Source organism: Glandiceps talaboti, chromosome 18 (genome assembly GCF_964340395.1).
Source record: "Glandiceps talaboti chromosome 18, keGlaTala1.1, whole genome shotgun sequence".
In the NCBI taxonomy this organism is placed as follows: Eukaryota; Metazoa; Hemichordata; class Enteropneusta; family Spengelidae; genus Glandiceps; species Glandiceps talaboti.
In genome coordinates, this window is record NC_135566.1 from 20,965,289 (window position 1) to 21,106,293 (window position 141,005).

General features: G+C 36.0%; 4 protein-coding genes across 4 annotated transcripts in view; 2 read left to right on the forward strand and 2 right to left on the reverse strand.

Annotated features, from left to right (window-relative positions):
- LOC144449823 (uncharacterized) overlaps positions 1-14,012 on the forward strand; it is a 129,670-nt gene extending 115,658 nt beyond the window's left edge. Inside the window, exons 7-10 of the mRNA XM_078140396.1 lie at positions 1-1,784; positions 6,867-6,959; positions 10,162-11,400; positions 13,880-14,012. The exon at positions 1-1,784 is cut by the window's left edge and continues 1,041 nt beyond it. Coding sequence (XP_077996522.1) covers positions 1-1,784; positions 6,867-6,959; positions 10,162-11,400; positions 13,880-13,918 — 3,155 coding nt within the window. The 3' untranslated portion in view covers positions 13,919-14,012. The remainder of the gene's footprint in view (positions 1,785-6,866; positions 6,960-10,161; positions 11,401-13,879) is intronic.
- Positions 14,013-27,714: 13,702 nt separating this feature from the next.
- Positions 27,715-40,198, forward strand: LOC144449557 (electron transfer flavoprotein beta subunit lysine methyltransferase-like). Its single transcript, XM_078140107.1, has 4 exons — positions 27,715-28,226; positions 34,652-34,782; positions 36,418-36,900; positions 40,024-40,198. Exons 1-3 carry the CDS (start codon positions 27,823-27,825, stop codon positions 36,753-36,755), a joined length of 873 nt encoding a protein of 290 aa, XP_077996233.1. The 5' UTR covers positions 27,715-27,822; the 3' UTR covers positions 36,756-36,900; positions 40,024-40,198.
- On the reverse strand, positions 39,979-54,144 carry LOC144449824 (TLC domain-containing protein 2-like). Its single transcript, XM_078140398.1, has 4 exons — positions 53,912-54,144; positions 48,080-48,162; positions 46,259-46,341; positions 39,979-40,362 (listed from the first exon to the last, which is right to left on the reverse strand). Exons 1-4 carry the CDS (start codon positions 54,142-54,144, stop codon positions 39,979-39,981), a joined length of 783 nt encoding a protein of 260 aa, XP_077996524.1.
- A 16,615-nt stretch (positions 54,145-70,759) lies between these two features.
- Positions 70,760-102,235, reverse strand: LOC144448812 (protein spinster homolog 1-like). Its single transcript, XM_078139118.1, has 10 exons — positions 101,907-102,235; positions 95,566-95,768; positions 95,066-95,217; positions 94,466-94,669; positions 89,548-89,670; positions 81,654-81,849; positions 76,914-76,979; positions 76,672-76,770; positions 73,930-74,098; positions 70,760-71,064 (listed from the first exon to the last, which is right to left on the reverse strand). The coding sequence occupies exons 1-10, from the start codon at positions 102,157-102,159 to the stop codon at positions 70,970-70,972; spliced, it is 1,560 nt and encodes a 519-aa protein (XP_077995244.1). The 5' UTR covers positions 102,160-102,235; the 3' UTR covers positions 70,760-70,969.
- Positions 102,236-141,005: the final 38,770 nt, after the last annotated feature.

The window sequence follows — 141,005 nt, forward strand, 5'->3', positions numbered from 1 at the left end:
CTGTTACTGTACATTCCGAGCCATCCCTTCACCCACTAAAAGGCAACCACCATGCAGATATTCACAAAACATTCTCAACAAACACAATGCCGAGTAGACCAATATCTCTCTACCTTGAAGGTCGTGATGAGAATTTTACAACAGCTTCACACCAAATAAATACACACAATATACAAATGAAGCAGACATCATCAGAGAACATTTCTAAAGCAGGCCATCCAAAAGAATTAGTTAAACAAGACCTCCAGAATGCCAGTCGTACAATCAACAAAGTGAAGAATCAGAATTTTCAGGACACATGGTCCAGCGAGAAGTCTGCTGAACTTCATGAAATTCAGGCAAAGGAGTACTTAATGGAACAAGAATTTCTCCATCAAAAAAGAGAACTTGAGAGGCTTGCTGCGATAGGAAACTTCAAAGAAAAGGAAAGAGAAGAATTGATAAACCAACAAAAAGAAAAAGCTGAACTGTTACGAAAGATGCAGTGTGCCAGGGAGAAAATTCGTCTAGACAGAGAACTCCTGCAGAATTTTGAAAAACAAAGAATGCAGGCTGGATCTGAACAACAGGATAGACCTATTCCAGTCGAAAGTGTCCACATGCAGCAGCACAGTGTCCAAACTAATTTCCCAGATGAAGTAAACAAAATGCAAAATACAGGATTGAAAGTCCTTGAAGCTACCAATCAAGGTAACAGTAAGGTAGGCTTTGGATGTAGAATGACAGAAATTGAAAGGAGAAGCTTTGATGAACACTTTGATAACCAAAGACATAAAGAGGTGAGGACTAACCCTCAAGTTATTGAACATGGTGGAATACATCCAAAACAGTATCAAGAGATGTCATCCAGGGGAATCCCAGGACCTCAAGAGCAGCTAGCTCTGCAGTTACAAAGACCTCAAATGACAATGGTACCAACAACACAAGGCAAACCAATTGTGGTCCAGCCAGGGATGATGGAGCTGCCAGCAAGAAAGATGCCATCACTTCAATCCTATCCTAAAATATCACCAAAGAATTCAAGGAGTCAGATTAGTGAGAGAGGCCACATACCCATGCCACCTCCATATGTAGATAAACAAGCCAGAAGACAAGAACTGGAACTCCATCACCAAAATCAGCTTCATCATCATCATCAGCAACAACAACAACAGCAGCAACTTAGCCGACAGCAACATCAAGCTATGAATATGATTCCACATTTAAATACCAGACAGGTTGCACACTCAAGAGAAGGTGTTGTAGACACACATACCACTCATCACCAACAGGCTGTTGTTTCACATTCTCTTCACCAAACTATGCAGCATTCACCCCACCTCATGCATGTACAACCTATAACCACCATGTCTCAAACTGAAATAAATATGTATGGTCCAGTGCAGGCACTGCCCTCAACCATCAGAGCTAGTGCACCCTTACATCCTCATATGCTACAGCAGGGAATGAGACACCACATGCTGCCAGGTAAAGTAAACAACACACGTCTACCTGCTGTTCCCATGACTGATGCTGCTGTGCTACATCAAGCTCAAATGGTACACCTAGCTCAGGCCCAGGCTCAGGCCCAGATGCAACAGAGGGCAGTAGAAATGCAAAGAGTGCAGGCACTGCATCAAGGCAATATGATTCCACCTGGTCATCCTGTGAATAATCCCAGATATCCTGTGCTGTCCAATAGCACAACTGATGGTAATCCCAGATATCCTGTGCTGTCCAATAGCACAACTGATGCTAAGAAGAGGAACCAGGAATATCAGCAGGAAATTCGAGTTCAGCCTCAGGTATTATATTTAATTGATTTGAGACAAAGTATTATAACTAGTAAGCATAACATCACCACATGTATAAATCATACATTGTTTTGTATATACGTGTAGTAGTTTATGCAAACATACACCCCACTCACCCATGAATTCAAACCAGCTATAGCAGCATGATTGATCAACAGACAGACAGACAGACAGACTAGACTAACACACACACACACACACACACACACACACACAGACAGACAGACAGACAGACAGACAGACTAGACTAACACACACAGACGGACAGACTGACAGGCATATTGACAGACTAGACTAACACACACACACAGACAGACAGACTGACAGGCATATTGACAGACTAGACTAACACACACACAGACAGACAGACTGACAGGCATATTGACAGACTAGACTAACACACAGATAGACTGACAGGCATATTGACAGACTAGACTAACACACACACACAGACAGAGTGACAGGCATATTGACAGACTAGACTAACACTCACACAGACAGACTGACAGGCATATTGACAGACTAGACTAACACACACAGAGACAGGCAGACGGACAGGCATATTGACAGACTAGACTAACACACACACACAGACAGACAGACTGACTGACTGACAGGCATATTGACAGACTAGACTAACACACACACACAGACAGACAGACAGACAGACAGACAGACTAGACTAACACACACACACAGACAGACTGACGGACAGACTGACAGGCATATTGACAGACTAGACTAACACACACACACAGACAGACAGACTGACAAGCATATTGACAGACTAGACTAACACACACAGACAGACAGACTGACAGGCATATTGACAGACTAGACTAACACACACAGAGACAGGCAGACGGACAGGCATATTGACAGACTAGACTAACACACACACACAGACAGACAGACAGACGGACAGACTGACAGGCATATTGACAGACTAGACTAACACACACAGACAGACAGACTGACAGGCATATTGACAGACTAGACTAACACACACACACAGACTGACATGCGTATTGACAGACTAGACTAACACACACACACAGACAGACAGACAGACTGACAGGCATATTGACAGACTAGACTAACACACACACAGACAGACAGACTGACAGGCATATTGACAGACTAGACTAACACACACAGAGACAGGCATATTGACAGACATTGACAGTCAGACATGGACAGATAGACACAGACAGACAGACAAACAGATTGACAGATAGCGACAGATAGATAGATAGACAGACAGTCAGACACAGTGGAAATGCACTCTGTAAAAACAGCCGCGAACAAAACAGAGGGAGAGAAAGAGATACAAAAGAGTGGCAATACATTATAAAGCCAGATTTAAACTGAATGCCTTCCATAAGGACATAGTCTTGCATTTCATGATTTATGCAAGAAATTTAGCTCTATATCTGTGGTTTTTCAAGTCCCAATGAAAGTTAGTTGTCAAAAATGTTGTTGAAATGCCCACCTCCTATTCTCAGCACAGGAAAGCTTGCCATCCTCGACTCCACTCTGCTTTCGTGATCCCCTACATACGCGGGATGTGTACACCCATCCATTTCCATGGCAAATAATAAATGAAATTCAAACCGACATAACATTGCTATAATTACGCATCAGAAAGTTTACACATGTCATGGTAAGCATTTTAATAATTTAACAACTTTAATACAGTGAAGTGATATAGTAGTATTGCCCTATTTCATCCGTGGGTAAAGTGTATACATTCCTATTTCGACTGCTTCCAACTTTCATCAACTATGTCACAATAGTTTTTGTTGCACTAACAGTAACACCACCATCGGCATGTGCGTGTTGAACTTCCTTCTGTCCCACTAAATTCACCACAAGTTTACAAGTTGGTTTGTCTACTCATCGCATGTAGACTATTTCACACTCCTGCACAGCTCTATCAGTGTCGCTGTCAATCAAAATAGAAATGTATTTAGCTTTGTTTCTGATATCGTTAGCTAAGTCATTCCCAATTCATCCAGTAATTATTCCGATCATCTTTGAATATTTGTGAGTGTTATCATATGTTGGATTTAATCACTACGGGAAAATTGTCAAGATTTTGTTGAGTGGTGCGCCCTCACTGTACACTAATTATATAGAAGTCAATGTATAGGTCACCAGTATCGATACATTGTTGGGAACCCACACAATGCCGTCAATGGACTGCCGAATAGAATATCTCTATTTTTACATAGGCAGTGAACAACAGTGTTGAATGCCAACAATTTTCTTTGTAGGCTTGGTCTATTTTCCATATTTTGACCACATACATTTCGGTGTATATGATAGATTATTACACTTGATAAATATGTGAGAGTGTATTTATTTCCTGAGATACCGAGCTAGATAAACGATAACAAGCCTTGCAACAAACAGCGGTAGTTTGTTATCGGGAGAAATCGGAAAAGAACACGGTAAAAAGGATATGGTGCTAGGTCAGTATGATACTTCCCAAACTTCTAATCAAAAATCTAAAAAGATGTGATTTCTCTTTATTCATTTGCACATTAGTGTGTGAAATTTCAAAATGATAAGTCCATATTAGACGAAATTGAAACGATGATAAATATTTCACCTGTTTGTGAACCCATTGTAAACCTATTGAAAAACACTATTTTATTATCACTGTAGGAGTTTTTAAGGCCAAGAAAAAAATGAATTGTTTCTGGTCAGTGTGCATCACTTAAATACCCGCTTTTCTTGTGTTTGTCCAGTCAATGCAGACTGCAGATCCAAAGATAAACACAAAATAACTCTCCTACATAAATTGCTACTTTAGGGAAGACAACTGCACAACTAATCATGAACAATTTTTTTTTTTAATTTGCATCGTCACACCAGTTTAGACAATGTTTCTTGAACAACTTTCTTTTGTGTCGCCTTCACGACTAATTACTGAAAATGTGTCAATAATTTATCAAAACTAAAAGTTACATCGATAATATTTTCAGGACAGATGCGCTTTGGTTTCGCAAATGTATGAACAATTACATTGAATTTGAAGCATGTATTCTTGAGATATAGCCTTATTACCGAAAACCATTAATTAGTAAGTTGCTAATTAATATTCATGGTATTTTTAAAAAAATATGATTCTTGTATTAGATTTATATTGTTGGTACATCAACCAATATTTAAATGTGACCATGTATACAATAATGAAGCGACTGAGTACTTTACAATTTTTAGTATATAAGGTTTGGTATTGCTATAGGCATGGCAAAATGTCTGTCTGTCTGTCTGTGTGGATGTGTGAACAACTTAATTAAAGTCAAAAACTGCTACACTGATTCCCATAATATTTGGTGGGTATATTGCCTTGGGTGTCTAGTTGGAAAATTGTTCAATTCAAAATGATCTTACTACAGTGTGTAATTTTCGTAAAAAAAATGTGATTTTTGGTCAAAAATCTTAAACTCAAAAACTACTGTCTACTAGGCAGATTGGTCTGAAATTTGGTGGGAATGTTCTAAGGGGTACGTGTTTAGATTGAGAATTGTTCATTACATGATGATCCTGTATTCAAACACAGATTATATTTTGTCATATTCTTTAAAAACCTTCTGAAATATGTTTTATTTAAATACTAATTGTGTGCAAATACATAACCTATAACATACAATAGTACGCATGTACAGTATACTATACAGAACTCACGCTACTCACTCACTGAAGATTCGAACACCTAAAATATAATCTAGCGTCTGTACAGTCTACTCCAAAACGCCCCCTAGTGGTTAACAAGGCATCCAGGTTGAAGATGTTCTATTCAGATTCTGGTTCGAGTCAGGTTTGGTTCATGATTAACATAAAATTTACATAATCATGGTGGACAGCCTAACAGCTGTTGACGCGCAATCATGCATGTGACTTTTTCCTAACGTTATCCCTGAAGTGAACTGAACATTCTTTACTGAGGCTATAAAACTTGTATACGTGAGTTATGTGAATGAACAACGTAATGCATGTTTTAAAATGACCTTAGGCCTGCCTGTCGACATGTCGGTCATCCATGTGGTCTGCATCACGTACGTGTAGCATGTGTAGTCATGTGCACACAAAAATGTGACATTTGTTTTGTTATGCAAATAGCTGAGGGCACTCATGAATAATTCATAGAAATGAAAGTATGGTGGGTTAGAACAGTCGTCTTGACTTTATGGAACGTCCTATCGTAGATCGTGCACACACCGTGTTTAATTCTATTAATTTCAGCAGCAACAATAGTATTAAAGTTAAATTACAAAGTCAAGATGACTGTTGACAGTCTAGATGATCCTGTTAGTGAGATGCAAATTAGGGCTAAAAATGTGTCTTTTTAGGTCAAAAATCTATAATTCCAAAACTACTGATCAGATTAGGCTGAAATTTGGTTGGGGCTTTCTTAGGGGTGTTTAGATTTAAGAATTGTTCATGACATGATGATCCCATCAGTGATATGCAAATTAGGGCTTAAATGCATTGTTTTTGTCAAAATTTTATCATTCCAATATTGCTAAGCAGATTAGGCTGAAACTTAATGGGGATGCATCTGGGAATGTGCAGATGAAGGTGTATTTGCAACATGATGATCCCGTTGGCAATATGCAAATAATCTCAATTTTGGTCAAAAACTTATATCTTGAAAATTGTATGGGGAATAAGGCAGCAATATCTTGGTGGGGATGTTTCTGGAGGGTTATTCTGCAGTTATGTTCAAAACATTTTGACCAAACTGGCCCTACAACCATGAAAATGCCCATAACAACTGTGAAATGATTATGTATATTACAAAGATAACAATAGGGATGGGTAGGTAAGTGAGCAGTGATGTAAAATGTATGCAAATATGACCAGCAACAAGACCACGCCCATAGTAACAGCCAAATGATGGTTTATATTGCAAAGATGAAAACTGAGAAGGGTAGGCAAGTGAATAAAGATTCCAAAAATGTATACAAATATTCCTAGCAACAAGACAGCCAAATATAGTTATGCTGCAAAGCCATTGACGTTATTTTTATTTTATTTATCATTATTATTGTTATTTCCCAGATGAGAGAAATGAGGCCACCTCCATATCCAGTAACCTCCGTGTCACATTCCAATGCCATCAGTCATCAGCTGAAAAAGAAGAATGAGCCAGAGGTAAGAATTTAACCTTTCAGTCAGTGTATCATTGATGTCACCGTACTTACTTAAATGTCAGCCAGAAACACTAAAACAGCAATGTAACAGTTATTTCTCTGAATACCCATTTGCTTTCCATGTAAATAAATGAAATATGCATACTAGATATTATTCCCCAATATGTTTGTTCTTCATATAAGTGACCGAATGTGTATTGTAACTCATAGTGACCTAATGTGTATTGTAACTCAGTGACCCAATGTGTATTGTGACTCAGAGACCTAATGTGTATTGTGACTCATAGTGACCCAATGTGTATTGTGACTCATAGTGACCTAATGTGTATTGTGACTCATAGTGACCCAATGTGTATGGTGACTCATAGTGACCTAATGTGTATTGTGACTCATAGTGACCTAATGTGTATTGTGACTCATAGTGACCTAATGTGTATTGTGACTCATAGTGACCCAATGTGTATTGTGACTCATAGTGACCTAATGTGTATTGTGACTCATAGTGACCTAATGTGTATTGTTACTCATAGTGACCTAATGTGTATTGTGACTCATAGTGACCTAATGTGTATTGTGACTCATAGTGACCTAATGTGTAATGTAACTCATAGTGACCTACTGTGTATTGTGACTCATAGTGACCTAATGTGTATTGTAACTCATAGTGACCTAATGTGTATTGTAACTCAGTGACCCAATGTGTATTGTGACTCATAGTGGCCTACTGTGTATTGTGACTCATAGTGACCTAATGTGTATTGTGACTCATAGTGACCTACTGTGTATTGTGACTCATAGTGACCCAATGTGTATTGTGACTCATAGTGACCTAATGTGTATTGTGACTCATAGTGACCTAATGTGTATTGTGACTCATAGTGACCTAATGTGTATTGTGACTCATAGTGACCCAATGTGTATTGTGACTCATAGTGACCTAATGTGTATTGTGACTCATAGTGACCTAATGTGTATTGTGACTCATAGTGACCTACTGTGTATTGTGACTCATAGTGACCTACTGTGTATTGTGACCCATAGTGACCTAATGTGTATTGTGACTCATAGTGACCTAATGTGTATTGTGACTCATAGTGACCTAATGTGTATTGTGACTCATAGTGACCTAATGTGTATTGTGACTCATAGTGACCTACTGTGTATTGTGACTCATAGTGACCTAATGTGTATTGTAACTCATAGTGACCTAATGTGTATTGTGACTCATAGTGACCTAATGTGTATTGTGACTCATAGTGACCCAATGTGTATTGTTACTCATAGTGACCTAATGTGTATTGTGACTCATAGTGACCTAATGTGTATTGACTCATAGTGACCTCATGTGTATTGTGACTCATAGTGACCTAATGTGTATTGTGACTCATAGTGACCTAATGTGTATTGTAACTCATAGTGACCTAATGTGTATTGTGACTCATAGTGACCTAATGTGTATTGTGACTCATAGTGACCTAATGTGTATTGTGACTCATAGTGACCTAATGTGTATTGTGACTCATAGTGACCCAATGTGTATTGTGACTCATAGTGACCTAATGTGTATTGTGACTCATAGTGACCTAATGTGTATTGTGACTCATGGTGACCCAATGTGTATTGTGACTCATAGTGACCCAATGTGTATTGTAACTCATAGTGACCTAATGTGTATTGTGACTCATAGTGACCCAATGTGTATTGTAACTCATAGTGACCTAATGTGTATTGTGACTCATAGTGACCTAATGTGTATTGTGACTCATAGTGACCTAATGTGTATTGTGACTCATAGTGACCTAATGTGTATTGTGACTCATAGTGACCTAATGTGTATTGTGACTCATAGTGACCTAATGTGTATTGTGACTCATAGTGACCTAATGTGTATTGTGACTCATAGTGACCTAATGTGTATTGTGACTCATAGTGACCTAATGTGTATTGTGACTCATAGTGACCTAATGTGTATTGTGACTCATAGTGACCCAATGTGTATTGTGACTCATAGTGACCTAATGTGTATTGTGACTCATAGTGACCTAATGTGTATTGTGACTCATGGTGACCCAATGTGTATTGTGACTCATAGTGACCCAATGTGTATTGTAACTCATAGTGACCTAATGTGTATTGTGACTCATAGTGACCTAATGTGTATTGTGACCCATAGTGACCTAATGTGTATTGTGACTCATAGTGACCTAATGTGTATTGTGACTCATAGTGACCTAATGTGTATTGTGACTCATAGTGACCCAATGTGTATTGTGACTCATAGTGACCCAATGTGTATTGTAACTCATAGTGACCTAATGTGTATTGTGACTCATAGTGACCTAATGTGTATTGTGACTCATAGTGACCTAATGTGTATTGTGACCCATAGTGACCCAATGTGTATTGTGACTCATAGTGACCCAATGTGTATTGTGACTCATAGTGACCTAATGTGTATTGTGACTCATAGTGACCTAATGTGTATTGTGACCCATAGTGACCTAATGTGTATTGTGACCCATAGTGACCCAATGTGTATTGTGACTCATAGTGACCCAATGTGTATTGTGACTCATAGTGACCTAATGTGTATTGTGACTCATAGTGACCTAATGTGTATTGTGACTCATAGTGACCTAATGTGTATTGTGACTCATAGTGACCTAATGTGTATTGTGACTCATAGTGACCTAATGTGTATTGTGACTCATAGTGACCTAATGTGTATTGTGACTCATAGTGACCTAATGTGTATTGTGACTCATAGTGACCTAATGTGTATTGTGACTCATAGTGACCTAATGTGTATTGTGACCCATTCTGATCCAATGTGTATTGTGACTCATAGCGACCCAATGTGTATTGTTACTCATAGTGACTTGTAGTAACAACACTGGTATGTGTATTGTAATTCGTAGTTACAACACTGGTATGTCATGAGTACTTTCTGGCTGAATAAAGGGAAATATTGGGGAATAATATAATTATACCTTCTACCTCTTCATGCAAATTTATGAAAATTAGGGAAATAATGATGATTTGGAACAGTTATTTCAAGTACCACAAACCATTGACATTGACATTGACTTGGGTTGGGTGGTCATGATGTTGAAAAATCAGTGTCATCCATATTTTCTGTTCAAAGACATTAACTTGGCTTGTGCAGGGTATAATGTCTGATATTTGTCTGATAAACTTTGCAGGTGAAGAAAATACTAAATGATATCTATGGGATGTTTAAAGAGAAAGAACAGCAGATATTGCATTCACAAACACTTAAATCAACAGAGCATATAGGACAGGTGCATTCTGAGGTTATGCCACAACCAGTGGATACTATTGCATACCATCAAAGACGTGTCAGTGACCCAACACTTGTTAAACAACAAATTCCTCAGAAACAGCAGTACGTAGCTAATATGCCCAGACTAGTTGAACAAGTGCAAGTTCCAGTAAAGCCCATGGAGCATACAGTACAAAGAGCACATCCTACCAACAGTGGGCAGCTGAATGAGAGGCGCAGTAGCATGCCAGCTCTTGCAAGTGGTACATGTATTGGTCAAGAACATTCACGTATGGCACACTTGCTGGCACAAAGGGATCATGAAAGACAAGCAGTGATGGTTCAGCAGCCAACACCACAACCTGGAATCAGTCCTACTGGTGCATGGAAAACCACTTTGGAGACAAGCAGAGCACTTTCTACCCCATCTGTGAATAATACAGTTACAAATATTAGCCCACATCTCAACACATGCACTGATGTTCCAGGGATACACTCACAATCCACTGGTAATATGCAGGCAGGGATACACTCACAATCCACTGGTAATATGCAGGCAGGGATACACTCACAATCCACTGGTAATATGCAGGCAGGGATACACTCACAATCCACTGGTAATATGCAGGCAGGGATACACTCACAATCCACTGGTAATATGCAGGCAGGGATACACTCACAATCCACTGGTAATATGCAGGCAGGGATACACTCACAATCCACTGGTAATATGCAGGCAGGCCACAGATGTATGACAAAACCCAGGAGGAGAGTTTCATCAGTGAAACTCACTACTCCAAGTGAAGTTATTGTTTTAGATGATGACGCTACTACCAGTGCCAATGCTAAGGAACAACAACTTTCAGAGCAGCAAGATAAAGTTCAACAACAACAACAACAACAACAACAACAACAACAGCAGCAGCAGCAGCAACAACAACAACAACAGCAACAGTTACAACAGCAACAAGTTCAGCAGCAGCAGGTACAGCAACAGCAACTGATGCCGCAGCAGCCACAGCAAACACTAAATTTGCAGCAGCACGTTGTTGCAGAAATTGAAGATTCAGAAAGTTATAGCTGTGTTCTATGCAACAAAGAAGCCTCATTCCTATGTTCAGGATGTAAAAAAGCATGGTATTGTAGTCCTAAATGTCAGGTAAGTATTGTCTTCAAGTAAAGAACAATGGTATTGTAGTCCTAAATGTCAGGTAAGACATTGTCTTCAAGTAAAGAACAATGGTATTGTAGTCCTAAATGTCAGGTAAGACATTGTCTTCAAGTAAAGAATAATGGTATTGTAGTCCTAAATGTCAGGTAAGACATTGTCTTCAAGTAAAGAACAATGGTATTGTAGTCCTAAATGTCAGGTAAGTATTGTCTTCAAGTAGAGAACATGGTATTGTAGTCCTAAATGTCAGGTAAGACATTGTCTTCAAGTAAAGAACAATGGTATTGTAGTCCTAAATGTCAGGTAAGACATTGTCTTCAAGTAAAGAACAATGGTATTGTAGTCCTAAATGTCAGGTAACATTCGTAATTTGTTGCATCAGTGCAGTAAGGTCGTATCTGCAGCAGTATAATATGACAGAACCCCCACAGCTTCACAATGGATGGTAGGGCATACAGAAGTTATTTTCATGAGTGATTCGGGTTTAATACTCTGCTGCTGTATTTTAATAAGCGATAGCGTAAAACTCAAGTTCGTCGATGTATGTAAGAGAATAACGGGCATATCTCTGAATTATAACTTGCCAAATCGTTTGAAAACTGACTGGAAGGGTACACTTCTTAGTTGTCTAGTAGAACTAATACAGTGTAGTTTCATTATTGTATCCTTTATTTTCTAATCACTATCAATAGCGGTGGTGTTCGTGTCCGGTTCACAGGCAGCTGACACAAATCTGTGTTTTAAGTTGCTTTCCTGGCCAGATATCAGTTTAAAATGACCTACAGTAATGAATTCACTTTTTTAAAATGTTTCATAGAAGTGTATAAGTATCCAGTGGAAATGTTGAAAATACCAAATACTTAAGATACATTCAATTTAGTAAACATCAAGATTGATTATGTTTACATACGGAAAATAGTTGAAGTGTTGTTTACTTGTTTGCAGTGAAATTTGCATAGTTATGTGATGGGTAAACGACTAATTTGCATAGTTATTTGATACTACAGAACTTGCGATGGTCAAGAAAAATAGTGAAATATTTTATGAACCAACAAAAAGTGTGTAACAACCTGAAAGACGCGTATGTGCTTAAAAACAAATGCATTTGTTCGCTAATTTTCATAAGGGATTGGTTTTGCTGTAGGATCTATTTCATCTTATTTGCATGGCCAAAGGTGAAAATACCTGATTTATTTCTGACTACATCAACATACACAGTGGTACACATAGTTTGTATAGCAGATACGACCTTACTGCACTGATACTACAAACTGTACTTTTACTGGGCAATACTACATACATAAATGATTATTACCTACCAGAGTGATTACTTGATGTGTACACACACAAGTGATGTTTGTAGTCAGGGCGCCAAGGCTGAAATCTTGAAAAAGTATTACCCGGCTTGAAGTACAATTTTTTGAATTTTGACTATGACCTTGACCTTGGATAAAAAGATCATGTGTTCATTGAGTTGCCAATCCCCTAAAACCCATATACAGACACTTTCGTCACATCTATAGCACCTAGGGACCTTGAGATCTTCAGTATTTTTCATAATTACGGATCTTGATATCAGTTGTCTTGATAACGGGATTTTGTAATAAAGCATCTCGAAATAGACTTTTGCTGTATTTTTTCTGAAAGACCATATCATTTGCTATTTTTATGACTGATTTTCAGCTATAACAACTATGTCTGATGTTAGTTATATAAAACTTTCTGCCAGAGTTTTAATAAAAATGTAGAAAAAATAAGATGACCTAAGGTTGAATTTTGACCATGACTTTAACCTTTGATCAGAAAGGTCATGTGATCAACTGAGTTGCCCGTCTCCCCAAACATATATACACATATTTTGAATATGATTATAGCACTTCTAGAGCCTGAGATATGATGTTTTATAATGTTTTAGCATCCTTCAAAACTATGTCACCGTTACCATGGAAACTGCCTCCTGTGAGATTGTGCAAGAGAATCCAGAGGGGCAACATCAGTTTTCTGAAGGCTCAGATATTACTTTAACCAAATATGATGTCAAAAATTGTACTTCAACTCATGTATGGTAACTCTTGTTTTAAGCCACTTTTTGGACCTTGGCATCCTGACTATTGTATGGCAGTGCCAATACCAAAAATTAATACCTGTATGTAAAAGATGTGCAAATGAGTACATGATTGTTCCTTGTTCACAAAATCGGTTTTGTTTTAAATTTTACGGCTACTGTTTAAGATAAATATGTCATAAGAAGAGAACCCATGGTGTGAGTACTGGTGTTGCATACTCAGAGGTATTTTTGCATTCTTTGCATGTGTGTCTGAGTCTGTGTCTGTGTGCATGTGCATCAATATCTCTTAATCTGACATGTGCCAGTTCACGTTTTCGCAAAGATACCGGTATGTATTGATAATTATCCAAGTTGCTTTCCTGATTACATGTACATTTGATGTTTTTGGTTTTATTACAGATGAAGGCCTGGGATAAACATAGTACTGAGTGTCAATGACAGACTTTAGTGCCTTACTTATAAAACTGCCTTGATGTTGTCATAGTAACCTCACCAAGTAGCAGAGTGGCAAAGAGTGACAGAGAAGAGTGTGTGCAGAATGTCCTGGATGTGTGCATTAAAAGACTACTGAGGAGTCACAGAATGCATCTACATGTAGCTTTATACAGTACAGACAGACCACTGTAACACAAAAAATGCATTGAATTCACATATTTCCATATTTTGATAGTTAACAGTGATACCACTACTAATCAGCAGTCTTAGTTGCTGAAAGCATGTTTTGCCCATCACATAATTCAGTGGTGTTCAGTTTTATTACATAGCTTTGTACCGTCTGTATCTAGCAGTAGTGCAATGCGTCTGATATGCAACAACATTTTCACCAGAGGATACTCAACATATAGTGCAGGGCACATTTCTAGTACCTCCAAATGTCAAATGGACAAAGTTGGACATATATGTTATAATTGTATAAATTTGAATTTTTATATAGGAGGCTGACAAACTGGAAACATGGCCTTCAGAATATATAATGCGGGTGCCTTGTGACCTTTGAAATTTAGTTAATATAGTTATCAAGATATACTGATAGTATTCAAATGTACAGCTGGGAATTTTCAAACTTATTTTTAATACTCAAGGAACTGCTGAAAGGGACATATTCCAGAATAGCATTTTTTGAATAATAATCATTTCCTAATTCTGAGAGACAAGGTGTGTTATTTGACTTTAGACTGTGAAATACAGCTAGCTGCTGTCACATGGTGATACATTTCAGTATAAAGAAATATAAGAAATAGACAATGGGTGAAGTTGTAAGAAGATGTCTATATATATATTAGTCTTATTATTGACTGTACATTCTGACTATCTTGTTACAGTGATTTCAACTGTATAGGTAGCTATGCAAATAGATACGAAGCCTCCTTTTACATATCTTAAAACATGTTCCTTTGGAACTTGAATTTTGTAGATTTTTTCTACTTCAGATGTGATGTAGCTGGTCAGATTAATTTTTGACTGACAAATTTTGATTCTATCGTATCAGATTACACCTGTGTACCACATTAATAAGTTTTAGTACACATGGTGATTGATTTTGTCTGTGAGTTCAGTATTTGAACTAGTTTTTAAGAAGTTTGACAATATTTTGTAACATAACAGGAAGTGGTCAGGGGTGGAAATATTCTATAGTTTTGTAAAATTTATAGATAGATGACTAATGATGACCTTTTATGGTTATCGCAACTAAATTATTTTTCAAAATGTGAATGCATGTGCATAATAATTGTATTAACTAATGAAATGGCACATGTAATTATTCAAAATATACAAATCACATGACTTGTATAAGCCAAGAAGGTTTAACCTTGACAATTTCAGGCTGACTAGAAGTTACTGAAGGAAGCATTTAGTTAGTGCACTTGACGTGTAGATCAACTCAAACTTAGATCTGAAAAATATCCAAAGGCATCAGGAATTTTATATGTTCCATAAAGTGATTAATAATATAATTAGTCAAATAATATATTAAATTAATTGAACAACATTACAATGAATCAGATGATTTATTGTATTGTTTGTTGTTTTAATTGTGGGTAGGGTGGCTGAATGAAAAAAACAAAATGTAGAATAGTTCTATCAATATTTTAGGGGAAATCTGTTTATGTTGTATGGATAATTATATGAATATACTTGAAATGTTGGACATGTATATCTTTCTTACATTTATATAAAATTTGGGATATTTGAGTACAAAATGTTAAGATTCTCATATCAAATGATATGAGTATATTTTCTCTAGCTTTTTACAGGAGTAATGTGTAGAAAGCTTGTGGTATCATAGTTGTGTTTGTAACATGAAAATGAAATATATATTTCATAATTTAATGTTTTCATAAGGTCAGATGTCACAGTTGTGTCATAAGGTCAGCTTTCACCGACTAAATGTAGCAAAAATGACTAATTTATTCGTATTATTTTAATATGTAAATGTGGCTGTTAAATTTAAATTGATGAAAGAGAGCTATTTATTTTGGACAGCATTTTGAATATTTTGGAGAGGGTAAAAATATGTTTATAATATCATTTTTAAGATTAATTTTTATCTTGCCGACACACAGTAAAAAATCATTTCAGAAAAAAAAGTTGTAGATGTAGTGTAGTTGTTAGTCAAGATTACTTGTAGAGTTATGGAGACAAGTTTTGCCTTAATTATCTCATATTTATAATATTGAGGAATTCTTACACTCTCTCTTTTAATATCTTGATATCTTTTTCAAAACAAAACTGATTCAGAAATCACTTGAAGAAGAATGTCACTGCAGGAAATCAGGCATTTTTGTAAACTTGGGTTTCTGGAGAGTCCTGTTATGATTTCATAATCACGTACACAACATGCAGTTGCTGAGAAAAACTGAGGTAAACTTTTTCCTCATTCATTCAAGGAGGTCCTTGCCATGGCCAGGAGTCCCCATACATACATGCATATGACTCAAAGATATTGCAATTCTTGTAAAGTATGTTTGATTATGAATTTGCTCTATTGGCTGTAGTAATGTGGGATTCCAAATACAAACCAATCAGTTGTGGCTGATATGATAATGATATCTTTCTTGGTGCTATTCATGGTATTACAACAGTGAACTAGAATAACATTCCCTGTAGAAATACTACCTATTTGTGCCTTTGATGAAGGGGTGTGGATAATTTGCAAACTTTCAAATCAATCATCAAATAAAATACTAGTCCTTGATGCTAATAAGGTATTGAACAGGGTTTAATAATTTGCAACAGCTCTAAGACTATAGACTAGTAATGCAATATTGAAGTTGTGATTACAATTCATGTAACAATATAGTCATTCTGTTTGCTCACATTGTTTGACTGGCAAAGAATTTAAACTCATATTTTCTATTTACTCAAAAACAGTATTATATTATTGTATATTATAAAGTTTGCCACTTACCAGTTGATTCAATGAAAGTGTGACCACTGAGTAAGGTCTGCAATGAGTGTGTCCATCAACATGACCCATGTAATAAACCCAATCTTAGTTGTAGTAATTACTCCCTAGCAGGCTGCTATGTTGGGTCATGCCTGTCTATCTGTCTGTCAGTGTTTACCTGTATCTCTGAAAGACACAAGCTGATTTCAACCAAACCTGACACAAATGTCAGATACTATACATCACTTTGATGCTTGGCCTTCTAGATAATGGCCAAAGGGCAACCATATTTGTTGTAAAAATAAATTTTTGCCCATTACTCCAGAAGACTATAGATAGACTGTTTACTATAGAAGATTAATAAATAACAACCTCATTTTGGGGAGTTTCTATATTCATTTTAATCATGAGAAGCTTCCTTGAGTGACTTTGACCTTGACCTATACATTGTAGGTCAAATAGCCCAAACTATTCACAGTGTATTATGTACATGTCTGACATGCATGAGCTGATTTCAACCAAACCTGGCATAACTATCATGTAGTCCACATATCATGTGATTTTGAAACATACAGGATCTAGTCCTTTGGCCTTGAAAACAGATATCACATATACATGTACGTTTATGTAAAGAGTGTCACCAATATATGTACGAAGTATGGCCATGTGGACAAAAGTGTTTTATTGTAGGGGACATGACTGAACATTAGTAATGTTAAGTACCTGACTTAGTGTGCATCCATGATGCTGAAAGAGAACTATCAGATATCACGAAAACATTTTAGTATGATGACATTGACAGGGAATATATTCTGATATATTCTAATTGCATGTTTTGAATTTTTTTAAGTGCCACTTGCTCTAAATGTAGCTTGATTTGTTCCTGATGAAATATTCACAATGCAGTGTTAACAAAACTCTAGCTGTCATAATACATTTGATCACGTGTTTACAAAATTGTACTCAGTTTACAACACTTTGGATGTGTATGCAAACTACTGACAGTATTAAGAGACTAATTCAACTATTATGTCAATGCAATGACTTGTATGTTGACTATATTTATACGGTAGATTGTGAGACAAAACACCTTCAATATTGCATATCATATGATATTGGGTGTCACTGTACAGTAAAATTGTTGTAAGTTCCAAGAAACACCAAAATATTACCCTACAACACAGTTTGTTTACATATTAATGGGTCATTATATCTACTCAGTATATAACTATTTGTGCAGACCAAGGAGTTAAACCCGGACATGTGTCTGTTGAGACCAGGGAGTTAAACCCTGGATATGTGTCTGTTGAGACCAAGGAGTTAAACCCTGGACATGTGTCTGTTGAGACCAAGGAGTTAAACCCGGACATGTGTCTGTTGAGACCAAGGAGTTAAATCCTGGACATGTGTCTGTTGAGACCAGGGAGTTAAACCCTGGACATGTGCCTGTTGAGAGACCAGGGAGTTAAACCTGGACATGTGTCTGTTGAGACCAGGGAGTTAAATACTGGACATGTGTCTGTTGAGACCAGGGAGTTAAATCCTGGACATGTGTCTGTTGAGATCAAGGAGTTAAATCCTGGACATGTGTCTGTTGAGACCAGGGAGTTAAATCCTGGACATGTGTCTGTTGAGACCAGGGAGTTAAATCCTGGATATGTGTCTGTTGAGACTAGGGAGTTAAATCCTGGACATGTGTCTGTTGAGACCAGGGAGTTAAATAATGGACATGTGTCTGTTGAGACTAGGGAGTTAAATCGTGGACATGTGTCTGTTGAGACTAGGGAGTTAAATCCTGGACATGTGTCTGTTGAGACCAGGGAGTTAAATAATGGACATGTGTCTGTTGAGACCAGGGAGTTAAACCCTGGACATGTGTCTGTTGAGACCAAGGAGTTAAACCCTGGACATGTGTCTGTTGAGACCAGGGAGTTAGATAATGGACATGTGTCTGTTGAGACCAGGGAGTTAAACCCTGTACATGTGTCTGTTGAGACCAAGGAGTTAAACCCTGGACATGTGTCTGTTGAGACTAGGGAGTTAAATAATGGACATGTGTCTGTTGAGACCAAGGAGTTAAACTCTGGACATGTGTCTGTTGAGACCAAGGAGTTAAATAATGGACATGTGTCTGTTGAGATTAGGGAGTTAAACCCTGGACATGTGTCTGTTGAGACCAGGGAGTTAAATCCTGGACATGTGTCTGTTGAGACTAGGGAGTTAAATCCTGGACATGTGTCTGTTGAGACTAGGGAGTTAAATCCTGGACATGTGTCTGTTGAGACCAGGGAGTTAAATAATGGACATGTGTCTGTTGAGACCAGGGAGTTAAACCCTGGACATGTGTCTGTTGAGACCAAGGAGTTAAACCCTGGACATGTGTCTGTTGAGACTAGGGAGTTAAATAATGGACATGTGTCTGTTGAGACCAAGGAGTTAAACTCTGGACATGTGTCTGTTGAGACCAAGGAGTTAAATACTGGACATGTGTCTGTTGAGACCAGGGAGTTAAATCCTGGACATGTGTCTGTTGAGACTAGGGAGTTAAATAATGGACATGTGTCTGTTGAGACCAAGGAGTTAAATAATGGACGTGTCTGTTGAGACCAAGGAGTTAAACCCTGGACATGTGTCTGTTGAGACTAGGGAGTTAAATAATGGACATATGTCTGTTGAGACCAGGGAGTGAGTCAAGTAATGATGATTTTATTTATTAAAATTTATTAGCTCAATTAAAAATATGTAGTCAATGTCTTATTTTTTTCAAAAGAAGGACAATACATTTGTTAAGACAATATTCAATATACACTGTTTCATGTCAAACTCTACATCTCAATTTTGACTTCAAACTGGGATTTTCATACTGATGACAGGAAAAGATGAGTTAATGTTATCTTTATTCATACAGGTAATGTAACAATCTAACAGTGCTTCTAGAATCCATTTTAGTCAGATCAAAAGTACTAACAAATACTGCCATAATAGTTTCAACTTGTGATAAGCTTTATGTGTAGTGTATACATAATTTTGTTTTGTTTTGTTCACATACCTGTTAAACAGTATATATTATTGTAGTTGTTTTAGCAGAGTTTTAATATTCAAGTGTTTGTATTTTAGTTATCAAGAAAAATTGTACTGTGATGCAACAACTTGCCATAGATAATATTGTGCAATGTATTCTAGCAAAATTGAAATTTTAAATTGTATTCATCTGTTGAGTGGGTATGTTTTTTAGCATTCCCTTGAATTATTTTACTATGTTCAGTGATATTAAATATGATAAGTATATCAGCGTTTTTGTTTTTATTATTATTGTTGAATGTAAATTTGTTTCTGTACCACTAATATGTGTTTGAATTGACATGATACTTCATGACATGTATGGTTATGCATTTGATTAGTTGCATAATGTAAAATTAATGTATTTTGTGGTATAACACAGCTGTACACAGTTACACAGGAATACAACGATGGCATTATCAGAACATTATATGCAAACTTGCCAAAGTCTACTAGATTTGATTGTATCTTTATCTTGACCTGAGTGTATTTCATAGATCTGATTGTGTTTTATCTTGACCTGGCTGTATTTCATAGATACGAAGTTAAAGAGTGCGTATAGGTGAATTGCATCAAAGACCAAAATGAATAGAATTCAGTGATTATTGACACAATACCGTATACGCGTAATCACACTTAAGCATATATGATGCTCAACTTAACAGCTTTCACTTATTGCATTCTTTCAATCTAGAGTAATTATTCCACAATCACAGAAAATTACATGTTTTACAGTTTCCACAAAGGAGTGTGGGGATTGTACAGCAATACACTCAATGTATGATAATTAACACAACAAATTCTTATATGTATTTTGTTTTGACTTTTGTTCTGATTCTTTCTGTTATTGTTCCACATATATAAGTAAAAAGAAAATGGCTGATATTGACTTTGAATTTGTTAAATTTGTAGCTTTCAAAAAAACTTATCAAATATAACAAAAAAAATCATCTTTAACTCAGAAAAATGGGTGCTGTTAATGCCCTGGTGGTGAGCATTTAGATAGGAAGAGTTTGTTTTTTCTTTAAGACTTTTTAATTCAGCACTGTATCCAGTTGGAAACTGGGGGCAATTCATTTTATGTTACAAGAAGTTTTACCTTATATTGTGTACTATGTATAAAATATGGGAAGTCTTGGTTGGGTGATGTCCTTTTCTCTGTGTTTACTAACTTACAACCTGTCAGATATCCAGTGATATGTCTGCTGGCTTTCAGTTTCTGGTGTTGTCTCTACACAGAGTTATACCGAACGTTTATTTATGCTAAATAAATTGTGTCAAAATACCTTGCTATTCTCAGAGCACCTGATGTATGCGTATGTGTGTGTTGGGGGGGGGGGAGTTGCATGTTTGTGTTGGGGGAGAATCTTTGTAATGCCATGTCCAATTTACCAGAGAAAGTCTGTCTAAGGACACACTGAAGAAGCACGTGTTTGGCACAATTGAACTCTAATGGCAACATTTTAATAGTGTTCTCTGTGTGTATGAACAATTTTAAATAAAACCTGCACCTGCTAAGCCAATAAGGTGGGGATAATTTTTAGCACAACTGAACTGATAAGGTTCAGTGGTGCTATAGGCATGGTGCAGTCTGCCTGTGTGTGTGTGTGTGTGTGTGTGTTTTCAAAACAGTCCACCTAGTTTTAAAGCAAGGTATGATGGGAGAGAAATACTACTTTGATTTGAAATATTTCTTCATTGATGGATACCTACCTACCATGTAATGGTGTTTTCAAAACAGTCCACCAAGCTGTAAGACAAGATATGATGGGAAAGAAATACTGCAGGACATAATGGGTGAGAAACACAACTTTGAGTTGACAAATTAATATCCTCATTGATCTATATTGTTAGCTCTGCTGTCAGCGAAAGCTGAAAGCGTAGCTTTAGGTATAGGTGGGTATAGGTATAGAGGTATGATCATAGGTGTCTGTCAACTTTTTTTATTTTCATGATCTCCAAAAGTGACAGTCAGAATACTTCGATATTTGGTGTGCATGTTCCCTGGGGGGGGGGAGGCTATTCAGATTTATTCATGCCAAGTTGGTCTGTGGCATTTTCAATTTTTTATGATTTTCTTTTTCAAAAATGATATTTTCATCATCTCAATATTACTTGTCAGATTGCTTTGATATCTGGTGTGTTGATGCGCAGAGAGTAGCTTACTCAGATTTGTTAATTTCAAGTCAGCACATCTTCTTTTCTATTTTTGATGATTTTTTTTTTTGTAATTTAAAAAAAAAATTAATATGTTGATGAGCATTGTGACCGACGCCATATTGGAAATCCGTCCACGAGACCTCTTTTCAAAAGACACCATTGACGTCAAGCAAGCAATGTAATATATAGTCATAATTCTATGCATTGTGCACCCAATGATAAGTGTTTGTTTGAAACAGGGTTGTAAACTTCAAATCCAAATCCTGCACCCCTTCTACATAATGGTTCATTCCAGTATATGCTTTCGATCAAATCTTGCCTTGCCTGAAAGTGTATGCTGTCACTGTTGGGGACGATTTTTGACAGAGTCAGTCGTCAATAAAAATGATAATACTCATTCTAAAATTACCACATTTTGAAAGGGAAAGTAATTTGTGGTTCATTTATGGAGTTTTCATTTTGTATGATCAATACTGGTGGCAAAATTGGCACGTCAAAATTGCCGATGTGGTATTAACATGCTGGCTTAAATAATTCTGCCTCAGTTGCAATCTTGACCTATGTTTAGAGCATTTCCACTAAGGTGCTCTATAGTTTGATAATTGAATTTAAATTGTTCATAGCCAACCTTCCCCTTGTCCGCTCTTTAATATTCAAGTAATTTAATTACCAAACAAATAATTCCTAAAGGGTTGTATTCATGAACATTGTAGGGTTTATGAGTATTTCAAAGTTGGATTGTACTACAATACAATAAACATTTTACTACGGTTAACAGAAAATCGAAACATTTTAGTTTGGCCACTAGGGGCGCTATTGGAAGCTGCACCTTGATAGGAAGTATACGCGAGGACCCAGTCGAGAACTACGTAAACTCATTTGAAAAATTGCCATTTCAAAAAAGTTAAAGTGTTTCCTTATTTTGATGGCATTCGTATTCTCACCGAATCCAGAAAGTTGATTAGTTAGTGCTGTGTAACTTAGACTTGTATTTGACAAACTGATTAAAATCTCGTGTGAATATGGCTGAATTGCGGCAATAACTCCCAGAACGACAAAATCGAAAACAAACAACGGTAGACGAGGGAAATTTAGGTAAACAGAGAAATCGAGCTGTATTCACTACATCAGATTGATATCTGTCATAATATTATCATACTTGGGGAGGGGAGGTTATACCCCTCTCAGATCACCATTAACCAGAAAGTAAACTAATGTGCTCGTATTCACCATTTCTTAAAACAGTGTAAGGATATTTTATTTTATATAATCCATTATATATTTGAGTTATCGTTGTCAACATGCACATATCCATCATCTTGGAAGATTGGTGAGATAGTACCTGTTCCAAAGAAAGATCTACCACAGGTTATCAATGACCTTAGACCTGTAACCCTCACATTTATTCTGTCTAAATGTCTGCATGTCTTAAACGAGTTGATTTAGCATTATTGATGCCACATGTAAAGGATAATTTTGATCCTTTACAATTCGCATACATACTTGGGCGTTCAAATAATGACGCAATTTGTACTTTGATACATCGTCTTACTAAGCATCTAGACGCCAAGTCATCGAATACAGCTAGAGTTATATTTATCGATTATTCCTCAGCATTCACCACTATTCAGCCACATCTAATGCTTAATAAACTGAATGCACTCAATGTACCGGCATACTTAGATTACCTCACCGAAAGATCACAATATGTCCGCACGAAGTATGGTGTATCCGACATAATAACAGTTAATACAGGTGCACCACAGGGCTATGGGCTGTCACCAGTTCTTTTTGTACTTTACACAAATGATTTGGCATGGGACACTAATGGCGCGATGATTGAGAAATATGCAGATGATACAGCAGCTGTTGTCGGATTTATATCAAATGATGATGACAGTGAGTATGTGGAGTGTATTGAGTTTGTCAACACCTGGTGTAAAGATAACTACCTTGATCTTAATGTGCCAAAAACAAAAGAATTAATTCTTGACTTCCGACGGAATAAAGCAGAAAAACAACATGTTGAAATTAACAATATGCAAGTCGAAAGAACATCAGTATATATATATCTTGGTTGTATGGTTGATGATAAATTGTCCTTTGCGCAACATGTGGACAATCAGCTCAAAAAAAAGCAAATAAAAGGTTGTATTTCGCAAGGTCCATGAGGAAATTAAATGTTAGCTCGAATGTCATTTCTTTGTTCTACAATTCAACCATTTATACAGTCCTCAGCTATGCGAACATTGCATTCTATGATATGCTGCCTACCTATCTTAAACACGATCTAAACCGTCCTAGGAACATATGCAGAAAATTAGTTAATTATAAATTCTACGAACTATCTGATAACTCTACATTGTATAAACTCAAATCGTTTAAGACTGCTACAAAAATTATCAAAGATTCAACACATCCACTACATACAGAATATGAATATCTACCAAGTGGTCGCTTTGTTCCAAGATCTATTCATCTCATCAATAACATGTAACCGCTACTGTATGTATGTATGTATGTATGTATGTATGTATGTATGTATGTATGTATGTATGTATGTATGTATGTATGTATGTATGTGTATTGTAATCCTAACTTTATACTTTTCATGGATTATGTATTTAAGTTAATGTAAGCTGTGTGGATATGTAGTTTGTCTGTTTTCTGTCAATGCAACGAAAATATCATGATCGACATGACGAATAAAGTTATTATTATTATTATTAGTAGTAGTAGTAGTAGTAGTAGTAGTAGTAGTAGTAGTAGTAGTATTCACCAGTACCTTTGGATTGAAATTCACGTTCACCTGGCCAAGTATTGATATAATTCACCATTCACCATGATTTCTAGTATGATGTCACCGATTTCAATTCGACAATATCGCATGTATTAAGGACTGGTATATTAGTGTGTTTATATCAATGGACAGGTTGATTTGGTGACCTTTATAGCCTTTATGCAATAATCGAAGTTAGGGGTGAACCATTTGATTGGGCGCAGGGTGATTTTGAGAAGAAAAAAAATTGTTGGCAGGTGCAGGAGGAAAAAAAAATTTGATCCCATAACAGCTTGAGAAAAAAAATTGTTCAAACAGACAGATATTTTAAAAAAATTGTGATGTTCTGCAATCAGCTAAATTTGGGCGGTAATAAAGGGAAGGGGACTCTGTATGTGTATGCCATAGCGTTTACCATGTAAACACAGGGTTGTTAAGTGAAGTTTTTTGTTAATAAAAGGAAGCATTTTCCAAAGCTGGTTCAAACTTGATTATTTTGATAAATTGGTTTAAAGGTCAGTAACCAAGTGACCGGTTTGTCTTGAGGTTATTGACCTTGGTATTAGGGTAGGTTAGCAGGGAAGACATTGGCGATAAATCCCCTGGTCGATACCTAGTTGACCCTTCTTTTAAGACGTTTCGTACCGGCTGTTGGGGTCCTTCATCAGTCGCAGTTATGTCTAACAAGACAGCGTTCTCGCATTTGTTTGGCTTAAAATTTAATATTGTTCATCAAGCAGAGATGCTAGTATTTCAATCAAATTATGATCAGCAAGGCTATTTTTAGCCTTGCTTTTAAAGGCAGAGGACTTCAGTTTAGTTGTGACAAGTATGTCTTCAAGATTTTTGTTTCGTTCTTTTCTGAGCTATGATTGGTTTGGTCGGGTAGAGTTGGTTCAAAGTTACATTATATTCTAGCAATTCCCAATGTTTTATTAATGCGTCTTTTAGTTTAGACGCTTTGATGTTGGGACTATATATGTTGTTTTGAAGACTAGAGGAATCTCTTGAGTTGGTGTCTGATTTTGGAGATAAGTCTCCTATTCTCATAACGGACCTAACGAGCGAATCACTTGATTTGTTGTATCCTAATTGTTTATGAAGAATTTAAATTTGTTTTGGAAATCTTCGTTACTGCACGTTCATACCTTATTGTTTCAATTTAATAAAAAACATTAAAGACCGACTTTGGGTGACATGATTGTGATACCTCCTCTGTGCCATGACTGTTTTGCACATCCCAGTACCATAGCTGTGTACTGCATAACTAGCACACAGTTGTGCACATACATGTAACAGCTATGGTGGAATAATACCCTGTAGCAACCCATTTGTTCATATCTGACTAGCATTGTTCACATAGCTGGTACATGGCTGTGGGAAACACCTATGGTACAGCTATGCTAACATAGCTGGTGCATGGATGTGTGGGAAAAAGCTCTAAGACTTGTACATGGATGCTGTAAAAATTTGCTGTCACAGTGATGGGGAAAAAATTGCCGCCATACCTATTTCCTTCTGCCCCCCCCCCCCCGAAATCAAATGGTTCTCCACTTAGTTTTAATTTTGAGGGTTTTCTTGTTTGTTTTTATGATGTGTTACATACATATTAATAATTTGATAGCTAACTTGCAGAAATATAGAATGTCCTCCTTTTGACCTGAAACAGCTATAACAATATAATAGAATATGTCCTGAGACAGCTTGATACAGTACAATGGAAAAGAGAGTGATCTCCAGTAGCATAATTAATTCTTTGTAATTAACTCTATACAAGTTCAAGAGCTGACACAGGACTAAAGACAAAAGAAGGGTAATGAAGCAACTCGATAAAAGAATTCAATTAATATCAATAAGTCTGAGATTTTAATCCAACCAGCAGCCTTAAATGTCAGAGATATGAGGTTTAATCCAATCAACAGTCTTGAAATGATTTAAGGCGTGGAATATGAATTGTAATATATGTGTTGTATATTTAGAAACGCCCAGTTTCTGATATATATATATATATATATATATATATATATATATATATATATATATATATATATATATATATATATATATATATATATATATATATATATATATATATATATATATATATATATATATATATATATATATATATTACATTTTAATAGTAAAGGAACCTGGAGTGGAATGTATGGGATGAATCTATGGTGAGAGCTGGTTCTCTCCATGGAGGTAGGAAGTCCTTCAGAATCCTACCTCCATAAAGACCTTATTATCTTATCTGCCTTATACTTGCCGCTAAGCTGTGAAATATATCTATTTTACAAGTATTCTGTTGGTCAATGTGCATGAGCTTTACACCGCAAAACACACTCTGTAATTCCTGCTGAGCAAGCTGAAATAAACGGTACGGTCTATTTCGCAAAGTTGGCTGGATTTTTCTGCTAAGGCCTACAAAAAATTGTGTGGTTCCGATTACGCTCAATTTTAGAATAGGTGGGGTAGGTAGATTATTTATTTTATTCTATTTTATTTCATTTTTTCATGTGTGACTGTCTAGTTCAGGTAGTTATGTTTTCCGTTGTTTTCCCTATGGTCTCTTTAACTAGCCGAATCAAACACTTCTACACATTGACGTTTCCTACAACTCCTATGCGATATTCAAAAAATACCGTTGCCCGTGATTGCTCCGGAATATACTCAAGTATATTCTGTGTCCGGTGGTCCGTGTTTGGAGTACCTGCAATGCGCATGCATGATAATACAAATAGAAAGAGGATCGATGACTACATTGTATACTAAAATTTGAAAGCGAGGCTTCGGAGTTCCTTCACTTCCGGGTTCCTGTGCACTGTTAGTGAACGGGTTGGTCGAAGAAGTGTCTAGTAGTAGTACATGAAGCGCACATTTTCAGAGCTACAGCAGCACCCAAGTTTGGAGTGTATCGGACGATAACCTCATTTGTCGTGTGTGAAGTGGATGTGTGTTCCTATTTTGTCGGGTGGGATTACCGTAGTGAATCCAGCAATTGCAATGCAGACTCTGCACATGTACAGTTTACACGTACACCGACACTACGTGTTCCGATACATGTACACACAACGCCGTGCAAATAATCTCAGCCACTACACGTTCGTGACACGACGTACACTATTAGTACCCCGTAGATGGTATTGTATACCTTCAAAAGTGAACTTGAAAGGTCATATTGCTGAAAGATTTATTCTTGAAAACACTGCAGTTTCAACTGACCATTTAACACCTGAAATTAAATTGAGACTAATGACTCGTGAATGTAGGTTATGGAATTGTACTGCCGAAGACTGCGAAGTTAGCGACCCATTCTGGGCATTTTACTGGCCTGGTGGACAGGTATTGACTAGGTGCGTATATTAACGACATCCATATGAATATTTATAACATTTATGGCCGGTGGACAGGTATTGACTGCTGTTGTAGATTTTTCTTTTCACTGAATTACAAGAATTCATTGTAGGCGATCATTGCAATTGATATAACTGAACTGATAAGGTTCACTAGTGCTATAGGCATGGCAAAGTGTCTGTCTATCTGTGTGTGTGTGTGTGTGTGTGTGTGTGTGTGTGTGTGTGTGTGTGTGTGTGTAAACAATTTAAACTCAAAAACCGTACGACAGATTGCCACAATACTTGGTGGGTGTACATGTATATTGCCTTTGGTGTCAAGTTGGGGAATTTCTAAATCAAAATGATCTTACCACCGGTGTGTGATTTGGGTAAAAAAATGTTATTTTTGGGTCAAAAACTACTAAGCAAATTGGGTTGAAATTTGGTGGGAACGTTCTTAGGGGTATTTAGATTAAGAATTGTTCATAACAATGTCACGATACCCCATCAAATTAGGTGTAAAAATGTGTCTTTGTGTCTATTCACATATAGTCTACTGTATATATTATACCATTCACATATAGTCTACTGTATATATTATACTATTCACATATAGTCTACTGTATATATTATACTATTCACATATAGTCTACTGTATATATTATACTATTCACATATAGTCTACTGTATATATTATACTATTCACATATAATCTACTGTATATATTATACTATTCACATATAGTCTACTGTATATATTATACTATTCACATATAGTCTACTGTATATATTGTACTATTCACATATAGTCTACTGTATATATTATACTATTCACATATAGTCTACTGTATATATTGTACTATTCACATATAGTCTACTGTATATATTATACTATTCACATATAGTCTACTGTATATATTGTACTATTCACATATAGTCTACTGTATATATTATACTATTCACATATAGTCTACTGTATATATTATACTATTCACATATAGTCTACTGTATATATTATACTATTCACATATAATCTACTGTATATATTATACTATTCACATATAGTCTACTGTATATATTATACTATTCACATATAGTCTACTGTATATATTGTACTATTCACATATAGTCTACTGTATATATTGTACTATTCACATATAGTCTACTACACATGTATATTGTACTATTCACATATAATCTACTGTATATATTATACTATTCACATATAATCTACTGTATATATTATACTATTCACATATAATCTACTGTATATATTATACTATTCACATATAGTCTACTACACATGTATATTATACTATTCACATATAGTCTACTGTATATATTATACTATTCACATATAGTCTACTGTATATATTATACTATTCACATATAGTCTACTACACATGTATATTATACTATTCACATATAGTCTACTGTGTATATTATACTATTCACATATAGTCTACTGTATATATTATACTATTCACATATAGTCTACTGTATATTATACTATTCACATATAGTCTACTGTATATATTATACTATTCACATATAGTCTACTGTATATATTATACTATTCACATATAGTCTACTGTATATTATACTATTCACATATAGTCTACTGTATATATTATACTATTCACATATAGTCTACTGTATATATTATACTATTCACATATAGTCTACTGTATATATTGTACTATTCACATATAGTCTACTGTATATATTATACTATTCACATATAATCTACTGTATATATTATACTATTCACATATAGTCTACTGTATATATTGTACTATTCACATATAGTCTACTGTATATATTGTACTATTCACATATAGTCTACTGTATATATTATACTATTCACATATAGTCTACTGTATATATTATACTATTCACATATAGTCTACTGTATATATTGTACTATTCACATATAGTCTACTGTATATATTATACTATTCACATATAATCTACTGTATATATTATACTATTCACATATAGTCTACTGTATATATTGTACTATTCACATATAGTCTACTGTATATATTGTACTATTCACATATAGTCTACTGTATATATTGTACTATTCACATATAGTCTACTACACATGTATATTATACTATTCACATATAGTCTACTGTATATATTATACTATTCACATATAGTCTACTGTATATATTATACTATTCACATATAGTCTACTGTATATATTATACTATTCACATATAGTCTACTGTGTATATTATACTATTCACATATAGTCTACTGTATACATTATACTATTCACATATAGTCTACTGTGTATATTATACTATTCACATATAGTCTACTGTATATATTGTACTATTCACATATAGTCTACTGTATATATTGTACTATTCACATATAGTCTACTACACATGTATATTATACTATTCACATATAATCTACTGTATATATTATACTATTCACATATAGTCTACTGTATATATTATACTATTCACATATAGTCTACTACACATGTATATTATACTATTCACATATAGTCTACTGTATATATTATACTATTCACATATAGTCTACTGTATATATTGTACTATTCACATATAGTCTACTGTATATATTATACTATTCACATATAATCTACTGTATATATTATACTATTCACATATAGTCTACTGTATATATTATACTATTCACATATAGTCTACTGTGTATATTATACTATTCACATATAGTCTACTGTATACATTATACTATTCACATATAGTCTACTGTGTATATTATACTATTCACATATAGTCTACTGTATATATTGTACTATTCACATATAGTCTACTGTATATATTATACTATTCACATATACTAGTACTGTATATATTATACTATTCATATATAGTCTACTGTGTATATTATACTATTCACATATAGTCTACTGTATATATTATACTATTCACATATAGTCTACTGTATATATTATACTATTCACATATAGTCTACTACACATGTATATTGTACTATTCACATATAATCTACTGTATATATTATACTATTCACATATAATCTACTGTATATATTATACTATTCACATATAGTCTACTGTATATATTATACTATTCACATATAATCTACTGTATATATTATACTATTCACATATAATCTACTGTATATATTATACTATTCACATATAATCTACTGTATATATTATACTATTCACATATAATCTACTGTATATATTATACTATTCACATATAATCTACTGTATATATTATACTATTCACATATAGTCTACTGTATATATTATACTATTCACATATAATCTACTGTATATATTATACTATTCACATATAATCTACTGTATATATTATACTATTCACATATAGTCTACTGTATATATTATACTATTCACATATAGTCTACTGTATATATTGTACTATTCACATATAGTCTACTGTATATATTATACTATTCACATATAATCTACTGTATATATTATACTATTCACATATAGTCTACTGTATATATTATACTATTCACATATAGTCTACTGTGTATATTATACTATTCACATATAGTCTACTGTATACATTATACTATTCACATATAGTCTACTGTGTATATTATACTATTCACATATAGTCTACTGTATATATTGTACTATTCACATATAGTCTACTGTATATATTATACTATTCACATATACTAGTACTGTATATATTATACTATTCACATATAGTCTACTGTGTATATTATACTATTCACATATAGTCTACTGTATATATTATACTATTCACATATAGTCTACTGTATATATTATACTATTCACATATAGTCTACTACACATGTATATTATACTATTCACATATAGTCTACTGTATATATTATACTATTCACATATAGTCTACTGTATATATTATACTATTCACATATAGTCTACTGTATATATTATACCATTCACATATAGTCTACTGTATATATTATACTATTCACATATAGTCTACTGTATATATTATACTATTCACATATACTAGTACTGTATATATTATACTATTCACATATAGTCTACTGTATATATTATACTATTCACATATACTAGTACTGTATATATTATACTATTCACATATACTAGTACTGTATATATTATACTATTCACATATAGTCTACTGTATATATTATACTATTCACATATACTAGTACTGTATATATTATACTATTCACATATAGTCTACTGTATGTATTATACTATTCACATATAGTCTACTACACATGTATATTATACTATTCACATATAATCTACTGTATATATTATACTATTCACATATAGTCTACTGTATATATTATACTATTCACATATAGTCTACTGTATATATTATACTATTCACATATAGTCTACTGTATATATTATACTATTCACATATAGTCTACTGTATATATTATACTATTCACATATAATCTACTGTATATATTATACTATTCACATATAATCTACTGTATATATTATACTATTCACATATAGTCTACTGTATATATTGTACTATTCACATATAGTCTACTGTATATATTATACTATTCACATATAGTCTACTGTATATATTATACTATTCACATATAGTCTACTGTATATATTATACTATTCACATATAGTCTACTGTGTATATTATACTATTCACATATAGTCTACTGTATACATTATACTATTCACATATAGTCTACTGTGTATATTATACTATTCACATATAGTCTACTGTGTATATTGTACTATTCACATATAGTCTACTGTATATATTATACTATTCACATATAGTCTACTGTGTATATTGTACTATTCACATATAGTCTACTACACATGTATATTATACTATTCACATATAATCTACTGTATATATTATACTATTCACATATAGTCTACTGTATATATTATACTATTCACATATAGTCTACTGTATATATTGTACTATTCACATATAGTCTACTCTATATATTGTACTATTCACATATAGTCTACTATATATTATACTATTCACATATAGTCTACTGTATATATTGTACCATTCACATATAGTCTACTGTATATATTATACTATTCACATATAGTCTACTACACATGTATATTATACTATTCACATATAGTCTACTGTATACATTATACTATTCACATATAGTCTACTACACATGTATATTATACTATTCACATATAATCTACTGTATACATTATACTATTCACATATAGTCTACTGTATATTTTGTACTATTCACATATAGTCTACTACACATGTATATTATACTATTCACATATAGTCTACTGTATATATTATACTATTCACATATAGTCTACTGTATATATTATACTATTCACATATAGTCTACTGTATATATTATACCATTCACATATAGTCTACTGTATATATTATACTATTCACATATAGTCTACTGTATATATTATACTATTTACATATAGTCTACTGTATATATTATACTATTCACATATAGTCTACTGTATATATTATACTATTCACATATAGTCTACTACACATGTATATTATACTATTCACATATAGTCTACTGTGTATATTATACTATTCACATATAGTCTACTGTATATATTATACTATTCACATATAATCTACTGTATATATTATACTATTCACATATAGTCTACTGTATATATTGTACTATTCACATATAGTCTACTGTATATATTATACTATTCACATATAGTCTACTGTATATATTATACTATTCACATATAGTCTACTGTATATATTATACTATTCACATATAGTCTACTGTGTATATTATACTATTCACATATAGTCTACTGTATATATTATACTATTCACATATAGTCTACTGTATATATTATACTATTCACATATAGTCTACTGTATACATTATACTATTCACATATAGTCTACTGTATATATTATACTATTCACATATAGTCTACTGTATACATTATACTATTCACATATAGTCTACTGTGTATATTATACTATTCACATATAGTCTACTGTATATATTGTACTATTCACATATAGTCTACTGTATATATTATACTATTCACATATAGTCTACTGTATATATTATACTATTCACATATAGTCTACTGTGTATATTATACTATTCACATATAGTCTACTGTATATATTATACTATTCACATATAGTCTACTGTATATATTATACTATTCACATATAGTCTACTGTATATATTGTACTATTCATATATAGTCTACTGTATACATTATACTATTCACATATAGTCTACTGTATATATTATACTATTCACATATAGTCTACTGTATATATTATATTGCAAAGATGAAAACTGGCAAGGGTAGGCAAATTAATAAAGATTCCAAAAATGTATGCCTACATTTGTAGCAACAAGACCATGCCCATAGCAAAAGCCAAGTACAGTTGTGCTACAGCGCCATTGGCAATGTTTTTGTTACATTTCTTTCAGGTTTCTTCTTGATAACCCATCTTATGTAAGTGGTAAATGTGTTTTAGATATTGGCAGTGGATGTGGTGCTAGTGCTATAGCTGCTGTCAGACTTGGGGCAAAACATGTCCTTGCTAATGACATTGACCCTGGTGAGTGTACATCATTGTCAGACTTGGGGCAAAACATGTCCTTGCTATTAATGACATTGATCCTGGTGAGTGTACATCATTGTGTTATCATATGTAGAGTAGACAAATTGCAATATAATAGATGATCAGGGCCATGCTAACACTTACAGTGGATTTGGACTTAAGCCAGACACAAACTAAAACTGTTATTGTTCAATGTGGGTGACAGTAGGCAATAGCCTTGGTATGGATATAATCACCAAGTAACTCCACCTGTGTCATATAATATCATGTTACAGCAACATGTAATGATGTATCCCACTGAAGGTGTATAATTACATGTACATGAACACCAGTGTCCTCATGCAACATGTTACAACCAGAGATGAACTGAAAATGTTCCTGTATGAGGGGAAATGTTGTTAATGTGCTTGCTGAGACCATAGACCCTATGAAATGTCTTTCTGTACTGTCGTACCTTTGTGTAATCAATATCTGTAGCAAGTTCACTTGAATTCACTACAGTCCTCTCTTATTGCAAAAGTTCATCAAATATGCAAATTAGCAATTGAATCGATACCATCATATCTTTGCTTGGTCAATATGTTTAGCAAGTTTCATCAAATTTGGTGCAGTCTTTCTTGGTTTAGGCTCTAATTGCCAAAGTTCATTAATTATGCAAATGAGTAATGAATTGACAGCACTTAATTTCTTTAAGAATGTTCATATCTCTGTATGATCAATATCTTTGCCAAGTTTCATCAAATTTGATAAAGCCATTCTGGATGCATAACATGAGTTGGAAACATTCATTAATTAGGCAAATTAGCTCTTACACAAGTTAACATCTTTTAGTGCTTTTATATCTTTGTATGATCCGTAGATGTAGCAAGTTTCATTGAATTTGGTGCAACTGTTATGCATACATAGCCCCACATGTAAAATCATTAATTATGCAAATTATCATTAATTATGCAAGCCACTCCTAGTACCAAAAACTAATCAACACTATTAGTTACAGCCTGACAATGCCACATAGTAAATTGCAGAACATTTGCTTCAGTACTTTTTAAGATATAAGTGGAACAAAATTTGTGCACAGACACACAGACATCGCCACGACATTACCTCCCATATGGGAACTAAAAATGGTTTTACTTGATGTCTATCATAGTCAGTTGAAAGCCTGCTTTTTACAGTTGTGACATCACCACCAAGTTTAAGATGAATCCGATTGGTAGTTAGAAGTTCACATATCATGTCTTTTACAGCTAATTTGCATATCATTAATTGGATCATCAGATCTTCATTAAAATCCCTTAGAAATATCCAGACCAATTTTCACGAGAATCTGTAAAGTAGGTTTTAAGTATTATTTACTAAAAATCATTTTATAACTTTATTTCCATATGATAAAAATACACATTTCTCCATACATGTACATAATAGTGCTATTGTTCAGTTGTGCTAAAAATGATGAAAATTGTACTACTGTTTCTACACTCACCTGATTGTTATCCATAGCTAGCCAAATGTGCTGACTTAGTACCATAACTTGACTCTCTCATACCAAGCTATTATACACGTGGCAATATCATATTTTCTCTGTAAATGCATATTTAATAGTTGTCTGACAGTGTTTAATTTATCTATCAGTTGCAGAAAAAGCTATACAAATGAATGCCCAGCTCAACAATGTTACCATGGAAACTAGTTCACAGAATCTGATTGGTCAAACAGACCAACTCTGGGATACATTACTTCTGGGAGATATGTTTTATGACACTGACTTCACATCTTTGGTAACTGATTGGCTCATCAGGCTCATATCAAAGAAACAATGTTGCATTTTGATTGGTGATCCTGGCCGAGTATTCCTAAACCAGCATCCAATCAGAGGACGTCTTCAAAAACTTGCAAAATACAATTTGCCTGAACAATGCAAGGAGGAAAATCATGGATTCTGTGAAGCCGTTGTATGGAGACTTGAATGAAGAAAACATATAACCCAATATATGATCAAATAACTATATCTTCTTTAACAACTTTACAAGACATTGACTATAGTTGGATGGGATATGTTTTGAAGGTGGTCCTACTACAGTTGCAGTGCATTATACTAGGATGACAATATACAAGGTATTTACAAGCAAGCCTACAGCCATAGATTAGTTTATCCACAGCATTGGCCATGTGTAGATTATTTCAAGCAGTATGCTGAACTTCACATGACAGACATATATTGCTACATGTATACACTGACAGACATATATTGCTACATGTATACACTGACAGACATATATTGCTACATGTATACACTGACAGACATATATTGCTACATGTATACACTGACAGACATATATTGCTACATGTATACACTGACAGACATATATTGCCATACACTTGACAGACATATATTGCTACATGTATACACTGACAGACATATATTGCTACATGTATACAATGACAGACATATATTGCTACATGTATACACTGACAGACATATATTGCCATACACTTGACAGACATATATTGCTACATGTATACACTGACAGACATATATTGCCATACACTTGACAGACATATATTGCTACATGTATACACTGACAGACATATATTGCTACATGTATACACTGACAGACATATATTGCTACATGTATACACTGACAGACATATATTGCCATACACTTGACAGACATATATGTACATGTATTATGATTATAATTGTAGTCTATGCTTGATATAATGTTTTTCTTTATCTCATAGTGGTAGATTCTGTGTGGTAGATTCTCACAGTGGAAGATTCTCATAGTGGAAGATTCTGTGTGGTAGATTATGTGTGGTAGATTCTCACAGTGGAAGATTCTCATAGTGGTTCTGTGTGGTAGATTCTCATAGTGGAAGGTTCTGTGTGGTAGATTATGTGTGGTAGATTCTCACAGTGGAAGATTCTCATAGTGGTTCTGTGTGGTAGATTCTCACAGTGGTAGATTCTGTGTGGTAGATTCTCATAGTGGAAGATTCTTAGTGGTAGATTCTCACAGTGGGAGATTCTGTGTGGTAGATTCTCATAGTGGAAGATTCTCACAGTGGAAGATTCTCATAGTGGTAGATTATCACAGTGGTAGATTCTCACAGTGGAAGATTCTCATAGTGGAAGATTCTCATAGTGGTAGATTCTCACAGTGGAAGATTCTCATAGTGGTAGATTCTCCTTCAATTGCCAGCACCATTTAGTAAAGAAGTTTATTGAGGGAAACTTTGTTTTGAAAGTGTTGTGTGCTTTGTCTCCTTTTCACCATTTTTTTTGTGGCTGGTAAATAGTAAACTCATTTCACTTTGTAGTTTGTATGTGTGTGTATTTTATTGACAGCCATCCAATACACCAAAGTGACTTTCACAAAACTGTATCATTACAAAATACTCTGAATAAAGACATTACTATTATCATTTACAGTTTGCAGTCTACAGTATACTGTTTACATAATCATTAAAATCCTGTTCTGTTTGTGTACAAACAAATCCTCCCCACCACCACCACCCCACCCCGGTAGAGAGAGCAAATAATATTTGTATATACTGGCTCTTGCCTTATTAATTCCATTAAAATAAATGGTGCCCAAAAAAGAATGTAATATGTACATAATTATATAGTTCATGTTATTTTCTCTATTTTGTTGTGATGTCTGAATTCACATCAGATTCAGTCTGACTGTAACGCGTATGTGTCTGAGTTCACGTCAAACTGAGTCTGACTGTAACACGTGTCTGAATTCACGTCAAACTCTGTCTGACTGTAACACATATGTGTCTGAGTTCACGTCAAACTCAGTTTGTCTGTAACATGTGCAGAATTCACGTCAAACTGAGTCTGACTGTAACACATACATGTCTGAGTTCACGTCAAACTCAGTCTGACTGTAACACATACATGTCTGAGTTCATGTCAAACTCAGTCTGACTGTAACACATACATGTCTGAGTTCACATCAAACTAAGCCTGACTGTAACATGTGTCCGAGTTTACATCAAACTGTGGTAGTATGGTTGTAACACAAACAACTGTTGTACTTTGTGTGTTGCATGTAGTGAATTATTAGCCCCAATGGGTACTGACTGGAGGGGCGATTACGTTCAGTTCTGTGGGTGAATGCATTCACCCTCATACCTTTGGCATGCACCAACTGAGTTCAACCAAACCATGGCACAATGGCAACATTCTAAAATGTATGTCAGACATACATGTATATACTTTAATCATGACATGGTTTGAATATAAGAGGCATATTCATGTCACTTAATTTCATGACCTTAACCTGTACAGTAAAATGGCAGCCATATTTGTGATAGAAAAGCACATTTTACATTGATTTCACCAACATTCAAACACACAGCTACATGATTGTGGCACTGGAGTAGATTGTACTTGAACATACAAACACACAGCTTCTGTACATGACTGGGGCACTGGAGTAGATTGTATTTCACAATACAAACACACAACTTCAGTAAATGTCTTTCTTCCCTCTATTGTCTACCATATTGAGTATGACACAATTGTAAACATTTTAAAAATGAACATATCACACATTTTGAAATGCCTTTGAAATTTCATTTCTTATACACCCATTAATTTTTACACTTGTTACTCAACATAAACATTGACTTATCTGAGTCCGAGTCTAGTGACTTGTTTTTCTACCAAATTATTAATCTATCAACATCTGTATAAACACTTTGATGGGTCTAATACATAAAAACATATGAAGACATGTACATGTATGTTTGTTTACAAAATTTGATGCATTATTCTTGATATCACCAAAACTACAGCTACTTACGTGTAAGTGTTTTTCTAAAGTGGCAATATCAACACAAAATAAAATTACAAGACAACTTTTCCAAAAAACAAAAACCATCACAATCATTTACAGATTTGAGGTCAATACAGTAATAAATGTCACAACCTTACTAGTTTTGTGTTTCAGTCTTGATGATTATAAATATATATATATATATATATGTCTATATATGTCTATGTTTGGAATTGTATTCAGTGATTTATATGAAGGAATCCATTGAGTAGTTATTCAATATTTCATAATTATGTAAATAAATGTCATCAAATATAAACATTCTATAATTACTTTGGTAGTTACAAATACTTTGTTTAAGTTTAATAGTTTGTAACATTCCATGGTTTCAGATACCATGCCTTTATTTATCAAGGATGTCTTTTTTTGTGGGATCTTGTCGTTTCAGGAAATCACTGTTGAGGAGACGAACAAACAGCACAACATTCACAGACATCATGACAATCAGGCCAAGTATTGCTATGGCAACAAGAACCAGAGATATTTCCCTGTGATTCATAGCTACCCACCATGTCATCCATAGGAGTGTGCCAAATCGAAAGATGGCAAAAGTCACAATGTTAATGGAGCTAATTAGCCGATAGAGGGCACTGTTTCTTGAAACATCACACATCTGTAGGAGTTGTCTTCCATGGAGGAAAATACTATTGACCTCACAAAACAGAGCCACAACAGCATAGTATATGAAATTCTTTGTTCCAAGTGCTATGCTAAAACAACTAATAACCTGTTGAGAAATAATAAGGTGTATTAATTTAATAGAGGATACATGTACATTTAAAGTAGATCTGAGGTAAGTTTGGGTACTAAGCATTAATACATACAATGTATTAGAATAAGAATTATAGACTGACCTTGTCAGGTGACAGCCATTATTTGTATCAACTCAATGTACTACATGCATGATACATATCAAAACAACCAAAGAATCATTTCAATCAATTTTTCCATTTCATTTCCATGTCTGTGTATGTGATTCTTTTATGTGATGCCACTTTTAACTGTATACAAAATGCCAATTGAAGAGTGTTCTGCTCTTGTACTTCACCATGGTTTACACCACAATATACCCTATGTGATCTGGACTATTCTATAACCTCAGCATTGTTTGAATTGATTAAAGAAATTATGAACTCCTAACTTTGTTTTTTCCCAGAATGCCTTGTTCCAGTGTACAGAAGGCCTCTCTTACGCTAGATATGCCAATTTTGATAACTTTATTGCAGAGAGGTTGCACAGTGTAGGGTTGTCAACTCTATTGCAGAGAGGTTGCACAGTGTAGGGTTGTCAACGCTATTGCAGAGAGGTTGCACAGTGTAGGGTTATTAGCGCTATTGCACAGAGGTTGCACAGTGTAGGGTTATTAACTGTATTGCACAGAGGTTGCTGTGTAGGGTTGTCAACTCTATTGCAGAGAGGTTGCACAGTGTAGGGTTATTAACTTTATTGCAGAGAGGTTGCACAGTGTAGGGTTGTCAACTCTATTGCAGAGAGGTTGCACAGTGTAGGGTTGTTAACTTTATTGCAGAGAGGTTGCACAGTGTAGAGTTATTAGCGCTATTGCAGAGAGGTTGCACAGTGTAGGGTTGTCAACTCTATTGCAGAGAGGTTGCACACTGTAGGGTTATTAACTCTATTGCAGAGAGGTTGCACAGTGTAGGGTTGTTAACTCTATTGCACAGAGGTTGCACAGTGTAGGGTTGTCAACTCTATTGCAGAGAGGTTGCACAGTGTAGGGTTATTAACTCTATTGCACAGAGGTTGCACACTGTAGGGTTATTAACTCTATTGCAGAGAGGTTGCACACTGTAGGGTTATTAACTCTATTGCAGAGAGGTTGCACACTGTAGGGTTATTAACTCTATTGCACAGAGGTTGCACACTGTAGGGTTGTCAAATCTATTGCACAGAGGTTGCACAGTGTAGGGTTGTCAACTCTATTGCAGAGAGGTTGCACAGTGTAGGGTTGTCAACTCTATTGCACAGAGGTTGCACACTGTAGGGTTGTCAACTCTATTGCAGAGAGGTTGCACAGTGTAGGGTTTTCAACTCTATTGCAGAGAGGTTGCTGTGTAGGGTTGTCAACTCTATTGCAGAGAGGTTGCACAGTGTAGGGTTGTCAACTCTATTGCAGAGAGGTTGCACAGTGTAGAGTTGTCAACGCTATTGCAGAGAGGTTGCACAGTGTAGGGTTTTCAACTGCATTGCACAGAGGTTGCTGTGTAGGGTTGTCAACTCTATTGCAGAGAGGTTGCACAGTGTAGGGTTATTAACTCTATTGCACAGAGGTTGCACACTGTAGGGTTGTCAACTCTATTGCACAGAGGTTGCACACTGTAGGGTTGTCAACTCTATTGCAGAGAGGTTGCACAGTGTAGGGTTATTAACTCTATTGCAGAGAGGTTGCACAGTGTAGGGTTTTCAACTGTATTGCACAGAGGTTGCACACTGTAGGGTTGTCAACTCTATTGCACAGAGGTTGCTGTGTAGGGTTGTCAACTCTATTGCAGAGAGGTTGCACAGTGTAGGGTTGTCAACTCTATTGCAGAGAGGTTGCACAGTGTAGGGTTATTAGCGCTATTGCACAGAGGTTGCACAGTGTAGGGTTGTTAACTCTATTGCAGAGAGGTTGCACACTGTAGGGTTGTCAACTCTATTGCAGAGAGGTTGCACACTGTAGGGTTATTAACTCTATTGCAGAGAGGTTGCACAGTGTAGGGTTGTTAACTCTATTGCACAGAGGTTGCACAGTGTAGGGTTGTCAACTCTATTGCAGAGAGGTTGCACAGTGTAGGGTTATTAACGCTATTGCACAGAGGTTGCACAGTGTAGGGTTGTCAACTCTATTGCAGAGAGGTTGCACAGTGTAGAGTTGTCAACGCTATTGCAGAGAGGTTGTACATTGTAGGGTTGTCAACTCTATTGCAGAGAGGTTGCACAGTGTAGATTTATTAGCGCTATTGCACAGAGGTTGCACAGTGTAGGGTTGTTAACTCTATTGCAGAGAGGTTGCACAGTGTAGGGTTATTAACTCTATTGCACAGAGGTTGCACACTGTAGGGTTGTCAACTCTATTGCAGAGAGGTTGCACAGTGTAGGGTTTTCAACTCTATTGCAGAGAGGTTGCTGTGTAGGGTTGTCAACTCTATTGCAGAGAGGTTGCACAGTGTAGGGTTGTCAACTCTATTGCAGAGAGGTTGCACAGTGTAGAGTTGTCAACGCTATTGCAGAGAGGTTGCACAGTGTAGGGTTTTCAACTGTATTGCACAGAGGTTGCTGTGTAGGGTTGTCAACTCTATTGCAGAGAGGTTGCACAGTGTAGGGTTATTAACTCTATTGCACAGAGGTTGCACACTGTAGGGTTGTCAACTCTATTGCACAGAGGTTGCACACTGTAGGGTTGTCAACTCTATTGCAGAGAGGTTGCACAGTGTAGGGTTATTAACTCTATTGCAGAGAGGTTGCACAGTGTAGGGTTTTCAACTGTATTGCACAGAGGTTGCACACTGTAGGGTTGTCAACTCTATTGCACAGAGGTTGCTGTGTAGGGTTGTCAACTCTATTGCAGAGAGGTTGCACAGTGTAGGGTTATTAGCGCTATTGCAGAGAGGTTGCACAGTGTAGGGTTGTCAACTCTATTGCAGAGAGGTTGCACACTGTAGGGTTATTAACTCTATTGCAGAGAGGTTGCACAGTGTAGGGTTGTTAACTCTATTGCACAGAGGTTGCACAGTGTAGGGTTGTCAACTCTATTGCAGAGAGGTTGCACAGTGTAGGGTTATTAACTCTATTGCACAGAGGTTGCACACTGTAGGGTTATTAACTCTATTGCAGAGAGGTTGCACACTGTAGGGTTATTAACTCTATTGCAGAGAGGTTGCACACTGTAGGGTTATTAACTCTATTGCACAGAGGTTGCACACTGTAGGGTTGTCAAATCTATTGCACAGAGGTTGCACAGTGTAGGGTTGTCAACTCTATTGCAGAGAGGTTGCACAGTGTAGGGTTGTCAACTCTATTGCACAGAGGTTGCACACTGTAGGGTTGTCAACTCTATTGCAGAGAGGTTGCACAGTGTAGGGTTTTCAACTCTATTGCAGAGAGGTTGCTGTGTAGGGTTGTCAACTCTATTGCAGAGAGGTTGCACAGTGTAGGGTTGTCAACTCTATTGCAGAGAGGTTGCACAGTGTAGAGTTGTCAACGCTATTGCAGAGAGGTTGCACAGTGTAGGGTTTTCAACTGCATTGCACAGAGGTTGCTGTGTAGGGTTGTCAACTCTATTGCAGAGAGGTTGCACAGTGTAGGGTTATTAACTCTATTGCACAGAGGTTGCACACTGTAGGGTTGTCAACTCTATTGCACAGAGGTTGCACACTGTAGGGTTGTCAACTCTATTGCAGAGAGGTTGCACAGTGTAGGGTTATTAACTCTATTGCAGAGAGGTTGCACAGTGTAGGGTTTTCAACTGTATTGCACAGAGGTTGCACACTGTAGGGTTGTCAACTCTATTGCACAGAGGTTGCTGTGTAGGGTTGTCAACTCTATTGCAGAGAGGTTGCACAGTGTAGGGTTGTCAACTCTATTGCAGAGAGGTTGCACAGTGTAGGGTTATTAGCGCTATTGCACAGAGGTTGCACAGTGTAGGGTTGTTAACTCTATTGCAGAGAGGTTGCACACTGTAGGGTTGTCAACTCTATTGCAGAGAGGTTGCACACTGTAGGGTTATTAACTCTATTGCAGAGAGGTTGCACAGTGTAGGGTTGTTAACTCTATTGCACAGAGGTTGCACAGTGTAGGGTTGTCAACTCTATTGCAGAGAGGTTGCACAGTGTAGGGTTATTAACGCTATTGCACAGAGGTTGCACAGTGTAGGGTTGTCAACTCTATTGCAGAGAGGTTGCACAGTGTAGAGTTGTCAACGCTATTGCAGAGAGGTTGTACATTGTAGGGTTGTCAACTCTATTGCAGAGAGGTTGCACAGTGTAGATTTATTAGCGCTATTGCACAGAGGTTGCACAGTGTAGGGTTGTTAACTCTATTGCAGAGAGGTTGCACAGTGTAGGGTTATTAACTCTATTGCACAGAGGTTGCACACTGTAGGGTTGTCAACTCTATTGCAGAGAGGTTGCACAGTGTAGGGTTTTCAACTCTATTGCAGAGAGGTTGCTGTGTAGGGTTGTCAACTCTATTGCAGAGAGGTTGCACAGTGTAGGGTTGTCAACTCTATTGCAGAGAGGTTGCACAGTGTAGAGTTGTCAACGCTATTGCAGAGAGGTTGCACAGTGTAGGGTTTTCAACTGTATTGCACAGAGGTTGCTGTGTAGGGTTGTCAACTCTATTGCAGAGAGGTTGCACAGTGTAGGGTTATTAACTCTATTGCACAGAGGTTGCACACTGTAGGGTTGTCAACTCTATTGCACAGAGGTTGCACACTGTAGGGTTGTCAACTCTATTGCAGAGAGGTTGCACAGTGTAGGGTTATTAACTCTATTGCAGAGAGGTTGCACAGTGTAGGGTTTTCAACTGTATTGCACAGAGGTTGCACACTGTAGGGTTGTCAACTCTATTGCACAGAGGTTGCTGTGTAGGGTTGTCAACTCTATTGCAGAGAGGTTGCACAGTGTAGGGTTATTAGCGCTATTGCACAGAGGTTGCACAGTGTAGGGTTGTTAACTCTATTGCAGAGAGGTTGCACACTGTAGGGTTGTCAACTCTATTGCAGAGAGGTTGCACACTGTAGGGTTATTAACTCTATTGCAGAGAGGTTGCACAGTGTAGGGTTGTTAACTCTATTGCACAGAGGTTGCACAGTGTAGGGTTGTCAACTCTATTGCAGAGAGGTTGCACAGTGTAGGGTTATTAACGCTATTGCACAGAGGTTGCACAGTGTAGGGTTGTCAACTCTATTGCAGAGAGGTTGCACAGTGTAGAGTTGTCAACGCTATTGCAGAGAGGTTGTACATTGTAGGGTTGTCAACTCTATTGCAGAGAGGTTGCACAGTGTAGGGTTATTAGCGCTATTGCACAGAGGTTGCACAGTGTAGGGTTGTTAACTCTATTGCAGAGAGGTTGCACAGTGTAGGGTTATTAACTCTATTGCACAGAGGTTGCACACTGTAGGGTTGTCAACTCTATTGCAGAGAGGTTGCACAGTGTAGGGTTATTAACTCTATTGCAGAGAGGTTGCACAGTGTAGGGTTTTCAACTGTATTGCACAGAGGTTGCACAGTGTAGGGTTATTAACTCTATTGCACAGAGGTTGCACAATGTAGGGTTTTCAACTGTATTGCACAGAGGTTGCACAGTGTAGGGTTGTTAACTCTATTGCACAGAGGTTGCACAGTGTAGGGTTGTCAACTCTATTGCAGAGAGGTTGCACAGTGTAGGGTTGACATTAGTGAAAATGACTGCGAGGCTAAGAAAGGTATAAACCAGGTATATTATGTACATGTACTTGCGTTTAGGCTATGGTATTGCTGGCAGAAGGCCAAGTACAGACCTTATATACTGGTGTAGGTGCAAAACAGAAATATATATGAACTTGACAAGAGTGTTTAGTCTAACAATGCCATTGCCAACAGAAAGTTTAAGAAAATGTGTAAAAATAACATATAGGAACTTACTATTATATGATGGAGTAATAATGGCCATACATCTTTTATCTTCTTAAGTCCTATCACGTCTATTAAATCATGCAAGAAATAACCTGGGGAGAAAAAAATAAATATTTCTTTGATTAACTATTATGTTATTACCATACATTTATAGAGATAGAACTATAGATATTGTGTATCTGGTGTCATATGTAAATACTAAAGACACTATACATACTGGGTAATATCATGAAATAAAGCAATTCTCGTCAGACTCTATCAAGCTCAGACTCTATGAAGCAATCTCCTCAGACTCTATCAAGCAATCTCCTCAGACTCTATCAAGCAATCTCCTCAGATTCTATGAAGCAATCTCCTCAGACTCTATGAAGCAATCTCCTCAGATTCTATCAAGCAATCTCCTCAGATTCTATGAAGCAATCTCCTCAGACTCTATCAAGCAATCTCCTCAGACTCTATCAAGCAATCTCCTCAGATTCTATGAAGCAATCTCCTCAGACTCTATGAAGCAATCTCCTCAGATTCTATGAAGCAATCTCCTCAGACTCTATGAAGCAATCTCCTCAGACTATATGAAGCAATCTCCTCAGACTCTATGAAGCAATTCTCCTCAGACTCTATCAAGCTCAGACGCTATGAAGCAATCTCCTCAGACTCTATCAAGCTCAGACTCTATGAAGCAATCTCCTCAGACTCTATCAAGCTCAGACTCTATGAAGCAATCTCCTCAGACTCTATCAAGCTCAGACTCTATGAAGCAATCTCCTTAGACTCTATGAAGCAATCTCCTCAGACTCTATGAAGCAATCTCCTCAGATTCTCTCAAGCAATCTCCTCAGACTCTATGAAGCAATCTCCTCAGACTCTATGAAGCAATCTCCTCAGACTCTATGAAGCAATCTCCTCAGATTCTATCAAGCAATCTCCTCAGATTCTATGAAGCTTAGACTCTATGAAGCTTAGACTCTATGAAGCAATCTCCTCAGACTCTATCAAGCAATCTCCTCAGATTCTATGAAGCAATCTCCTCAGACTCTATGAAGCAATCTCCTCAGATTCTATCAAGCAATCTCCTCAGACTCTATGAAGCAATCTCCTCAGACTCTATCAAGCAATCTCCTCAGACTCTATGAAGCAATCTCCTCAGACTCTATCAAGCAATCTCCTCAGATTCTATGAAGCAATCTCCTCAGACTCTATGAAGCAATCTCCTCAGACTCTATCAAGCAATCTCCTCAGACTCTATGAAGCAATCTCCTTAGACTCTATCAAGCAATCTCCTCAGATTCTATCAAGCAATCTCCTCAGACTCTATCAAGCAATCTCCTCAGACTCTATGAAGCAATCTCCTCAGATTCTATCAAGCAATCTCCTCAGACTCTATGAAGCAATCTCCTCAGATTCTATCAAGCAATCTCCTCAGACTCTATCAAGCAATCTCCTCAGACTCTATGAAGTAATCTCCTCAGACTCTATCAAGCAATCTCCTCAGATTCTATCAAGCAATCTCCTCAGACTCTATGAAGCAATCTCCTCAGACTCTATGAAGCAATCTCCTCAGATTCTATCAAGCAATCTCCTCAGACTCTATCAAGCAATCTCCTCAGACTCTATGAAGCAATCTCCTCAGATTCTATCAAGCAATCTCCTCAGATTCTATCAAGCAATCTCCTCAGATTCTATCAAGCAATCTCCTCAGATTCTATCACTCACCTACAGCGACAGCCAGGCCAATAGTTTAATATCACTCACCTACAGCAACAGCCAGGCCAATGTTTTACTATCACTCACCTACAGCGACAGCCAGGCCAATAGTTTACTATTACTCACCTACAGCAACGGCCACAAGAACTTCACCAAGAATATTATACCTGTGTATCAGATCTTCTATCATTTCGGGATTTCTGTATAAACTGTAAAAGAGATTAAATATAGAACTAATATAAAAATATAGTTAATTTGCATAATGTACATATAGTTTATTAACAGAAGTTATTTCTGTGAAGAACACTTTTGCATTAGCTTATCTGAAGACATGCGAAGGACTATACATGTAAGTGCTACTACACTATTTGCTATCCTAAATGTAGCCTACCTGTAGATGCGACGGACTATAAGTGCTACTACACTATTTGCTATCCTATTCAACTGACAAGCTTTCCAAAATAAACAATCCCATGGTGAACACATCACTTAACCATCATAAAATCCATTTTGATGCCAGAACTGCTATTTTGTATATTATGTGTAATATGAGAACTGGCGTTCTGAAGTTATCTTGAATATAATGATAGCGACCACAATGATTGACACGCAACTTTGTTTTGAACATTATGCAAATTAGTTGACCACACAACAATGCGTTCAAATATAGTAATCCGATGCTTTTTTTGGACATTAAATGTAAAATCTTGAAAAATTGCATTTCTAGTACAAAATTCAGTTTTATTCATCTGTAAATTCCCGACATTATATTCCTTGCATGAATTCCCAGGTGACATATAATAACAATATTATAGTACGCGTCGCGCTGATCATATCCTTGCACCTCGGGCATATCAAGGCAATACTATGATATGTCAAGCTGGTCTGCTTGTAGTTTTGAACTTCAGTGTTTTTTAATGAAAATCAAAATGTTTAGACCTTCATTTACACATTACCAGAAATATTGCCAGTAAACTGTCCAGTCTTTCCAATCTATCCAGTCTTTCTGACTCTATATGTTATGTCATTAGACCCATAGACATATTACACACACAGACACACACACAGAGTCTGACTGGTCCCTTTGCTAATATGGTACATGTATCTGTTCTTGTCGTGTATGCTAGTGATAGCCAATTATCTCACATGGTAAACCTCAATACATATTTGAATGTTACCTGAATACACAAGTCATTGATATGTTCTAACCTACATTGTACATGTCAACTATGCAAGGATGACATGATAATTCTATTACTTGACTAAGTTACCCTATCGGTATATGCATACATGTTATGATTGTACAGTATAAATGTATTTAATTTGCTAATTGATAGCCACTGGTGACAATGATTGATAGAAATGTTCTGAACTATAGATTACACAACTACAATTTATCTTGTGGTATGAGGACCATCCATGAATTGGCTATAAATTAGCTTGACAGACATAGCAAATGTGTATGTTTTTTTATTTTATATATATTTAAACTTTATTTAAAGAGGGTTAAAACTCATACAGATAACCTGGTTAGCTAAAAGCTAGTCTTCCCCAGGGCCCTCTAAAAGACAACCAAAACAGGATAAAGTAAAACACACAGAAATACAAATATAAGACAAATACAATATACAGGATAAAACAGACAGAAATACTCATTTAAAATATGCTTCAGAATCTATCAATTAGTTTTAAAAGCTTATTAAAAGTGATTGCACCAGCATGTCTTAATGTTCTGGACGTTGACATTAATTTGATTGTGGGGACATATAGGACATTGTTTTGGCTGCTGAGTCTGGTATTGCGGGATGATACATTATTGATCCTTGTAAACATGTCTGAAATATATTGAGGTGTCAAATTGTTAAGTGCTTTGTAAACAAGGCAACTGGTTCTGTATTTGACTCTTGTGCAGTCATAATCCTGCAGCCGTTAAAAGTGGTGCAGATGGAGCCATTCTGGGGCATCCATAATCACTCTGAGGGCCATTTTTAGCTCCTGTATGGCAGCTGATGTCGTGGCGATGTCTGTCTGTCTGTCTGTCTGTGCAGATGATATCTCAAAAAGTACTGAAGCAAATGTTCTGCAATTTACTATGTGACATTGTCCGGCTGTAACTTAGCACTGATTAGTTTTTTGGTGGGAGTGGCTTGCATAATTAATGATTATATAAATGGGGCTATATATGCATAATGGCTGCACCAAATTCAATGAAACTAGCTACATCAACAGATCATACAAAGATATAAAGCACTAAAAGTCGTTAACTTGTGTCAAGTTAATTAAGGGCTAATTTGCATAATTAATGAATGTTTGTATTAAACTCAGGTTATCCATCTAGAAGGGCTTTATAAAATTTGATGAAACTTGCCACAGATATTGATCATACAGAGATTGATAGTTCTTAATCCAATTTAGTGCTGTCAATTAATTTGTCATTTGCATAATTAATGAACTATCATCTTTGCTTCGAAGTAGTAGACCAAGACATTTACAATGTACATGTAGGATTGTCAGTTCAGTGTGACCTGTCAAATTTGAATATGACCTATCATATGCAAAATGTTTCAACAGTTTCATGTGCCCCATGACCATTTCCTGACGTGGAGAGCACGTCATGGCCAGTTTAGAAACTATGTGATATTATTATTATTTATCCATGTGATTGGTTACTTATTAACAGACAAATCAGAAAGGGTTTCCATCGATACCACAGCCATTACGGCAAAGCATCTTCCCTTTCACGGGCGAAGCAATGATCAAATAGACCACATTGGTGGACAGTCTATGCTGAAAACTTCACTTAGATAAATTCATACTGCCACATCAGATTTCATTCTCATTAAAACGGAAACGTTTTCTTTTTGAGCTTCATTACTAGATCGAACGCATTACGTGAATTTAGCGTTCACTATATGTGCATGCTCTTCATCTGAGGTGAACATTATAGGTTCACATGTTGTTAAGGTATCATTCAAGAATAAACAAATATCTTGGTGTATACTGAGTTAACAGTTCTCAGCGACACAAAATTTATACCAAATACCTTTACAACTGTGTCTCTGTCAAATTGAAAGTTCACGCCGTCGTTCATGTCATGAAAGTTAGTTTGTGCACTGCAGTATTGACTATTGTATTGTAGTGTAGATTTTTATGTACTCTGTATGGTTCAACTCCAAGAACCGTCCTAACAGAGATTCATCCAGAGTTCATTCTCAGAGCACATATTTTTAGAGTGATTACCATAGAAAATTGAAAGTCTAGAAAAAGTATATAAATGTTTTCTTGTGACATTTTGGAAGTGCACACTATGTATGTGTATGCAGTGCGTGGGAGAATGACGTGTTCATGTAGCTACATGTAAACATTTGTAACATATTTAGTGTACATCTGAAATACATTTAGTGTGCATGCAAATTTGGAAAAGACGCACCATAATGAGATTTTGACGTTAATTTTGACAGGAACACATCCCAGGGATGCATTAGAAAAAAGTGACCGCAACCTCTGCCTATACCAAGAAAGACTGCCCAAAATTTGATAATAATTGCTAAAGATATCAATTGAGCCAAGATATGGTGGTATCTAGTCAATTAATTGCTAAATTACATATTTGATGAAATTTTGCAATAAGGGATATGTATATCTCTGAACGGGAGCATTTTCAGTTCATCTCTGGTTTGCAATACAGTAATTCTCACAATATTGCAAGAATTACTCCAGACAGTATTAGTCAATGTGTGGTTGAATGAAAGCTTTGTAAAACATTTTTTGGGGTCATTTGACACACATTTTTTGGACCTGACCCACAATTTTGGAAGTGACGGGTCATAGATGACCCACACTACAATTGTATGCAAATGTGTTTAGCAACATGACCACGCCTATAGCAACAGCCAAATGATTGCATATATTGCATAGATAACAACAGGGTTGGATAGGCAACTGCATAATCATTCAGCAAATATCTAGCATGGATCAGCATGTGGGTATAAATATTTTTACAAACTGTACAGTTGTGCTACAACGCCATTGGTGCTTTTTTTATAATGTCCCAAAAAAATCTATGATACCCAGAAAAATGAAAGTCTTGGGACACTATGTCCCACTCTTTCAAAAGGCCTAGGCTGGCTGCAACACTTGTAGTAATGCCAAAAAGTCTGTCAGATTTGATTGATTTAAGCAGGCTATTATTGTATCTCACATCCAGTGTATCTTTAGGAAGTCTGGCAAGTCTTTGCATGGTACCTACTAGCATAGTCTTGGTTTTATCTGCATTAATCACCATTTTCTTGTCTCTACATCATGTGCTTACATTTTCATAGCAATGTTTAGCTTTTGTTCATTTTAACAGAGTTAAGCACCCCTTACACTCCTGTCTTCTTTGTGTTTAAAGATACCAATTTTAGGAGTCAACCATGACTACATGTAGCTATCTAGATGACAGGTTGGGCTGCACGATTTTCCACAGAAAATGTTGCCAGCCCAAAGAGAGGAAAAGAATTGTCTCATCACAGAAAGTCTTTGTTGGAAGAAACAAGAACAAAATGCTGCCCTGCATGTATTGAAAGTGACTTTGGAAAGGCAAACTTTGGCAAATGGTTTTTGCATGACTCAAAATAAAAATATAACTCAAAGCTTTGTTAATCTTGTGGTAAGACCTTGGATCTGGGGTTGCAGAATAAAGCTGTAATGGGTACCTCTAGCTCTGTCTGGGCTAGCGCCCTCAGTGGTGATCTTAGGTCATTTTTAGAGTACGTAGAATAATTGGTATAGCACAGTTAGGCAAAAATGTTACGATGTTATTTTCAGACTATGTTTTCATCAATTATTGTTCTATTGAATACAGGAGTATGTACACATATTTTCAATCAGGGTAACACATCTATATAGCACCAGCATGTATACTTTTGGTTCTAAAATTTCAAGATGTTCCAATAGCAAGAAGGCACCCCACCCCTCCCCCAGTTGCTCTGCTCCCTTGTAGTTTCTGCTTACTTTTATGATTTTACCCACTACTTTGATTAATAGAAGTACACTCCTGAAGTTGTCAGCTAACCAATCCTGACATTTTGTGAAAACTGCATTTTCAAAACAGAAGCACACATGGGATTCTTTTATTGGATTGGTGCCTGTTTTTATTTGCATAGAACTGTACAGAATCATAACAAGCTGACAGATTCTAGAAACAGGATTGTAATTGCTTTTTTCTACTTGGCGAAAAAAATCCTGGTAAATTTTGGCAGAAAAAAAAATGCCAAAAAAAAGTTTTTATGTTGGCTCCGATTCCTCCAGCTATTCCCCCACCCCCTTGAGTGTTGTCCCTTGCAAGTAACATACACACACATATATGGTATATTTTATTTTATTTGACACAAAACTATGTATGAAATACATTTTTTTGTATATGTAGTCCATGGCCAAAAAAACACCGATGACGAAGTAAACAGCAAGTATTATAATATGCATGTTAACTAACTTACAGAACATTAACAGCAACAACAACAACAACAACAACAATAACAATAACAACAACAGGGTTAGAGTTTACAATACTACCATTTGTTAGCAATGAACCATGGATTAATACGTATTAGTGAGACATCATGAATGAACACAGCATGCAGCACAGGGTCTTCTTAATACATGTAGTTGATCCTTTGATAAGTTTTGAAAAAAAATGTATCACACATGAATAATATACATGTATTAGCGTTATATATAGCAAAGGAAAATTCTGAATGGTCTGAAACGAATAGATAAACTTGAATTGTTTTTGATACACTCAGTACGTGACTATTTATTTTAGTGTGTTATGTCGTACGATATATCACATGATTGTGTGGTACTATGGATTACGTAACTATGCTATCAGCAACAATATACATGATATAACCAATGTCTGCCTGACTGATAACAATCAATTCTATACACAAAAATACTTTTGTAAATGCCACTCACCAAAGTAGCGACCATGTCCCTACAATCATTGCATGTACGAATGATGTAGCAATATTCCTCCACTTGTCCTGTGCTTTGGCCATCTTCTCCGGAACGGGCACTAAAGTCGTCGCAAGATTAACACAGTGAAAGGTAGCTGCTGCACCCACCACCACAAGCACGGCATAGCTTCCTACAAGCGATGGCGAATCGCCAACGTAATGATATCTTGGAGGATTCTGTACCGAGTCCATGGTCGCTGACAGGCGATATTTTAAGTGTCAACACTGCATGCACTGTCTCTAGATCCGTGTACTTGTTAAACTCACATTTGGGCGTGGACATATATTTAGTGGGTTAGGTGGCCCTTTATTTGCATTTTATCACCGAGGACCTATGGCACGGGCAGGGCATGCGGGGGCGGTACCTTACTTATGCTAATGAACCACAGATTGGTATTTCACACTCTGTATTCCACCAAAGGCGCTTCCCCCACCCCACCCCACCCCCACCCCGATTACTATTACGTGTTTTTTTTGTTTTTTGACCACGTGACTAAAGCATTGCATAGTCTGATTGCAAATGTATTATGGTACAAAATCGCACAGAGTGAAAGCGACTGACATGATAGTACGAGTTATTCAGAGAACGTTTTATATATATAGTATTATTAAGCATATCGAAACTAAAACAAAATAACGTTTATCTTTTGAAAAACTGACAGACAGACAGTGTCGAAGAAGTAGAAATTCTCATTGAAGCTGTAACTCTTAACAGACATACAGTTGCAATGTAAGGGACCGGTCAGTTTCTCCAGCATGGGGGGTCGGTGGATTCTTCCATCGGGCCGACAAAAACTCACTCATCTATAAAACCAAAAAAACAGGCTGACCCCCCCCCCCCTATCAGCTAGGTAATACATGTATATGTATATGTATAGTTGGGGGACAAGAACAAATATTTACATGTACCACATTTCAGACAAGGTTGTATGTCATTGTAGACAGGGATTTTTTGATTCCACCACAATCCGAAACACAATGAATGACCCCCCTCTACAATTTTTCAAAACAGCATGACCCCCCACTGCCTATTTCAAAAACAGGGTGACCCCCACCCACCAATCCACCACCCCCCCCCCCCCAGGCCGAAGAAACTGACCGGTCCCTAACCAATATAAAAAGCATAGCAAATTCGGGATGGCAAATGCTTGCTGCGACATTAGAATCACATGTTAAAAATCAATAACTTAGAGGGCATTAAACTTACACAACAGCGTGGTTTCACAACAGCAGAGTTTGGAGGTCACTTCGTTCGTGTTGTATAACCTATTAAAAGGATACGGTAATTTTGATATATAAACATACATTGTCTGTGATACGTATATATTGTCAACTACAAACCCTACCATGCGATACTGAACGCCGATAGACTGCAATTAATACCATGTCAAGGGGTACAGGAAAAAAATTGCTGACCAACTCAAGACAGAAAAATAAATGTGTTTCCAGGGTATGAGCTAAAAAACTTGTTGTGCTACAGGTACAGAATCTAGCCACAAATTCCCAGGTTCATGTGTTTCTGGCGCCACCAACTGCAGCGGCGGCACCTATTTTTAAAAAAAATTTCTTGTCAAAGGTGAATACTAAGTGTTCGCAAATGGTGAAATAAACCAAAAACACTACTACACCATCAAATCAATGACATGGTATTGCAGTCTATACTGACCTGACTTAGGCTGCTTTCACAAAAACTTGTTAGGGGGGGTCGGGAGATTTTAGGGGGGACTTGAAAATATATGGGTAGTGTGTGGGGGGTACCTGAAAAAATGTTATGGGTTGTAGGGGGGGGGGGGGGTACCTGAAAATAAATTGACATCATGACTTTTCAAACATGGGAAAATAAGCTTTTAAAATGTTGGTCTTCCTTTGTCAACAACAACAACAACAACAACAACAGCGGCGGCGGCGGCAGCGGCGGCGGCTACAAACAGTTGCTCACAAGTTAGTAAAATGAAAAACAAAAACAGTCAAATTTTAATTTTCTTTTTAATAAACTGTTAATGTAATGATAAATTGAAATGGGCGAATTGAATGGTACAGATTGTTTTGTCTGAAAATACCAGTGTCTTTCATGTACACTACTACTATCTACTGAAATTTGGTTCATTTAATGTGTGAAATTACCTTTACACTGTACTGAAAATATTCTTTGTGACATGACTGTGTTTGGGTTTGTGGTTAATAACCGTTATCACAATGATATTATGTAACTTTTTCATGTAAATTCTTACTAGTATTAAATGACAGACAAATATGACAGACAACATTTTACATTTGCAGCTCTTGGAAGTTAAAAAAAAAGAGTTGGAAAAGGTTCATCTCAGCCTGCCATCAAAATGTAAAAGATGCACCTGCTCTAAAACATACTTGACAAGTATCAAAAACATCTGTGCAAGGTATTTTTTCATCCTATAGATATAACTATAATTTTCAACACAAACTTTTAATAACACATTCTAAATATTTCCTAAAATTAGCATATTGGCAACGTCTGCTACATGTGAAACAGAAGACAATATCTCACAAGCCGAGTTAACAGAGAAAAAGTAAAATAAGTTTTTTGCACATACTTTTCAACTTTGCACGAATATACTATTACTTGTAAATATAAAGATAAATAACTAAACTTTGACACTATATGGATGTATTCTCAACACCATTAACAAGAGATGATGGTAGTGAAAGACCACCAGATGACTTCCAACCCTGTGCACAACTAAAACACCTGTATAGTAAAGGGTTAGCGTCAAGTAAAAATGTTGAGAAACTTGAAGGGGTGACGAATTGAGCAACGAATGAAAGAAAGGGAGCAACGTGCTGAAAAAAAATTTGATGAATATGACTGGGATGCGCTTGTCAGAAATGGTGACATTTCCAAATTGAAAGTGAAAGAACTTGATAAGTACCTTTCCAACTATGAAATTCCAGCTGTGGCAGGAATGCACAAAATAGACAAAGTTGAGGCTGTAAGATGCCACTATTATCAATCTAAAGAAAGTGAGAGTGATTTGTCATCTGATGACAGTGACAATGAGAATGATGATACAGCTAGTTCAAACTCTGATGAAGTTGAAGGAGAAATTGGGTCTGATGATGATGATGATGATGATGATGATGATGATGATGATGATGATGATGATGATGATGATGATGATGACAATGCCATGTTTATATACACAAGATCTGGAAGGAGAGCTACCACTTGGAAATCAAAAATTTAAATAAACACATTCTGAGACTTTGTTTAAAATCCTGCATTCACCTTTGTAATCTAACGTCAAAACCAGTCCCGGCAATAATCAGGCTCTTACAAGGTAAATGTATTACCAGGTTCATTAAGATATACAATTACTATGATAATAGGGCCATCTTTATTATCATTACCACTAATATATATCACTTGATTCCTATTCTGTTAGATGAAATGTGGCTGGTATTTTTGAATCATACATTTATTTTCTTTTGACATTATATTGAACTAATTTACATCAAACAAGAACGGGATGCATGGCAATGCATTTTATTAACAGTTTTTTCAGTGTTATTTAGACCAATTTGACTTCTTTTAGCACACATTTAGGAAACTGAACTGGAACAATACAGTATAAAACTCTCTTTAGATAACATGTGCATCACAATATTTGCAAATACAACTAAAATGACATTCAACTGTAACACTACTAGTATACTACTAATACAATATTGAACAGAAAACAAAGACTCAGTTGGTCTGCTGATCATTTTACAAGAGTTATTCAAAGTGTAATTCATTTACAAGTATATGTTGTTTTTTGGAAAGGCAATGCACTGGTTAACATAACATTTTGTTTTTGTGTATATATATATATATATATATATATATATATATATATATATATATATATATATATATATATATATATACACACACACAATATACAAATTGATTATCTATATAATGGACAAAGTTGGTATTAAGTGTATTATGTACAGTTTTGTACTTGGTATGGAATGTTAACGCACAGGAAGAGTATTCCCCCAAAAAATTATTCGGGTGGGGGGTACTTGAAAATTTATTCGGGTAGGGGGGTACTTGAAATATTTGGGGCTTTGGCAGGGGGGGTACTTGAAAAATTTTGGAATATGGCAGGGGGGTACTTGAAAAAAAATTAGGGTTTTACAAAAAATCTCCCGACCCCCCCCCCCCCCCTAACAAGTTTTTGTGAAAGCAGCCTTACTACCTTGAATGAATCCTGTAATTTTTCATAATGATAAAATAATTATTTCTCGGTCTTAGTTTTCAGAATTCACATTTCACGTGTGATCAGGATACCAAATCTTTCTAATCAACAAGGCGTGTAGTGAAATGACGAACTGCATACCAGACGATGTATGGCGTAACTGGAACATAGACTAAATTTATCAGAGCCCCGACGAGTTCGGCCTCACGGTCTCACCCCAAGGCCATCGCCAGCATTCGATTGACTAAATTTTACAAATCACTTTACAGGAAAATTTGGAATGTCTATTGTCTAAACGTTAAACATGACTATATCATCCATGTCAATTACATAATGGCTCTTACAAGTAATGACCGTCTGTGAATTTGAAACAAAGGGACGCCATGGGGACAAGTGTTTTTCAGATACGCTATCTTTAATTTTAAAATACTAAACTTGTAGATTCGATAATTCATAACAAGGAAAGGGTATTGTTTTCATCTTGACATTTTAAAATAATACCAGATAGCACTCTTTTAGTCCTAAAATTTTTAAAGGCGTACACTGCTCTCTAGCTTTATGTAGTATTATTGCCACCTTGAGCATCAGAAAGCATTACTTTAGTTCTTAAATCAAAAACATTCTATACCCTCACACTTGCTCCCTTGCATTTTTATTCAACTTTTACCTCATATTAGACTGGGGTCAGAATTTACGGTAGGGGGCATGGGGAGATATTGGGGGGTCTGAAAGGGGCCCCGAAATATTTTGCTCGTGATTTGAACCAAATTAAATCTCAGGAGCGGTCGTTTACCGAGTAATTGGCTTCGACGCAATACCTAATCTACAACCTATATTGAGCGATGAGTTGGGTGACAGCCATGCCCCCTCTCCCTCCCTCCCTTCCCCTCCCCCTCCCCCCCCCCCTCTCTCTCTCTCTCTCTCTCTCTCTCTCTCTCTCTCTCTCTCTCTCTCTCTCTCTCTCTCTCTCTCTCTCTCTCTCTCTCTCTCTCTCTCTCTCTCTCTCTCTCTCTCTCTCTCTCTCTCTCTCTCTCTCTCTCTCTCTCTCTCTCTCTCTCTCTCTCTGGAGACTTTTTTTGAACATCCAAACCTCAGGAGCAGTCGTTTACCTTGTACTTTGCAAAATTGTTCACTTCATTTACCTACCATACATTTATGAGGCAGTCAATAGCCAAGCAAATGTGTGTGTGTGCCTGCCAAAATATCTCTGAATAGGTAAGCTAAAGTGTAGGTAATATAGCCATCCCACTAGCTGTCATGGGAAACCCTGCTGCTAAGTATCTCAAAGTACAGCCCAATGAGACCTTTTTCGCAAAACCCACATATATTTGTAAAAAATCTCTCATTGTTATGTATGGACGTTGAAGTTGGTTTCCACTGTACCATACTATATACATCTCTGAAGTGGAGGGGGGGGGGGGGTTACTGTATATTAATTACACATTAAAATGTGTAGCCGAGAGGGGGAACTACGAAAAAATTTGGGTTCATTTCATAAATCTTATTTTGAAGAATTCTGAAAAACTGTAGGCCCCAACATGTGACTTACTGGATCTTGTACGTGTATGCATAGTACTGTAGGAATGGCCTTGCTGATATATTTCGTTTTCGTTTGAGATATTGGTCAAATATGAAACTATGTGTACTATGCACATGCAATCACCATGTAGACTTCAGTACGGTACAACAATTTTAATTCTGTTTTTCTTCAAAATAGGCTTGAACCTAGTAATTAATTAACCTAGTAATTATTGATACTCTCCATGTATTTTGACACTGGATGGGACACATTTATAATAATAATAATAATAATAATTATAATGGTTTATTAATCCCAGCCATTGTGGCCAAAAGGCCAAATTACACTGAGTTACAAAAAAAAAACATATACAATTGAATCCAATTTAAAAAGGAATCTCTACAAGGTAAAACCACAGCAGCATAAAATTTACACAGAACCCAAAACACAAATTACAGAATTACACAAAACCAATTTAAAAAGGTATCTCTCACAAGGTAAAACCACAACAGCATAAAATTGACACAGAACTCCAAAACACAATTTACAGAAATACACAAAACACGAGAACGCAAGGAAAAGCATGTAGTAAACATTTTACCTATTGCGAAACAAATTTACACAGTACACTATCGGACTACATTCTTTGCGTTTTGTGCGAAATTAAAAATTCACACGGTTACGATTTCTGGTTGCATAGTTATGATTACTTGGAGTTGGGATGTGATAGTTGAGTTTGTGGTTGGACTGAATTACATCCTTAGCAAATTTTTGACAGATTTTTTTCCGCCTAGATTCAAGTGAGTCGAGATTCAACAAGGACAGTGATTCATTGTAACTGTAAAAGGGATATATTATCCGCAAGGCCCGTTTCTGAATGCGCTCAATTTGCGTCTTAACTTTTCTGTTAGACCCCCCTGCCACACAACACATGAGTATTCAAGAGTTGAACGAACTAAGGATACATAAATGAGCTTGAGGTCTTCTACGCTAGCACCGAACCGACATAATATCCGTAGAATATGTAACCTCATGGAAGCTTTGGTAACAATTTAATTAACGTGGTTTTCCCACTTTAACTGATTATTAATAGTGATTCCAAGGTATTTAAAATTTTCAACTGATGACAAGGAAATACCATCGAGCATGAGGGGCTGGGGATCAGTAACACTTTTTGCGAAACACATAACCATTTCTTTACATTTCTTGGGGTTTAATTTAAGATATATATCTAAAACTGAATGCTCTTTTCGGAAGAAAACTAACACAAGACTTCCCTTCGATGGATTCCGCCATTTTGGATTAAAGTTGTGCCCCCACATCGTGATTCATAGAAACTGGTTTGTGACTTACGGGTTTTTAGGGGATAATTTCTCGTCTTAGTATTTGATTTAATTGTTTTAAAATTTGTCTCGTCTCTTTGCCAACCCATGACCATAATTGAATGAAATGACAGATAACAAGATGAAACAAGTATAGAATGTTTGTAATTTTAGTCGTATAGAGACATGAAGCATGCAGTGATTTATCATAAAATGTAATCTTAAGTTAATTGGAATAGTTGTCATTGTATTTTGATTTGCACAAATGTACATTATATTTTATTTCATTGAATGGGATACCTATTAAATATAATAGTAACTGACGGCGACAAGATCAGACAGGTACACAGAATGTTCCAGCTTAATGCATTGGGCATTGTTCTGTGTTAATGGAGCGATCAGCTTTTTTTTAGAACGGGGAGCCGGCAAATCGGGGGGGGGGGGGTCACCTCAATCTGGGTCACCTTATTTTCAACAACCAAAACGAAATCATGAGCCACGCTGCTGTATTTAAATTTCCATACCTTTATTAAACAACAAATGTATGTGCATAAAATAAGCCATAAACAATAAATAGCTATTAATATACATTCAAATATAATATAATATAAACTCTTTGTCTCTTGATACATCCCATTCATATGACATGGAGTCACAACACTACACTATGGCCACATTTAATACAGTTATTTGTTAGAAATGACTTCTTAGTATTGCACGTCATGAGTTGCATTGTATCATCTTGTGGTATAAAATCTTGTATGTGTAGTTGTTCATGTAACACATAAGAAATTAAATACCTTAAAATTTACTGGACTGACTGACGCTAAAATCTGTGCCCTCATTGACCTGAATATGTTGAATTGCGAACAGAACATAACCAATCTAGGGTGAGATGCACTTTGAAATAATATGTGGCAAACATTGTGACTGAAAGTGCCTGACCCAGCCTGTGTCTAGATATTGGATATTCAATGTTCATGTATATAGTTAGTCTAGTTCCTATACATTTTTGTACATACGCGTTACGATTACCACGATCATCTCCACTCACGTATAGTCAAAGTTACCAAAAAAACCTAATCTGGCTAAGCCTGCTGGTGGGCCAAGGGTAAACAGCACATGTCAGTAGAAATCCATCACAACTAACAGGCAGTTGTAATCGGTTATTTCCTTCAGACAATTGTTAATTGCAATAATATGCACTACGGAATTGTACCTGCAACCTGAAACTAACTCATTTGGGGACGCGATAGCATTATCATGTTTATATGAACGCTGTCAGAGGTGAGCACAGATTTCTGTGCTAGAGTAATTATTATTAGACTTTATTTAAACTCGATAGACTGTTGAGCCAAAGGCTCTTCTCACACAGTGTCGAGATAAAATGACTTTGTAAAACGTTTTAATGAAGGAGGGGAGGGGAGTTTTGAGTCAGTGCCATGATTAAACTGAACAATTATAAACAGGACAAACAAGTGCCTTGAAGAGTGCAAACTGGCCAGTACAGTGTGTGTACATGCATTGACAGTTATTGACATAGGTTTACAAGTATATTAACTCTATTTCTAATATTGTACTTGATAATTACTCTATGGTAATAGTTCAATCAGAGAGATAACCTAGACGTTTTGGTTACTAAACCATGAATATTTTGTATGTTAGTGAACAGACAATCATACTTCTCATAGGGTTCCTATCTAAAAAGCTTTATACATGTGAAGCAATGGATTTTGGTTGGCAATTATACCAGATACACTTAAAATTATAAATGTAACATGTACAATTAACTGTGCAGTGTGCTGTATTGTACCTTGAGAATCTAGAGTGTCTTTTGCAAGAACAAGAAGAATGTGTCTTGTCAACAGATGGGCGGGGGGGGGGGGGGCAGTGTTTTTTTTTGTTTGTCAGAGGAGGTGGGGTTGGTTTGTTTAGTGGATGAACACGCCTGAAATATAAAATAAGCGTGATTAGGGAATGACGTGAATAATCTATTAATTCCAATGGGTTCCAGCGTTCCGAGACGGAAAATGACCAATAGTTTCTCATCGCCAGAAACCTTACAAATTCCTGAAATAGACATATCTGATACACTGTGATCGTTGGTAATAAAATGCATAGATACGGGATAGTTACGATTCTTGTGTCTGGCCAGACGGAGATGTTCCACAAAACGATCACCAAGACGACGTAATGTCGAACCTATATATTAAAAAAATCACATTTCTGGCATGTAATGCAATACACTACGTTAGTACTAAGACAAGTAAATCTACTCGTAACAGGCACACTGTTCTTAGGGCCAAAACATCACTAGTATTAATAATGAAACGACATGTACCACATCGAGTACGATCGCATGGAAATGAACCAGCGACTGTCGATAGTCTATATTCAAAGGTGCGGAGAGAATACTATTAATTCCAAAGTCATTACAACAACAAATGTTGAAACTAATCCATACAGGCCACATGGGAATCGAAAAATGCAAACATATATGCCTGTGGCGACCCCTTTTTACTTTCCACATTTGGATCCACACCTGCAAAATTTCATTTGGAATATAAAACTAACACACCGGTCCCTCTTTTGTATTCCAATGTACGTCGATGATTTCACTTACATGTACAAATGTATATAGTGAGACACTGTGTACCCATTACTTTCCACTAAGTACTGTTTTAGGGACCGGTCAGTTTCTTCGGCCGGGGGGGGTGGATTGGGAGGGGGAGGGGTCACCCTGTTTTTGAAATTGGCGGGGGGGGGGTTCATGCTGTTTTGAAAATTGTAGACAGGGGAGTCATTTTGTTTTGGATTGTGATGGAAGAAGAAAACCATTTTCTACAATGGCATATAGCCTTGTCTGAAATGTGGTACGTGTAAATATTTGTTCTTGTCCCTGTTTCTTACATAAATTCTTTAATATTACTTCACGTAAGACTAGTTACAGACAATGTCATGTAAATGCTTGGCTGTTTCACAATTAATTGTTCTACTCTTCAGTATGATAGTAGATGCACTTTCTATTTTGGGCACTACATGTTATTAACACTATAGCTACAAATCACCACATCTCATCAGATTCCAGTTTCTAGAACCAAAAATCCCCCGGATCTGCTAGGGGAGACCCCCAAGACTCTCTCACCCCAAGAGGTCACTCATGCATTCAACCAACAATCAGACGAACCAACCTTTTTAATGTCATTATGGTAATGGTATTAAAAAATTTTGGTCTCAAAATATCAATCAGTACCAAGTATAAACTCTATCACAAGCTTGTAGCTAAAAAGTTTGAATACGGACTGAAGGTCAAATACAAGAATTACAGAAATATTTTGACTACCCTTCTGAGGAAATCAAAAAAGTTGTATTATAGTAACAAACTTAAAGCTTGCCGTGGTGACTCGACCAAGCTCTGGAAAGAAATCAATGGCTTGTTAGGTAAAACTCATGGACCCCAGTCTCATCTTCCTAGCAAAATTAATATCGATTAAGATGTTAATCACACCTGTCATCCTGACAACACTATAACAGACCCTCGCCATATTGTAGAAACTTTCAATGATTTCTTTTCAAACATAGGTAGAAACTTAGCTGACAATGTAAATAGTAATTCTAATTATAGGAACTTTATTCATTCGTCATGCAACTCATCCATTTATTTTCACCCTATCTCAAAACAAGATGTCATTAATGAAATCATGTTACTAAACCCCTCTAAAGCAACTGGTTACGATAACTTACCTGCCCGATTGCTTCGTGATGGCGCTAGTGCCATTGCTACACCACTTTGCCATATCATAAATCTTTCACTTTCATGTGGTATTTTTCCTGATAGTCTTAAAATTGCTCGAGTAACTCAAATTTATAAAAAAGGTCCCCATATAACACTGGTAACTATCGACCAATTTCCCTCCTTCCACAACTTAGCAAAGTTTTTGAAAAAGTTGTTTACAGGCAACTAATTTCTTTTCTTGACAGACATTCCTTGATTTACCCCCATCAGTAGGGTTTCAGAAAAACATATAGCACTAAACTAGCATTGATTAATCTCCTTGAAGATATTTTACAAAAGATTGATAATGGGAATGTAGTATTAGGAGTCTATATTGATCTGGCTAAAGCATTTGACACCATTGATCACGAAATTCTCTTAGATAAACTCAACTACTATGGAGTGCGGAGTGTCCCACATAACTGGTTTAAAAGTAGTCTTGCTGCTAGACGTTCGGGCTTTCTTTCGATACTATAAGCGAACGAAGTTCGTAGTGAGGGCTTGCCCGAACTTGGATGTTCCATCCTCGATAGCGATGTTCGGCCGTGTGTCGTATTGTATCGGAAGAGCATCCGAGGTCTAGCAGATAGACTAGTTTAAAAGCTACTTTTCCAACAGAAAACAGTTTGTTAAGGTTGGCAGGTACAGCTCCTCGCATAAACTTATTAGTCATGGAGTGCCCCAGGGATCTATTCTGGGTCCCATACTTTTCCTTCTTTATATCAACGATCTTCCTTACTACACATCAAAGCTCATTTCATCGGAACGGGTCAATTTTTATCAACACAAAAGAAGTTAAAGAGACTAAACAGGTATCACATTTAGGCATTACCCTTGACTGCCATTTGACGTGGAAATCACACATAAACGATATCTGTGCAAGGATCAGTCCCAAAATTGGAATAATTGCCAAACTTAGACACTTTGTTCCAAGGCATGTTCTGCTTGTATTGTTTAACTCTCTTGTCCTTCCCCATATTTCATATTGCCTTGAAGTTGGGGAAGCACTTACCCCTCTGCTTTAGTCCCTCTTCATAAGCTCCTAAAGAGGTTAGTGCGTGTAATGACCTTCAGTCCTCCACAAACTCCTAGTGAACCACTATTCAAGGAATTAAATATTTTGAACATTTACCAACAATTTAATTACCAGGTTGGGATATTCATGTATGACCTCTAACAGACAGATTACCTCACAAATTCACAGACTATTTCAGTTTTCCAAGTCATGACTATAACACTAGATCTACAGCACACTCTCTTGTCCTTATTCCAAAAAGAAATCTTCGTCTGGGTCAATTTTCACTTAGTTACCATGGAGCTAAATTTTGGAATAGCTTACCTGCATCAATTAAACATATCCAGATAAGAAATCATTTCAAGCGTGCCCTCAGAGATTGTATTATTCTAATGTAATTTTATTTGTATTTAATGTATTTTTCACACCCGAAAAGTATATACCTACGTATTCTTCATTTTTTCTGATTAATTTATACTTTTCATGAGCCCCCCCCCCCCCCGGGGGGGGGGGATGACTGGACACCTACTAGCTTTTCATTAGCTATCTTCCAGCACCCAGTTGCATTTGTCATTTTCATTATTTTCATTTCATTTTTATTTATTAATTTGTGTTATTGCGAATAAAGAACTTATATAAAAAAAACTTTTCTTAACCATTTTCAGCTTTCAGTTATGCTAATCTGAGATGATATTGTCTTTTAAGATGTGAAATGTTTGCCAAGATAGTAAAAAAATTGCCTTAAAACTCCAAATCTCCCTTACCAATGATACTACCATTAGATGTGCTGACCTTTACTATAATGATTAAGAACATATTTCAACTTTATGCAAGTATGTAAGTTATAAATAATAGTTTCTGATACTTGATGGTGCTGTCTTGTAAAGCTTGGAAATTATTGCCTGAAAGTGTCGTAATACTAATAGCCTAAAAATGGGCTTCAAGTGTAAAAAATAAACTCCAGAACTTATAGGGGGAGACCCCCTAGCACCCCCCCCCCACACACACATGAGGTGGACATAATTCATCCCAGTCTCAAGCTCTTCCACCTACCTCTTACTGTCACGATGCTATTAAACTTTATTTAAAAAATATTTCAACCCTATGAAGTTACTTATTACATGTTATTGTTGTCTTGTAAAGCTTGGAAATTATTGCCTGAAAGTGTCTGAATAGCCTAAAAATGGGCTTTACGAGTAAAAAACAACTGTAGAGCTTCTAGGGGGAGACCCCATAGGACCCCCCTCCCCTCCACAATTCCAGACAAGAGGTGGACATATCCCAGTCTCAAGCTCTTCCCCCTATCTCTTACTGTCAAGATGCTATTAAACCTTATTTGAAAAATATGTCAACCCTACATTTGTATGTATAGTTGCTTTGTACATGTTGGTGCTGTCTTGTAAAGCTTGATAATTATTTACTGAAAGTGTCTGAATAGTCTCAAAATGAAAAGCTCCAAGACTTCTGCTAGTTCTAGGGGGAGACCCCCCCCCCCCCGCCCATGAGAGGTGTACATATTCCCTTCTCAAGCTTTACCCCACTATCTTTCACGGTCTAGATGCTATTAAACTCCTTTTTGACTATATGTATTCTATTTTGTCAATACTTATGTGATAGTGCTATCATAGGATCTCGTAAAGTATTTGTGAAACGGTCAAGCAGTCTACATTGAGTCACGATATAAAATACCTGTTATGTGTATATGGTCATCATGTTCTAGAATTAAGTGATGGGGGGTCAGCCTGTTTTTGGTTTTACAGGTGGGGGGGGGGGGGGGGTCAGTGACATTTTGTTGGTCCGATGACAAAATCCACCGCCCCCTCCCCCCAGGCTGGAGAAACTGGCCGGTCCCTTAGTACAGTATTCAAAGAAAGCGCCACATCCCGTGGCCACATCTAGACCTCTCGTTTATAAGACACAAACTATACAAAACGAATTTGGTAAAATGTTATAATAATGACTGATCCAATCACTAAACCAAACTGTAGATAATACTTTACAAGCTGTGTAATATGAAGTAAAGACAAATTTCATGTCTTTTATTCAATGAGATTTCGAACCATTGATTATATATAATTTGTATTGGTTTGAACATGGACCTCCGTTGGTGGAGGGTCTATGGTTTGAACGAGTTTCTTGTATATCACTGTTTTAGAATCTATAACTCTTCTCAGTGTTGCTATAAATATTGCTATAGATACAAGTTTTGATGGTTTTGATTCAACTGTTGATGTTACACAGACAGTCACAGCTCGTCATGATCAGCATTCAAGAATTGAAATCATGAGATAGTGTCTTAAGGCCTAAAAAAATTGTGTAGTTCCGATTACGCTTAATATTAGAATACGTGGGGTAGGTAGATTTTTTTTTATGTGGGAGTGTTTAGTTCAGGTAGTCATTTTTTCTATTTTTTCCATATGGGCTCTATGTTATTGGTTTCTTCCCATCAAATGTATAGCCATTATAGATTGGAGGAACACTTTTATATTGTCTTTTTAAGTTGATGTCAGTTTCCGCATCCACAATATTTGTGATATTACTTGTTTTTTTCTCTCGAATACGAAAAATAAACTGACCTGACCTGGCCTGTACCTACGTTTTAAAGATTTTGACCAGAAAGACACAATTTTATATGTAATTTGCATATCAAAGATGGGATCATCATGTCATGAACAATTCTTAATCCAAACACCCCTAAAATGTTTTCACTACATTTCAGATTGATCTGCCCAGTAGTTTTTTGAGTTGTGTTTTTTTACCAAAACCCCATTTTCTTCACACACCGGTGGCAAGATCATTCTGATCTAAACAATTTCCCAACTAGACACCCAAGGTAATATACCTACCAAATATCATGGCAATTGGTTCAGCGGTTTTTGACTTTAAATTGTTTACACACACACACACATCCATCCTCACAGACAGAGACATAGACTTTTCCATGCCTATACCACTACTGACCCTAAGAAGTTCAGTTGTGCTAAAAGGGTGATAGGGGTCTGTTTTGGGTTTTACAGAGGTGGGGGGGGGGGGTGTCAGAAATCTTTTGTCAGCCGAATGGAAAAATCCACTGACCCAGACCTCAAAAAATACAGGAACAACACATTCATTCATATCTGTGTTGTAGTCTGACCCTAGCCAAGATTATTTTGTCATAAATCAACCTCTCTCCATTTCTCTCAGTCACATTTCAATATCACTCTGTCCCTCCCTTTTGTCAATATCACTCTGTCCCTCCCTTGTCAATATCACTCTGTCCCTCCCTTCTGTCAATATCTGTCCCTCCCTTCTGTTAATATCTGTCCCTCCCTTCAGTTAATATGCCCTTCCCTTCTCTCTGTCAATGACTATCTGCCTATGTCTCCCCTATAAAACTAGATACAGGATACATGTACAATTAGAAATGTTTTGGTATGCTCAATTATCTATGCCTAAAGATGTTTTGCAAAGATTCACATTAAAAGATAACTTTACAAATGATAAGTTTGATGTGATCTTTGGTTTGTTTAACTATGGTGTGAATTCCCATGACATTACACTGTGAGCTTCCCCACAACAATTAGTAATGCATAATATTTGGAAATGTATTTAAGTTTTGAGTACATTGGCAGAAACACTTGACATATCTATCTAACCATCTAAATTTAAGTTTTGAGTACATTGGCAGAAACACTTGACATATCTATCTAACCATCTAAATTTAAGTTTTGAGTACATTGGCAGAAACACTTGACATATCTATCTAACCATCTAAATTTAAGTTTTGAGTACATTGGCAGAAACACTTGACATATCTATCTAACCATCTAAATTTAAGTTTTGAGTACATTGGCAGAAACACTTGACATATCTATCTAACCATCTAAATTTAAGGATTACTCTTTTAAGTAGCATTACTGACACAGAAAAATGCAAACCAAAACTTCTTTTGAAATCAGTTTATTTTCTCAAAAAGAAATACAAATCATGGTGATATTGTCTACCTTCCCCTCCCCTCCCCCTATTACACATCGGTAAATTCCTGAGGGCATCAAATCATTCAATAACTCATAATTTAGAATTTTAAATATGATCTGCTGCTAAATGTTTTTTATATTGTTCCTTCGTATGCTTCTTATACATACAGTACATATAAATTGTGGATTGTGAGGAGTATGCCACTGTGTAATAACACATAATTGTGGAAGAACATCAACATTATATTTCTAAAATTAATTCTGAAAAAGAAAATTCCAAAAATGACAGCTTTGGTCACTTTTAAGACTTGTGTCTATAATTACTTCATACTTAAAGCTATACTTACTACATTTTTAAAAAACTGTTTTGACATTGCTTTGTTTCAATATCTGACTTACAGAGGTCTAAACAGTGTAATATTTAGAAGATTTTAATGCTAACCTTTGTCATTTGTAGTGTGTTATTTAAATGTGTTGTGTATTGGGAGTCTTTTAAAGTTCGTATTTCATTTTTAAGACATAAACCGCGTGTATATATTCATATTGTATCTTCATCTCTATTTCAATATTATGTTTAATGTATGGAACCATGTGACTGTAATTTCTCTTTGAGAGATAATGAAGTTTTCTTGTATATTGTATAAACTGTACACCCTGAACAGAATTGAATCACCAGTGAGTAAACACATCAGATTCTGTGTAGTTGTACATGTGATATGGTACAATACATCCTATCTAAAACCTTATTACTATCTCAACCTGTTACTGTACAACTTGTTACACAGACCTCCAGTAATGTCTAAATATTGGTATTTTAACCTGTTTCAGAGAATACACTTTTGGTCGTCAAATAAAAAAAAATAATACTCAAGTTACAGGTAGTGCAGCTTTTAATGGGTGGTTTATCAAAATAGTTTAACTCAGTTGTACTCTTATAGAAATATGCAGTACCTCAAACAACAATAACAACAACAACAATAACAACAACAACAACAACAACAACAACAACAACAACAACATCATACAAATATTAACATAAATTCAGAAACATTTTTTTTACAAGAAAACTTGAGTAAATGATGAAGAGACACTGACATGCATACACTGGAATATCAAAGAAAAATAAATGTAACCAAGTTTTGGAAATTATGGGGTCTTACACAAAAGCAATTGTTGATTCACAGACTGACTGACACAATGTTTAAAGAAACTAGGCAATCACAGCATGTCCTGAAGAATCAGATACATCCACTTCAGAGACAACATTTACTTGCTGTACATTAATCACTCTTGTCTCTCCGAGGTCTACAAAAAAAAGGAGAAGTTACTAGTCTCATTATTTTGTTCACTGATACAAGACAAATCTAACAAAGTATATAATGAGAATGAACACAGATTGGATTACCATAGGATTTGGTACTAGTATTTTAAGTTTGTTCTACAAACTAACAACTGTGTGGACTCATTTGAGTATCAAGTAACGTTAGAAGTATTTATGGTACATTACGTAAATTTTGTAGTTTTACCTTTCTGACTGCATTCACAAGTAATGATCATTATACTACATGAGCTTAAAAATAAGCAAATTATCTTGAAATAGTCATTTAAAAATAATTTCATAGTTATTAGGGTTGGCCCAATGTAAGTCTTCAAATGCTACATGCCAATAATGTATGTTGACACACACACACACACACACACACACACACACACACACACACACACACACACAATAATAAATTGATACATTGCAAAGTTTTCTTTCAAAGTTCACATAAATATTATATAATTTAAAAACAAAAAAAAATAAACAATGTGAACTCTGGTAGATTTTCACCATATTGTAACAAGAATGGAAAGGAAAATGTGACACTGTGAAACATTTCTGGCTATTGTTCTCTGAAGACTATTGCACCATTCGATTCATGGTTTGAACACTTCATATAGAAGATACTTGGTTTGAACCAGTATTGATTTGGTAGAATATACAATGAAATGCTGTACTAAGCTTTGATGAAATAACTTACAGTTGTGGAGAATGAGCATGTGATAGTCATGTGCCACACACACACACACACACACACACACACACACCAACCATGTAATGATCATAGGATATTAATATCAAACAACACACATTTAGTGAACACCAACCATGTTTATATGCCATATGGACATGTCCTGTGTCATCGATTAACTTACAGAAATAGTAATGACACCAGTTTAATGATGATCATGTGACATGAAACAATCATCTGATGTTTGAGAAATATTCTTCACTTATAACAATTTGAAAAATATGGCCAAGAGATAAAAAAAGATTTGATATATTCAAGGCATAATTTTCATCATCTTGTTCTTTTATTCCAAAAATGCAATAATTGAGAAGAATTTGTCATTTGATGTAAAATATTATCAGCTCTACAGAGGCTGACTTGCAAAATGAAGGATACCCCTGATATCATTAGTACTGGTCACAATGGGCAATGACAAGTGATAATTTACACTTCTATAAAAAAAAAAGAAGCTATCTACTACTTGGATTTACTAGATGAAAGCCTTTATGGCAGTTTTCCAGTATGACTCAATGAAAGTTTATTATCAGCCTGGAAACAACAGAAGACTCACACAATTGCTCTAGATAAACTGCATGATCCAGGCGATGAGGGGAAGATGAAGGTATTGTTATAAATTTTTAAATCTAAAATCAGAAAATATAGTCTTCTATAATTGTATGTGGGCAACTTTGGCATGTATGTATGTATGTATATATGTATGTATGTATGTATGTATGTATGTATGTATGTATGTATTTGTGTGTGTGTGTGTGTGTATGTATGTATGTATGTTTAAAGTTTCTTACAATTTGTAACTGTTGATTTTAGCCATGTTTCTGTTTTAAACACTTTTAGGAATGGTTTTAATATGCTATTGATGTGTATTATTATTATTATTATTATTATTATTTATTTTTTTACAGTATTTCTTAAATGTCTCTTTTAACTTATCAAATGTCTCTTTTAACTTAATATTGTGCAGCGCTTTTGAATATTTTCTTTTAAATAGAGGAAGCGCTTTTAGAAATGAAATAAATGTTAAATGTTAAATGTTATGTATGTATGTATGTATGTATGTATGTATGTATGTATGTATGTATGTATGTATGTATGTATGTATGTATTTATGGTAGAAAGAAATGCATAAGGAAATGTTATATTTACCATAAAGCAGAAGTGACCGTAGCTACCGTAATCAGTTGGATAGGATGGCACTGATGCTGTGTGAAATGTATCCATGGCTGGCTTTGCTGATGACACTACCCAATCAAACTGATTTATAAACTTACACCAAAACATTGATCACAAGAAATTTACAAGTTGCACAGGACTTACAACTACACACTAATTTAGAAATGCAAGTTTAGTTTTTTCTGTGTGGGTATGATGGCTTTGATTTGTTTTTGATGGAAGCAGGCAATAAAACAAGTGATACTTACCACCTGGTAATCAAACCTCTCAGTATCTCAGATATGCCAGAAACAATGTAAACTAAAATCCTAGATGACAGATATAAGTCCTGTATTCTGATGTTTTCACCAAACTTTTAAAACTGGATACATAAAGTGTTAAGTACTAATCATACTTTGTTTGTATCTTCATATGTATTAATGTATTTGTTATATTTTGCTATTACATGAAATCCCATTTTATGGATACATTGCCATTTATAAATTTATAAACGTAAACTTTCATGTCTACTAATCAAGTATAAAGATTCATTGGACTTTATTATGAAATTGAAGATGACATCAAATTTTAATCTTGAGTGTAAATAACTTTATATGATGGATCTTCTGTATGAATACAAAGGCTGACAAGTTTATATCAAATGTCAGATTTTTAAACCAAACGTTCAATTTTTTGAGTCTCCTTTCTCTACTGTGTGTGCAGTGTTCAGTATTAGTGTCTATACTGCAATAAAATAATTTCCAATTCTCCTTTCTGCCATGGCATAATACACACCTGAGATATTTGTTGTCAGCATAGGGAGTAATTTCACTACCAGCAATGGAACTGTGATGTTTGCCACCAGGATAGGGAGTCATTTCACTGCCAGCAAGAGTACCATCCTTGTCATGGAAGGAACACTGAGTTGATAATTCTCTACTACCTTTTGTTTCCTCTGCAGCTTTGGCCTTGTCTTCAACCACATAAAAAGAGACAACCAGGAAACAAGCACCTCCAAGAACAGCAATAAAACAATTCAAATACAAAGCAAACTGCAATGCGGTGAACTCTTGCATGGCACTGTCATTTCCTTTGTGAAATATGTCTGAAAGCTGTAAGTTTAAAGTAAAACAATCACATGAATGATAGCAACTAAACACTCTGCCTAGAATGACTTAAACTGAAAGTGTAAATGGAGACATTATTTAATACTAACAATAACATAGTCAAAATGTCAAGTACTATGTACTATAACGGTTATGATTGACACAAGGTTTACTGTCAGTCCAAACGTCAAGTACTATGTACTATAACAGTTATGATTGACACAAGGTTTGCTGACAGTCCAAACATCAAGTACTATGTACTATAATGGTTATGATTGACACAAGGTTTACTGACAGTCCAAACATCAAGTACTATGTACTATAATGGTTATGATTGACACAAGGTTTACTGACAGTCCAAACGTCAAGTACTATGTACTATAATGGTTATGATTGACACAAGGTTTACTGACAGTCCAAACGTCAAGTACTATGTACTATAATGGTTATGATTGACACAAGGTTTACTGACAGTCCGAACATCAAGTACTATGTACTATAATGGTTATGATTGACACAAGGTTTACTGACAGTCCAAACATCAAGTACTATGTACTATAATGGTTATGATTGACACAAGGTTTGATGACAATCAATAACTCACAAAACATAAAGTCTTTGTCTGTGGACATGGACATGGTTGGATCTCGATGGAATTAGATTTTCACGATGACATCAAGGATGTGCAGATTTTCCTAGTGAAATCAAATACTGTAATTCCTCAGGTTAGCGCCCTGGGTGGTTTCAAGCCCCCCAGACCCCCAAGTTGGGGTTGGGTGGTTTCCTGCGTACCCTATTTTCTCTGTGACCAAAACAATGCCTCATACATACTATGAGTGTTGCAAATGTGCAGTCTGAATACACTGATCAAAAGCTCTGACAATTCTGACTGGATGATAGATGTCTTGAAACAGAATACACATGTGCTGGAAACATACAATGTTGCAATCTTTCATTTTCACTCAATTCTACTATCAAACCAACACACATTGATAAAAACCATGAGCGGTCCCTTTGATGTAATCTCTGCATTTGTTAACATTGATAAAACGATTTTCCAAGTAAAAAGTACCAGACATTTTCAGAAGACATGAAAATTAGAATTTACATTAGGTAATGCAGGAATTGGTAATGGCTTCTCCTCTGTGACAAGCACAGCTGTTTTTAATGTATATTGGATCGTGACACATGATATTGTACATGTAGTATGATGTACCCAGTCCCATGACGATAAAGATGTAATACATGTAAGTGTTGACAACTTTCAATGCATGGTCAGTGAATAGCTCTGCCAGTATCATATACCCAACGTGATTGGGTGAAATTGCTCACTTTTTTGTAAGCTGCGATCCTATTGGTCATATATGACGTAGTGACCTAATTACATTAATTATTTCACAACATGGCGACTTGTAAAAAGACTAGCGTAGCAATCACACTTGGAGGTTGGAATGCGCCGTATACAGTCATCTTATGAAGGGAAATATACATTTTTAGCAATGTTACATTCCTAGAAAGAATACTGATGTTTCTGTGATGTAAATAGCAGATGGAATTACGACATACCGTCATAGGAAGAATTGAATCTACGTATGTTGATGTGAGTCCACCCACGTGGAATATGTTTACAGTTACACATCGTTGTATGTACATGTACTACAAAATATACCAATGCATGCCAAGTCAGTCATTTTCTAAATCCTCCAAAATAATATAGATTAAAAAATGAAATTCTTTAGTTGTCCCCCCCCCCCACCTATTTTGAACTAAATCCTCAAAAATTTTATGCAAAAGGAGGGGGGGGGATCAATCAGTATAAGGCGTATTGTCATTTGTATGTAGCCTGCACAACTTCAAATTTATTGTGAGGGAAACCGCCAGCTGTTGTCCCATGAGAGTTACATGAATTTTGATTAAAAGTATACCTTGTCAATCATTTATTAGCTTAGGTATCATACTGCCTTATCATTGGTATGAATATTATACAAATGCTAACTTGTTGCCAAGTAGACCTCTGTAGTAGACTGACTACTTTTGCGACAGTCTTGTCTTGTCTTGTCTTGAGAACTACGTGAATAAATTACGTGCTTGTCAATCATTCAACTCTCATTACAATGCAGTCTCATTATTGCCCCCAACACACATTAGCACTGGCGGTGTCTCAAAGGGGGCAAACATCTTTGGCGGTACGTCAAAATAACGATGAATAAACAATGCAAGGTCAGATTGTGAATGAATTTTTAGACGCATGAATGCGGAAGAACAAAAATTTCATTCGTCACATACCAGGATTTACGTTCTTCTTTTATTAGCTCACACATACACAATCATCTATTCAAAGTTTAGGTAGGGGGGGGGGGGGGGGGCGGTTTCCCGTAACTTTGCCAAAAGTCGACATTGTAAAAAAGAAAGGCCTGGGCGCTTGCCCGTGTGAGGGCGCAAACCCGAGGAATTACGGTATATGCAGATTTTCTCTATAATATTATGGATATGCAGATTTGTAATGACATCATGGCTTCCATAAATACATATCTTTTGCTGACTACTGCATAGGTCTTGTAGACTACCCTTAGACTTACCTGGCCTACAATGTAAGGACTGGTTGCATCACCTAATAAATGTGATAATAACATCTGTAACGCATTTGCTGTTGACCTTCTTGTTGGAATTACAACATACTGTAAATAAAACATGAGAAATATTGAAGAGAGTGAAAACTTAGTTGATGAAATTGTAAGCAAATCATTAGTCTTGATTACCCATGGACTCTCATTGTCTTATTCAAACAATTGAAGTTCTATCATACATATCAATTCCTTACCAAAAGTATATCAGCTGTTACTGCCCAGTTCAAACTTAGAAAGGTTTCTCCAAAAAATATAAGAATCTGGAAAGAAATGAAGAAAACAATAAATATTTACAATTGTCCAAATTTATGGTGATGGGTCAGAATTATGACACACTCATACCTTCCTTCCATTTTTATGACAAGAAAACTGTTTTCAGTAACTGTAAAATTTGTGATATTCAAAAAAAAAAAGGTTTATCAACATGCCAATCCATATTTGTTACCCATGCAATATGCACTATTATTTGATGGTTGCTATGGATGCGGTCCTGTTGCTAGGCATAGTTGCATACTTTTCTTGAATTTTTATTCACTGGCTTGTCCAACAAAGTTGCTATCTTTACAAATTGGCTGAGTCTGCTGACTGGTGTCGGTCACCAGTACGGCATGCTGGTGACTGTCACTAGCACGATGGGCTGGTGACAGGAGTGACCTTTGACACAGCATCAATTGTGTGGTTCTGTGTCAAACACACATTCTTATTACCCTTGAAACTGACTGACCAAACATATTTCATCCTCAAAACTGTAACATGTAATTTACGTGTGATAGTTTGTGTTTTTTCCAAATAGAAATACACATAAAATGGCAAGTGCTAAGTAGGGTTGGGGTATGGTGGGAAACTTGGTCAAGGTACAGTACTAAGTAGGGTTGGGGTATGGTGGGAAACTTGGTCAAGGTACAGTACTAAGTAGGGTTGGGGTATGGTGGGAAACTTGGTCAAGGCACAGTACTAAGTAGGGTTGGGGTATGATGGGAAACTTGGTCAAGGTACAGTACTAAGTAGGGTTGGGGTATGGTGGGAAACTTGGTCAAGGCACAGTACTAAGTAGGGTTGGGGTATGGTGGGAAACTTGGTCAAGGCACAGTACTCAGTAGGGTTGGGGTATGGTGGGAAACTTGGTCAAGGCACAGTACTAAGTAGGGTTGGGGTATGATGGGAAACTTGGTCAAGGCACAGTACTAAGTAGAGTTGGGGTATGGTGGGAAACTTGGTCAAGGCACAGTACTAAGTAGGGTTGGGGTATGGTGGGAAACTTGGTCAAGGCACAGTACTAAGTAGGGTTGGGGTATGGTGGGAAACTTGGTCAAGGCACAGTACTAAGTAGGGTTGGGGTATGGTGGGAAACTTGGTCAAGGCACAGTACTAAGTAGGGTTGGGGTATGGTGGGAAACTTGGTCAAGGCACAGTACTAAGTAGGGTTGGGGTATGGTGGGAAACTTGGTCAAGGCACAGTACTAAGTAGGGTTGGGGTATGGTGGGAAACTTGGTCAAGGCACAGTACTAAGTAGGGTTGGGGTATGATGGGAAACTTGGTCAAGGCACAGTACTAAGTAGGGTTGGGGTATGGTGGGAAACTTGGTCAAGGCACAGTACTAAGTAGGGTTGGGGTATGGTGGGAAACTTGGTCAAGGCACAGTACTAAGTAGAATTGGGGTATGGTGGGAAACTTGGTCAAGGCACAGTACTAAGTAGAGTTGGGGTATGGTGGGAAACTTGGTCAAGGCACAGTACTAAGTAGAGTTGGGGTATGGTGGGAAACTTGGTCAAGGCACAGTACTAAGTAGTGTTGGGGTATGGTGGGAAACTTGGTCAAGGCACAGTACTAACCACAGCCTGTGTACTAATGCACATGTTTACGTCGACCGGTATTACAATGTACATGTAGACATGTAGTTCTCAACTTTTCATGATATGTGTACAATGTACAATGAAGCAAACTGATTATAACTCTGACCTGCTGGCTAAGATGTGATAAACAAATTTGAAGAACTTTATTGTATATCTCATTATGTTGTTAAGTCATTTCATTTTTTGGTTACATTGTGTATTTTATTAATTGAATGTACACAATTATATCAACAGAGAATTTGGATTCAAGAACAACACTAGAACTCAGGAAGAGTCAATAAACTATTTACATCTGATAATGATCTACCTCTCAATTTTGGTAAATACTGGTAATGATCTAGGGATGTGATCTATCTCTCAATTTTGGTAAATACTGGTAATGATATAGAGATGTGATCTATCCTTCAATTTTGGTCCTACTAATAACTGCCTGAGACAAAAAAATAGACTGCCCAATGTAAAACCAGGGATTCAACTACTGTTATAAGTTGATATCTAAATACCCTATAAATCATAAACAGTATATACTGATCCTAAAACAGAATAATTCAAGACCTTGATTACTCTCTTTTATGTACCGAAACTTGTCCACAACACAACAGTACACAGACTCTTGATATACTAGTGTCCACAACACAACAGTACACAGACTCTTGATATACTAGTGTCCACAACACAACAGTACACAGACTCTTGATATACTAGTGTCCACAACACAACAGTACACAGACTCTTGATATACTAGTGTCCACAACACAACAGTACACAGACTCTTGATATACTAGTGTTCACAACACAACAGTACACAGACTCTTGATATACTAGTGTCCACAACACAACAGTACACAGACTCTTGATATACTAGTGTCCACAACACAACAGTACACAGACTCTTGATATACTAGTGTTCACCAACCTCGCAGTCTCTGGTTGTCTTTGGCAGTAATTAGTAGGACCCTTCCATTACGGAATGAAGCCATTGACCAAGCAAGTGAGGTTTCACAATAGACAATGTTTATTATACCCGACTTGCTCACTCACCAAGTCGGGTTTGTAGCACTTGAACTGCTAATGGGGCAAAACTGTCAAAAATTTGGTAACTTTTGGTAATGATATACGGATGTGACATGTTATCCTATGTGTATTTATGGGTTTCACTTCTGTGTATAATATCCTCTAAATTTATCACAAAGTTTTAAAAGTTTAAATAAAATGTACGAACTTCTTCATAAATCTAATTCTGATTAAATGTATATAAAATAAGTTTGCTACACAATAGGGAGTAAGAAGAGGCAAATATCTATCATACATACACACTAGAGGACACAATGACCAAACACATACATACACACTAGAGGACACAATGACCAAACACATACATACATACTAGAGGACACAATGACCAAACACATACATACACACTAGAGGACACAATGACCAAACACATACATACACACTAGAGGACACAATGACCAAACACATACATACATACTAGAGGACACAATGACCAAACACATACATACACACTAGAGGACACAATGACCAAACACATACATACATACTAGAGGACACAATGACCAAACACATACATACACACTAGAGGACACAATGACCAAACACATACATACACACTAGAGGACACAATGACCAAACACATACATACACACTAGAGGACACAATGACCAAACACATACATACACACTAGAGGACACAATGACCAAACACATACATACACACTAGAGGACACAATGACCAAACACATACATACACACTAGAGGACACAATGACCAAACACATACATACACACTAGAGGACACAATGACCAAACACATACATACACACTAGAGGACACAATGACCAAACACATACATACACACTAGAGGACACAATGACCAAACACATACATACACACTAGAGGACACAATGACCAAACACAAACACACACACTAGAGGACACAATGACCAAACACATACATACATACTAGAGGACACAATGACCAAACACATACATACACACTAGAGGACACAATGACCAAACACATACACACACACTAGAGGACACAATGACCAAACACATACATACACACTAGAGGACACAATGGCCAAACACATACATACTAGAGGACACAATGACCAAACACATACATACATACTAGAGGACACAATGACCAAACACATACATACACACTAGAGGACACAATGACCAAACACATACATACACACTAGAGGACACAATGGCCAAACACATACATACACACTAGAGGACACAATGACCAAACACATACATACACACTAGAGGACACAATGACCAAACACATACATACACACTAGAGGACACAATGACCAAACACATACATACATACTAGAGGACACAATGACCAAACACATACATACACACAAGAGGACACAATGACCAAACACATACATACACACTAGAGGACACAATGACCAAACACATACATACACACTAGAGGACACAATGGCCAAACACATACATACATACTAGAGGACACAATGACCAAACACATACATACACACTAGAGGACACAATGACCAAACACATACATACACACTAGAGGACACAATGACCAAACACATACATACACACTAGAGGACACATGGCCAAACACATACATACACACTAGAGGACACAATGGCCAAACACATACATACACACTAGAGGACACAATGACCAAACACATACATACACACAAGAGGACACAATGGCCAAACACGATTACTAAAAACATGAGGAACATCACAAATCTTGCTTAAGGCCTTTAGCCATTCCATAACAAATAGGTGTGCTATGACTTGACCTGTGACCTAGTAACTTATAAATAATAAACTACTAACTAGCCACTATTTGATACAAATCATCATGATTGGAAATGTTAACTGTAAAGGCACACATATGTACATGAATACACTAAAACTAAAACCAATTCTTACCCATGATAGGATTTCATTGGTGTGTCTGTTTGTGTGTGTGTGTGTGTGTGTGTGTGTGTGTGTGTGTGTGTGTGTGTGTGTTTGTGTGTGTGTGTGTGCTAGAGTAATCACAAAAATACAATTCTTACCCATGATAGGATTTCTTGTCTGTGTGCTAGAGTAATAACAAAATAAAGGAAGGGCATACAACCGATAAGACCAATTGCACAGACTAAAGGGTCAGCTCTAGGGTTGGTTTTCTTCCATCGTCTGGCAGATTCAGCACCTAAAGCTACTCCAAGTACTCCTGTTGCTACGGTGATACCACCAAATATTAATGCTACACTAGAATATAGAACACAAAATAGTGGTCGCTTACAATAAACACTGCACATTTTGAATCTATTCTGTCATAGCAAGATCTAACCAATACAACCATGGCATCATTGAAAATGTATGATGCACTTGGTGAGTTAGTAATGGCATAGCATGTTGATGATGCACTTGGCGAGTTAGTAATGGCATAGTATGTTGGTGATGCACTTGGTGAGTTAGTAATGGCATAGTATGTTGGTGATGCACTTGGTGAGTTAGTAATGGCATAGTATGTTGATGATGCACTTGGTGAGTTAGTAATGGCATAGTATGTTGATAATGCACTTGGTGAGTTAGTTGTTGTTGTTGTTGTATTTTATTTATTAACGTATCCTATGTGGACTTAAAGTATACATTTGTTTATATGATCTGGTACAATTGTTCATAACACTTGCCACATCCAGCCCCTTGGGCTTATAAGACACAAATCCAATTTTTGCAAAATAAATAAATAAATAAATACATAAAGAAAGAAACATTTTTTTTTTTCAAGTGTGAGGAGTATATCTTACAAATTATACATTTTCTCCTTTCCCTTATTATAAGCATCAAAGATAAAGTTTGCCAACAGGTCAGGTGTTTTGATCATCAATAGTTCAATCTTATCGATAATTTGAAAAGCACTGAAATCTGGGTATAAAGCACACACTCTACTAAATAAGGTATCTCTTAAAGAATTATACAGACAGCAATCAAAAAGAAAGTGTTTCGCATCTTCAATTTCTGATCCTAAACAAAAATTACAGGTTCTATCCTCCACTGGTAGCTGTTGAAATCTACCTGTTTCTATTTTTAAAGGTAAAATGCCAGTTCTAAACTGAGCGAGAATAGAGCGTTTCGGTCTTGACAATGGTTGTAGTAAATAATTTTCTGTTTCATATTTTTTCTTGAAAGAAACATAAGTTCTTAACTTGGGTTTTCTACATACATCAGTAAACCACTTCCTTTCAAAAGTCTCTTTTAACTTACAAGAGGCATCATCCAAATTTAAAGCTTCAAGATTGAAAAACTTATTTTGTAAATTAATATTTCTGAATACATTAGCTATGTCATAAGACCAATTCTTGTATCTATCTCTTAAATTGTAATCCCACAAAAAGACAGCTTTAGTGATTCTATCATTTGACATCTTAACCACTCTATTCCAAAATCTGAGAATATTCAGTTTATGTCTTACATTAGATGAAGTCCAACCCATGTCACCATTTATGGCAAGTTTTGGTGCAAATTTATGCACCCCAAGAAAATATCTTATTGCTCTATTTTGTAAAGATTCACATTTCATATTATCAACATAACCCCATATCCCAGAGCAATAATCTGCAATTGGTATAACACAAGAGTCGAATAAAGTGGTAAAAGTGCGAAATCTAAAATCCCTGTATTTGTGTATTTTTGAGATTACAGCTCCTAACGCCCTGCCCGCTGCATCACATAGTGTACCTGCTGTTACATCAAAATTTAAAAATTCGTCCAGTACAACCCCAAGATATTTGTAACTAGGAACCATAACTAATGCTTTATCGTTGTATTGAAAAACAAAATTTGTTCTCTCAATATTTGGACCCCTAAAATGTACAATTTGTGTTTTGGCCTCATTAACGACCATACGCCACTTTTGACACCAGTGGGCGAGTACTGTGATTGCTCCTTGAAGTTTATCTTCGGAATCTGATACAATCACTATATCATCAGCATAAAGTAGGACACTAATCATCCGATCACCCACTGGAATGCCAATGTGAAGGTCATTAATTTCGACTGCTAAATCATTTAAGTATACCGAAAATAAAGTGGGAGAAAGAACATCCCCCTGTCTAACCCCAGAGCTTGTACTGAACCATGGAGACAAAAGACCATTGACATTGATACAAGAAAATGGGTTGTGATACATATTCTTAATAGCATTGTAAAAGTTACCATTAATGCCATAGTGAAGTAACTTATAAAATAGCATATCTCTGTTAACCCAATCAAAGGCTTTTTTCATGTCTACAAATGCAGCAAAAGTTGACAAACCTTGAGCTTTTCTATTTCTAATTATGGATGTTAGAACAAATATGTGATCTACACAAGCCCTTGATTTCCTAAAGCCATTTTGTTCATCAACTATTAGATTTTCTGAATCGAGAAATGTCACCAATCTATTATTTAGAATACCTGAGAAAAGTTTACTTACAGTGGAGAGAAGACTGACGCCCCTGTAATTTAAAGGGATACGTGGGTCATTATGCAAATTCTTTGGAATAGGTTTAATAATAGCTTTCCCCCATATGCTTGGCATAATACCCAAACAAAATATATATTGGAATAACCTATGAAGCAATGCTATAGATAAATCATTTTTGAACACTTCATTAGGGAGGTTATCTAAACCCACTGCTTTTTTATTCTTTGCATTGTTAACTACTTGATAAACCTCTTCAATTGAAATATCACGATTCAGAAAAACATTGTAACTTTGAGAATCAGTACAATCCCTTTCTAGATGAATCTTACTACTCACAGCATGTTGGAAAAAAGCACTGTCAAATGAGTGAACCCCCTCCGGTATATTGTAAAGGCCTTCAAAATCAACTTTCCACCTATCTAGAACTGCATCAGTATCATAAACTATAGAACCATCATTATCGTAAACTTCCATGGGGACATCTTTATTTCTTTTAGGACCCAATTTATTCACATGGTTCCAAAACTCATTTGGGTTATCTGTATTCAAAGCCTCAATGTCATCCATAAGTTTCCTATAGTGAGACCTTTTCAGCTGTCTATATCGCTGATCAAATAAATGCCTGGAATTAATAAAAGACAGTCTAGCTTTTAATCTTTGTGACTTTGAGCCTTTACAATGTAGGAAGGATTTTTCTTTCGACCTCATGCTTTTCCACAATGTTGTGAGTTCAGAGTTCCAGAATGGTTTATAACTTTTAGAATACCTTGAACAAGTAGGGGAGTCTGAATAGTCTAGCAAAGAATCCATTTCTGTAAAAAAGCACTTACAAAATTTGTCATATATATCATCCACATCCCTTTGAGTGTTTTTATTACTTTCAAGCAAATCAATTATTTCCAGAGTAGCACGTCTACTTATCTCTGAATCTAAAAAATTTGTGGGAATATTTGAAACATTGTATCTCCTTTTCTTGTCAGGAGTGGGCTGTGTACTATGACTTTTGTCTTTGCTTTCAGAATGTACATCATAAACTGTAAAAGTGACAGACAATACAGAATGATCTGGTAAAGCACATTCACCAATGTAACCGTGTAGGTTATACATATCAATCAAGGAAGAAATAGGTTGTACATTAAAATCCTGACAAAAGTCTATACACTCATGAGGGAAGATAACATAGTCAACAACGGCTTTTCCTCTATGAGAGACTGAAGTAAAATTGTCATTAAGAGGACAGATTCTGCCATTTAAAACAGCCATCTTAGAATCTTTTAAGAATTCAATCAAGGTCTCCCCATGTTGTTTACAAATGTGTCTATATGTACTCTTTTTGGAATGTGATCAATCTCCCCGATAAAGTCATTTGCTGTTCCAATACGTGCATTAAAATCGCCACAAATAATGATATTATCACTTTGATTATTAACATACATTTGGCAGATTAAATGACTGTAGAAAGAAATAGCATCTTTACCCCATGTAGAGTTTTCTGGAGAGAGATAACATGTAAATACAATGAACTCATAATGTGTAAACTTATGAACAAATTTTACACCTAAGATACCATCAAAAGAACTATCACAAATAGAAATGTTGTACAATTCAAATAAATCATTTTTTATCAAGAGACCTACACCACCTGAGGCACGAAAGGCTTTTTTGTGAACAAACTTTCTATGAGAACCATACCAACTATAACCTGCAATATCAATGCTATTATGTTGTTTAAGATGCGTTTCACTAAGACTAACAATGTCCGGGTTTTTACAAAGAATTACTTTCTCAATTAAGTCCTTATTTTTTGTGGTCCAACCATTAATATTCCAATGGAGTATCGTAATGGTGGATCCAAGGGGCTGTCCTGTTTCTCACCCTTCTCTGCTCATATCCGCTCTGCCTCTATCTTCACCTTTCATAAGTCGCCCACTGCCAGAGAATTTGTACTGATCTCCATTCGGCAGGTCCTTCAGAATGGCTCTCATGTTTAGTTCAATTAGCCGCTCAGCATGGGACTTACACGAATGTATATATACTCGGTCAAAGCCGTCGGCGTCTTTCAACATGGATTTCGCCCGTAGGACCTTCACTTTAGTCGCTAAGTCTGCGAACTCAACCTTCACTATGCCTGGACGATTATTTCGAGGACGCATTCTACAACAATGGTCAATCTGAACATCAGGAAGTTCAAGTCCGGAGTGAATTAGCTGCGCCACCTTCATATCAAGGTCTTCTTCGTCGCCGTCCGCGTCCAAGTTCACAACAATGATTGAACGGTTTGGGTCAAAGGTCGTCTTGTCGTTTTTACGTGATAGATTATTTTCTAGGCTATCTTCAACCTTACGTTCTAACCTCTCAACCCGAGTGCGTAGACCAGCTATCTCCAGCATAAGCTCATCTTTAATCTCCTTGGTAGAACTCCTCATTTCCGATAATAACTTTGCCTGGTTGCTGTCAATGCGGTCAAGTCTGGAACTCAGCTTTTCAATAGCCGCCATGACACCACTATTCTGCTCACCAGCTCCTTCGTCAGTGGCAGCAACACTGGCGGAGGTACTTCTAGCACGAGTTTCCATGCCACCTTTGGTCAACTTAGTCTGGGGAGGTTTATTTCCCGACATGTTGCATCAAATAGTCACTATTCGTTACAAAAAGGCACGCAAATACCGGAGAAATTTCTGCCCAACTTCAAAAACATGCGTTACTCCTCACGCATGCGTACTTACTCTTAGTTAGTAATGGCATAGTATGTTGATGATGCACTTAGTGAGTTAGTAATGGCATAGTATGTTGATGATGCACTTGGTGAGTTAGTAATGGCATAGTATGTTGATAATGCACTTGGTGAGTTAGTAATGGCATAGTATGTTGATGATGCACTTGGTGAGTTAGTAATGGCATAGTATGTTGATGATGCACTTGGTGAGTTAGTAATGGCATAGTATGTTGATGATGCACTTGGTGAGTTAGTAATGGCATAGTATGTTGATGATGCACTTGGTGAGTTAGTAATGGCATAGTATGTTGATGATGCACTTGGTGAGTTAGTAATGGCATAGTATGTTGATGATGCACTTGGTGAGTTAGTAATGGCATAGTATGTTGATAATGCACTTAGTGAGTTAGTAATGGCATAGTATGTTGATAATGCACTTGGTGAGTTAGTAATGGCATAGTATGTTGATAATGCATTTGGTGAGTTAGTAATGGCATAGTATGTTGATGATGCACTTGGTGAGTTAGTAATGGCATAGTATGTTGATGATGCACTTGGTGAGTTAGTAATGGCATAGTATGTTGATAATGCACTTGGTGAGTTAGTAATGGCATAGTATGTTGATGATGCACTTGGTGAGTTAGTAATGGCATAGTATGTTGATGATGCACTTAGTGAGTTAGTAATGGCATAGCATGTTGATAATGCACTTGGTGAGTTAGTAATGGCATAGTATGTTGATAATGCATTTGGTGAGTTAGTAATGGCATAGTATGTTGATGATGCACTTGGTGAGTTAGTAATGGCATAGTATGTTGATGATGCACTTGGTGAGTTAGTAATGGCATAGTATGTTGATAATGCATTTGGTGAGTTAGTAATGGCATAGTATGTTGATAATGCACTTGGTGAGTTAGTAATGGCATAGTATGTTGATGATGCACTTGGTGAGTTAGTAATGGCATAGTATGTTGGTGATGCACTTGGTGAGTTAGTAATGGCATAGCATGTTGATGATGCACTTGGTGAGTTAGTAATGGCATAGTATGTTGATGATGCACTTGGTGAGTTAGTAATGGCATAGTATGTTGGTGATGCACTTGGTGAGTTAGTAATGGCATAGTATGTTGATAATGCACTTGGTGAGTTAGTAATGGCATAGTATGTTGATGATGCACTTGGTGAGTTAGTAATGGCATAGTATGTTGATGATGCACTTGGTGAGTTAGTAATGGCATAGTATGTTGATGATGCACTTGGTGAGTTAGTAATGGCATAGTATGTTGATAATGCACTTGGTGAGTTAGTAATGGCATAGCATGTTGATAATGCACTTGGTGAGTTAGTAATGGCATAGTATGTTGATGATGCACTTGGTGAGTTAGTAATGGCATAGTATGTTGATGATGCACTTGGTGAGTTAGTAATGGCATAGTATGTTGATAATGCACTTGGTGAGTTAGTAATGGCATAGCATGTTGATAATGCACTTGGTGAGTTAGTAATGGCATAGTATGTTGATGATGCACTTGGTGAGTTAGTAATGGCATAGTATGTTGATGATGCACTTGGTGAGTTAGTAATGGCATAGTATGTTGGTGATGCACTTGGTGAGTTAGTAATGGCATAGTATGTTGATAATGCACTTGGTGAGTTAGTAATGGCATAGTATGTTGATGATGCACTTGGTGAGTTAGTAATGGCATAGTATGTTGATGATGCACTTGGTGAGTTAGTAATGGCATAGTATGTTGATAATGCACTTGGTGAGTTAGTAATGGCATAGTATGTTGGTGATGCACTTGGTGAGTTAGTAATGGCATAGTATGTTGATGATGCACTTGGTGAGTTAGTAATGGCATAGTATGTTGGTGATGCACTTGGTGAGTTAGTAATGGCATAGTATGTTGATGATGCACTTGGTGAGTTAGTAATGGCATAGTATGTTGATGATGCACTTGGTGAGTTAGTAATGGCATAGTATGTTGGTGATGCACTTGGTGAGTTAGTAATGGCATAGTATGTTGATGATGCACTTGGTGAGTTAGTAATGGCATAGTATGTTGATAATGCACTTGGTGAGTTAGTAATGGCATAGTATGTTGGTGATGCACTTGGTGAGTTAGTAATGGCATAGTATGTTGATGATGCACTTGGTGAGTTAGTAATGGCATAGTATGTTGGTGATGCACTTGGTGATATCCATGACGTTCCATGAAGTCAAGATAAGCCACCGTATTTTCATTTCTATGAATATTCATGGTTTATAGCCTTAGAAATGTTCAGTTCAGTTCAGGGATAATGTTAGGTCTATCCATGGATAGTAAAAAGTCACATGCATGATTGCACATCAATAGCTGTTAGGCCCAAGTAAAATATATGTTAATCATGAATCAAATGTCTTTAACTTGGAAACCTAGTTAACCACTAGAGGGTGTTTCGGAGGAGACAGTACAGACACTAGATTATGATTTATGTGTTTGAATCCTCAGTGAGTGAGTAGTATGTGCATTGTGCATGCTGACTATTAGATTGTATGTCATAGGTTATGTATTTGCACACAATTAGTATTTAAATAAAACATATTTCAGAAGGTTTTTCAGTAATATGACAAAATATAATCTGTGTTTGAATACAGACTACTGGGTAAGTAAAGAGCTACAAGAGAAAATGCTGATGTTCTCAGTGGGTAAAAATGTATACAACTGCTCAGTTTTGGACTGTCTATAACTTTGTTACATTTACAGCTGCTGAGCCTTGCCCCATGGAGGCTTACACTTACCTTTCTCCACTTTGCCCTCTTAGACGATATGCATTCTGGATAAATTTAGGAGCCCACCATGAAAGGCAACCTGCAACCCATGCAACACCAACATAACCAAAACAAGACCATACATAACTAGGTCTGAAAAGAAAAATAGCACCAATGGCCTTGTAGCACAATAACTGTACATTTTTAAAAAAATGTTTACCCACATGCTGATCCATGATGCTAGGTATAGGTGTTCATTTGCTGAATGACTATCCAGTTCCCCATCCAACCCTGTTGTTATCTTTGCAATATACACAATCATTTGGCTGTTGCTATGGGCATGGTCATGTTGCTTGACATATTTGCATACATTTTTTGAAGGTCTGTTCACTTATCTATGAATCCCTGATGCTATCTTTACAATACAAGTGATCATTTGGCTGTTGGTATGGGCATGGCATTGTTGCTAGGTGTACTTGCACATATTTTTTGGAATCTTTATTCATTTGGCTATTAATCCCTGTTGTTAACTTTGGCAGACACTTTGCCATGCCTATAGCACTACTGAACCTTATCAGTTCAGTTGTGCTAAAAATGGATACATTTATTTAATGATTTGAGTTTGAGTCAGGTTGAGGGGATTACAACCAAAATTATTCTTTAATGTTTAATAAATTAATTAGTTCAGATTAGATTTCATCTTTTCTTTTACCACCACTAAGTTTCTGTGTACTAGGTACTCGGTCAATGTTTCTGTACACTAGGTTCTCAGTCAATGTTTCTGTTTACTACATGTAGGTTCTCAGTTAATGTTTTGTGAACTAGGTTCTCAGTCAATATTTTTGTATACTACATGTAGGTACTCAGTTAATGTTTCTGTGTACTAGGTACTCCGTCAATATTTCTGTTTGCTACATGTAGGTATTCAGTCAATGTATCTGTTTACTAGGTTCTAAGTCAATGCTTCTGTATACTAGGTTCTCAGTCAATGTATCTGTATACTAGGTACTCAGTCAATGCCTCTGTTTGCTAGGTTCTAAGTCAATGCTTCTGTATACTAGGTACTCCGTCAATATTTCTGTTTGCTACATGTAGGTATTCAGTCAATGTATCTGTATACTAGGTTCTCAGTCAATGTATCTGTATACTAGGTTCTCAGTCAATGCTTCTGTATACTAGGTACTCAGTCAATATTTTTGTATACTACATGTAACTAGGTACTCCGTCAATATTTCTGTTTGCTACATGTAGGTATTCAGTCAATGTATCTGTTTACTAGGTTCTAAGTCAATGCTTCTGTATACTAGGTTCTCAGTCAATGTATCTGTATACTAGGTTCTCAGTCAATGCTTCTGTGTACTAGGTTCTCAGTCAATGCCTCTGTTTGCTAGGTTCTAAGTCAATGCTTTTGTATACTAGGTACTCAGTCAATGTTTCTGTTTGCTACATGTAGGTACTCAGTCAATGTTTCTGTGTACTAGGTTCTCAGTCAATGTATCTGTATACTAGGTTCTCAGTCAATGCTTCTGTATACTAGGTACTCAGTCAATGTTTCTGTTTGCTACATGTAGGTACTCAGTCAATGTTTCTGTGTACTAGGTTCTCAGTCAATGTATCTGTATACTAGGTTCTAAGTCAATGTATCTGTATACAAGGTTCTAAGTCAATGCTTTTGTATACTAGGTTCTATGTCAATGCTTCTGTATACTAGGTACTCAGTCAATGTATCTGTATACTAGGTACTCAGTCAATGCTTCTGTATACTAGGTTCTAAGTCATTGTATCTGTATACTAAGTACTCAGTCAATGTATCTGTATACTAGGTTCTCAGTCAATGCTTCTGTATACTAGGTTCTAAGTCAATGTATCTGTGTACTAGGTACTCAGTCATTGTATCTGTATACTAGGTACTCAGTCAATGTATCTGTATACTAGGTACTCAGTCAATGCTTCTGTATACTAGGTACTCAGTCAATATTTCTGTATACTAGGTACTCAGTCAATGCTTCTGTATACTAGGTTCTAAGTCAATGTATCTGTATACTAGGTACTCAGTCAATGTATCTGTATACTAGGTTCTCAGTCAATGCTTCTGTATACTAGGTTCTAAGTCAATGTATCTGTATACTAGGTACTCAGTCAATGCTTCTGTATACCAGGTACTCAGTCAATGTATCTGTATACTAGGTACTCAGTCAATGTATCTGTATACTAGGTTTTCAGTCAATGTATCTGTATACTAGGTACTCAGTCAATGTATCTGTATACTAGGTACTCAGTCAATGTTTCTGTATACTAGGTTCTAAGTCAATGTATCTGTATACTAGGTACTCAGTCAATGCTTCTGTATACCAGGTACTCAGTCAATGTATCTGTATACTAGGTTCTAAGTCAATGTATCTGTATACTAGGTACTCAGTCAATGTTTCTGTGTACTAGGTACTCAGTCAATGCTTCTGTATACTAGGTTCTCAGTCAATGTATCTGTATACTAGGTACTCAGTCAATGTTTCTGTATACTAGGTTCTTAGTCAATGCTTCTGTATACTAGGTTCTAAGTCAATACTTCTGTATACTAGGTACTCAGTCAATGCTTCTGTATACTAGGTTCTAAGTCAATGCTTCTGTATACTAGGTACTCAGTCAATGCTTCTGTATACTAGGTTTTCAGTCAATGTATCTGTATACTAGGTACTCAGTCAATGCTTCTGTATACTAGGTACTCAGTCAATGTATCTGTATACTAGGTACTCAGTCAATGCTTCTGTATACTAGGTTCTAAGTCAATGTATCTGTATACTAGGTACTAAGTCAATGCTTCTGTATACTAGGTACTAAGTCAATGCTTCTGTATACTAGGTACTCAGTCAATGCTTCTGTATACTAGGCTCTCAGTCAATGCTTCTGTATACTTGGTTCTCAGTCAATGTATCTGTATACTAGGTTCTCAGTCAATGTTTCTGTATACTAGGTTCTAAGTCAATGCTTCTGTATACCAGGTACTCAGTCAATGCTTCTGTATACTAGGTTCTCAGTCAATGCTTCTGTATACTAGGTACTCAGTCAATGTATCTGTATACTAGGTACTCAGTCAATGTTTCTGTATACTAGGTTCTAAGTCAATGCTTCTGTATACTAGGTACTCAGTCAATGTATCTGTATACTAGGTACTCAGTCAATGTATCTGTATACTAGGTACTCAGTCATTGTATCTGTATACTAGGTTCTAAGTCAATGTATCTGTGTACTAGGTACTCAGTCATTGTATCTGTATACTAGGTACTCAGTCAATGTTTCTGTATACTAGGTTCTAAGTCAATGTATCTGTATACTAGGTACTCAGTCATTGTATCTGTATACTAGGTTCTAAGTCAATGTATCTGTATACTAGGTTCTAAGTCAATGCTTCTGTATACTAGGTTCTAAGTCAATGTATCTGTGTACTAGGTACTCAGTCAATGTATCTGTATACTAGGTACTCAGTCAATGTTTCTGTATACTAGGTTCTAAGTCAATGCTTCTGTATACTAGGTACTCAGTCAATGTTTCTGTGTACTAGGTACTCAGTCAATGTATCTGTATACTAGGTACTCAGTCAATGTTTCTGTATACTAGGTACTCAGTCAATGCTTCTGTATACTAGGTACTCAGTCAATGTATCTGTATACTAGGTACTCAGTCAATGCTTCTGTATACTAGGTACTCAGTCAATGTATCTGTATACTAGGTACTAAGTCGATGCTTCTGTATACTAGGTTCTAAGTCAATGTATCTGTATACTAGGTACTAAGTCAATGCTTCTGTATACTAGGTACTCAGTCAATGTTTCTGTGTACTAGGTTCTCAGTCAATGTTTCTGTATACTAGGTTCTAAGTCAATGTATCTGTATACTAGGTACTCAGTCAATGTATCTGTATACTAGGTTCTAAGTCAATGTATCTGTATACTAGGTTCTAAGTCAATGTATCTGTATACTAGGTACTCAGTCAATGTATCTGTATACTAGGTTCTCAGTCAATGTTTCTGTGTACTAGGTACTCAGTCAATGTATCTGTATACTAGGTTCTAAGTCAATGTTTCTGTGTACTAGGTACTCAGTCAATGTATCTGTATACTAGGTTCTAAGTCAATGTATCTGTATACTAGGTTCTAAGTCAATGTATCTGTATACTAGGTTCTAAGTCAATGCTTCTGTATACTAGGTTCTAAGTCAATGTATCTGTGTACTAGGTACTCAGTCAATGCTTCTGTATACTAGGTTCTAAGTCAATGTATCTGTGTACTAGGTACTCAGTCAATGTATCTGTATACTAGGTACTCAGTCAATGCTTCTGTATACTAGGTTCTAAGTCAATGCTTCTGTATACTAGGTACTCAGTCAATGTATCTGTATACTAGGTACTCAGTCAATGTATCTGTATACTAGGTTCTCAGTCAATGCTTCTATATACTAGGTTCTAAGTCAATGCTTCTGTATACTAGGTTTCATGCTGAAAAATGTAAAGATATAATACAGTAAAAATCATAACCGAACCACTGAGCAAATGGATATGGACAAGTTCACCACATAAGTGTCCCAGGGCGTGATACAGAAAATCATTGCATGGGTTTGATGTGAATGTGTTTCATTGAATTACATTGGAAGCAATATTGGGTATATGATAATCATTTGTAAAGACTATGGTTTCCCCATGGTGGCAGGAAGCACAGACAGAACAAGTAGTCTTCACAACATGTTTTCAATCATCCTTACACATGTACTTTAAGTACATTGTACATGTGAAAGTCATTGCAGCAATATTTTTTATATTGGTTTTGCCAAATTAATATTTCTACTCAAGTATATGAATGGTTGGCCTGCAATCCTTTGCAGTTGGGAAGGATCCTGAAAATCACTTCTTTTAAAGATACAAGAAAACACCTCACAAATAATTTGGTTTTACTTACGTTTTAAACAAGGCTGTCAAGTCTTGGATATAAGTTGTATTTCTAACTGGAGCTGTGGTGTCTGATGCACCTCTTTTGGGTTCTTTGACAACTAGGGCAATTAGAGCAACTGCAATAACACCAAGAAATGGTGTTACTCTCAGACCCCACTGCCATGCTCCAGCTGCTTGGCCAACATAGGTACCTAATACATACCCCATACCACTGTCAAGTAAGAACAGAATTAAACCATGTTACAACATCATCAATTTTTTGGAACAAAATCAAAAGAGAAACTCTTAATTGCTTTTTTTGTATTACATTTCAGTTTATCTCAAACAAGATGACCAAATGTGGCATATGGAATCCGACTCTGAACAAATCTATGAGCAGGCATGTAGCTAAGGACTGGGGTTGGAAGCCCACAAAAAGAACTGGCTACTCTGCAATGTTTTGCCAGCTACCTTTACAGGAGTTTGTTTAAAAATTATTTGTTTCAACCAGTGTATTTCCATCTTTGACCACATTCATGGGTCTTGTTTGTATATAATACTGTATACTTTTCACATTTTACCAGCTATTCTAAAAAATGACTTACATCCCTGATTAGTCAATTCTTACCTGCCAACTGGGATGGCAAAATAAAATACTGCTAACATTCGTGTTCTCTGCCCTTTACTAAATAAGTCAGCTATAATTGTAGGTGCTATTGTAGAGTAACTGGCTTCTCCTATACCAACCAGTCCACGGTCAAGAAAAAAGAGTGGTGCTAACTGTAAAAAATAAGTATGTAAATATTGATTTGCTTGGGTCTAATACATTAAAAATAACAAACAAGAAAAAACACATTAGACAAGGAAATGTGTCTGGTGTCATTCTCCATACATTACAATGATAAAAGACCGTTACTCTACTATTTGTGAATCAATATATTATAGATATCAGTAAGTGGATTTATCTGGATTAATTGATAGATCTGTTACAAACAGATATGTTTCTTTATCTGGATCAAACTGGTTTCAACCAGTTTAAACTGCTGCTAATTGGATATACTTAGATGTATTATTTCTATTAAATTAAAACAACTGCTACACCAATAATCAACTGACAAAAACACTTACATGATTTGGTATAAATGACCCAACCATGGTGAATATAGACCAAAGTGAAATACCAAGACACATTAAAAACTTTCGATTATATCTGTCACCAAGAAAACCAAACAATGGCGCTGCTATCATATACATGATGATAAAAACAGTCTGTAAAAGGCCACCTTCTGCATCATCTAAACTGTAATAATCTTGTATTTTTTCTAGATTTCCTGAGAAAATAAAAAGGAGCCATTAGAACAACAATGTAACTGTATATAAAATTCATTGCTAACTTTTGACACAAATACTATAAATACTATGGTTCCAATAAATAATACAATAAGTACATTTGAGCATCATGGGATATTTAACTAATGGTTTTAGCCTTGGTTTTGATGGCCCACAGACTTACCATTCTCTTTCTGATCTAATATTCCCATATCAATACCATGGCTTATGATCTTTGTAGCAAAGATATCTATTTTGCCATGACTTACATTATGAGGGTAGCTTGCTGAAAGCGCATGAGTAGGACTCAAAATATGATTATGTATTAGATTTTTGTAATTTCAAATTCAAAACTGATTTCTGTGCTTCATGAGTCCAGGCATTGATGTAGGATTGCAAGAAAGTATTTGCACTTGACATTGGGTTTTGATGACTGGCTGTATGATTTGGAGATCAAAAACCTGAGCAAGAGCCATTCAATTCTTTGCCCATGACGTAGAAACTATATCAGATTCTTGCAACTTGTTTATAGTTATATAAATTAAGGCTGTAGTTTTTTACTTCTTTGAACTTTCTATTGAAATAAATAAATAAATAAATAAATAAATAAATAAATAAATAAATAAATAAATAAATATACACAAAAAATAAATAAATGAACATTACTTATTTATCTATTTATGGTCAAACAAATTCTGAGAAGAAAAACACTAACATGAGAGAAGAAAATCAGTAGGGCCATGAAAATTCTGATAGTTTGAAAGAGGAACTTGAAATATCTAGCTTTTTTATTTGTGATTTTTTGGAACCAAATTAAACTTCAGAACGAATTGTTTACAAAGTATACATTTGCAAATTTGCTTGCTGCTTTGCCAAAACCAAATACACTTCAGAGCCAGATAATATGTACTGGATAGCAAATTTGCTTCAACTACAGTATTCAAGTATTGTAAGGCTTTCATCATGTGCATGGTTTGATATTTTACAAAACAATCAACCTACCTACCTTCCAAAAGTGATGGGCAAGGTTGAAAGTTGAACAGATTTATTTTTTCATGATTTTATTCAAATAAAGTCATTGTCTTCATGAGAACATGTAATTGCAATAAGGGCAATATGGGACGCACAATTTACATGTAATTGTATAAATATAAACATACTGATATTCTAATAATGGCTTTAGGGGGTGGCTAACTTAATCAGTTTGATGGTTTCAAAAATGTGACCGGGGTCACTAAATGACTGCAGTGAAGAGACATGTTGTACTCTATACAAGACTTTAGTCACACAGGAAACAAACCTACAATGAATATACAAAAATACTGCCAATGGCATTGTAGCACAACTGTACAGTTTTTAAAAATGTTTATTCATATGCTAGTCCATGCTAACAATAGGTGTTCATTTGCTGAATGACTATCCAGTTGCCTATCCAACCATGTTGCTATCTTTGTGATATATGCTACCATCTGGCTGTTGCTATGGGTGTGGTCATGTTGCTAGATATATTTGCATACATTTTTGAATGTTTTCGTTCACTTGTGTATGAATTCCTGATATTATCTTTGCAATATATGTGATCATTTGGCTGTAACTAAGGGCATGGTCTTGTTGATAGGCAGATTTGCATACATTTTAAAACGTTTATTCATTTGTCTATTAATCCTCTTGTTATCTTCGCAATATATGTGATCATTTGGCTGTTGCTATGGGTGTGGTCTTGTTGCTAGGCAAATTTACATACATTTTTTGAATGTCTATTCAATTGTCTATTAATCCCTGTTGTTATCTTTGCAATATGTGATCATTTGACTGTAGCCTTGGGCATGGTCTTGTTGCTAGGCACATTTGCATATATTTTTTGAATGTTTATTCATTTATCTTTCTATTCCTGTTGTTATCTTTCCAATATACGTGATGATTTGGCTGTTGCTATGGGCGTGGTCTTGTTGCTAGGCAAACTTACATACATTTTTTGAATGTTTATTCAATTGTCTAGGAATCCCTTGTGTTCTCTTTGTGAAATATATCGTTTGGCTGTTGCTATGGGCGTGGTCATGGTTGCTAGTGTATTTGCATACATTTTTTGAATGTTTTTTCACTTGCCTACCAGATGATGTTATTAGACCAAAATATACTGCCATTTGGTTGTTGCTATAAGAGCGTGGTCATGGTTGCTAGGGCCAATTTTGTCAAAATGTTCTGAAGAAAATCTGCAGAATAACACTTCTAGAAACATCTCACCAAGTTTCAGACTTATTGACCAGCACCTTTTGAGATATAAGTTTTTGACCAAAAATGAACATTTTTACACCTAATTTGCATATCAATCATGGAATTATTGTATGCTTAATATTTCTTCATCCAAATGTCCCTAGATGCATTCCCATTAAATTCAGCCCAATCTTGCTCAGTGGTTTTGGAATTATATATTTTTGACCAACAAGTCATTGAAAATGACATACTCCCCGCTATCATTGAGTTTTAAGGAACTGGCAGTTTATGTTGTCACTTTCAAACCTGGTTAATGTTGTTTGGCCTCACATGGTTGTTTTTGATATCACTACTCTGTTCAAGCATGTCTGAGTTATGGCTTTGGACATGAAAACCGCACCAACAAAATGGCTGCCAGGCAGCCATACCGGATTGTATCAAGTCGAAAATGGATATGCTCATGTATGTCACAGAACACTGTGCTAATACCAACTTTGAATGAGATCTGTTCAAGCATGTCTGAGTTATGGCTTTGGACATGGAAAATTCGCAAACAAAATGGCTGCCAGGCAGCCATATCGAATCGTATCAAGACGAAAATGGATATGCACATGTATGTCACAGAACACTGTGCTAAAACCAACTTTGAATGAGATCTGTTCAGGCATGTCTGAGTTATGGCTTTGGACATGGAAAATTCGCAAACAAAATGGCTGCCAGGCAGCCATATTGGATCGTATCACGACAACAATGAATATACACATGTATGTTATATAACACTGTCCTAATAGCAACTTTGAATGAGATCTGTTCATGCATGTCTGAGTTATGGCTTTGGACAGGGAAAATTCACAACAAAATGGCTGCTAGGCGGCCATATTGGATCGTATCATAAAACAAATTGACGTGCATATGTATGCCATAGCATGTTGCCCCTGTATCAAGTTTGAAAAAAATCGGTCCAGGCATCTCCAAGAAACAGCTGCGGACGGACGAACGGACGGACGCACAGACAGACGGAACCCAATCCATAAGTCCGACTAAAAAGACACATTTTTAGCCCTAATTTGCATATCACTGATGGGACCATCATATCATGAACAATTCTTACTAAAAACACCATGAAGAATGTTTCACCTAAATATCAGCCCAATCTGCCCAGTAGTTTTTGAGTTTAAGTTTTTTGACCAAAAATCACACCCAAATCACAAACCGGTGGTAAGATCATTTTGATTTGAACAGTTTCCCAACTAGACACCCAAGGTAATGGACCCACCAAATATCATGGCAATCGTTTCAGCGGTTTTTGACTTTAAGTTGTTTTTACACACACACACACACACACAGACAGACAGACTGACAGACAGACATCGGGCGATCTCTATAGCACTACTGAACCTCAGTTCAGTTGTGCTAAAAAGGAAAAGCATACGAAAGTTTACACAGCTCAAAGTAGATACATGATAAGGCGAATATGACAAAGATTCTTTAAATAGGACTATTGAAAGTAACAAGTATAATGAATTATAACTACATGAACTCTTACACTGCATGTTGGCTGAATCTAGTAACAGTTGAGTGATGCTACCTATGGCAAGGTGCCCATTCTGGAAGTGTCACGAATGGGGTGTGTCTCGCCTTATAAATGCTCATTTGAATAATGAACAACACAAGGTGTGGATTCACTCATATTTGATAATATGGGTGTTGGCATTTTATGGAGTCACTATGTATTATACCTCCAAAGTTATGATGCATATTGTGAGATTTAATAACATATTTGGTAGTAAAACAACGTGATGTGCATATTTCTCACTATGTTACATTTGTGTCAGGTTTTGTTGAAATCAGTTGGTGCATGCCAGAGATACGAGGGTGAATGCATGCATGGACACACGGATGGAAGGACGGAACCCAATGTATAAGTCCCCTCCATGCAATGGCCCTTGGGAACTAATGAGAGCTCACAGTCATAGATCAGTGCCATAGATTGACTGATTGTTGTGATGAAGAGACATGTGACAGACAACATATGTAAACATGTGATCAATGAATGGACACATGATGTGAGAGTTTTCCATTGTATGGAATGTAATCAACTGTCACTGATCTGAAAATGGTATATAATCCTAAAGGATCCATAACACTGCATGAGCTCTAAGCAAATTTGAATTGTCACTGATGCATGTGATGTGAAACAATTTATTGTGAAGCAACAAAATTAGATGTTCCATACCACCATAAAAGTTAAACTTTGACCACTCCCAGTTTTCATCATTTTGATCCAAAGCAAAATACAATGATGGAATAGTTTTTCATGTCATCACTTCTTATTGTACTATGCACTGCTTATGTCTATATTGTATTCATGAACAAGAGTTTAAATTTAACATTTTAAATTATACAGTAACATATAAGTATAGCTTGCTGTCTACAATAATTATTGTGAGCTGATAATATGTGTAACAACATTTTTCAAAACCATGTGTTTACAGGAAAAATAATGTACATTGCATGTAGACAAAAGAAAGAATAGAAAGCACAGACCCTACAAATCATGAACCATGCCTCCTCTATTCAATGTCGAGACCATATGAATGCCTTTATACAGAGGTGTTATGTAATAGTATGATTGATTCTTTGTTATGCAAATCATAGACAGTTATGCAAATGCAACAGTTCCTACCATGTGGAGGGGGGGGGGGTGAACACTGATTAGCTCTCACCAGACTCCCTTTATATAGTTTTGTCTAAGATGCTTCTTAGTCTGTAAGGTACACTGTGATGGGAAGCCCTCACACATTGGTCAACACCTTTCACCTCATAAATCAGTCTGAGCGGTACGACATTACTCATTCTGAGGACTGTACTTTTAAAAAAGAAGAAGAGCGGGAGAGAGGAGACTGGTTAGGGCAAAGTGAGATGACTTATCTTCCAGTTTATATGCTGCTCAGCTCTCACCAATCTTTTCATAAACACACAATACAACATGCTTATTTAAAAATACACTCACAATCTTATATACAGTACCATAATATTTTAATTTTCACTGTTGATATCTTAGCTAGATTATTAAAAGAGCCCAAAGACTTGGTTATCTGGTTTGAAAATGTTGTATCACCAAGACACTGTGTATGTTGAGTTAGATCATAGACATTGGAATATGGTTAGACAGGTAAGTCTCTGGGCTAGGCTATTCAGCAAGTAGGTAAAATCTACTGCAGGTTCCCAAACACAATTATGGTAGATTGCATGGACACATGCAATGCCACATTTAGCCCTTTCCCACTTTCTGTTACCAGGGTTACCAAGCTTTAGCAAAAACACTTCTATTCAAAGAAACAGCCATTTTGATACTACTGAACTCTTAAATTCTACCATTGACAAACAAAAGTTGAGTTATCCTTTTGTTGAGTTATCACATTCTTGATACACCCATCATGAGATCTATTTTACTACTAACAATCATTCTGATGATATAATCCAAACTTTACGGTATTTTGAGAAGAATTAGAAAATCTAAATATTACATTCATTTTTTAAATACACATTGTGACATCATAACATGGTTATTTGTTGTTAAGTTTTAAGTCTGTCTATTTTTTAATTGTACAAACTTGTTTACCGTGTATCATCAAAGTTCAAACTGAAAAGTGAGATAAATCTAATTATATTATTACGTACTGTAACATTATAATTTTTTACAAGCTAAAGCTAACATTAATGTTGTCTTTAAAAGAAAAGTCTCACATAATATCACAGGTACAACAAAGTATCTAATAAATCTATGTTGTTTTCAGACTCGGAGGTCATTTCAGGGCCAGCCCATTCTGTTCTGACGTCATCATCACATGATTATATTTTGTTGTCAAGTGTTTATGGATTTGTGTTTCACAACGAGCAAAATCTTACATCATCACACTCACCTGCAACTGTAAATCTGTCCATATAGTTCAAAAGATTTACGAAAAACAGAACACAAACTGAAAGGTACGCTCTTTTGCCGGCATCACTTTCTACGCCTTGACTCTGCAGTACTTCACTGTCGTCTGACGATGGGGGAATAAGTTCCTCCTTCTCGTCCCCATTACTTTGCGGGTCGTCCATCGTGTCACCTAGGTCTTCTTCAAGGTCGTTAACGTTTACTAGTTCTTCGCTTCTGTCGAAATAGATACTCATTTGTCTGAAGACCAACTGAGGCGATACAAAACACAGTTAACACCGATGATATTGATAATGTACTACCGATACCTGCGCCATGTTACCATGTGACCTTTGACATTCATTACCATCACCTGACCTGGGATAATCCATTAATATATTCAGAACGATAATTATGTTGTGATCCCACTGCACTGGTGACAGCTCTTGATTAGAATTTGAACTGACGACAGCACGTCTGCCAAACACATATCAACAGTAAACTAATTTTAAGAGGTCCTTGTTAATCCATACTTTTGTCAGAATTGTCCATTAATACGGGAAATGACAGCCTCTAAATAAGGAATGGAATCACCCGAGATATTGCCAGCCTTCTGACTACTTCCTGCTTTGGTCGCAGGTACTAAGTACGCGTACACGAACGGTGCTGAAGACAGTGTTTCCTTGGAAAGATTGCAAGGTAAACAAAGCAAAACATAAAATCACCTTTCGTATATAAGTAGCTTTTAATGAACATACATTTTTCTTATTTTTGAGTTTGCGACTCAAAAAGAATCTTGAGATTTGATGGGTGACATATTATAAAATATAAGGTAAATATGTTCAAACGAATGAGGAAGTACCAACAATCTCAATCAGATGTGATGAGAAATATACTTTAAGAAGTTAAAGATTTACAATCAGTCAAAATAAACGGATTTCATTGTGAACACTTCCGGGGAACTCCAACTATGAAATTTTTGGATTAACAATGAGTTGAAAGTAAAATAGGTCATAATATAAGTTTTCTTGGCAGATACCATGAGGAACAGCAAATGGGGGGGGGGACATTTCGAGGAGCAACAGGTGAGGAGACAAGCAAATTCTTGGCTTTATGAGGAGAAACATGTGAGGGGGTCTAAATTGCCATTTGGTCCTGATGAGTGATGTGACCTCATATGACCTCATAAAACCTCATATGAATTGAACAAAAAAGGACTAGTAATCTCGTTAAATGTTCATAATTCCTGGGTGCTCTATTTGAATGGACCAATCACATAACACTTTTTGATCAATATGGCTACTGCTGTTTGTCATGCAAGGCTGGAAATACTGTTAAAAACATAGGAACCTGGAAGTACACACAGTTACTAAATATCATACACAAAAGATGGAATGAGCCACTGAATCACAAGAAATGCATTAGACATGATGGTCAAAATGGGTTACATGATAGGTCCACTTAAAATAGAGTAATGGGAATTAACATCTAAGGAGATTCTTCAGTGTGAGTGGTACGACTAAAGAAATATTGGCAGAATTGTTGCCTTCCCATTGACTATGATGTCAGTTGCAGCTGGTAAATATGAGAGTTCCAAGCATGTTTGTTCTAGAAAGATTTTTACTGATCAGAAGTCAAATTAGCAATCATTTATTTAATGACTTGAAAAATATACTGTATTGCATTTGGAAGGGATCAGTCACATCCCTTGTGGGGTATTTACAATTGTGACCATTTCCCATTTTGGAAAACATATAGTAATTCTTGTTGCATAAAAAACATTATAACTACTTATTTGTAATGACTTTGCTGTTGATGTTTGCCAGGGTTTATTTATTTATTTATTGTGTTTGTTTGTTTGTTTGTTTGTTTGTTTGTTGTTTATTTGTTTGTTTGTTCTCATAAAAATGCCATATTTAGTCTGAGCATCCTGTGCTGATGATTATATAGGATTATTCTTCAGTTTTGGACCAACTTTTTCAATAACTCTGTCAGAAAACTGTTTTTCACGCCTAAATTTTTCTGATAGTCCTAAACTTATGGTATTTAATAATTATATAAACAAGTGACCTACATGTCATTTGAAAAGTAGTAACTTGGGAACAAAAATTTGACAAGTTTCATTCTTTTGAATGAGTAATATATGATCATTCAGATAGTCATCATTGTGCTAAATAACTTTTTAAAATCTTGTCATAAAAAATAAGTTTCTAGACCCGTTGCCCGCTGGCCTGTTGCCCCTGACATTTTGCCCCCTGGCCCGTTGCCCTCCCCCCCCCATTATATATCAACATATTCCACATCGTCAAGTTGGATTGATCATGAATGTAGATAAGAGTGACTTACTAGTCCATGGATTGATCTCACATGATGCATACTAATTGTCACATCGGTTCATTCAAAGGAATCCTTTATGATTCTTCGAGGTTATCGAATCTAGTACTGTTATACTGTCGAACTTCAAAGACTGTCTGTGATGTGGTGAATATTAGAACAAATTAGGTGTAATTGCCAGCAAAACGGTGTCATCATTTTTACCCTGAGCTCAGACAAGTTCCTTGTCTTTGCACCAAGTAAACACCTATGCTATGGCAAGTCATATTGCTACGAGAGCTCATTGTATTGCCGACATGTCTCCTTTCATACTGATAAAATGCACTATTCTTATCAAACAAAAACAATTAGATAGAATGCTTCTTTGTTTTAAAGGAACTTATCATCGTCAACGGCAATTCCTTTAGCCAAAGGACAAGGTGCAGACTGATTTTTGTTATATATTCTCTTTATTTGTGAACACATCACTTCCTTCATGTAATGACATCCAAAATTTTCACTATAGTCTTTTACATGATTTGCAGTAAAGTATCCAAGGCATCCAAACACAAAATTTCCTTGGAACAAACAGAACGATGAGTCATTTCAAATTTGCTGTAATTTCTAACATTTGAATTGTGCAATAACTATTGCCATTTACTGTTGCCATTGCGAGTAAAACTAAAATTGAACTTTCTAAAAGTACTTTTGATTCAGGTGAGGGGGCAAAAGGCGAGGGGGCAAAAGGTGAGGGGGAAAATGACCAAGGGGCAAAAGGCCGGGGGCAAAAGGCTAGGGTCAAAATGCCGAGGGGCAAAAGGTTGGGGGCAACGGGCCTGCTTCCAAAAATGAATATTATTTTTCAGCTACTAAAGCATAATAAGAAATTATAGCAAAGTAGAAAAACAACGGCTTGTCAGTTATTTAAGATTTTTGTCTTCAACTTAATGAGCTGTTTCAATTTCTTAATTTTACCTTTTATTTGAAAGCAGCTGATCACAATTTGTGAGTTGGAAGAAATGGCGGAAAGACAACCACAAAATAAAACTAATCATGACCAATCCAATGATGATGAAGTAAAACCTGACCAATCAGAGGAAAGTAGAAATACCATGGAAACTGACAAATCAGATGATACTGATCATGCACATTATATGGAAGTTGACCAATCAAAACCTGAAGATATGAAAGGTGATCAATCAAGTGATGATGATGATGATGACGATGGTGACGATGACGATCATGATAGTGATGATAATGATGATAATGATGATGATCTGGCAATGGTTGATAGTGATGAAATCGATGATTACACATGTGTCATCAAACTTGACATTGAGAAGTGTACTTCAGATGAATTGCAGGACTTTCTTTCTGATGAAGAATCTTCCAGAATTCCTATGAATAGGAGGTTTGAGCTACTCCTAGAATGGATCAGACATAATTCCAAACAAAAACAAAGTGTATCTCAGATTGTTAAATTATTGAAACTGATTGATTTCACTTGTGTTCCTGCTGACAACATCTGTGAGGGATTAAGAGATCTCAAAGATTTAGGTCATGATAGCAGCATCACTGAATTCTTGATGAAAGTAATGACATACCATGCTTCACAATTCACCCAACCAAATTTTGGTGAACAAAACCATCATGCAAAATTAGAAATGGAAGAGAAATTTGTCATTCTTGGAGGATTTGAATGGATGGGCCCAGGGCAGCTCATCACCCAAAGTAAAGTTGAATACTTTGATAAAAAGAATTTGAGCTGGAAAAACCTGACAGAAATGCCAGAACCATTGTCTGAGCATGGTGTAGCTGTTCTCAATAACTTCTTGTATGTTGCTGGCGGCTGCAATTATCAAACGTTAGATCATCCTCAAATAGTACGTGAGGTACATCGATATGATGTCAAGCAAGACAAGTGGACATTCATTAAACCAATGATGGAAAAACGATGCCTGTTTACACTGTCGGCTCTGAATGGTAAACTGTATGCAGTTGGTGGTAGAACTCCAAAGATGTGGTCTTCACCTAGTTCACCAGATGTTTTGTCAGGAACAGTAGAATCATATGACCCAGTCACAAATTCCTGGACTTATGTTGCATCAATTGGAGTATCTCTCTTCATGCATGCAGGTGTGACACATGGGGGTAGATTGTTTGTATCTGGTGGTAGTCATGAAGTTTGCCGTGACAAGGTTGGCTTGTATCTGTTGAGGCAAACTTTCCAGTGTATGTCAGACATGAGATCCTACAGTCCTGAAACCAACAGTTGGACCTCCTTGCCACCCATACCACACGGAGAAAGAGCTGGTCACTCTATGTGTGTCATTGGTGATACAATATATGTCATTGGTGGAAGAACCACCGAAGGAGACATAGTGACAGCAATGAATTGTTTTCAGACAACTACAGATACTTGGATGACAATGATCCCATTGATGAGGTCTGAAAAGCTATCAAACACTGCTGCTGCTATACACAATGATAAGATCTTCATCTGTGGAGGAATCGAGAAAGAGTACATGCCTGAAGGTCATAGTTTCCATGATAATACAAATGTGGAATGCTATGATACAACTACTAAAAGATGGAAAACTGTTGGAAAACTTGGGAATCGACTAGCCCCTGCAGGCTGTTCACTGAAGGTACCAAAATGGATGACATCACAAGGTAAGATATACTTTATGTCTATTGTCATAACTTATAAATGGACAACTGATTATTGATTTAAAAATGACAGTCTGAGATCTGAGAATCTGTTGGTATGTCAATAAAACACTTAGTATGCATTATTAGCCAAGGAAAATAATTATTAAAGCTAAGTAGATGATGTCATAACACAAATAAAGCTCAGAAGGAATATACCCTAAGGAAACCTATAGGCTAATACTATTGATATCCCATAGGGCAACCATATTGGCCCTATAAGGTATTCCTATTGATGTCCCACTGGGCAACCATATTGGCCCTATATTATATTCCTATTGATGTCCCACAGGGCAACCATATTGGCCCTATAAGGTATTCCTATTGATGTCCCACAGGGCAACCATATTGGCCCTATAAGGTATTCCTATTGATGTCCCACAGGGCAACCATATTGGCCCTATAATGTATTCCTATTGATGTCCCACTGGGCAACCATATTGGCCCTATAGGATATTCCTATTGGTGTCCCATAGGGCAACCATATTGACCCTATAGGATATTCCTATTGATGTCCCACAGGGCAACCATATTGGCCCTATAAGGTATTCCTATTGATGTCCAATAGGGCAACCATATTGGCCCTATAAGGTATTCCTATTGATGTCCCACAGGGCAACCATATTGGCCCTATAGGATATTCCTATTGATGTCCCATAGGGCAACCATATTGGCCCTATAAGGTATTCCTATTGATGTCTCACAGGACAACCATATTGGCCCTATAAGGTATTCCTATTGATGTCCCACAGGACAACCATATTGGCCCTATAAGGTATTCCTATTGATGTCCCACAGGGCAACCATATTGGCCCTATAAGGTATTCCTATTGATGTCCCATAGGGCAACCATGTTGGCCCTATAGGATATTCCCATTGATGTCCAATAGGGCAACCGTATTGGCCCTATAAGGTATTCCTATTGATGTCCCATAGGGCAACCATATTGGCCCTATAGGATATTCCTATTGATGTCCCACTGGGCAACCATATTGGCCCTATAAGGTATTCCTATTGATGTCCCATAGGGCAACCATATTGGCCCTATAGGATATTCCTATTGATGTACCACAGGGCAACCATGTTGGCCCTATAGGATATTCCTATTGATGTCCCATAGGGCAACCATATTGGCCCTATAGGATATTCCTATTGATGTCCAACAGGGCAACCATATTGGCCCTATAAGGTATTCCTATTGATGTCCAATAGGGCAACCATATTGGCCCTATAAGGTATTCCTATTGATGTCCCACTGGGCAACCATGTTGGCCCTATAAGGTATTCCTATTGATGTCCCACAGGGCAACCATATTGGCCCTATAAGGTATTCCTATTGATGTCCCACTGGGCAACCATATTGGCCCTATAGGATATTCCTAGTGATGTCCCATAGGGCAACCCAGCTGGCCCTATAGGATATTCCTAGTGATGTCTCATAGGGCAACCCTACTGGCCCTATAGGATATTCCTAGTGATGTCCCACAGGGCAACCATGCTGGCCCTATAGGATATTCCTAGTGATGTCCCACAGGGCAACCATATTGGCCCTATATTATATTCCTATTGATGTCCCACAGGGCAACCATGCTGACCCTATAGGATATTCCTAGTGATGTCCCACAGGGCAACCATATTGGCCATATATTATATTCCTAGTAATGTCCTATAGGGCAACCGTGCTGGCCCTATAGGATATTCCTAGTAATGTCCCACAGGGCAACCGTGCTGGCCCTATAGGATATTCCTATTGATGTTTATATTGACATATATAGTTTAATTACTAGATTTAATATAAACAATATTGTTTTATTTTGTTGTATACCTAAAATCTGATACAGTCATGTAAACATTGACGATAAGCCAGTTTGAACTATTACTTTAGGGATTGTCATTTTATCACTTCCAATATTACTTTATTTTTTTTGCTGTAGGTCGTCATTCAAAAGATACAAGTCTACAAATGTCTGTTACACCTCTACCTATGCTGTCAGAGTATCCAGTCACAGACATTGAATTTGACAAACCATCACAACACAAGTTTAACACATATTGTGAGAAGATTTTAGCAGGATTAAAGAAGTTGCAGGAAAGTGGTCAGGCCAGTGATGTCACAATAATGGTTGATGGAGAAAGATTTTCAGCTCACAAATCAATACTGGCCACTTTTAGTGACTTCTTCAAAGCAATGTTTACTGGAGGAATGAGAGAAAGTAAACAAACACGCATAATGCAGGAAATAGAACTTCAGGGAGTCAGTGTAGAAGGATTACAATCTGTTCTAGAGTTCATGTATACTAGTAAAGTCACCCTCAACCATAAGAACTTTGACAGTATCTTGAATGCTGCAAGTTATCTACAAGTTTCATCCCTTCTTCAATTCTGCACCGACTTTCTTAAAGAGGAGCTGCGAGATGATAACTTTTTGGAATTGGTTACCTTGACAACTACCTATGGTTTACTGGAGAGGTTTGCCACCTATAAGAATGTCATTGATCATTTTATTACCATGGCAACCACAGATAGCAGGAGCAGTGAATTGTATGAACTTACAGCAGAGCAGTTATTGGTGTTTCTACAGAGTTCATATATTGCTGCTTATCAGCCATTACAGATCTTCTGCATTCTGAATGAATGGGTGGAACACAAAAAGGGCATGATAAAGATTGAAGACATCAAAAGGCTCCTTAAGTATGTTATTTTTGCTGTTCTTGTAGATTTTCTAATATGTGTAATCAACTCCCAACACTGCATATAATGCCAGGCTGATATTCTGTAGTTACTTTATCTATTTAGTGACTGGGGTTATATTTTGAAATTCCAACTGGTTAGCAGGCTTTTTTGACAATCTAGACTTGTTAACTAGCAATCCTACATCATTGTCATTGGTTTACTAGCAATCCTACACCATTGTCATTGGTTTACTAGCAATCCTACACCATTGTCATTGGTTTACTAGCAATCCTACACCATTGTCACTGGTTTACTAGCAATCCTACATCATTGTCACTGGTTTACTAGCAATCTTACATCATTATCATTGGTTTACTAGCAATCCTACACCATTGTCATTGGTTTACTAGCAATCCTACATCATTGTCATTGGTTTACTAGCAATCCTACACCATTGTCATTGGTTTACTAGCAATCCTACATCATTGTCACTGGTTTACTAGCAATCCTACATCATTGTCATTGGTTTACTAGCAATCCTACATCATTGTCACTGGTTTACTAGCAATCCTACATCATTGTCATTGGTTTACTAGCAATCCTACATCATTGTCATTGGTTTACTAGCAATCCTACACCATTGTCATTGGTTTACTAGCAATCCTACACCATTGTCATTGGTTTACTAGCAATCCTACATCATTGTCATTGGTTTACTAGCAATCCTACATCATTGTCATTGGTTTACTAGCAATCCTACATCATTGTCATTGGTTTACTAGCAATCCTACATCATTGTCATTGGTTTACTAGCAATCCTACATCATTGTCATTGGTTTACTAGCAATCCTACATCATTGTCATTGGTTTACTAGCAATCCTACATCATTGTCATTTGTTTACTAGCAATCCTACATCATTGTCATTGGTTTACTAGCAATCCTACACCATTGTCATTGGTTTACTAGCAATCCTACATCATTGTCATTTGTTTACTAGCAATCCTACAACATTGTCATTGGTTTACTAGCAATCCTACATCATTGTCATTGGTTTACTAGCAATCCTACATCATTGTCATTTGTTTACTAGCAATCCTACATCATTGTCATTGGTTTACTAGCAATCCTACATCATTGTCATTGGTTTACTAGCAATCCTACATCATTGTCATTGGTTTACTAGCAATCCTACATCATTGTCATTTGTTTACTAGCAATCCTACATCATTGTCATTGGTTTACTAGTAATCTTACATCATTGTCATTGGTTTACTAGCAATCCTACATCATTGTCATTGGTTTACTAGCAATCCTACATCATTGTCATTAGTTTACTAGCAATCCTACATCATTGTCATTTGTTTACTAGCAATCCTACATCATTGTCATTTGTTTACTAGCAATCCTACATCATTGTCATTGGTTTACTAGCAATCCTACATCATTGTCATTTGTTTACTAGCAATCCTACATCATTGTCATTGGTTTACTAGCAATCCTACATCATTGTCATTGGTTTACTAGCAATCCTACATCATTGTCATTGGTTTACTAGCAATCCTACATCATTGTCATTTGTTTACTAGCAATCCTACATCATTGTCATTTGTTTACTAGCAATCTTACATCATTGTCATTGGTTTACTAGCAATCTTACATCATTGTCATTGGTTTACTAGCAATCCTACATCATTGTCATTGGTTTACTAGCAATCCTACATCATTGTCATTTGTTTACTAGCAATCCTACATCATTGTCATTGGTTTACTAGCAATCTTACATCATTGTCATTTGTTTACTAGCAATCCTACATCATTGTCATTTGTTTACTAGCAATCCTACATCATTGTCATTGGTTTACTAGCAATCCTACATCATTGTCATTTGTTTACTAGTAATCTTACATCATTGTCATTTGTTTACTAGTAATCTTACATCATTGTCATTTGTTTACTAGCAATCTTACATCATTGTCATTGGTTTACTAGCAATCCTACATCATTGTCATTTGTTTACTAGCAATCTTACATCATTGTCATTGGTTTACTAGCAATCCTACATCATTGTCATTGGTTTACTAGCAATCCTACATCATTGTCATTTGTTTACTAGCAATCCTACATCATTGTCATTTGTTTACTAGTAATCTTACATCATTGTCATTGGTTTACTAGCAATCCTACATCATTGTCATTTGTTTACTAGTAATCTTACATCATTGTCATTTGTTTACTAGTAATCTTACATCATTGTCATTGGTTTACTAGCAATCTTACATCATTGTCATTGGTTTACTAGAAATCCTACATCATTGTCATTGCTTTACTAGCAATCCTACATCATTGTCATTGGTTTACTAGCAATCTTACATCATTGTCATTGGTTTACTAGCAATCTTACATCATTGTCATTGGTTTACTAGCAATCCTACACCATTGTCATTGGTTTACTAGCAATCCTACACCATTGTCATTGGTTTACTAGCAATCCTACATCATTGTCATTTGTTTACTAGCAATCTTACATCATTGTCATTGGTTTACTAGAAATCCTACATCATTGTCATTAGTTTACTAGCAATCCTACATCATTGTCATTGGTTTACTAGCAATCTTACATCATTGTCATTTGTTTACTAGCAATCTTACATCATTGTCATTGGTTTACTAGCAATCCTACATCATTGTCATTTGTTTACTAGCAATCCTACATCATTGTCATTGGTTTACTAGCAATCCTACATCATTGTCATTTGTTTACTAGCAATCTTACATCATTGTCATTGGTTTACTAGCAATCCTACACCATTGTCATTTGTTTACTATCAATCCTACATCATTGTCATTTGTTTACTAGCAATCCTACATCATTGTCATTGGTTTACTAGCAATCCTACATCATTGTCATTTGTTTACTAGCAATCCTACATCATTGTCATTGGTTTACTAGCAATCTTACATCATTGTCATTGGTTTACTAGCAATCCTACATCATTGTCATTGGTTTACTAGCAATCCTACATCATTGTCATTTGTTTACTAGCAATCTTACATCATTGTCATTGGTTTACTAGCAATCCTACACCATTGTCATTGGTTTACTAGCAATCCTACACCATTGTCATTTGTTTACTATCAATCCTACATCATTGTCATTGGTTTACTAGCAATCCTACACCATTGTCATTGGTTTACTAGCAATCCTACACCATTGTCATTTGTTTACTAGCAATCCTACACCATTGTCATTGGTTTACTAGCAATCCTACACCATTGTCATTGGTTTACTAGCAATCCTACATCATTGTCATTGGTTTACTAGCAATCCTACATCATTGTCATTGGTTTACTAGCAATCCTACACCATTGTCATTTGTTTACTATCAATCCTACATCATTGTCATTTGTTTACTAGCAATCCTACATCATTGTCATTGGTTTACTAGCAATCCTACATCTTTGTCATTTGTTTACTAGCAATCCTACATCATTGTCATTGGTTTACTAGCAATCTTACATCATTGTCATTGGTTTACTAGCAATCCTACATCATTGTCATTGGTTTACTAGCAATCCTACATCATTGTCATTTGTTTACTAGCAATCTTACATCATTGTCATTGGTTTACTAGCAATCTTACATCATTGTCATTGGTTTACTAGCAATCCTACATCATTGTCATTGGTTTACTAGCAATCCTACATCATTGTCATTTGTTTACTAGCAATCTTACATCATTGTCATTGGTTTACTAGCAATCCTACACCATTGTCATTTGTTTACTAGCAATCTTACATCATTGTCATTGGTTTACTAGCAATCTTACATCATTGTCATTGGTTTACTAGCAATCTTACATCATTGTCATTGGTTTACTAGCAATCCTACATCATTGTCATTGGTTTACTAGCAATCTTACATCATTGTCATTTGTTTACTAGCAATCCTACATCATTGTCATTTGTTTACTAGCAATCCTACATCATTGTCATTGGTTTACTAGCAATCTTACATCATTGTCATTGGTTTACTAGCAATCCTACATCATTGTCATTTGTTTACTAGCAATCTTACATCATTGTCATTGGTTTACTAGCAATCCTACATCATTGTCATTGGTTTACTAGCAATCCTACATCATTGTCATTTGTTTACTAGCAATCTTACATCATTGTCATTGGTTTACTAGCAATCCTACATCATTGTCATTTGTTTACTAGCAATCTTACATCATTGTCATTGGTTTACTAGCAATCCTACACCATTGTCATTTGTTTACTAGCAATCTTACATCATTGTCATTGGTTTACTAGCAATCTTACATCATTGTCATTGGTTTACTAGCAATCTTACATCATTGTCATTGGTTTACTAGCAATCCTACATCATTGTCATTGGTTTACTAGCAATCTTACATCATTGTCATTTGTTTACTAGCAATCCTACATCATTGTCATTTGTTTACTAGCAATCCTACATCATTGTCATTGGTTTACTAGCAATCTTACATCATTGTCATTGGTTTACTAGCAATCCTACATCATTGTCATTTGTTTACTAGCAATCCTACATCATTGTCATTGGTTTACTAGCAATCTTACATCATTGTCATTGGTTTACTAGCAATCTTACATCATTGTCATTTGTTTACTAGCAATCCTACATCATTGTCATTGGTTTACTAGCAATCCTACATCATTGTCATTTGTTTACTAGCAATCCTACATCATTGTCATTGGTTTACTAGCAATCCTACATCATTGTCATTAGTTTACTAGCAATCCTACATCATTGTCATTGGTTTACTAGCAATCCTACATCATTGTCATTGGTTTACTAGCATTCCTACATCATTGTCATTGGTTTACTAGCAATCCTACATCATTGTCTTTGGTTTACTAGCAATCCTACACCATTGTCATTGGTTTACTCGCAATCCCACATCATTGCCATTGGTTTACTAGCAATCCTACATCATTGTCATTGGTTTACTAGCAATCCTACATCATTGTCATTGGTTTACTAGCAATCCTACATCATTGTCTTTGGTTTATTAGCAATCCTACATCATTGTCATTGGTTTACTAGCAAACTTACATCATTGCCATTGATTTACTAGCAATCCTACATCATTGTCATTGGTTTACTAGCAATCCTACATCATTGCCATTGGTTTACTAGCAATCCTACATCATTGTCATTGGTTTACTAGCAATCTTACATCATTGTCATTGGTTTACTAGCAATCCTACATCATTGCCATTAGTTTACTAGCAATCCTACATCATTGTCATTGGTTTACTAGCAATCTTACATCATTGTCATTAGTTTACTATCAATCCTACATCATTGTCATTAGTTTACTATCAATCCTACATCATTGTCATTGGTTTACTAGCAATCTTACATCATTGTCATTGGTTTACTAGCAATCTTACATCATTGTCATTGGTTTACTAGCAATCCTACATCATTGTCATTGGTTTACTATCAATCCTACATCATTGTCATTGGTTTACTAGCAATCTTACATCATTGTCATTGGTTTACTAGCAATCTTACATCATTGTCATTGGTTTACTAGCAATCCTACATCATTGTCATTGGTTTACTATCAATCCTACACCATTGCCATTGGTTTACTAGCAATCCTACATCATTGTCATTTGTTTACTAGCAATCCTACATTATTGTCATTGGTTTACTAGCAATCCTACATTATTGTCATTGGTTTACTAGCAATCCTACATCATTGTCATTTGTTTACTAGCAATCCTACATCATTGTCATTGGTTTACTAGCAATCCTACATCATAGTCATTAGTTTACTAGCAATCCTACATCATTGTCATTGGTTTACTAGCAATCCTACATCATTGTCATTGGTTTACTAGCAATCCTACATCATTGTCATTTGTTTACTAGCAATCCTACATCATTGTCACTGGTTTACTAGCAATCCTACATCATTGTCATTGGTTTACTAGCAATCCTACATCATTGTCATTGGTTTACTAGCAATCCTACATCATTGTCACTGGTTTACTAGCAATCCTACATCATTGCCATTGGTTTACTATCAATCCTACATCATTGTCATTGGTTTACTAGCAATCCTACATCATTGCCATTGGTTTACTAGCAATCCTACATCATTGTCATTGGTTTACTCGCAATCCCACATCAATGCCATTGGTTTACTAGCAATCCTACATCATTGTCATTGGTTTACTAGCAATCCTACATCATTGCCATTGGTTTACTAGCAATCTTACATCATTGTCATTGGTTTACTGGTAGTCTTACATCATTGTCATTGGTTTACTAGCAATCCTACATCATTGTCATTGGTTTACTATCAATCCTACATCATTGCCGTTGGTTTACTAGCAATCCTACATCATTGTCATTGGTTTACTAGCAATCCTACATCATTGTCATTGGTTTACTAGCAATCCTACATCATTGTCATTGGTTTACTAGCAATCCTACATCATTGTCATTGGTTTACTAGCAATCCTACATCATTGTCATTGGTTTACTAGCAATCCTACATCGTTGTCATTTGTTTACTAGCAATCCCACATCATTGTTATTGGTTTACTATCAATCCTACATCATTGTCATTGGTTTACTAGCAATCCTACATCATTGTCATTGGTTTACTAGCAATCCTACATCATTGTCATTGGTTTACTAGCAATCCTACATCGTTGTCATTTGTTTACTAGCAATCCCACATCATTGCCATTGGTTTACTAGCAATCCTACATCATTGTCATTGGTTTACTAGCAATCCTACATCATTGTCATTGGTTTACTAGCAATCCTACATCATTGTCATTGGTTTACTAGCAATCCTACATCATTGTAATTGGTTTACTAGCAATCCTACATCATTGTCATTGGTTTACTATCAATCCTACATCATTGTCATTAGTTTACTAGCAATCCTACATCATTGTCATTGGTTTACTAGCAATCCTACATCATTGTCATTTGTTTACTAGCAATCCTACATCATTGTCATTTGTTTACTAGCAATCCTTCATCATTGTCATTGGTTTACTAGCAATCCTACATCATTGTCATTGGTTTACTAGCAATCCTACATCATTGTCATTGGTTTACTAGCAATCCTACATCATTGTCATTGGTTTACTAGCAATCCTACATCATTGTCATTGGTTTACTAGCAATCCTACATCATTGTCATTGGTTTACTAGCAATCCTACATCATTGTCATTGGTTTACTAGCAATCCTACATCATTGTCATTGGTTTACTAGCAATCCTACATCATTGTCATTGGTTTACTATCAATCCTACATCATTGTCATTAGTTTACTGGTAATCCTACATCATTGTCATTAGCCTTGATGTTGAATTAGATGTGGGATTAGAAAACCAATGTCACATCTGTGGGCTATAATTGTATACTATATTTAGGGTCACGGCTCTTGCAAAATTTATCTTATGGGTCATGTGTTTTGCCATTTCCACAAAGAGATGATGATTTTAGAATAATGATTCATATTTTGTTTAAGGTGCTGAATTAATGAATTGGTCAGTTGGTATGGATGATTTATTGGAACAACTTATTTATTATCTTTTCATTATTATATTAATTAAGCTGAACTTACAAAATCCATGGGTATATGTTCATAAGTGAGAACACCACAAATGTTGTGTTGGTACAAAGGATGGGTTATGACTCTCCATAATTGATTGTCAGCCCAAAGTATCCTGCAATTTGTGTATGAATTTATACTAACTGAATTGTGTAAAACACTTATTTATTTCATGATTTTTGCTTTATTTTTTTCTTTTAATTACTGTAGTTGTGTGCCATTCAGATCTATCAGTTCTGAGAACTTGCTACAGATTGTGGCACCATCTAACCTTATGTCAAAGTTCAATGAGCATGCTCAGAAGTTACTACTTGATGCGCTGCAGTATCATGCTGTTCCTCATCACCAACATTCACCAAAATCAACATCATCAGAACTTGGCTTGAAAATGGAAGAAGTTATTTTGGCAACAGGTAAAAAAACTTTACTTTGTTTTTTCTCAAGTTTGAGATGGAGGAAATATGTTATAAAGCTTGACCTTGAATAGAATCTCAGGAACTCACAGTATTTTACCAATAGGTCATTGCAGACTGCAAACAGGAAATTGAGAATACAGCGCCCTCACTCAAATTGGGGGTATCATCAACTCATAGTACCATTTCGTAAGAGCTTTGTCCCTTGATATTGTGTAGAAGTGTAAATCAGGGATGATTTTTGTATTGTTCAGACATTGAGGAAAGCAGCAGTGCTCTAAGATTAACTGAGTAACCTATACCATGTATACCCCCAAGGTGCACACAGACAGGAAGTAGAGCGCGGCCATGGCAAATTTTGCAAAGGCCTATTTATTGTCCTTAGGTTAACAAAAAAACACTTCAGGGCCAGGGCCAGGGTATATGCAATACAGGCAATGGGGAGGGGAAATTATTGAGAGGAAATTTCCATGATTTAATAAGTTCCAACTGTCATTGTGTATAAAAACATGCTCCCATTGGTGCTGGCACAACAGAGTACCTGATATCATTAAGTATCAATTCACCAAAGTTTTCATAAAATGTTGAAATTATACCCTTTTCATATATGCTAATACAACAGGCATTTTATTTCAATCCATATAAGTTTCACATTTTGTGTTACTGTTTGTCAGAACTGACATGGAACCTTTGGGTTTTATTTTGAACTTAAACCCTCCTCCAGTGATGAGATGTAATGAAATGAAGTCACTATTATTTAGTCGTAATTGTACATTATCTTAAACTACTGAATAATGATATCAATTATTATAAATAAAAGGAATTATCATGTTTATCAAATTTACCCCATGTGACTTGTTATGCACCAATCATCTACATGTATTCCTTTCCAGTTTATTGACTATTGTTCTTTGTTTCCTCAATTCTGTTTGCTTTTACTCTCCGCAGCTCTAATTTTTACTTTTTTCTAAATCCTCTCTGTTTTGTTCTTTTCTGTGCATAAAGGTGGACTTCAGACAAGAGATGAAGGGAAGGAGAACCTGAGTTACTTTGATGATGTGACAAACCAGTGGTATCATATATGTAGAATGCCATTTGAAAGACTGGCCTACCATGCCACTGTGCTGGACAATTATGTGTACATAGCTGGTGGAGAGAACCACAACTGTTCTGAGATGGACCCAAGTGGTTGTCAATTCACTACATGTACAGTCTACCGCTATGATATTCTGCATGATCGTTGGGATTCCGTGGCATCAATGAAAGAACCAAGAACTGATTTCTGCTTTGCAGCGCTTAAAGGACTCTTGTATGCAGTTGGTGGTAGGAATGGTCTTCACATGACTGGTATCAACTCTGTTGAGTGTTACAATCCACGTACCAATTCATGGTCTTATGTTGCACCTTTGCCTTCATCACTATTTGCAATGGCAGGTGCTGTCTACAAAGATAAATTATACATCACTGGTGGTTGCTATTTCCACAATGACTTGATGTATTCAAACTCATTGCAGTATTATGATCCAGTCAAAAACCAATGGGGAGAAGGACATGCCATGTCAGCATCACATCCCATAGCATGGCATAGCATGATTGTAACAGAAGGAGATAAATTATACGTACTTGGTGGTCAGGAAGTGAATCATCAGACGTATGAAAACATGTGTTCATTTGAGTTGAAGTGCTATGATCCAAAGACAGACCAGTGGTCAAAATGTCCAAGTGTTCCATCCACTGATGTGCATGATCAGTCTTCATTGATAGCAGGGTACCGAAGTGTTTATAAAAATGGCAAAATCTATTGTTTAGATGGTGAATTAACACGTGATACATTTGTTGTACGCAAGCGACTGAGATGTTTTGATATTCAACAAGACACTTGGGGTGATGCTCCTCAAATGCTACAAGATGGCTATCAATCTCTACTGACAGTGAAAATGCCTGTCTACATGTTGAAATATAATAGAGATAAGTTCTACCAGACCAATAAAGGTAAGTCTTCTAATAATCTTAAGAATACATATTGCCAATATACTCTGTACTCTGTATGATTACATGACACTTAGCCATTTGCTCGTTAATTAAAAAATCTAACATTGAAAGTTTTGATTGCCATAATTTTCATTACATTCTATATGATATATTTATGTAAAACTTAGCCAATTGTGTATAAAAAATCTGTGCAAATTTAGAATAAATTTCTGCTCAAGTATTTTTTTGTAATTATTTCAAATATTTCAAATTAGTTATGGATTAATTTTTGCTCATTTTCCTGGAAAACAAACATGTGAAATGTCTGAAATGCAAAACACAATGTAGTAGTATCAGTAAGTTTTTAAAAAATGAGTCTTTGGGAGATAGCAGAAGCATTAAATCACAAAATTTTCCAGTCAAAAACATAGCAAGTCAACATGCCCATAGTGATATTTCTACTGGGGAAGTCAAAGCTGGCCACCCATATGTTTTTATTAGCATCTTGACATCCTAGTCTTGAAATTTAAGAGTAATGACTGGCTTTTCAGTACGAATAAAACCACTGTCTGATTATGTTTTGTCCTAAATTGTATATACCATTTGTAAATATCAACTTTCTGTAACAACACATGTATTCACTATAGACATCCACATGTCTACACATATCAAATTTATTAACAAAATCACCAGCTGCTCATGGATTTTGATAGAGAAGTTGCTGCATTGTTCACTGTACACACAGACAAGTAACACACAGATTGGTAATGGCTATTGTTCGAGGAGTTAATCTGGGGATTAACAGCTTGATCCCTTCCTCGGGTACACTACAAGGGTCTCTTACACTTTCAACGTTACACCGAAAGCTACCGAAGTCCCTCTTTGGGTATACTATCGGTGTTTTGTTGTTTAAACAGCACCGTGTCATCGGTAAGGGTCAAAGGTTCGATAGTGTTATTTTCAACCAGAAGCCGACAATTTCTGTGGAAACAGTTTGAAAATCGAGTGAGATTTAGCTGAGTTATTAGTCCCCGCGGACGAAGTCCGGAACGGGGACTTATGGATTGGGTTCCATCTGTCCGTGCATCCGTGCGTGCGTGCGTCCGTCCGTCCGTCCGCAGCTGTTTCTTGGAGATGCCTGGACCGATTTTTTTCAAACTTGGTACAGGGGCAACATACTATGGCATACATATGCACGTCAATTTGTTTTATGATACGATCCAATATGTCCGCCTAGCAACCATTTTGTTTGCAAATTTTCCCTGTCTAGAGCCATAACTCAGACATGCTTTAACAGATCTCATTCAAAGTTGGTATTAGGACAGTGTTCTATGACATACATGTGCGTATTCATTGTTGTCATGATACGATCCAATATGGCCGCCTGCCAGCCATTTTGTTTGTGAATTTTCCATGTCCAAAGCCATAACTCAGACATGCTTAAACAGATCTCATTCAAAGTTGGTATTAGGACAGTGTTCTATGACATACATGTGCATATCCATTTTCGTTGTGATACGATCCAATATGGCTGCCTGGCAGCCATTTTGTTTGCGAATTTTCATGTCCAAAGCCATAACTCAGACTCCATTTTCATCGTGATATGATCCCCCATACCCAACCAATCCTTTATTGTTGGAGGCATATTCCATGTCCAACAAGCACACACAACATATCTAAGTCTGTTTGTTTTAGGTTCACAAATGTTGTTGCGTGATCAGAGTAGTGATAATTCCTTAAAACCCAATTATAGCGGGGACTATGTCATTCACAATGACTTGTTGCCTTGTAAAACTAGCTTGTTTGGAACGGTCAAAATTATGAATATATAATGAACATATTTGATTTAAAAATGCAGAAATATGGAATTAGTTACACACTGTATGACAAAATCTGATGATAGGGCAAGTTTTGTTCTATACTCTTGGATTTTTGTCCTACCCACTTGGATTTTTGTAAGAAAAGTACATACTTTATTCAACAGTCGTAACATGTCCGACATTTACATGAGGGCCTATGCATTCATCACCCATGTCAAAATGAACACACAAGCTGTTACCGGGTTCCCCGATCAATTTACCGGAGCAGAGTTCCCACCGGCCCCATAGCAGTACAAGTGTGGCCATGATCAAAGTGAAACTGTACAACTGAAAAAACATACAAAATGCTTTGAAAATGATGTTTTAGGAGGCAAGCTAGCTTCACATCATAAAATATCTTCAGTATGATTGTAATTTTTCTTGGAAAGCATTGCGTCGTCTTATTGTATGTTTTGCTTTCCAACATGGTACTGAGAGTCGATTGTTTTTATTTTGATTCATAATATGGATGTACCCCTGTCGCAATCAACGTAAAAAGACGCATCACTAATGTTGTAGCTTTTGTTGCAATACTGCCAATAGTGTTGTGTCTACCCGGAAAATTACCTGCGTCATGCCAAATACATGTTTATGTATATAGTGTCGGTCAACAACATACAACATGAGACAGTGTGTGTTTACATGTCAACGATATTTGATCTGAGTCTGCTTCAAATTCGCATGAGAGTTCAAGTTTTGCAAGTCATCTATTACATTTGATGATTCTGTCAGTAGAATAGCAAACTTTCCCATCGAAATATTGTGTAGTATCATGTGGTTTGTTAGTCCCCGCCAGACGAAGTTCGGACGGGGACTTATGGATTGGGTTCCGTCCATCTGTGCATCCGTCCGTCTGTCCGTCCGTCCAGAGCTGTTTCTTGGAGATGCCTGGGCCGATTTTTTTTCAAACTTGGTACAGGGGCAACATACTATGGCATACATATGCTCGTCAATTTGTTTTATGATACAATCCAATATGGCCGCCAAGCAGCCATTTTGCTTGCGAATTTTCCCTGTCCAAAGCCATAACTCAGACATGCTTGAACAGATCTCATTCAAAGTTGGTATTAGCACAGTGTTCTATGACATACATGTGCATATTCATTGTTGTCGTGATACGATCCAATATGGCTGCCTGGCAGCCATTTTAATTTGCCTGGCAGCCATTTTGTTGGCACAGTTTTCATGTCCAAAGCCATAACTCAGACATGCTTGAACAGAGTAGTGATATCAAAAACAACCATATGAGGTCAAACAACGTAACCAGGTTTGAAAATGATATGTCATTTTCAATGACTTGTTGATTTATGCGAGACTATATTGAATTCGGGCAGATTCACACTTTGGAAAGTTTAAATATTTCCATGACAGTAGATTAAAGTTTACCGAAGGCTACATTCGGACAATAGGAGATGGCTTGCTTCCAATGTACGTGTTAGTAAACAATCATTCAAGTTTGACAATAACTCCCACAAATCTAGGGGGCCTTTTATTCCCCTGCCTAGACCTTAAAACCTGCATGCAGTCAGTGTTATCATGGGCTTATCTTGCCCAGAAAATATTTAAAATATTGTCAGTTGGACTTTTATAAAAGATGCAGTATTTTATGTATAACTAACCCTTGAAATTACAGTAGTAATGAAGTTTTGAAATGAGAGACTAATTTTAATAATCAAATAAATGAAATTGGTTTGTCTTTTTACAGTGACATCTGAAGATGTGACACAGAATACAGTGAGTGACAGTGAAGTTGACCTTACTGCTGATTGTGATAAAACTTACATCAACTGCAATCATTCACAGGAATTGTTGCAAGGACTCCATGATCTGTATTCTCAGGGTTTACTATGTGATACTACACTGGTTACTGCATCATTAACTGTTCCTATTCATGGAATACTTTTTGCTCTGTTAAATAGTGCCCTCATTGTGAAAGGTAGGATTTCTTTGTTTTATTTAAGTACAGAATGTAATAGATTAGTAATTAGTTGTCAACATGCTATCCAGTTGATTTATTTATCAATTTTTCCTATGTTTAAATAAGGGGGTTCAAGGGTCAGGAGGCTTTGAAATTGCTTGGGTAGAAATGGGGGTTCAAGGGTCAGGAGGCTTTGTAATTGATTGGATAGAAATAGGGCCATCATAATGCAGATTTTGGGTTGACAACACAACACTGCGAACTCTCCTTTCTGAAAACAAAGTTTCTTTTTAAGATTTTTAAGATTCCTATGATTTTATACATCTCACTCACAACCAATATTTCCAGTATGATTAACATTATCTGTTTTTGTTGTTAGCTGACAAATCAGTTCCTGGGAGGACAACTGTACTGGATCAAGTAGAATTATATGAACTTCCAGTCTCACATCTCAGAGCATTGGTGGAATTGTTGTATACTGGCAAGGTTCCAAGTGGTTTTGATGGCAGCAACTTTGAAGAAACATTGATTGCTACACATAAACTCAATATCAAATCAGTTATGGATATATTCTATGACAGATCATAAGAGTTTGGTGATATCAGTTATGGATATATTGTATGATATCATCTGATGATATCAGTTATGGATATATTGTATGAGTCTGACATCATCTGGTGATATCAGTTATGGATATATTCTATGACATCATCTGGTGATATCAGTTATGGATATATTGTATGAGTCTGACATCATCTGGTGATATCAGTTATGGATATATTCTATGACATCATCTGGTGATATCAGTTATGGATATATTGTATGAGTCTGACATCATCTGGTGATATCAGTTATGGATATATTCTATGAGTCTGACATCATTTGGTGATATCAGTTATGGATATATTCTATGACATCATCTGGTGATATCAGTTATGGATATATTGTATGACATCATCTGGTGATATCAGTTATGGATATATTGTATGACATCATCTGGTGATATCAGTTATGGATATATTCTATGACATCATCTGGTGATATCAGTTATGGATATATTGTATGAGTCTGACATCATCTGGTGATATCAGTTATGGATATATTCTATGACATCATCTGGTGATATCAGTTATGGATATATTGTATGAGTCTGACATCATCTGGTGATATCAGTTATGGATATATTCTATGACATCATCTGGTGATATCAGTTATGGATATATTGTATGACATCATCTGGTGATATCAGTTATGGATATATTGTATGAGTCTGACATCATCTGGTGATATCAGTTATGGATATATTCTATGAGTCTGACATCATCTGGTGATATCAGGTATGGATATATTCTATGAGTCTGACATCATCTGATGATATCAGTTATGGATATATTCTATGACATCATCTGGTGATATCAGTTATGGATATATTCTATGAGTCTGACATCATCTGGTGATATCAGTTATGGATATATTCTATGATATCATCTGGTGATATCAGTTATGGATATATTCTATGACATCATCTGGTGATATCAGTTATGGATATATTCTATGACATCATCTGGTGATATCAGTTATGGATATATTCTATGACATCATCTGGTGATATCAGTTATGGATATATTGTATGAGTCTGACATCATCTGGTGATATCAGTTATGGATATATTCTATGACATCATCTGGTGATATCAGTTATGGATATATTGTATGACATCATCTGGTGATATCAGTTATGGATATATTGTATGAGTCTGACATCATCTGGTGATATCAGTTATGGATATATTCTATGAGTCTGACATCATCTGGTGATATCAGGTATGGATATATTCTATGAGTCTGACATCATCTGATGATATCAGTTATGGATATATTCTATGACATCATCTGGTGATATCAGTTATGGATATATTCTATGAGTCTGACATCATCTGGTGATATCAGTTATGGATATATTGTATGACATCATCTGGTGATATCAGTTATGGATATATTCTATGAGTCTGACATCATTTGGTGATATCAGTTATGGATATATTCTATGACATCATCTGGTGATATCAGTTATGGATATATTCTATGACATCATCTGGTGATATCAGTTATGGATATATTCTATGACATCATCTGGTGATATCAGTTATGGATATATTGTATGACATCATCTGGTGATATCAGTTATGGATATATTCTATGAGTCTGACATCATCTGGTGATATCAGTTATGGATATATTCTATGACATCATCTGGTGATATCAGTTATGGATATATTCTATGACATCATCTGGTGATATCAGTTATGGATATATTCTATGACATCATCTGGTGATATCAGTTATGGATATATTCTATGAGTCTGACATCATCTGATGATATCAGTTATGGATATATTCTATGACATCATCTGGTGATATCAGTTATGGATATATTCTATGAGTCTGACATCATCTGGTGATATCAGTTATGGATATATTGTATGACATCATCTGGTGATATCAGTTATGGATATATTCTATGAGTCTGACATCATTTGGTGATATCAGTTATGGATATATTCTATGACATCATCTGGTGATATCAGTTATGGATATATTCTATGAGTCTGACATCATTTGGTGATATCAGTTATGGATATATTCTATGACATCATCTGGTGATATCAGTTATGGATATATTCTATGAGTCTGACATCATTTGGTGATATCAGTTATGGATATATTCTATGACATCATCTGGTGATATCAGTTATGGATATATTCTATGACATCATCTGGTGATATCAGTTATGGATATATTCTATGACATCATCTGATGATATCAGTTATGGATATATTCTATGACATCATCTGGTGATATCAGTTATGGATATATTCTATGAGTCTGACATCATTTGGTGATATCAGTTATGGATATATTCTATGACATCATCTGGTGATATCAGTTATGGATATATTCTATGAGTCTGACATCATTTGGTGATATCAGTTATGGATATATTCTATGACATCATCTGGTGATATCAGTTATGGATATATTCTATGAGTCTGACATCATCTGGTGATATCAGTTATGGATATATTCTATGACATTATCTGGTGATATCAGTTATGGATATATTCTATGAGTCTGACATCATCTGGTGATATCAGTTATGGATATATTCTATGAGTCTGACATCATTTGGTGATATCAGTTATGGATATATTCTATGACATCATCTGGTGATATCAGTTATGGATATATTCTATGAGTCTGACATCATCTGGTGATATCAGTTATGGATATATTCTATGACATTATCTGGTGATATCAGTTATGGATATATTCTATGAGTCTGACATCATCTGGTGATATCAGTTATGGATATATTGTATGACATCATCTGGTGATATCAGTTATGGATATATTGTATGACATCATCTGATGATATCAGTTATGGATATATTCTATGACATCATCTGGTGATATCAGTTATGGATATATTCTATGACATCATCTGGTGATATCAGTTATGGATATATTGTATGACATCATCTGGTGATATCAGTTATGGATATATTCTATGACATCATCTGGTGATATCAGTTATGGATATATTCTATGAGTCTGACATCATCTGATGATAACAGTTATGGATATATTCTATGATATTATCTGGTGATAACAGTTATGGATATATTCTATGACATCATCTGATGATATCAGTTATGGATATATTGTATGAGTCTGACATCATCTGGTGATATCAGTTATGGATATATTCTATGACATCATCTGGTGATATCAGTTATGGATATATTGTATGAGTCTGACATCATCTGGTGATATCAGTTATGGATATATTCTATGACATCATCTGGTGATATCAGTTATGGATATATTGTATGAGTCTGACATCATCTGGTGATATCAGTTATGGATATATTCTATGACATCATTTGGTGATATCAGTTATGGATATATTCTATGACATCATTTGGTGATATCAGTTATGGATATATTGTATGAGTCTGACATCATCTGGTGATATCAGTTATGGATATATTCTATGAGTCTGACATCATCTGGTGATATCAGTTATGGATATATTCTATGACATCATTTGGTGATATCAGTTATGGATATATTCTATGACATCATCTGATGATATCAGTTATGGATATATTGTATGAGTCTGACATCATCTGGTGATATCAGTTATGGATATATTCTATGACATCATCTGGTGATATCAGTTATGGATATATTCTATGACATTATCTGGTGATATTAGTTATGGATATATTCTATGACATCATCTGGTGATATCAGTTATGGATATATTCTATGACATCATTTGGTGATATTAGTTATGGATATATTCTATGACATCATTTGGTGATATCAGTTATGGATATATTCTATGACATCATTTGGTGATATCAGTTATGGATATACATGTATTCTATGACATCATTAAGAGTTCTGTGGATATAAGTACAGTTTTTAGCACAACTGAACTGAACCATATCAGTTCAATTGTGCTATAGGCGTGGTATCTATCCATCTGTCTGTTTGTCTCTGTCTGTCTGTCTGTCTGTTTATCTGTCTGTCTGTCTGTCTGTCTGCCTGTCTGTCAGTCTTGTAGGTGATGCAAGTGATTTTAGTATCAAACTTTACCTCTCAATTTAATACTGGGGATGAAATTTGGTAATGATTCTGAAAGTATGTCTGAAAATGTTGAATGTGTCATACTTACGTATTTGGCCCCAGCAACCATGGCCATGCTGTTAGCAACAGTCAAATAATAGAGTTTTTTGTAAATATAACAACAGGGATAGGTATATAGGCAATTGTATAAACATTATTTTAAGATATGCACATATCCTTAGCAACAAGACCACGACCATAGCAATAGATAAACAATTACATATAATGCCAACACTAGTGAAGGGTAGGTAAATGAATGAACATTCCAAAAATGAATGCATATATGCCTAGCAACAAGACCACACCCATAGCAACAGTTAAATGATAGTGTATATTGCAGATATAATACCATGGATGGGTAGGCAAAAAATGTATGAGAATATGTCTACAACAAGACCACATGATTATAATAGAAATTAAAGTTTAACAGTTGTGCTACAATATCATTGGCACCTTTATTGAGTTATGTACTTATTATTGCTAATCTTGATTTTTAACTACAAATATGGCCACCATTCCATCTAAATTAATAATATCGGGAATCAAAGTGACATGCATATGTCCTATATAGTATCATGTCACCTTTGTGCATGGTTTGAAAGAAATCAGATATTGCATGTCATACTAGCTGTGGATGTGTATTAACACACTCATGTATACTTGGATGGATGTATGTCAGAAAACCTCCCCTCGGCCACCACCCAAATGAGTGCTAAGAAATTACTGGTAAGAAATAAGAAATTTGTCACAGAAACATGTTAATTGATATTTTGTTGCCTGTTAGTATCAGTAGTTCTGCAGTGTGTTTGCAAAAATTGTTATTTCTCTCTTAAAATGCCAAAAAAATAGATTTCTTACAGTTTGCGTATAATTGATATAAACAAGAAATTAAGAGATGATGAAAGATTATAAATCAGATAAGTGCCTACTGCTGTACATAAAATATTGTTTTATGATATGACTTAATAATTATGATTTCATTATTTTAGTGTATGACATACTTGCTACCAAACCAGAAAGACTGTATAGAGTTTCAATTAGGCGACACAATGGTTTGTATGTCTCACACACGTGTTTTATTGTTACAAATAACACATACAAAATACAGGCATTGATAGCACACATACAAAATACGGACACTCATAGCACACATACAAAATACAGACACTCATAGCACACATACAAAATACGGACACTCATAGCACACATACAAAATACAGACACTCATAGCACACATACAAAATACAGACACTCATAGCACACATACAAAATACAGACACTCATAGCACACATACAAATTACAGACACTGATAGCACACATACAAAATACAGACACTGATAACACACATACAAATTACAGACACTGATAGCACACATACAAAATACGGACACTCATAGCACACATACAAAATACAGACACTCATATCACACATACAAAATACAGACACTCATATCACACATACAAAATACAGACACTGATAGCACACATACAAAATACAGACACTGATAGCACACATACAAAATACAGACACTGATAGCACACATACAAATTACAGACACTGATAGCACACATACAAAATACAGACACTGATAGCACACATACAAAATACAGACACTGATAGCACACATACAAAATACAGACACTGATAGCACACATACAAATTACAGACACTGATAGCACACATACAAAATACAGACACTCATAGCACACATACAAAATACAGACACTGATAGCACACATACAAAATACAGACACTGATAGCACACATACAAAATACAGACACTGATAGCACACATACAAAATACAGACACTGATAGCACACATACAAAATACAGACACTCATAGCACACATACAAAATACAGACACTCATAGCACACATACAAAATACAGACACTCATAGCACACATACAAAATACAGACACTGATAGCACACATACAAAATACAGACACTCATAGCACACATACAAAATACAGACACTCATAGCACACATACAAAATACAGACACTCATAGCACACATACAAAATACAGACACTCATAGCACACATACAAAATACAGACACTCATAGCACACATACAAAATACAGACACTCATAGCACACATACAAAATACAGACACTCATAGCACACATACAAAATACAGACACTCATAGCACACATACAAAATACAGACACTCATAGCACACATACAAAATACAGACACTCATAGCACACATACAAAATACAGACACTCATAGCACACATACAAAATACAGACACTCATAGCACACATACAAAATACAGACACTCATAGCACACATACAAAATACAGACACTCATAGCACACATACAAAATACAGACACTCATAGCACACATACAAAATACAGACACTGATAGCACACATACAAAATACAGACACTGATAGCACACATACAAATTACAGACACTCATAGCACACATACAAAATACAGAGACTGATAGCACACATACAAAATATAGACACTGATAGCACACATACAAAATACAGATACTGATAGCACACATACAAAATACAGACACTGATAGCACACATACAAAATACAGACACTGATAGCACACATACAAAATACAGACACTGATAGCACACATACAAAATATAGACACTGATAGCAAACATACAAAATACAGACACTCAGCACACATACAAAATACAGACACTCATAGCACACATACAAAATACAGACACTCATAGCACACATACAAAATACAGACACTGATAGCACACATACAAAATACAGACACTCATAGCACACATACAAAATACAGACACTGATAGCACACATACAAAATACAGATACTGATAGCACACATACAAAATACAGACACTCATAGCACACATACAAAATACAGACACTCATAGCACACATACAAAATACAGACACTCATAGCACACATACAAAATACAGACACTCATAGCACACATACAAAATACAGACACTCATAGCACACATACAAAATACAGACACTGATAGCACACATACAAAATACAGACTCATAGCACACATACAAAATACAGACACTGATAGCACACATACAAAATACAGACACTCATAGCACACATACAAAATACAGACACTGATAGCACACATACAAAATACAGAGACTGATAGCACACATACAAAATACAGACACTCATAGCACACATACAAAATACAGACACTCATAGCACACATACAAAATACAGACACTCATAGCACACATACAAATTACAGACACTCATAGCACACATACAAAATACAGACACTGATAACACACATACAAATTACAGACACTCATAGCACACATACAAAATACAGACACTCATAGCACACATACAAAATACAGACACTCATAGCACACATACAAAATACAGACACTGATAACACAGACACATCAAATGTTACATTTTATCTCATTGTGAACACAATGAAATGTTTTGTGTTTGAGTGTTCTTTGTTTCATCTGATTTGTTGATTGTTCATGTTGATTTGTGTTCACAGTGAGATAAAATATATCATTATATATACTTGTGTACACAAACCGAGGAGGCTCAGTGATATCACAAATCAATTTAATTTTAAAAGAGAAAAAAAGGAAGAAAATAGAAGAAAAAAGACATAAAAATGAAGAAAAAAAGTTTATTTCACATCATGTTACGAACCGAAAATACTCTATCATCACAATCAATTGGCAGTTTAAAAAAAGAAAAAAGTCTGTTTCATATCAATTTGCATTTGGCGTTTTGATTTTACACTTGAAAATGAATATGAATTGGCAATTGATTTGCAAATGCAAATGCAAATTGATAAGAAACTTTTTAAAAAGCACAACTGAACTGAGGCTCAGTAGTGCTATAGGGATCGCCCAGCATCTGTCTGTCTTGTGTGTCTAGTTGGGAAATTGTTCAAATCAAAATGATCTTACCACCGGTTTGTGATTTGGGTCAAAAAATGTGATTTTTGGTCAAAAAACTTAAACTCAAAAAATACTTGGCAGATTGGGCTGAAATTTGGGTGGAACATTCTTCAGGGTGTTTTTACTAAGAATTGTTCATGATATGATGGTTCCATCAGTGATATGCAAATTAGGGCTAAACATGTGTCTTTTTGGTCAAAAATGTATAATTCCAAAACCACTGAGCAGATTGGACTGAAATTTGATGGGGATGCATCTAAGGATGTATAGATGAAGAAATATTAAGCACATAATGATCTCATCAGTGATATAGAATTAAGGCGTAAAAATGTGAATTTTGGTCAAAAACTTATATCTCAAAAAGTACCAAGTGAATGAGTCTGAAACTTGGTGAGATGTTTCTAGAAGTGTTATTCTATATCATTGCTTTTCCTCAAAAGTCTTCAACTCTGAAATTACCCAGTAGATTGAGCTTAACTTTGTTGAGAATGTGTAGATTTGTCCTCATTAATAGCTGACACAGTGAGAACATTGTTAATTAGCTATGATGTTTACTTTACTATTTCCTCTGGTGGTAAAGTGTGTAGCATGGCCAGTTTGGTTTATGACTGGATTATGTAATAAGTTGTAAGACAGCTGTTTCATCACCTACCCATATAAACTGAATGTAGCTGGTGTTTAAAATATTACAATAAGACAACCAAGAAAGTTAAACCTGTTACATTGGTATGACTTAGTTCCAAATTGATTTTAAAAAATAAATAAGTACAAAACCTTGTAGACACATCACTTTAAAGTTTGATTAGGATTGATTTGTGATATCATGAGCCTCCTCAGATGCCATACTTGTGTGCTATTAGATTGATTTGTGATATCATGAGCCTCCTCAGATGCCATACTTGTGTGCTATTAGTGTATGTATTTTGTTATAGTAATAATGCCTGAAGCTTTGTCAAAGATTGACTTAAATATTGTATTTTGTTGTATATGATTTGTAAATAAAAACATTATGTGAGATGATACAAACCTTGTGTGAGGCATTACTATATTTGTGTAAGACATTACAAACCTTGTGTGAGACATTACCAACATTGTGTGAGACGTTACAAACCTTGTGTGAGACATTACAAACATTGTGTGAGACCTACAAACCTTGTGTGAGACATTACAAACATTGTGTGAGACCTACAAACCTTGTATGAGACGTTACCAACCTTATGTGAGACATTACAAATATTGTGTGTGACATTACAAACCTTGTGAGAGACGTTACAAACATTGTGTGAGACGTTACAAACCTTGTGAGAGACGTTACAAACATTGTGTGAGACGTTACAAACCTTGTGAGAGACGTTACAAACATTGTGTGAGACATTACAAACCTTGTGTGTGACATACAAAAATTGTGTGAGACGTTACAAACATTGTGTGAGACATACAAAAATTGTGTGAGACATTACAAACCTTATGTGAGACATTACAAACATTGTGTGAGACATACAAAAATTGTGTGAGACATTACAAACCTTATGTGAGACATTACAGACATTGTGTGAGACATACAAACCTTGTGTGAGACATACAAACATTGTGTTGCCTAATTGAAACTCCATAGTCACTGATGACTTTATAATCTTGTGACTCAAGAAACAATAGTTAGGTAAAAGCACATTCCAGTATAATGTTAATGTCGGCGCATTATGACTGTAATGACATTGTTAGAACAGTTGATTGCATTGTAGGATTTCTTGAACAATATTTCATACATATGATAAATTACATCATCAGATAGTGTATGAGTTATGTGCTTCACCCGTAAGTACAATATAGTGACTACCTTTTAAATATGCAGCAAAAACTACGCCTAAACACGTATAAACTCAGTTTGCCCCTTTAAGGTCGTGTGTTCTGAATAATGGCCAGGGTCAGACTGTTTACAAAGACTGACGTCTGCAGTAATAATCGTGTGTTTGTGTTGAAGTGTGCAGTTGAAAATTTCAGTTTACAATTTTGTGTTTGTATTTAGAACAAGAATATACTTGTAATACAATAGTTTACAAAGACTAATTAAATGTAATTATTTGAATTACGATACTAGCAGCAGTAATAGTGAAACACTGTCAAATCAAGAGAAAACAATGGGTATGTAATGAATCTTGTTAAGACAACCCTACATGTATTTATAAGTATTTATGACCTGTAAAGTATGGTAACTTTTGTTGGGCTGTTTGCCCAACCGTAGCACAACTGAACTTTAAGAGGTATAAAACTTAAGAAGTGCCATAGGCATCAAAAAATGCCTGTCTGTGCATGCATGTATGTAAGTATGTAAATGATTTAAGAAGGTCTGCTAGTTACATGTTGACCATAGATTACAAACAAAACTTTGCAGGTGTATAGAATAAATAACAATTAATTCAAATCTGAAAAGAAAATATGAGGCCACCATATTCCCTAAAAACTAGAAATCATTAAAAATGGGTAAAATCACCAATAGTCATAAACTGCATACATTCTGAAATCCTTGAATATTTAGTCCCCACCGGACGAAGTCCGGGATGGGGACTTATGGATCGGGTTCCGGCCGTCCGTCCATCCAGAACCGTTTCTTGGAGATGCCTGGACCGATTTGTCTAAAGCCATAACTCAGACATGCTTGAACAGATCTCATTCAAAGTTGGCATTAGGATAGTGTTCTATGACATACATGTGCATATTCATTGTTGTTGTGATGCAATCCAATATGGCCGCCTAGCAGCCATTTTGTTTGCGAATTTTCCCTGTCCAAAGCCATAACTCAGACATGCTTGAACAGATCTCATTCAAAGTTGGTGTTAGGACAGTGTTCTATGACATACATGTGCATATTCATTTTCTTTGTGATACGATCCAATATGGCCACCTGGCAGCCATTTTGTTTGTGAATTTTCCATGTCCAAAGCCATAACTCAGACATGCTTGAACAGATCTCATTCAAAGTTGGCATTAGGACAGTGTTCTATGACATACATGTGCATAACCATTTTCGTCGTGATACAATCCGATATGGCTGCCTGGCAGCTATTTTGTTGGTGCAGTTTTCATGTCCAAAGCCATACCTCAGACATGCTTAAACAGAGTAGTGATATCAAAAACAACCATATGAGGCCAAACAAGTGTGAAAATGACAACATAAACTGCCAGTTCCTTAAGACCCAATCATAGTGGGGACTATGTCATTTTCAATGACTTGTTGTGACTTGATGTCTCTCACAACAGGTCCCCCCCCCCAACCAATCCTTTATTGTTGAATGGTTTATTCCATCTTGAAGAGTAGGCATGTCCCATGTCCAACGAGGAGACATAACATGAATAGGCATGTTCCATTCCAACGAGCAGACACAACATATCTAAGTCTGTTTGATGTAGGTTCACAAGTGTTGTTGTGTGATCCAAGTAGTGATATCAAGAAAATGACAACATAAACTGCCAGTTCCTTAAAACTATGTCATACTCAATTACTTGTTTTTAAATATTTTCCGGTATTTTAGCACAACTGAACTGAAGGCATGGCAAAGTGTCTGTCTGTGTGTGTGTGTGTGTGTGTGTGTGTGTGTGTGTGTGTGTGTGTGTGTGTGTGTGTGTGTGTGTGTGTGTGTGTGTGTGTGTGTAAACAACTAAAACTGCTGGACCAATTGCTTTGATATTTGGTGGTCATGTTACTTCTGGTGGCTAGTTGGGAAATTGTTCAAATCAAAATGATTGCATCAGAGATGTGGGTTTTGGGTCAAAAAATGTGATTTTTGGTAAAAAAAACTCCACAACTACTGGATAGATTGGCATTAAATTTGATGGGGACATTCTTAGATGTGGGTAAATTAAGATTTGTTCATGACATGATTCCCCTGGTAATATGCAAATTAGGGCTAAAAATGTGTCTTTTTGGTCAAAAACCTATAATTCCAAAACTACTCAGCAGATTGGGCTGAAATGTAACAGGAATGCATCTGTGGGTGTATAGCTGAAGAAATATTAAGCATATAATGATCTCATCAGTAATATGCAAATTAGGTGTAAAATGTGATTTTTGGTCAAACATTTCTCTCAAGTATTGGTCATGCCCATAGCAACTGTTAAATAATCACGTACAGCATATTGTAAAGATAACAGGAATTGAAAAAACGTTCAATAAATGTATGCAAATGTGCCTAGCAACATGACCACACCCATAGCAACAACCAAATGATTATATATATCGCAAAGATAGCAACATGGTTGGATAGACAACTGGATAGTCATTCAGCAAATGAACACCTATTGTTGGCATGGGCTAGCATATGGATAAACATTTTTAAAAACTGTACAGTTGTGCTACAATGCCATTGATGGTATTTTCTTATTTTTTTCATTCCATGTTATTGCCCTTCACTAGTAGATTTTAATGATAGGATCGTATGTCACTTCAAGGATTATTCGTGAGGTGGTAAATACAATAGGTGAAAATTGTCTGCAAAAAGGTGTCATCATTTTTAGCACAACTGAACTTAGGTACATTGGTGCTATAGGCATGGCAAAGTGTAAGTGTGTGTATGTGTGTGTGTGTGTGTGTGTGTGTGTGTGTAAACAACTTAAATTCAAAATCTGCTGGACTGATTGCCATGATATTTGGTAGGTGCATTACCTTGAGTGTCTAGTTGGGAAATTGTTCAAATCAAAATGATTTTACCACCAGTGTGTGATTTTGGTCAAAGCATGATTTTGGGTCAAAAAACTTAAACTCAAAAACTACTGGGCAGATCATTCTGATTGGTGAGAAAGTTCTTAGGGGTGTGTAGATTAAGATTTGTTCATGACATGGTGATTCCATCAGTAATATGCAAATCAGGGCTAAAAATGTGTTTTTTTGGTCAACAAATCTTTAATTCCTAAACTACTGAGCAGATTGGACTGACATTTAATAGGGATGCATTTAGGGGTGTATAGATGAAGAAATATTAAGTATATAATGATCTCATCAGCAATATGCAAATTAGGTTAAATTTTGGTGAAAATGTATCTCAAAAAGTACTAGGTCAATGAAACTGAAATTTGGTGAGATTTTGCTCAAAATAGTTTGACACAATTGGCCCTAGCAACAGTGACCACGACCTTAGCAACAAACAAATCCCAGTATATTTAGTAAAAAATAACAACATTACCTGGTAGGCAAGTAAGTAAACATTCAAAAAATGTATGCAGATATCCATAGCAACCATGACCACGCCAATAGCAACAGAGATTAATTGACAAGTGAATAAACAATCAAAAAATGTATGCAATAATGTCTTGCAACATGACCACGCCCATAGCAACGGCCAAAATATCACATATATTGCAAAGATAACAGGGTTGGATTATAGGCAACTATCATTCAGGAAATTAACACCTATACCTAGTATATGGATCAGCATGTGGATAAAAAATTTAAAAAACTACAGTTGTGCTACAGTGCCCATTGGCGTTATATTTTCTTCAATCATCAGTAAACAATTTTGTGCTTTCCATAAGGTGTCGTGTTCGGATTTGATTTTTTTTTCTAGAAATTGTGATATACATTTATCAATTGCATGTTCAGTACCTTCTATAAATGCAATTGATTCAATTTTACCTCAGTGACCTGGAAAGAACCGCCGTTTTGTGAAACTGAAAGTAACTTAGTAAGCAATAGACTTCGGGTTCATATATTATAATGTTATCGAATGACACGGACACACACACGTATTATGGCAATAATAGTTGTTTGATTGAAAGTGTCTAAATTTTTAACATAGTGTCAACTGAAACAGAGTTATGTATAGCCAAAGACCTTGTCAAGAATGTAGTCTTTAGTTTTTTTGTAGAAATACATTTACCTGGTGATAGAGTTATGTATAGCCAAAGACCTTGTCAAGAATGTAATCTTTAGTTTTTTTGTAGAAATACATTTACCTGGTGATAGAGTTATGTATAGCCAAAGACCTTGTCAAGAATGTAGTCTTTAGTTTTTTTGTAGAAATACATTTACCTGGTGATAGAGTTATGTATAGCCAAAGACCTTGTCAAGAATGTAGTCTTTAGTTTTTTTGTAGAAATACATTTACCTGGTGATAGAGTTATGTATAGCCAAAGACCTTGTCAAGAATGTAGTCTTTAGTTTTTTTGTAGAAATACATTTACCTGGTGATGGAGTTATGTATAGCCAAAGACCTTGTCATGACATAGTCTTTAGTTGTCAATGGTATTCTGATTCTCATATTAAACCTTGATGTGGATACCAGTGGGATTCTGATTCTTATAACCTTCCCATGGATGTGAATGGGATTCTGAATCTGTAATTAATTCTTTTGAATGGCAACCAGCTGTGTAAAGAATGATGTGTACAATAAATGAATATGAACAGAATACATAAAGATGTGTGTCGTTCTCATATTTTGGATTTAATTTAATGTATTCTCAGATGAACCGTCGCAACTCTAAATACGTGTAAGCCTACTGTTATCAGTATGACCCTTTCTTAGACTGCCACTAGTCCCTTGAGAGATCTTGTAGCCAGTGTGTGAACTTAAGGGAAAATGACTACTGGTCATAAGGACCGACATGTAGCAAATGCTGCTGGTCCTTAAGGAAAACTGCTGGTCCATACTCAATGCAGTTCACGTTCACTACCTGTATCTACACCCCCCCCCCATTTACAGATTAATTGATTTTGAACTTTAATATGATACAACATATCTTTAGATATAAAAGTAAAAGAGAGTACAACGAATTGTTTACTATCCACTATTTTTTCATAAAATTTCCACTAACAGAGTCAAAAAATAACTTGGAAGTAAATTTTGGATTCACAAGCAAGTACTTTTTGACTCTATGAGTAGAAGTTTTCATCTGTATAACTATGAACCCAGAGACTATGAATATTCATTCTCGCATAATCTGTTCCTATAGACTATAGACTATAGGTTTTGTCGCATAACTATCCCTCTTGAAAACTGTGCATTTGCTTTATTTCAATTTCCATCCACACAGTGACACGGAGCGGTTTCGTCTTCCTTCAGTCTTTACAAATATGTACAGAAGCCACCCCCCTCCCCATAAAGCCCTACCCGTATACCCTACCGTGGTGTATTGAGTATCGTCTCTGGTTGTTTGTCTAAGAAATCTGACCATGATGAAGAGAACTATCATGGCTAAACATGTCTTACAGTGCGAGTTGTTTTTGACGTGGGAACGTGATATGGTAACTGTACTGTAATGTGTCATCCACTATGTACCCGTGTTTGGCATGATGCAGTAATTTTCCAGATACAACAATGGCAACAAAATGCAACATTTCTAAGTTTATAGTACGTTGATTACAACATGACAGGACATACATCATCATATGCATCAAATTGAAAGCAATCAGACTACGCATTTTTTTACTGTTTTTACAAAAACAAAACTATCGTACTGAAGATGTTTTACGAAGTGTACCTGCCTTCTTTATTAGTTACAACGCCATTTTCAGAGTAGTTTATATGTTTTCCGTCAGTTTGTTTTGATCATGGCCACACACATGGGGGAACTCCGGTAAATTGATCGGGAAACCCGCTAACATTTACCGGCTTTAATACCAGCCTTTTAAAAAAAACAGTGTCTCTTTCGTCTTCTTCTTCGGAAGCTCATTGCCGCCTTCTAAATATCGCCACATACTTTATAAATACAACGTGGAACTGTCTCAAACATGTTAAAAGTTTCATACACTTCGAACAGTAAACTTTACAACAATGATTACGATAACATGGCGGAAAAAGACGCATGCACCGAATGCGTACAATGAGTCTGAATGTGTAAGACGTTCTGATTAGACAAGACAAAAATAATTAGAGAAATTCAGCCAATCATGTGTTTGCTAACATAATTTCATAAAGTAAATGCTGTATGCTACGTCATATGTAGACATGATATCAACATTGACAACAACACGGAGCGAGCTAGCTCTGTGTCGCTTGACTTGAACGAGATGTCGAGAGTAAAATAGGTAACACAAGATCAGACTCATGTAGGTGAAATTGGATATATCTTTGAATAAATGTTATTATTTACTCCAAATTTCAGTCGGTCATAAGGACCGATAAGTTGTTGTAATTCTGAAAAACTGTCGGTCCGAACGGAAATCTGTTGGTCTCGGGCCGAAGGACCGGCGTTAATTTCGCACGCTGCTTGTAGCACAACTGAACTGAGGGATTCCACATCAAGAAATGTTTGTGTGTGTGTGTGTGTGTGTGTGAACAAAAACTGTCATGTGTATGGCACACTTTGGTATGGAGTTTGCTCACCATGTGTAGATGGAAAATGATTCACACGACAAATAAAAAGTGATCAGATCGGTGAAATGCAAGTTATGCTCAAAAGAGTTTTTCAGTGTAACTTCTCAGGTATGTTGTTATTTACGGCGGGGGGGGGGAGTGAAAAAAATGAATAAAGCACCAATGGCGTTGTAGCACATCTGTAATTTTATGATATTAAAAAAAAACATGCCACTCCATATTTGTTACCCATGCAATATGCACTAGTGTTTGATTGTTGCTATGGGCATGGTCTTGTTGTTATGCAAACTTTTTTTGAATGTTTATTCACTTGCATGTCCAACAAAGACTATTTTGATATTTTGCAGGGGTGTTGATTTCAGTCTCTAGTTAAGTATTGTTCAGGACAAAATATACATATCCGCCTAGCAACAAGACCATGCCCATGGTAACAGCCAAATAGTGTTTCATTTTGCAAAAATAACAGAAATTGGCAGACAAATGAATAAATATTCAAATAAAGTATGCAAATATGCATAGCAACAAGACCACACCCTTAGCATGTAATGTACAAAGATATATATATATATATATATATATATATATATATATATATATATATATATATATATATATATATATATATATATATATATATATATAGCTGAACCAACGATTGTAAAGTTCTGAAGTCAGACTTACTTCCAATCCTTAAAGCG

Bases quoted from the DNA above. Each gene is read 5' to 3' on its own strand.
- LOC144449557 (XM_078140107.1), top strand. From the start codon at position 27,823: ATGTGTGTTCCTATTTTGTCGGGTGGGATTACCGTAGTGAATCCAGCA. The intron at 28,227-34,651 runs GTGCGTATATTA...CATTTCTTTCAG, and splicing joins GGTGGACAGGTATTGACTAG to GTTTCTTCTTGATAACCCAT. The intron at 34,783-36,417 runs GTGAGTGTACAT...TTTATCTATCAG, and splicing joins TGCTAATGACATTGACCCTG to TTGCAGAAAAAGCTATACAA.
- LOC144449824 (XM_078140398.1), bottom strand. From the start codon at position 54,144: ATGGACTCGGTACAGAATCCTCCAAGATATCATTACGTTGGCGATTCG. The intron at 46,342-48,079 runs GTGAGTAATAGT...TTTTCTCCCCAG, and splicing joins TCTTGTGGCCGTTGCTGTAG to GTTATTTCTTGCATGATTTA. The intron at 40,363-46,258 runs GTAAGTTCCTAT...ATTTCTCAACAG, and splicing joins TATTACTCCATCATATAATA to GTTATTAGTTGTTTTAGCAT.
- LOC144448812 (XM_078139118.1), bottom strand. From the start codon at position 102,159: ATGAGTATCTATTTCGACAGAAGCGAAGAACTAGTAAACGTTAACGAC. The intron at 95,218-95,565 runs GTAAGTGTTTTT...TATTTTTTACAG, and splicing joins GGTCATTTATACCAAATCAT to TTAGCACCACTCTTTTTTCT. The intron at 71,065-73,929 runs GTAGTAGAGAAT...TTTTTTTTGTAG, and splicing joins AGCTGCAGAGGAAACAAAAG to ACCTCGGAGAGACAAGAGTG.